The following is a 144,179-nucleotide window of genomic DNA, read 5'->3' as shown; positions in this document are numbered from 1 at the left end:
TACTGGGCTTTCTCTCAGTACTGGGCTTCCCCTCAGTTCCGGGCTGCCCCTCAGTCCTGGGCTGCCCCTCAGTTCCTGGCTGCCCCTCAGTTCCAGGCTGCCCCTCAGTCTTGAGCTGCCCCTCAGTCTCGAGCTGCCCCTCAGTCCCGAGCTGCCCCTCAGTCCCGAGCTGCCCCTCAGTCCCGAGGTGCCTCAGTCCCGAGCTGCCCCTCAGTCACGAGCTGCTCCTCAGTTCAGTGGGGTTCTGGGTGAGGACTATTAGGCCATGGTCGGCGGCGAGGGTGGATTATCCCAGGACGCGAAGGGGAGGAACTAGGACATTAATGAGTGGGGTCCACGTCCCGAGCCAGAACCGCCACCATGGACAGACGCCCACCTGGACCCTCCCTATGGTTTTGAGGTGCGTCCGGGAGTCCGCACCTTAGGGGGGGGGGGGGTTCTGTCACGTCTTGGTCTTAGTATTTTGTGTTTTCTTTAATTATTTGTTCAGGCCAGGGTGTGACATGGGTTTATTGTATCGCTCTTCCTTCATTAAAGACATGAGTAACCACCACGCTGCATTTCGTCCGACTCCTTTTGACTCTCTTTTGACTTAATGATAAACTAAAAGTTAATGAACGATCCATGCTCAATCAAGCACAATCATTAGTGTCTTAATGATAATGACTAAAACTTTCTTTAATGAAAAAATTATTTTAACAGCAGACAGTTGAAAAATCCATGTGAACAAAACAATCAATCAAGAAACAAGAGGACAAAATCATTAGGTGAGCCAAAATGTTCAGCTGCAAATACCCCCTAGGTGATTTAAAAAGGGACTAATATAAAAATACCAAAAGGTTTATCTGTGGTAGAATCTTGGAATAAACTTTCTTGAAACATCAGGGATGAAAAAAGCGATTATAAAATATACTGTGTCCATAAAATGGATATAGTATATTAAAGGTGTAAGTAGAAGTCTACGGGTCGTTGTCCATTCGTTTACTCCAATTAGGGGAAGGGTGGTAGGGTAAGGGGGAAATAATGAAGGAAAATATATATTATATATATATATATATATATATTAACTCAGTAAAAAAAAGAAACGTCATCTCTCTGTCAACTGCATTCATTTTCAGCAAACTTAACATCTGTAAATATTTGTATGAACATAACAAGATTCAAGAACTGAGACACAAACTGAACAAGTTCCACAGACATGTGCGTAACAGAAATGGAATAATGTGTCCCTAAACAAAGTGGGGGGTCCAAATCAAAAGTAACAGTCAGTATCTGGTGTGGCCACCAGCTGCCTTAAGTACTGCAGTGCATCTCCTCCTCATGGACTGGACCAGATTTGCCAGTACTTGCTGTGAGATGTTACCCCACTCTTCCACCAAGGCACATGCAAGTTCCCGGACATTTCTTGGTGGAATGGCCCTAGCTCTCACCCTCACCCGATCCAACAGGTCCCAGATGTGCTCAATGGGATTGAGATCTGGGCTCTTCACTGGACATTGACATTCCTGTCTTGCAGGAAATCACACACAGAACGAGCAGTATGGCTGGTGGCATTGTCATGCTGGAGAGTCATGTCAGGATGAGCCTGCCAGAGTGGTACCACATGAGGGAGGAGGATGTCTTCCCTGTAACACACAGAGTTGAGATTGCCTGCAATGACAACAAGCTCAGTCCGATTATGCTGTGACACACCGTCCCAGACCATGAAGGACCCTGCACCTCAATATCCAGAGTACAGGCCTCGGTGTAACGCTCATTCCCTCGACGATCTACGCGAATCCGACCATCACCTCTGGTGAGACAAAACTGCGACTCGTCAATGAAAAACACTTTTTGACAGTCCTGTCTGGTCCAGCGATGGTGGGTTTGTGACCAACAGGCGACGTTGTTGCTGGTGATGTCTGGTGAGGACCTGCCTTACAGCAGACCTACAAGTCCCCAGTCCAGCCTCTCACAGCCTATTGCGGACAGTCTGGGAACTGATGGAAGGATTGTGCATTCCTGGTGTAACTTGGGCAGTTGTTGTTGCCCTCCTGTACCTGTCCCGTAGGTTTGATGTTCTGATGTACCGACCCTGTGCAGGTGTTGTTACATGTGGTCTGCCACTGCGAGGACGATCAGCTGTCTGTCCTGTCTCCCTGTAGCGCTGTCTTACACTGTCTCACAGTATGGACACATCTGCAGTCCTCATGCCTCCTTGCAGCATGCCTAAGGCACGTTCACGCAGATGAGCAGGGACCCTGGGTATATTTATTTTGGCGTTTTTAAGAGTCAGTTGAAAGGCCTCTTTAGTGTCCTAAGTTTTCATAACTGTGACCTTAAATGACTACCATCTATAAGCTGTTAGTGTCTTAACGACCGATCCACAGGTGCATGTTCATTAATTGTTTATGGTTCATTGAACAAGCATAGGAAACAGTGTTTAAACCCTTTACAATGAAGATCTGGGAAGTTATTTTAATTTTTACGAATTATCTTTGAAAGACAGGGTCCTGAAAAAGGAACGTTTCTTTCTTTTGTTGAGTTTAGTACCATTTACATTTACATTTACATTTAAGTCATTTAGCAGACGCTCTTATCCAGAGCGACTTACAAATTGGTGCATTCACCTTATGACATCCAGTGGGACAGTCACTTAACAATAGTGCATCTAAAACTTAGGGGGGGGGTGAGAGGGATTACTTATCCTATCCTAGGTATTCCTTAAAGAGGTGGGGTTTCAGGTGTCTCCGGAAGGTGGTGATTGACTCCGCTGTCCTGGCGTCGTGAGGGAGTTTGTTCCACCATTGGGGGGCCAGAGCAGCGAACAGTTTTGACTGGGCTGAGCGGGAGCTGTACTTCCTCAGTGGTAGGGAGGCGAGCAGGCCAGAGGTGGATGAACGCAGTGCCCTTGTTTGGGTGTAGGGCCTGATCAGAGCCTGGAGGTACTGAGGTGCCGTTCCCCTCACAGCTCCGTAGGCAAGCACCATGGTCTTGTAGCGGATGCGAGCTTCAACTGGAAGCCAGTGGAGAGAACGGAGGAGCGGGGTGACGTGAGAGAACTTGGGAAGGTTGAACACCAGACGGGCTGCGGCGTTCTGGATGAGTTGAAGGGGTTTAATGGCACAGGCAGGAGCCCAGCCAACAGCGAGTTGCAGTAATCCAGACGGGAGATGACAAGTGCCTGGATTAGGACCTGCGCCGCTTCCTGTGTGAGGCAGGGTCGTACTCTGCGGATGTTGTAGAGCATGAACCTACAGGAACGGGCCACCGCCTTGATGTTGGTTGAGAACGACAGGGTGTTGTCCAGGATCACGCCAAGGTTCTTGGCGCTCTGGGAGGAGGACACAATGGAGTTGTCAACCGTGATGGCGAGATCATGGAACGGGCAGTCCTTCCCCGGGAGGAAGAGCAGCTCCGTCTTGCCGAGGTTCAGCTTGAGGTGGTGATCCGTCATCCACACTGATATGTCTGCCAGACATGCAGAGATGCGATTCGCCACCTGGTCATCAGAAGGGGGAAAGGAGAAGATTAATTGTGTGTCGTCTGCATAGCAATGATAAGAGAGACCATGTGAGGTTATGACAGAGCCAAGTGACTTGGTGTATAGCGAGAATAGGAGAGGGCCAAGAACAGAGCCCTGGGGGACACCAGTGGTGAGAGCGCGTGGTGAGGAGACAGATTCTCGCCACGCCACCTGGTAGGAGCGACCTGTCAGGTAGGACGCAATCCAAGCGTGGGCCGCGCCGGAGATGCCCAACTCGGAGAGGGTGGAGAGGAGGATCTGATGGTTCACAGTATCGAAGGCAGCCGATAGATCTAGAAGGATGAGAGCAGAGGAGAGAGAGTTAGCTTTAGCAGTGCGGAGCGCCTCCGTGATACAGAGGAGAGCAGTCTCAGTTGAATGACTAGTCTTGAAACTTGACTGATTTGGATCAAGAAGGTCATTCAGAGAGAGATAGCGGGAGAGCTGGCCAAGGACGGCACGTTCAAGAGTTTTGGAGAGAAAAGAAAGAAGGGATACTGGTCTGTAATTGTTGACATCGGAGGGATCGAGTGTAGGTTTTTTCAGAAGGGGTGCAACTCTCGCTCTCTTGAAGACGGAAGGGACGTAGCCAGCAGTCAGGGATGAGTTGATGAGCGAGGTGAGGTAAGGGAGAAGGTCTCCGGAAATGGTCTGGAGAAGAGAGGAGGGGATAGGGTCAAGCGGGCAGGTTGTTGGGCGGCCGGCCGTCACAAGACGCGAGATTTCATCTGGAGAGAGAGGGGAGAAAGAGGTCAGAGCACAGGGTAGGGCAGTGTGAGCAGAACCAGCGGTGTCGTTTGACTTAGCAAACAAGGATCGGATGTCGTCGACCTTCTTTTCAAAATGGTTGACGAAGTCATCTGCAGAGAGGGAGGAGGGGGAGGGGGCGGAGGATTCAGGAGGGAGGAGAAGGTGGCAAAGAGCTTCCTAGGGTTAGAGGCAGATGCTTGGAATTTAGCGTGGTAGAAAGTGGCTTTAGCAGCAGAGACAGAGGAGGAAAATGTAGAGAGGAGGGAGTGAAAGGATGCCAGGTCCGCAGGGAGGCGAGTTTTCCTCCATTTCCGCTCGGCTGCCCGGAGCCCTGTTCTGTGAGCTCGCAATGAGTCATCGAGCCACGGAGCGGGAGGGGAGGACCGAGCCGGCCTGGAGGATAGGGGACATAGAGAGTCAAGGGATGCAGAGAGGGAGGAGAGGAGGGTTGAGGAGGCAGAATCAGGAGATAGGTGGGAGAAGGTTTGAGCAGAGGGAAGAGATGATAGGATGGAAGAGGAGAGAGTAGCGGGGGAGAGAGAGCGAAGGTTGGGACGGCGCGATACCATCCGAGTAGGGGCAGTGTGGGAGGTGTTGGATGAGAGCGAGAGGGAAAAGGATACAAGGCAGTGGTCGGAGACTTGGAGGGGAGTTGCAATGAGGTTAGTGGAAGAACAGCATCTAGTAAAGATGAGGTTGAGCGTATTGCCTGCCTTGTGAGTAGGGGGGGAAGGTGAGAGGGTGAGGTCAAAAGAGGAGAGGAGTGGAAAGAAGGAGGCAGAGAGGAAAGAGTCAAAGGTAGACGTGGGGAGGTTAAAGTCGCCCAGAACTGTGAGAGGTGAGCCGTCCTCAGGAAAGGAGCTTATCAAGGCATCAAGTTCATTGATGAACTCTCCGAGGGAACCTGGAGGGCGATAAATGATAAGGATGTTAAGCTTGAAAGGGCTAGTAACTGTGACAGCATGGAATTCAAAGGAGGCGATAGACAGATGGGTAAGGGGAGAAAGAGAGAATGACCACTTGGGAGAGATGAGGATCCCGGTGCCACCACCCCGCTGACCAGACGCTCTCGGGGTGTGCGAGAACACGTGGGCGGACGAAGAGAGAGCAGTAGGAGTAGCAGTGTTGTCTGTGGTGATCCATGTTTCCGTCAGTGCCAAGAAGTCGAGGGACTGGAGGGAGGCATAGGCTGAGATGAACTCTGCCTTGTTGACCGCAGATTGGCAGTTCCAGGGGCTACCGGAGACCTGGAACTCCACGTGGGTCGTGCGCGCTGGGACCACCAGAGTAGGGTGGCCGCGGCCACGCGGTGAGGAGCGTTTGTATGGTCTGTGCAGAGAGGAGAGAACAGGGATAAACAGACACATAGTTGACAGGCTACAGAAGAGGCTACGCTAATGCAAAGGAGATTGGAATGACAAGTGGACTACACGTCTCGAATGTTCAGAAAGTTAAGCTACGTAGCAAGAATCTTATTGACTAAAATGATTAAAATGATACAGTACTGCTGAAGTAGGCCAGCTGGCAGTGGGTGCGTTGTTGACACTACACTAATCAAGTCGTTCCGTTGAGTGTAATAGTTTCTGCAGTGTTGCTATTCGGGGGCTAGCTGGCTAGCTAGCAGTGTTGTTTACGTTACGTTGCGTTAAAAGAACGACAATAGCTGGCTAGCGAACCTAGAAAATCGCTCTAGACTACACAATTATCTTTGATACAAAGACGGCTATGTAGCTAGCTAAGTAGCTAGCTACGATCAAACAAATCAAACCGTTGTACTGTAATGAAATGAAGTGAAAATGTGATACTACCTGTGAATGCGACCGGGTAGTTGAGTTCTATACAGAAGACGTTGGCTAGCGTTGGCTAGCTAGCAGAGTCACCTACGTTAAGGACGACAAATAGCTGGCTAGCTAACCTCGGTAAATTAAGATAATCGCTCTAAGACTACACACTCTAAACCTAAACAACACAATTATCTTGGATACGATGATACGAAGACAGCTATGTAGCTAGCTAACACTACACTAATCAAGTCGTTCAGTTGAGTGTAATAGTTTCTCCAGTGCAGCTAATCAGTGGACGTTAGCTAGCTGGCTAGTGAAGACTACGTTAGGACGGCGAAATACGATAATTACGCAATTATCTTTGATACAAAGACGGCTATGTAGCTAGCTGAGAAGAAATTGCTAAGATTAGACAAATCAAACCGTTGTGATATAATGAAATATAATGAAAAAGTTATACTACCCGCGGGAGCGAAGTGCAGATGCGACCACTCGCTCCAACCGGGTTCAAAAGCTTAGACATACCTACTCATTCAAGGGTTTTTCTTTATTTGAATTATTATTTATAATGACGGCCTACCGGGGAACAGTGGGTTAACTACCTTGTTCTGGGGTAGAACGACAGATTTTTACCCTGTCAGCTCGGGGATTCGGTTACTGGCCCAACACTCTAACCTCTAGTGAATAGTTTAGCCTACTTAATCACCAGGTTCAAACAGAGAGCGATACTATGTTAGCTAGCTGGCTATGGTTAGCCAACACTGGAATTCTTCCAAGCAAAGTAAGCTTTTTGTTTTATTAATTTATTGTCACTGGGGCCCAACGGTGCATCTGCTAAACTGCTTGCTGACTGTACACTCACTCTACTGCATTATTGTAGAGGGTTTACTATGACGTTAACTCTATTAGCTATGTTGACTATGACGTTATCTAATAAGGTGACGACAATGTAGGCTGTGTGTAATGGTTAGCGCTTACATGTATAATATGAAGGTTTGGTTTGGAAATGTTTTTTCGCCTGGTCACAGACAGCTGATGTGTTGCACACTGAAGTCAACAAACAAAGGGTAAAGGTGAGAGGAAGAGAGCGCGTAGATATGAGAAAGAATCATACAATGAACAAAGTGATCATGCTGTTTGTATGTGGCTGCTATGAAAGTGAACTGTGTTTGCGTGTGATCAGGGTTGTATTCATTCTGACGATTCTGTTGAAAAACATTTCTTAAACGTAAGCAAACGGAACGAAACAGGGATCAACATATCTGAATTTGTCATATAGAAACTCTCGTTTGCGACTGTTAAAATAATGATTACACCCTAGATTAGCAAGATGTAGGCAAGAGTGTTCAAGGCGTTATTGAATGAATATCTGTATAAATTAACACTCTTTATGGAGGAATTATGGTTTGAACTGTACCGGCTGATGGCAGACAGCGTGTATGGCGTTTTATGGGCAAGCAGTTTGTTGATGTCAACGTTATGAACTGAGTTCCCCATGGTGGCGGTGGGGCTATGTTATGGGCAGGCATAAACTATTGACAACTATTGACATAAACTATTATCAATGGCAACCTGAATGCACAGAGATACCATGATGAGATTCTGAGGCCCATTATAGTGCCATTCATCCACTGCCAACACCTCATGTTTCAGCATGATAATGCGCGGCCCCATGACACAATGATCTGTACACAATTCCTGGAAGCTGAAAATGTCCCTGTTCTTCCATGACCTGCATACTCACCAGACATGTCACCCATGGAGCCTGCTTGGGATGCTCTGGATCGACATGTACGACAGAGCGTTCCAGTTCCTGCCAATATCCAGCATCTTCTCGCAGCTGTTGAAGAGGACTGGGACAACATTACACAATCCACAAGTAACAGCCTGATTATCTCTACGCGAAAGAGCTGCATGAGACAAATTTGATTTGATTTATTAGGATCCCAATTAGCCGACACCAATGGCAACAACTAGTCTTACTGGGGTCCGACATATAACGAAAAATACATTACAGACAATACTTTACAATTACATGCATGCATGCATGTGTGTGTGCATCAGTTACACATACATGTCAGTACATACACACAACAAGTTGGTCACATGGGGGAGAGGCTTTGTGCCGTGAGGTGTTGCTTGATTTGTTTTTTGTTTGGTCAGATCAGATACTGACTGGTTTTCTGATCCACGGCCCTACATTTTTTTAAAGATGCGTATATGTATTCCCAGTCATGTGAAATCCATAGATTAGGACCTAATGAATTTATTTAAATTGACTGATTTCCTGATATGTACTAAAACTCAGTAAAATCTTTGAAATTGTTGCATGTTGCGTTTATGTTTTTATCTTTATTATTCTGGTGGTCAATTACCTTATGCCATGGAAATGTGATAAGCATGATGAGTTTTCCATTTGCGAAGAGAATGAAGACTTTTATTCTATCAAGGCACGAGGAGCGCGCATGACAAGGACAGCTGGAGCGAACCTGATTGGTCGGGCTAAGCATGAAGTCATTGAAAAGGGTGAGAAAGATCTCCTACCACATTCCCATTAAAGTGAGATGAGAAAATGATAGTTAATGCAGTTATTATGTGATCCGATTTTGTCCAATTAATACTGTAAGGGAAAATATTGTGGTTGCGCAACATTGTGATGTTGACACATGGTTCATTTTCATAAATTATGAACCTATAGCATTAATTATTCAAATTCTAGCCTACTTCAACACCAGGCGCAAACAGAGAGGGATACTAACACAGTTCCAACACTGGAACTCTTCCAAGCCAAAGTAAGCTTTTGGTTTTATTAATTTATTGTCACTGGGGACTGACGGTATATCTGCTAAACTGTTTGCTGACTGTACACACACTCTCAAATTCTACATGTGACCTTTGGAAAATAAAAAACAGTTCCCAAATGCCCTGTGTGACCACCCACCAACATGGCTGATGAAATAGGCGTTCTTACCACTCATTTAAAAAACAATCCTCATTTGGCTGGTGGCGGGTGTTCATTTCCAACCCTGCTAATGTTGCATGCGCCATGCTCTACCAACTGAGCCACACGAGACAACATACACATGCTTGAATGATTATGTTGTAATGTTTTAAACAACTATTCCAGACATCTGAAAGGTATTCACATCTGTGTGGCTCTCCAAAAACATGTGAGAGTTTCATATGATTCACTAGATCTAATCTCAATTTTCCGACACAGCTCAGAACAATGACCACCAATCTATATCTTAACATGGCAGTGAAGAGATTTTACATTCCCTTTTCAAGTAAATGCGTACAAGTTTGGTATGTGGAACATACTAGATCTAGGCTACATCCCAATTGCCACCCATTTCTCTACATAGTACACTACTTTTGACCAAAGCCCTATGGGGCCTGGTCAAAAGTAGTGCACTACTGCATATAGTGAATAGGGTTCCATTTGGAACACATGCATAGTGTTTCTAAGTCCTTTGTCTAATATCCATGTCTCTCTAAAGCGTGTCTGATACTTGAGCATCCGTGACTAGAGAACCACGAGGGAGGAACGTGTGTTTTTGGGTCAAGGAGGTTTGGAGGAGAGCAAAGAAGAGAGGATGTACTTCCCGGGAAAGCCAGCCTATTTAGAGAACTGGTGGTTGTAATATATTTTATGTTTAGTATCTTAAGGCCAAATCATGAAACTGGCTTGACGTTCAGGATCAATAAACGCCAACGTCTCGAGCTGTTTGCGCAGATCTTAAGTCAGAATAATACCCAGAAGTAACAACTGGTATGATACATCATCATTGATTGTTAACATTTCAAAGTTAAAATTATGTGTTTATTCCAAATGTTAATAGACAACAGAACAGAGAGGACAACTTCTGGAAACCAAGGCAAAGCGCTAGGGCTAAATTGACATTGCCTAGGCTCTATTTTAAGTCAATGTATTTTGTGTGAGCTCAAATGAGGTTGTTATCCATTTGATGAACATCAGATTGATATACTTAAACTGGGTTGGGGTCAATTCAAAGTCAATTCTGTAATCTTGGGAGATCAGTTGAAATAACAATTTAACAACAATATGTAGTGTCATTTTATTGGATCCATTTTTCATAGGTGTGACATGCATTGTAAAATAGAAAAACTTTATTGACCTGGAATTAGTAATAAATTCATGTAAAACTAAGTATACGTTGTTCTCTAGAGTGTTAAAAAACAAGTTATGCCAGCAGCATACCACCCTGCATACCACCCTACATACCACTGCTGGCTTGCTTCTGAAGCTAAGCAGGGTTGGTCCTGGTCAGTTCCTGGATGGGAGACCAGATGCTGCTGGAAGTGTTGTTGGAGGGCCAGTAGGAGGCACTCTTTCCTCTGGTCAAAAAAAATATGATTGGGGACACTGCCCTGTGTAGGGTGCTGTCTTTCGGGTTGGGATGTTAAACGGGTGTCCTGACTCTCTGAGGTCATTAAAGATCCCATGGCACTTATCGTAGGGGTGTTAACCCTGGTGTCCTGGCTAAATTCCCAATCTGGCCCTCAAACCATCATGGTCACCTAATAACCCCCAGTTTACAATTGGCTCATTCATCCCCCTCCTCTCCCTTGTAACTATCCCCCAGGTTGTTGCTGCAAATGAGAATGTTTTCTCAGTCAACTTACCTGGTAAAACAACAGATAAATAAAAAGTCTCATGATTTAAGCATATGTACTTTGGTTTTTGTCCATATTAATTGTGTCTGGGCATCTGGATAGATAAAAAGCTGTCTTTGAAAAAGCATATCGATGAGTTAGTTGAGAATAAAAATGTGCTTCTTCTATAGAAATTGGTCTCGCCTCTCGCTAAATAGTAGGAAGCAGATTATTCAGTTCTTAAATATGATGTTGTGGTGCCTCTAGGGAAATTCAGAAAGCTGATGGAGGACCGTCTAGGGAAATTCAGAAAGCTGATTGAGGACCCTCTAGGGAAATTCAGAAAGCTGATTGAGGACCCTCTAGGGAAATTCAGAAAGCTGATTGAGGACCCTGTAGGGAAATTCAGAAAACTGATTGAGGACCCTCTAGGGAAATTCAGAAAGCTGATGGAGGACCCTCTAGGGAAATTCAGAAAGCTGATTGAGGACCCTCTAGGGAAATTCAGAAAGCTGATTGAGGACCCTCTAGGGAAATTCAGAAAGCTGATTGAGGACCCTCTAGGGAAATTCAGAAAACTGATTGAGGATCCTCTAGGGAAATTCAGAAAGCTGATGGAGGACCCTCTAGGGAAATTCAGAAAGCTGATTGAGGACCCTGTAGGGAAATTCAGAAAGCTGATTGAGGACCCTCTAGGGAAATTCAGAAAGCTGATGGAGGACCCTCTAGGGAAATTCAGAAAGCTGATTGAGGACCCTCTAGGGCAATTTAGAAAGCTGATTGAGGACCCTCTAGGGAAATTCAGAAAGCTGATTGAGGACCCTCTAGGGAAATTCAGAAAGCTGATTGAGGACCGTCTAGGGAAATTCAGAAAGCTGATGGAGGACCCTCTAGGGAAATTCAGAAAGCTGATTGAGGACCCTCTAGGGAAATTCAGAAAGCTGATTGAGGACCCTCTAGGGAAATTCAGAAAGCTGATTGAGGACCGTCTAGGGAAATTCAGAAAACTGATTGAGGATCCTCTAGGGAAATTCAGAAAGCTGATGGAGGACCCTCTAGGGAAATTCAGAAAGCTGATTGAGGACCCTCTAGGGAAATTCAGAAAGCTGATTGAGGACCCTCTAGGGAAATTCAGAAAGCTGATTGAGGACCCTCTAGGGAAATTCAGAAAGCTGATTGAGGGCCGTCTAGGGAAATCCCGAAAGCTGATTGAGGACCCTCTAGGGAAATCCCAAAAGCTGATTGAGGACCCTCTAGGGAAATTCAGAAAGCTGATTGAGGACCCTCTAGGGAAATTCAGAAAGCTGATTGAGGACCCTCTAGGGAAATCCAGAAAGCTGATTGAGGACCCTCTAGGGAAATCCCGAAAGCTGATTGAGGACCCTCTAGGGAAATTCAGAAAGCTGATTGAGGACCCTCTAGGGAAATTCAGAAAGCTGATTGAGGACCCTCTAGGGAAATTCAGAAAGCTGATTGAGGACCCTCTAGGTAAATCCAGAAAGCTGATTGAGGACCCTCTAGGGAAATTCAGAAAGCTGATTGAGGACCCTCTAGGGAAATTCAGAAAGCTGATTGAGGACCCTCTAGGGAAATTCAGAAAGCTGATTGAGGACCCTCTAGGGAAATCCCGAAAGCTGATTGAGGACCCCTCTGATTGAGGACCCTCTAGGGGGAAAGCTGATTGAGGACCCTCTAGGGAAATCCAGAAAGCTGATTGAGGACCCTCTAGGGAAATTCAGAAAGCTGATTGAGGACCCTCTAGGGAAATTCAGAAAGCTGATTGAGGACCCTCTAGAGAAATTCAGAAAGCTGATTGAGGACCCTCTAGGGAAATTCAGAAAGCTGATTGAGGACCCTCTAGGGAAATCCCGAAAGCTGATTGAGGACACTCTAGGGAAATTCAGAAAGCTGATTGAGGACCCTCTAGGGAAATTCAGAAAGCTGATTGAGGACCCTCTAGGGAAATTCAGAAAGCTGATTGAGGACCCTCTAGGGAAATTCAGAAAGCTGATTGAGGACCCTCTAGGGAAATTCAGAAAGCTGATTGAGGACCCTCTAGGGAAATTCAGAAAGCTGATTGAGGACCCTCTAGGGAAATTCAGAAAGCTGATTGAGGACCCTCTAGGGAAATTCAGAAAGCTGATTGAGGACCCTCTAGGGAAATTCAGAAAGCTGATTGAGGACCCTCTAGGGAAATCCCGAAAGCTGATTGAGGACCCTCTAGGGAAATTCAGAAAGCTGATTGAGGACCCTCTAGGGAAATTCAGAAAGCTGATTGAGGACCCTCTAGGGAAAAAGCTGATTGAGGACCCTCTAGGGAAATTCAGAAAGCTGATTGAGGACCCTCTAGGGAAATTCAGAAAGCTGATTGAGGACCCTCTAGGGAAATTCAGAAAGCTGATTGAGGACCCTCTAGGGAAATTCAGAAAGCTGATTGAGGACCCTCTAGGGAAATTCAGAAAGCTGATTGAGGACCCTCTAGGGAAATTCAGAAAGCTGATTGAGGACCCTCTAGGGAAATTCAGAAAGCTGATTGAGGACCCTCTAGGGAAATTCTGAGGACCCTCTAGGGAAATTCAGAAAGCTGATTGAGGACCCTCTAGGGAAATTCAGAAAGCTGATTGAGGACCCTCTAGGGAAATTCAGAAAGCTGATTGAGGACCCTCTAGGGAAATTCAGAAAGCTGATTGAGGACCTCTAGGAAATTCAGAAAGCTGATTGAGGACCCTCTAGGGAAATTCAGAAAGCTGATTGAGGACCCTCTAGGGAAATTCAGAAAGCTGATTGAGGACCCTCTAGGGAAATTCAGAAAGCTGATTGAGGACCCTCTAGGGAAATTCAGAAAGCTGATTGAGGACCCTCTAGGGAAATTCAGAAAGCTGATTGAGGACCCTCTAGGGAAATTCAGAAAGCTGATTGAGGACCCTCTAGGGAAATTCAGAAAGCTGATTGAGGACCCTCTAGGGAAATTCAGAAAGCTGATTGAGGACCCTCTAGGGAAATTCAGAAAGCTGATTGAGGACCCTCTAGGGAAATTCAGAAAGCTGATTGAGGACCCTCTAGGGGAAAGCTGATTGAGGACCGTCTAGGGAAAGAAAGCTGATTGAGGACCCTCTAGGGAAATTCAGAAAGCTGATTGAGGACCCTCTAGAGAAATTCAGAAAGCTGATTGAGGACCCTCTAGGGAAATTCAGAAAGCTGATTGAGGACCCTCTAGGGAAATCCAGAAAGCTGATTGAGGACCCTCTAGGGAAATCAGAAAGCTGATTGAGGACCCTCTAGGGAAATTCAGAAAGCTGATTGAGGACCCTCTAGGGAAATTCAGAAAGCTGATTGAGGACCCTCTAGGGAAATTCAGAAAGCTGATTGAGGACCCTCTAGGGAAATCCAGAAAGCTGATTGAGGACCCTCTAGGGAAATTCAGAAAGCTGATTGAGGACCCTCTAGGGAAATTCAGAAAGCTGATTGAGGACCCTCTAGGGAAATTCAGAAAGCTGATTGAGGACCCTCTAGGGAAATCCAGAAAGCTGATTGAGGACCCTCTAGGGAAATCCCGAAAGCTGATTGAGGACCCTCTAGGGAAATCCAGAAAGCTGATTGAGGACCCTCTAGGGAAATCCAGAAAGCTGATTGAGGACCCTCTAGGGAAATTCAGAAAGCTGATTGAGGACCCTCTAGGGAAATTCAGAAAGCTGATTGAGGACCCTCTAGGGAAATTCAGAAAGCTGATTGAGGACCCTCTAGGGAAATTCAGAAAGCTGATTGAGGACCCTCTAGGGAAATTCAGAAAGCTGATTGAGGACCCTCTAGGGAAATTCAGAAAGCTGATTGAGGACCCTCTAGGGAAATTCAGAAAGCTGATTGAGGACCCTCTAGGGGGAAATTCAGAAAGCTGATGGAGGACCCTCTAGGGAAATTCAGAAAGCTGATTGAGGACACTCTAGGGAAATTCAGAAAGCTGATTGAGGACCCTCTAGGGAAATTCAGAAAGCTGATTGAGGACCCTCTAGGGAAATTCAGAAAGCTGATTGAGGACCGTCTAGGGAAATTCAGAAAGCTGATTGAGGACCCTCTAGGGAAATTCAGAAAGCTGATTGAGGACCCTCTAGGGAAATTCAGAAAGCTGATTGAGGACCCTCTAGGGAAATTCAGAAAGCTGATTGAGGACCCTCTAGGGAAATTCAGAAAACTGATTGAGGATCCTCTAGGGAAATTCAGAAAGCTGATTGAGGACCCTCTAGGGACATTCAGAAAGCTGATTGAGGACCGTCTAGGGAAATCCCGAAAGCTGATTGAGGACCCTCTAGGGAAATTCAGAAAGCTGATTGAGGACCCTCTAGGGAAATTCAGAAAGCTGATTGAGGACCCTCTAGGGAAATCAGAAAGCTGATTGAGGACCCTCTAGGGAAATTCAGAAAGCTGATGGAGGACCCTCTAGGGAAATTCAGAAAGCTGATTGAGGACCCTCTAGGGCAATTTAGAAAGCTGATTGAGGACCCTCTAGGGAAATTCAGAAAGCTGATGGAGGACCCTCTAGGGAAATTCAGAAAGCTGATTGAGGACCGTCTAGGGAAATTCAGAAAGCTGATTGAGGACCCTCTAGGGAAATTCAGAAAGCTGATTGAGGACCCTCTAGGGAAATTCAGAAAGCTGATTGAGGACCCTCTAGGGAAATCCAGAAAGCTGATTGAGGACCCTCTAGGGAAATCCCGAAAGCTGATTGAGGACCCTCTAGGGAAATTCAGAAAGCTGATTGAGGACCCTCTAGGGAAATTCAGAAAGCTGATTGAGGACCCTCTAGGGAAATCCCGAAAGCTGATTGAGGACCCTCTAGGGAAATCCCAGAAAGCTGATTGAGGACCCTCTAGGAAATCCCGAAAGCTGATTGAGGACCCTCTAGGGAAATTCAGAAAGCTGATTGAGGACCCTCTAGGGAAATTCAGAAAGCTGATTGAGGACCCTCTAGGGAAATTCAGAAAGCTGATTGAGGACCCTCTAGGGAAATCCCGAAAGCTGATTGAGGACCCTCTAGGGAAATCCCGAAAGCTGATTGAGGACCCTCTAGGGAAATCCCGAAAGCTGATTGAGGACCCTCTAGGGGAATCCAGAAAGCTGATTGAGGACCCTCTAGGGAAATTCAGAAAGCTGATTGAGGACCCTCTAGGGAAATTCAGAAAGCTGATTGAGGACCCTCTAGAGAAATTCAGAAAGCTGATTGAGGACCCTCTAGGGAAATTCAGAAAGCTGATTGAGGACCCTCTAGAGAAATTCAGAAAGCTGATTGAGGACCCTCTAGGGAAATTCAGAAAGCTGATTGAGGACACTCTAGGGAAATTCAGAAAGCTGATTGAGGACCCTCTAGGGAAATTCAGAAAGCTGATGGAGGACCCTCTAGGGAAATTCAGAAAGCTGATTGAGGACACTCTAGGGAAATTCAGAAAGCTGATTGAGGACCCTCTAGGGAAATTCAGAAAGCTGATTGAGGACCCTCTAGGGAAATTCAGAAAGCTGATTGAGGACCGTCTAGGGAAATTCAGAAAGCTGATGGAGGACCCTCTAGGGAAATTCAGAAAGCTGATTGAGGACCCTCTAGGGAAATTCAGAAAGCTGATTGAGGACCCTCTAGGGAAATTCAGAAAGCTGATTGAGGACCCTCTAGGGAAATTCAGAAAACTGATTGAGGACCCTCTAGGGAAATTCAGAAAGCTGATTGAGGACCCTCTAGGGACATTCAGAAAGCTGATTGAGGACCGTCTAGGGAAATCCCGAAAGCTGATTGAGGACCCTCTAGGGAAATTCAGAAAGCTGATTGAGGACCCTCTAGGGAAATTCAGAAAGCTGATTGAGGACCCTGTAGGGAAATCCCGAAAGCTGATTGAGGACCCTCTAGGGAAATTCAGAAAGCTGATGGAGGACCCTCTAGGGAAATTCAGAAAGCTGATTGAGGACCCTCTAGGGCAATTTAGAAAGCTGATTGAGGACCCTCTAGGGAAATTCAGAAAGCTGATGGAGGACCCTCTAGGGAAATTCAGAAAGCTGATTGAGGACCGTCTAGGGAAATTCAGAAAGCTGATTGAGGACCCTCTAGGGAAATTCAGAAAGCTGATTGAGGACCGTCTAGGGAAATTCAGAAAGCTGATTGAGGACCCTCTAGGGAAATTCAGAAAGCTGATTGAGGACCCTCTAGGGAAATTCAGAAAACTGATTGAGGATCCTCTAGGGAAATTCAGAAAGCTGATGGAGGACCCTCTAGGGAAATTCAGAAAGCTGATTGAGGACCCTCTAGGGACATTCAGAAAGCTGATTGAGGACCGTCTAGGGAAATCCCGAAAGCTGATTGAGGACCCTCTAGGGAAATTCAGAAAGCTGATTGAGGACCCTCTAGGGAAATTCAGAAAGCTGATTGAGGACCGTCTAGGGAAATCCCGAAAGCTGATTGAGGACCCTCTAGGGAAATCCCAAAAGCTGATTGAGGACCCTCTAGGGAAATTCAGAAAGCTGATTGAGGACCCTCTAGGGAAATTCAGAAAGCTGATTGAGGACCCTCTAGGGAAATCCAGAAAGCTGATTGAGGACCCTCTAGGGGAAAGCTGATTGAGGACCCTCTAGGGAAATTCAGAAAGCTGATTGAGGACCCTCTAGGGAAATTCAGAAAGCTGATTGAGGACCCTCTAGGGAAATTCAGAAAGCTGATTGAGGACCCTCTAGGGAAATCCAGAAAGCTGATTGAGGACCCTCTAGGGAAATTCAGAAAGCTGATTGAGGACCCTCTAGGGAAATTCAGAAAGCTGATTGAGGACCCTCTAGGGAAATTCAGAAAGCTGATTGAGGACCCTCTAGGGAAATCCCGAAAGCTGATTGAGGACCCTCTAGGGAAATCCCGAAAGCTGATTGAGGACCCTCTAGGGAAATCCCGAAAGCTGATTGAGGACCCTCTAGGGAAATCCAGAAAGCTGATTGAGGACCCTCTAGGGAAATTCAGAAAGCTGATTGAGGACCCTCTAGGGAAATTCAGAAAGCTGATTGAGGACCCTCTAGAGAAATTCAGAAAGCTGATTGAGGACCCTCTAGGGAAATTCAGAAAGCTGATTGAGGACCCTCTAGAGAAATTCAGAAAGCTGATTGAGGACCCTCTAGGGAAATTCAGAAAGCTGATTGAGGACACTCTAGGGAAATTCAGAAAGCTGATTGAGGACCCTCTAGGGAAATTCAGAAAGCTGATTGAGGACCCTCTAGGGAAATTCAGAAAGCTGATTGAGGACCCTCTAGGGAAATTCAGAAAGCTGATTGAGGACCCTCTAGGGAAATTCAGAAAGCTGATTGAGGACCCTCTAGGGAAATTCAGAAAGCTGATTGAGGACCCTCTAGGGAAATTCAGAAAGCTGATTGAGGACCCTCTAGGGAAATTCAGAAAGCTGATTGAGGACCGTCTAGGGAAATCCCGAAAGCTGATTGAGGACCCTCTAGGGAAATCCCAAAAGCTGATTGAGGACCCTCTAGGGAAATTCAGAAAGCTGATTGAGGACCCTCTAGGGAAATCCCGAAAGCTGATTGAGGACCCTCTAGGGAAATTCAGAAAGCTGATTGAGGACCCTCTAGGGACATTCAGAAAGCTGATTGAGGACCGTCTAGGGAAATCCCGAAAGCTGATTGAGGACCCTCTAGGGAAATCCCGAAAGCTGATTGAGGACCCTCTAGGGAAATTCAGAAAGCTGATTGAGGACCCTCTAGGGAAATCCCGAAAGCTGATTGAGGACCCTCTAGGGAAATTCAGAAAGCTGATTGAGGACCCTCTAGGGAAATTCAGAAAGCTGATTGAGGACCCTCTAGGGAAATTCAGAAAGCTGATTGAGGACCCTCTAGGGAAATTCAGAAAGCTGATTGAGGACCCTCTAGGGAAATTCAGAAAGCTGATTGAGGACCCTCTAGGGAAATTCAGAAAGCTGATTGAGGACCCTCTAGGGAAATTAAGAAAGCTGATTGAGGACCCTCTAGGGAAATCCCGAAAGCTGACTGAGGACCCTCTAGGGAAATTCAGAAAGCTGATTGAGGACCCTCTAGGGACATTCAGAAAGCTGATTGAGGACCCTCTAGGGAAATTCCGAAAGCTGATTGAGGACCCTCTAGGGAAATCCCGAAAGCTGATTGAGGACCGTCTAGGGAAATCCCGAAAGCTGATTGAGGACCCTCTAGGGAAATCCCGAAAGCTGATTGAGGACCCTCTAGGGAAATTCAGAAAGCTGATTGAGGACCCTCTAGGGAAATCCCGAAAGCTGATTGAGGACCCTCTAGGGAAATCCCGAAAGCTGATTGAGGACCCTCTAGGGAAATCCCGAAAGCTGATTGAGGACCCTCTAGGGAAATCCCGAAAGCTGATTGAGGACCCTCTAGGGAAATCCCGAAAGCTGATTGAGGACCCTCTAGGGAAATCCCGAAAGCTGATTGAGGACCCTCTAGGGAAATTCAGAAAGCTGATTGAGGACCTTATTATTGATGGTGTTTTTTTGTATTACTGGGTTTTTCTTTCTGCTTGAATTTTGTATTTATATATGCGTATTTTCTGTCATTTATGTAATTCAGGGTTCATCTGTAAAAGAGACCTTGATCTTGATTGTATTCCCTACTTAACTTTGTCTCTTGCTTGACATGCATGAATGTATAAACATATCAGTAACATGTATGCCTATAGAAAGTCTACATCCGCTTGAACTGTTTTCACAGTGTTACAAAGTGGGATTCAAATAGATGTATTGTAATGTTTTGTCATTGATCTACACAAAATATCCCATAATATCAAAGTTAATATTAAAAATTAATAAAAATGGTATAACTAAAATATAGTCATTGCATAAGTATTCACCTTCTTTATTTAGGCAAGCCTAAATGAGTTCAGAAGTCACATTTGGCTTAACAAATCACATAATTAAGTTCACTCTGTGAGAAATAATAGGTGTTGACATGATTTTTTAATTGCTACCCCTTCCTTCCTCTGTCCCACATACATACAACATATGTAAGGTCCCTCAGTCAAGTATGGAATTTCAATCACAGATTAAACTAGACAGGGGAGATTTTCAAAAGCCTTGTAAAGAAGGGCAGTGATTGGTAGATGGATAACAATAACAAATTGCATATTGAATATATATTTAAGCATGACCAAGTTTTTATTTATTTTTATTTTATTTCACCTTTATTTAACCAGGTAGGCTAGTTGAGAACAAGTTCTCATTTGCAACTGCGACCTGGCCAAGATAAAGCATAGCAGTGTGAACAGACAACACAGAGTTACACATGGAGTAAACAATTAACAAGTCAATAACACAGTAGAAAAGAAAATGGGCAGTCTATATACAATGTGTGCAAAAGGCATGAGGAGGTAGGCGAATAATACAATTTTGCAGATTAACACTGGAGTGATAAATGATCAGATGGTCATGTACAGGTAAAGATATTGGTGTGCAAAAGAGCAGAAAAGTAAATAAATAAAAAACAGTGTAAAAACAGTATGGGAATGAGGTAGGTGAAAATGGGTGGGCTATTTACCAATAGACTATGTACAGCTGCAGCGATCGGTTAGCTGCTCAGATAGCTGATGTTTGAAGTTGGTGAGGGAGATAAAAGTCTCCAACTTCAGCGATTTTTGCAATTCGTTCCAGTCACAGGCAGCAGAGTACTGGAACGAAAGGTGGCCAAATGAGGTGTTGGCTTTAGGGATGATCAGTGAGATACACCTGCTGGAGTGCGTGCTACGGATGGGTGTTGCCATCGTGACCAGTGAACTGAGATAAGGTGGAGCTTTACCTAGCATGGACTTGTAGATGACCTGAAGCCAGTGGGTCTGGCGACGAATATGTAGTGAGGGCCAGCCGACTAGAGCATACAAGTCGCAGTGGTGGGTGGTATAAGGTGCTTTAGTGACAAAACGGATGGCACTGTGATAGACTGCATCCAGTTTGCTGAGTAGAGTGTTGGAAGCCATTTTGTAGATGACATCGCCGAAGTCGAGGATCGGTAGGATAGTCAGTTTTACTAGGGTAAGCTTGGCGGCGTGAGTGAAGGAGGCTTTGTTGCGGAATAGAAAGCCGACTCTTGATTTGATTTTCGATTGGAGATGTTTGATGTGAGTCTGGAAGGAGAGTTTGCAGTCTAGCCAGACACCTAGGTACTTATAGATGTCCACATATTCAAGGTCGGAACCATCCAGGGTGGTGATGCTAGTCGGGCATGCGGGTGCAGGCAGCGATCGGTTGAAAAGCATGCATTTGGTTTTACTCGCGTTTAAGAGCAGTTGGAGGCCACGGAAGGAGTGCTGTATGGCATTGAAGCTCGTTTGGAGGTTAGATAGCACAGTGTCCAATGACGGGCCGAAAGTATATAGAATGGTGTCGTCTGCGCAGAGGTGGATCAGGGAATCGCCCGCAGCAAGAGCAACATCATTAATATATACAGAGAAAAGAGATGTATTAATTAAGTTAATAATTATGCTGGGGATGATGTATTAAACCACCCAGACACATAAAAAATGCAAGACAGGAAGGAAGCTGCTTAGGGATGTCACCATGAGGCCTTTGGTGATTTTAAAACAGCTACAAAGATCAATGGTTGTGATCGGAGAAAACTGAGAATGGATCACCAACATTGTAGTAACTCAACAATAATGACCTAAATTACAGATTGAAAAGAACAAAAATATACAGACTGAAATTATTGCAAAACATGCTTGTTTAATGCAACATGGCACTAAAGTAATACTGCAAAGGAATACACTTTTGCCTAAATGCAAAGCCTTGCTGTATGTTTGGGGCAAATCCAACACATCACTGAGTAACTGCCTCCTCATTTTCAAGCATGGTGGTGACTGCATCATAGTATGGTTATGCTTGACATCAGCAAAGACTGGGGAGTTTTTCAGGAAAAACAATCAAAAATGTGACCAACTGGGGACAAGATCAAATTCAATTTCTAGTGGGTTTAGGGTTAGCATTAGTGTTAGGGTTAGAATTAGGGTTAGGGTTAGAATTGGTGTAAGGGTTAGAATTAGTGTTCGGGTTAGAATTAGTGTTAAGGTTAGAATTAGTGTTAGGGTTAGAATTAGTGTTAGAATTAGGGTTAGGGTTAGAATTAGTGTTAGAATTAGTGTTAGGGTTAGAATTAGTGTTAGGGTTAGAAATAGTGTTAGAATTAGGGTTAGGGTTAGGATTAGTGTTAGAATTAGGGTTAGAATTAGTGTTCGGGTTAGAATTAGGGTTAGGAGCTAGGGTTAGTTTTAGGGTTAGGTTATAAAGCTAGGGTAACTTTAGGGTTAGGGTTAAGGTTTTTGGGTTACAGTTGAGTTTAGGGTACTGTTTAGGTTCAGGGTATGGTGAAAGGGTTGAGGGTTAGGAAAAATAGGTTTTTAAATGGGACTGAATTGTGTGTCCCCCTAAAGTTAGTTGTACAAGACTGTGTGTGTGCTCCTGCTTGTGTTGTCTGCGTGTGTGTGTGTGTGTGTGTGTGTGTGTGTGTGTGTGTGTGTGTGTGTGTGTGTGTGTGTGTGTGTGTGTGTGTGTGTGTGTGTGTGTGTGTGTGTGTGTGTGTGTGTGTGTGTGTGTGTGTGTGTGTGTGTGTGTGTGTGTGTGTGTGTGTGTGTGTGTGTGTGTGTGTGTGTGTGTGCTCTCTGGCATGTGTTAGCATGTGCCTGTGTGTAGTGTATCATCATCACATCAATGAATTAAAGGAAGGGGTTTGGTCTGCAGATATATCACACAGCCCAGCCCCCAAAGTGACTCTTATCAACTGTGTGCAAGGATTCCTCAGTGTTGATCTCACCAAGCCCCATTGTAACACCTCTGGGTAGCAAAGGTTATGTTTACAGGTCTGTACATCTCATATCTGATTGGAGGTTAACTTTACAGTAATGCTGTTGGTCAACAACTCAGAGGTTGTAAAGGGGTCTCAGATTCATTGTATCTTTCTCTTTTTTTGTTCCTGAACTGCTGTGGTGAGATACTCTTTCTTTCTTTCTCCCTCTACCATGAGCTATGGGCCATGGCTCAAGCCATGGTTTCTTTGTCTCTCTCCCACTCTGGTCATGCTTAGAATAATGCTTTGTAATGCTTGTTAATGTTTTGTAACTTCAGCTTTATGCCTTGTAAATGTAATCATTCAATTTACAAATTAATTAAATACACTGGTATTTATAATTCCATTCTCAGACATTTATTGATTGCCTATTACTGTAACTGCACTACAGTCTCTTGCATAATGATAGATCATCTGGTGGAGTCAGATTCTTAATTGAATAGACTTTGTTAACATATTAATTGAATAGTCCTATTACGAGGCACATGTGAGGTGTATATAATATGCATATATATCAAATATTACTCATTACAACGTCACCATAGACACATGACAAAAGGTCATGGGCTAAAACAACAAATCGTCTGGAGGGATGATACAACAACTTTTTGCTAGTGATTAAACTGTGGTTCCCTTGACAACATGACGGGACTCTTCATGCTTTCCTAAGGTCCAGAGTTTCTCTGAGTTTTCCAGTGAGTGTGTAGTGTGTGGAGAAGTTTGAGGGGTCCCTGTGAGCCTCAGCGTCCAGCCACCACTGTCTCTGTGCCTACGCACCAGCATGCGTCTTACCCAGGACCCGAAAGTTGAGATAGGATTTAGCGATCAGGGGACGGTCAACCCTGCATTTGGGGTAAGTGCTGCATCACTCTCTCAAAACAACTGAAGAACTGCCAAATCGCACTGCCTTAAGTATCACAGAATCTCAAATGTATGTGAATGCCTTCAGTTCAGTGTTCATTGGTTCCTTGAAATCTTTGGTTTCTTAAGCTGAATTTCATGATGTTGGGTCTCAATTGAACACAATTTTAGTGGGATATGGGAACTTTTTCCCCCTGCATTCATGCTGGTTTACTTCGGTGCAGGAGAAAAACAAAGGGCTGAGTTATTCATCTTAGAAACTAGAGCTGAATTTAAGCTACTGTGGAATGTAATTTTCCCAGAGAATACTGAACAGACTGGGTAGCTCAATGGAAGACATTGTTTGATACCACAGCATGTAGCATAGATATGTTGTTATCAAATACAGTCATGCAATCCAAAACCAATATATATATATATAGAAATGACATTAAAATGGTAATAACACAGTTCTAACCTATAAACTGTGTGTTTGACTCCTGAGGAATCATATAAATATTCTCTCCATACAATTGGCCTTTTTATTTATTTATATGCCTTAATGGTAATCAATGTCTAGAAAACGGACTCAGAAAAGCAGTTAGCCAGGATGAATTAAGATGACAATAAGGATGATTATAAGGTACACAAAAGGCCATCAGATAGCTATATTGAGTCGTTTCATCTTACCGTCCAAACCGAATGCATGCAGCCGGCTATACACCGGTATCCTCCATGAACCGTTTCGTATATAAAACCTTCTCCATTCAGGCTGCAAAGGAGTTCATTTCCTTTACTCAATTTAATGGTGAGAAGAAGTGAGAAACTGGGAAATATGCATACTTTCTTTATGAAACACCATTTTCCACCACCATGCTAGCAGCTGTCAGCCAATCAGCATTCAGGGCTCGAACCACCTAGTTTATATTCATCCTTATAATTAACCCTAAGGCCGGCAGCATGTGATATAGAATTGTTTCATCTTAACGTCCAAAGGAAATACATGCAGCCGGCTATACACTGGTATCCCCTGTGGACCGGTTCGTACATAAAAACTTCTCCATTCAGGCTACAAAGGTGTCGATGACAAAACAATTATTTTTACTGCTCTAATTATGTTGGTATCCAGTTTATAATAGCAGTAAGGCTATTGTGGTATATGGCCAATATTCCGAGGCTAAGGGCTGTGTCCAGGCACTCCACGTTGCATTGTGCATAAGAACAGCCCGTTAGCCATGGTATATTGGCCATATACCACATCCCTCAGGCCTTATTGCTTAATTATAAGATGATAATAAATTTATTTTTATTTTATTTCACCTTTATTTAACCAGGTAGGCTAGTTGAGAACAAGTTCTCATTTGCAACTGCGACCTGGCCAAGATAAAGCATAGCAGTGTGAACAGACAACACAGAGTTACACTGGAGTAAACAATTAACAAGTCAATAACACAGTAGAAAAAAAGGGGAGTCTATATACAATGTGTGCAAAAGGCATGAGGAGGTAGGCGAATAATTACAATATTGCAGACATGATAAGACATGATAAAGGGGTTGTACTGTGCGTACTTATGACACACAAGTCTTAAAATGTTTTGGCACCGCTTAATAAGGCATTATAGTAATGGAGCTAAAGTATATGTTGTTGAATTATAATTTGTATTTATTTCAGACTGAATGGAGCGCTTAGTGTACACAGCTGGATTGAGAATGTATTTATTTTCACCCCCCCAAGCATATTTCTCCTCAAACTAACAAGACAACTAAAATAACAGCTGCCTGCACAAAATCTAAATAGCAACAATTGGCTGAGCCAAAGCAAACGTTCATGATAAATGTATGCGTGGACTAAACTGCAGTGTTATACATCTTTCTTCATGTCGAGTTGGGAAAATGCCAAGAACAGGCAAATCCCACCGTTAATAACCCTAAGACCAGGTACCACACATGAACATTGTCAAATCAGCTAAATCAATCAAATGAATAGCACATTATTATACAATTATCTGAGTAAAAACAATGAAGAAATGTATACGTTGAATGTTTTTTAATTCCTACACTGTATCTCCACTGCAGTATTTCCAACAATGACTTTTGCTCTTTGCTGTGAATAAATAACATTTGGTCAATTTTTTTTACCAGGATCAAAATCTCACAGAGTAAAAATGTCTCACAAGTGTAAAAGATAAATATTGAGACCATGACTAGAGTCCATGACTGTCTGGAAATAATGTTTAAATTGAGGTTTGGAATGTTTTTCCGACTTCATGACAACAAGTGTGTTACGCCCTGGTCGAGGTATTTTGTGTTTATCTTCATTTATTTGGTCAGGCCAGGGTGTGACATGGGGTTTTTGTATGTGGTGTGTTGGTATTGGGATTGTAGCTTAGTGGGGTGTTCTAGTTAAGTCTATGGCTGTCTGAAGTGGTTCTCAATCAGAGGCAGGTGTTTATCATTGTCTCTGATTGGGAACCATATTTAGGCAGCCATATTATTTGTGTGTTTCGTGGGTGATTGTCCTTAGTGTCCTTGTTCTGTGTGTATGTGCACCAGTAGTAGGCTGTTTCGGTTTTCGTTACGTTTATTGTTTTGTAGTGTTTGTATTTATATTCGTGTTACGTTAGTTGAATAAACATGGATCGCAATCTACATGCTGCATTTTGGGCCGACTCTCCTTCACACCTAGAAAACCGTTACAAAGTGGAAAGTGTATCTGAACCAACAGCTTGTGTGTCCGAGATAGATCCCAGCATTTAGAGCAAAATGGTCCGGGGGACAAACTCCAAGTCCCCAAGTTTTGAAAAAACAAATATGGTGTATTCAGTATCAATTCAGCAACAGCATGATGCTTTAAACATTAATATAACTGTTGCATTCCACATCTGTTCTGCACTAAATACTATGCTCAGAAATGGAAGTGATGTTGTCTACTTAAAAAAGAGAAATATCCATAATACACTATATATACAAAAGTATGTTCAAATTAGTGGATTTGGCTATTTCCGCCACACCCGTTGCCGACAGGTGTATAAAATTGAGCACACAGCCATGCAATCTCCAAAGACAGATATTGGCAGTAGCATGGCCAGAGCTCAGTGACTTTCAACGTGGCACCGTCATAGGATGCCACCTTTCCAACAAGGAAGTTCGTCAAATTTCTTCCCTGCCAGAACTGCCCCGGTCAACTGTAAGTGCTGTTATGTAAACTGGAAGAGTCTAGGAGCAACAACGGCTCAGCCCCGAAGTGGTAGGCCACACAAGCTCACAGAACGGGACCACCGAGTGCTGAAGCGCATAGCGTGTAAAAATCATCTGTCCTCGGTTGCAACACTCACTACTGAGTTCCAAACTGCCTCTGGTAGTAATGTCAGATAAAGAACTGTTTATTGGGAGCTTCTTGAAATGGTTGTCCATGGCCGAGCAGCTGCACACAAGCCTAAGATCACTATGCACAATGGCAAGCGTTGGCTGGAGTGGTGTAAAGCTCACCGCCATTGGACTCTGGAGCAGTGGAAATGCGTTCTCTGGAGTAATTAATCACTCTTCACCATCTGGCAGTCCGACAGACAAATCTGGATTTGGAGGATGCACGGGAACGCTACCTGCCCCAATGCATAGTGCCAACGGTAAAGTTTGGTGGATGAGGAACAATGGTCTGGGGCTGTTATTCATGGTTCGGGCTAGGCCCCTTAGTTCCAGTGAAGGGAAATCTTAACACTACAGTATACAATGACATTCTAGATGATTCTGTGCTTCCAACTTTGTGGCAACAGTTTGGGGAAGGCAATTTCCTTTTTCAGCATGACAATGCCAATGGTGCCAATGGTACATAAAGTGAGGTCCATACAGAAATTATTTGTTGAGATCGGTTTGGAAGAAATTGATTGGCCTGCACAGAGCCCTGACCCCATCAAACACCTGTGAGCCTGGCCTAATCGGCCAACATCATTGCCCGACCTCGCTAATGCTCTTGTGGCTTGAATGGAATTAAGTCCCTGCGGTAATGTTCCAGCATCTAGTGGAAAGCTTTCCCAGAAGAGTGAAGGCTGTTATAGCAGCAAAGGGGGGATCAACTTCATATTAATGCCCATGATTTTGGAATGAGATGTGTGACGAGCAGGTCTCCATATACTTTTGGTCATGTAGTGTAATTTGCCCATATATGGTTGTTGAGGTTGTTGAATATCCACAGTTGGTTGTGTTCATAAGGTGGCAAATTAGTAACTGATTGCCAAGACGTGCAGTGAAAAACTCCCTTCTACCAAGCTATTAGAACATTTCTATCAATGTCTATGGCAGGGATGGGCAACTCCAATCCTCGTTGGCCTGATTGGAGTCACACTTTTCCCCCAGACCCATCTAGCAGACCTGACTCCAATAATCATCTAATCAAGATCTTCAAATTAAAATGCAATTAGTTGAATCAGCTGTATTTGCGAGTAATGGGGAAAAAGTGTGACACCACTCCGGCCCCTGAGGACTGGTGTTGCCCATCCCTGGTTTTGGGATGGCCACATGGTGGAGGTGGAGGGGAAATCCATTAGGTGGCAGCAAAAGATTAGCAGATCGTAGCTTAAGCATCCCGCTGAAACCAGCTGTTGGATAAGTCTACCTTTTGTGTCTCAAACAAGCAAAGACACATGGATTGGTTCTGAGAAATCCTGTTGAATTCTTTGACTGTGTTCATGTGATGAGGCATCGGAGGTACTGTTCTCAGATTAAAGGCTTTCAGAGGGATTTTAAGGCTTTTCTTGTGACAGTTGTAAGATTTCTGTACCTGTTGAACACATTGCTATCCATTTCTGCTTCAACCTTTTCCCCCAATACAGCATCTACTTCCTCTCTACCTCTTGCCAGTGAAAACATATTCATACCACACATTTGATACGTATCATTTACCTTACCTCAATGAGAGATTAGGCATCATGATGAAGGTAGCTATGTTAGCAATAGTTACAAAAGAAGATGTAACAGCTCTTTGTAGATACAGGTGTTTGTAGACACAAATAAGGTGTATGACTGAACATAAGCGTTATCATGTGTGTGTCTCTAGAATGGAAGGAATATCTATACCTGCTACTGTATAATTGGTCAAATCAACTTCTTGCCCGATTAAACATTGCTAACATTACTTGAGCTCAGTCAACAAAGATATCCCCCTTTTTAAACAAGATTTAATCCATAGTGAATTAGTTAAAACATTGCGGAAGAACACACAGAGCATAGGGAAGGTAATACATCTTGTGGGATACGTGTTAACATGTACCTGACTTCTTTATCTTTAGGACACTGACTGGTTTTAAGTAGCGTCGGTGGGCTATATGTCCTTGTTTACCGTCAGAATGGATTACTAGCTGCCCACACCGGTGCCATTTTCTACCATATCGCCAATCACATGCTCCCATCAGACTCCGTATAGATTTCCCTTTCACGGTCGCAGGGTGCATGGGACAGAAGATGGACTCCATAGCTCAGGCCATAATAGTGACATGGATATGGATTCCTACGGGTCATTTCAGTGATTGAACAAGTACTGTGGCCATTACACAGTAGCACTAGCACATATTAGACATACCCTTTTTCTTTGTGGTAAAATAAATATATTTTGGGATGGTAGGAATACCACTTAGCCTTCCTTCACAGGCAGATGTTTCTAGTTTTCTCTTTTAGTCTTTGGCATACTGTTCTTTTAGAATTAATTTGACATCAGAGAAGAATGTTAAAGGGAGGTAACACAATCCTGTGTGGTTGTCGTAGGACTGTTTCTGTTTTTCTCAGAAAACCACTAAAAACTGTATCTTGAGATATATGTTTTACTTTAAAGATTATTCTTAGTCTTTGAAGAGTACTATACTTTTCTCGTTATCTTTTCTTCTCCAGGAAATGGTATATGTAAGATTATAAACTGGGTGGTTCGAGCTCTGAATGCTGATTGGCTGACAGCCGTGGTACAGTATACCAGGTATACCACGGGTATGACAAAACATTTATTTTTACTGCTCTAATTTCATCGGTAACCAGTTTATAATAGCAATAAGGCACCGAGGGGGTTTGTGATATATGGCCAATATACCACAGCTAAGGGCTGGGTCCAGGCACTCCGCGTTGCGTTGTGCGTAAGAACACCCTTAGCCGTGGTATATAGGCCATATACCACACCTCCTCTGGCCTTATTGCTGAAGTATACTGTACTGTATGGCGTCATGGAAGTGAATGGTCAGTGAACTAATTCATCAAGAATTGTAGATTTTTAGATTGCTTTGGTAATTTCTTATGATAATAATAATAATTTACTTTGATGTCTATTTTTCTAGCTTGACGGGTAGCCTCAGAGGGTTATTTGTAGGTCACAAAATGTATTTCAAACCATGTAAGCTTATGTACAGTATTGTATTGATTCTTGAAGAATATAACTTATAAATACAAAAATATAAGCGCGTTTTACTCCAATATTTGTAAATATAAACAAACACCATATAGCCTCAAAACGTAGTTAAAACTATAATTTTGATATCATTGATGGTCAGTCCTTACACCCAAAGCTGTGTCTATGAATTTGAGAGTGGTATCATTTCTTCAGCCCCACCCCTCAGCTTTTTACCGAAATAGTGGTGGGAGACAGTTTGTTATTGTTTCAACTGTAGATTGTCAATTTTAGGCTCTGAATTATATGGAACAACAAACATAACCGCAAATGTCAACTTCCCCTCTAAAGACAGTTTTCCTCCACAGGGCCCAGGCAGTGGTCAGTCAGAGAGGATTGACATGGATGGGGCTCACACAGAGGGTCTGGAAGAAGGTCAGGAGGACCAGAACAAAGGCCTAGACCTGGTCTACTCCATCAATGATAGGCCACCATGGTATCTCTGCATCCTGCTGGGCTTCCAGGTAAGGGAACAACACATTGCAGGTTGTACCCTGTGTTAACCACCAGGGTTGGGCTCAATTTCATTTTAATTTAGTTAATTCAGGAAGTGAACTGAAATCCCCCTTCCAATTGAAAATTAAGAAGCTTAGAGAAAATTGGAATTGGAATGTCAATTTATTTCCTGAATTGACTGAATTTAAATGTGATGGACCCAAAACCTGCTGTGAACCAGACATCTTTTTTATTGAGGAAACATGGATTTACTATGACTGTAATATGTGATTATCTCACCTAGCTACCTTAAGATGAATACACTGTAAGTTGCTCTGGATAAGATTGTCTGCTATATGACTAAAATGTAAATGTACATCCTTTACTTACTCCCTCTTCCCCTGTGTATATATATATATATATCTTAGTCTACAGTTAAGTCTCCCTCTTATAACCATTTCCCATCTAGCATTTCTTGGAAATAGTTCTGCATGCTGGTTCCTAGTAGTCATATACTGTAAGTCCCCATCTCATGCCACTCCTGCTCTGCCTTTCCTTACTCACTTCGAAGTCACCCCATATTTGATGTCACCATTCCTCAAAGGTAAAAAACATAATGGACAGGAAACAGCCCATATCTTAATTAATAAGTACCACCATTGTGCCGGAGTGATTTAAGACTTTTATACATTTTAAACATTGTTTGCTTGAGCAACAGACTTCTGGGTTTTACCATTGGATTGGTCTTTTTCTTCTATTTCTTCTGCATCTGATGTTTGTGAGACAAGGGTGAACCCCGAAGAAGCCCGGGGCCAGTTATTTTTTACAAAAACGTCTGTAGTCAGAATGGTTTGAGCTGCACATTTTTTAAAATATACTTTCAACTCATCTGTCCATAGAACATTCTTCCAAGAGTCTTGATGATCATCCAGGTGCTTTCCGGCATTTTTTTGCAATCTTGTGTCAACTTTTTGGACGATATGGGTCCCATTATGTCTGGCGAAAACTAAACACTGCATTCCAAAGTAAAAACCTCATTCCAACGGTCAAGCATGGTGGTGGTAGTGTGATGGTTTGGGGATGTTTTGCTGCCTTGGGAGCTGGATGACTTGCCTTAATAGAAGAATCATGAATTCTGCTCGATATCATTGAATTCTAGAGGAGAATGTCAGGCCATTCGTTTGTGAGCTGAAGCTGAAGCGCAGCTGGATAATGCAGCAAAACAATGATTAAAACCACACAATCAAGTCTACATGAAAATGGTTAAAAAGCAACACATTTGAAGTTGTGGAATTATCTAGTCATAGTTCAGACCTAATCCCAATTGAGATGTTGTGGCAGGACTTAAAACGAGCAGTTCATATTTGACAACCCACAAATGTTGCTGAGTTAAAGCAGTTCTACATGCAAGAATGGGCCAAAATTCCTCCCCAGCGATGTGAGAGACTGATCAACAGGAAGCATTTGGTTGCAGTCATTTGCAGCTAAAGGTGGCACAACCGGTTATTGAGCAGATGGGGGAAATGACTTTTTCACCCAGGGGAATTGAGTGCTCCATAACTTTGTTGATTACATTTAAAAATACATGCATTTCTTGTTGTTGTTATTTGTAAACGCAGGTTCCTTTGATCTAATATTAGGTTTTGGTTGAAGATCTGACAACATTTAGTATCATACAAATATGCAAAAACAGAGAAAATCAGAATGGGGCAAATACTTTTTCACAGCACTGTATCTATGAAAAGCTAAGACTCTCACGAACACGCACGTGTAACATGATTGTCTCTATGACGCTCGCAAGTTACACACTAGTCGTTAGAAGGTAAGAGGTTCTTCTACACAGAAGATCATAGGAAATCCCAGGACATTGTGTCTATAATACTGTAATAAGCTCACATAGTTGCTGTCAAAAACTCCAAACTTCACACAGTTGTCAGTGGATATGAATTTCCCACAGAGCAAACCATTCTGTACTTCCAGCCGGGTGGGGAAACGTTTTATTGGGTGGGGCCACTATTTCCTTCAATTCTACACATTTTGCCATAGGGGGTGGAGGAAAATGTTTACGGTTTTTAACATGACAACTGATGATCAATGGGCCCACCCCAGTCGGTAATTTGGTTCTGCTTACTACAATTTCAAATAGCTGGCCTCTATCTAAAATAATTTAGCTGACATGGGCCTATTGAGTGACTGCTGATGCACAAACACATTTCGAAATTGCACCATGTGTATTCTATTATTTTAACTCTGAACAATAAGTTTAGACCGACTGAGTCCCCCCCCCACAAAAAAACATTGGTTTGCAGGCCTACAAAAGAGGTGCCGCCAGTCGCCCATCCCAGACTGACAGCATTCATATAAAATCATTGTCTTATCAGGTTTTTGCTTTTGACATTTGTCAATACCACTCATTAATGCAACTGTTTGTATCAAATTGTTCTGTGTTCTACCTGTTGCTCTGGTTGTCCTGAAAATAAAATGGTAAAATACTTCATTGTGAGTCTAAATATAAATATTACTCGATAAATGAAAAGCAGCCAGGAGGCTGAAACTTGTGAGTGAACAGTATCATCCAGCAAGACAATAACACCAAACACACATCGAAATCCACAAAGAAATGATTAATTGACAACAAAATTATAATTTTTCAATGTCCATCTCAGTTTTCGGGCTTAAAACCCATTGAATTGAAGAGGACAGTCCATAAGCGCAGACAAACGGTATCAAGGATCTGGAAGGATTCTCTATGGAGGAATGATTTAAGATCCCTTCCAATGTGTTCTCCAACTCATAAAACATGATAGAAAATGTATCAGTGTCATTATCCTCGCAAGGTGAGACATTGATAGGTATTGAAAACAGGGGTGACAATCATTTTGAACCCTACCTTTTTGATAAAAGAAATATGACTCTCTGAGCAATTATATTAGTATAAAATAATATATATTTTTAGCATACAATATAGCTCAGTATTTGAATTACTTATTTTATACATCATTTTTGTCCATCTTTATCAAGGGTGTCAATAAGTTTGGACGCCACTGTATGTATGTAGTAACTTATATTATTAATGGTAGAGGAAGTTATATTAATTGTAGGCCTATTAGTAATTTAACAACTTATTTTGTGCTTAAATTTTTGTTGTTGCTGTTAATGTAGCTTCATTGCCAAAATCCTGACCTATCCCTTTAAACCAAATTTCATTATCGACTAATAGGGTATTTTCCCACTGCACTGTGTCAGCACTGGACTATCCAGTTCCAGGCATAAGCAACATAATCGATCACTTAGGGCCCCAGTTGGGCTCTCTTGGCAGTAAGAATACACCAGGTGCAAATTCCAAATATGGTTGTGCATCAGCAGTTTTGCCAATTTTTAAATTGGTAGTTAGTCTAGCCAGCTTTCTAAACTTGTATTAACCATGGCCGAATACCAACTGGGCACGCAGGGCCCTAACCTCCAGTGGGCCCCCATTGATTTTGTTAGTCATTCTCACTCATATTATATTAACATGGCATAAGTCATTACAAAAGCTGCAGAATTGCAGGAAATTACCTGCAAAATGGTATATTTTTGCTCTCTACCCCATGGCAAAATGAGTAGAATTGCAGGAAATTAACTGTAAAACTTTTTTAAAATCTCTACACCGTCAAGAGGGAGGCCACTAAAATGTTTTGCCATGCTTGTGTTATGCTAGTATAACACAAGCATTTGCACACCTACATGCTTAAAGCCTAGGGCTAACATGTCAAAGAAAGTAACAGAGGAGCTGAGGGGACAATTAAATGCATATCCTGTAGTCATTCAGCAAATATGTTTTCACACTACTGTTTGTAAGGTCAGGCGGGTGTTTAGGGTGATTAAGGCTACCACTGAAAAGAGGAGGGCCAGCTAAGACCTGTGCCAATGTTGGTGTTATCCAACTTCAATGAATGTATTATGCGAAAGTTATGTGCGAAATGTGGTTTTGGCCTGGGCCAAGGGAGATCTAGGCTAAACCAAAACCTGTGAAGAGCTTTAAAGGGATAGTGATAGATTTAGGCAATGAAGCCCTTTTTCTACTTACCCAGAGTCAGATGAACATATGGATACCATTTTATGTCTCTGATTGAGTGCAGATTGAAGGAATTTGGAGGTAGTTTTGTGAGCCATCGCTAACAGCTGGAAGTCTTCACGTACCATAAACATATACATGTTATCCATGAGTTACTCTGACTTTGGTTAGGTAGAAAAAGGGCTTAGTCACTATCTCTTTAAATGTTTGGACTGAAAAAGAATGGGGAAAATAGTAAAGGTGAATATAGCCTAATCATAATAGTATTAGAACAGTGTGTTCTGACATTTGTATTTGTGTGTGATATGAAGTCATGACAGGTATGTCAATGTGTTTTCAGGGGTTGTTCTGTTGTCACGGTTATCTATTTACAATATACTGTGACTCGGACCATGACATTTCATGCGTATGCCTTTCGGTCTTTCTTCTGCTTCTGTCAACAGCATTATATCCTGGCATTTGGTGGCATAATTGCAGTGCCTCTGATCCTGGCCGAGCCTCTCTGTATTGGAAACAACAACGCCGCCAAGAGCCTACTCATCTCCACCATATTCTTTGTGTCGGGTGTGTGCACATTGCTTCAGACCACTATCGGAACCAGGTAGTTAGTCCTCTTGGTATTTCCTTAATAGCTTACCTTTCACATAAGGGCACACACATACAGTTGAAGTCAGAAGTTTATATACACTTAGGTTGGGGTCATTAAAACTATTTTTTCAACAACTCCACACATTTCTTGTTAACAAACTGTAGTTATGGCAAGTCGGTTAGGACATCTACTTTGTGCATGACACAAGTAATACCAAAGTATCTTTATCCACAGTAAAACGAGTCCTATATCGACATAACCTGAAAGGCCACTCAGCAAGGAAGAAGCCACTGCTCCAAAACCGTCATAAAAAGCCAGACTACAGTTTGCAACTGCACATGGGGACAAATATCGTACTTTTTGGAGAAATGTCCTCTGGTCTGGGGAAACAAAATAAAGGTGTTTGGCTATAATTACCATTGTTCTGTTTGGAGGAAAAATGGGGAGGCTTGCAAGCAGAAGAACATCATCCCAACCGTGAAGCACGAGGGTGGCAGCATCATGATGTGAGGGTGCTTTGCTGCAGGAGGGACTGGTGCACTTCACAAAATAGCTGGCATCATGAGGCAGGAAAATTATGTGGATATATTGAAGCAAAATCTCAAGAAATCGCAAATGGGTCTTCCAAATGAACAATGACCCCAAGCATACTTCCAAAGAAGTGGCAAAATGGCTTAAGGACAACAAAGTCAAGGTATTGGAGTGGCCATCACAAAGCCCTGACCTCAATCCTATAGGAAACTTGTGGGCAGAACTGAAAAAGCGTGTGCGAGCAAGGAGGCCCACAAACATGACTCAGTTACACCAGCTCTGTTAGGAGGAATGGGCCAAAATTCACCTAACTTATTGTGGAAAGCTTCTGGAAGGTTATCCGAAATGTTTGACCCAAGATAAACTATTTAAAGGCAATGCTACCAAATACTAATTGAGTGTATCATTCTCTTTACTTTTACTCCAACATTTCAGTTTTAAAATAAATTGGCGATCCTAACTGACCTATAACAGGGAATTTATACTAGGATTAAATGTCAGGAATTGTGAAAACTGAGTTTAAATGTTTTTGGCTAAGGTGCATGTAAACTTCCGACTTATATATACACCGATTGTACAAAACCACTGCACCACTTGGGTTCCCGTATGACACAGTGGTCTAAGGCACTGCATCTCAGTGTAAGTGGCATCACTACAGTCCCTGGTTCAAATCCAGGCTGAATCACATCCTGCCGTGATTGGGAGTGTCATAGGGTAGTGCACAATTGGCCCAGCATCGTCCGGGTTTGGCCAGGGTAGGCCGTCATTGTAAATAAGAGTTTGTTCTTAACTGACTTTTTTGACATTAGTGCTAGTATGAACTTTGACCCAGGCACAGATTCACAGCAGGCAGAGGTAAGGGTAAATCCAGAATATTTACTTAAGGGCTTCATATCAAAACAACAAAGCAAGGTAACACTGAACAAAACATGAAATTTGAGCAGCTGGCCCAGTCACACAGAGGAACCTAAATAGTCATCAAGCAGGTGATCCCAATAAGCCCAATCAGGGTCACCTGGATACTAGAGGAAACCCACGGGTGCTCTCCAGTGCCAACCACAGGTAGTACACTCCATGTAGAAACCCTAACCTGTGATAACTTGCCGACTTAAATAAAGGATAAATAAACATTGTTTAAAAAGAACACCTGCTCATTCCATGACTTAGACTGACCAGGTGAATCCAGGAGAAACCTTTGATCTCATATTGATGTCACTTGTTTAATCCACTTCAGTCAGTGTAGATGAAGAGGAGGGGACGGATTAAAGAAGGATTGGTAAGCATTGAGACAATTGAGACATGGATAGTGTATGTGTGCCATTCAGAGGGTGAATGGGCAAGACAAATATTCAAGTGTTTTTGAAATGTGTATGGTAGTAGAAGCCAGGCGTACCGGTTTGTGTCAAGAACTGCAACCCTGCTGGCTTTTTCACGCTCAACAGTTTCCCGTGTGTATCAAGAATGGTCCACCACCCAAAGGATATCCAGCCAACTTGAAACAGTGGGAAGCATTGGAGTCAAGCATTCCACAGGGATGCTGGTCCATGTTTCGACACCTTGTAGAGTCCATGCACCGATGAATTGAGGCTGTTATGAGGGCAAAAGGGGGGGGGTGAGGGGGTTCAACTCAATATTAGGAAGGTGTTCTTAATGTTTTGTACACTCAGTGTATAGGCCTCAGTGTATAGACACTTGGATGTATATATGCAAACACATGTAGGAGCCTATTTTAAACCCACAGAGGCTTAGAAGAACACACAGACAAGGCTGTGCGCATGCATGCTTGAGTAGACACGCAATCGTGCACACATCTGAAACCAAACAGAGATCTGAACCCAAACAGAGATCTGAACCCAAACAGCGATCTGAACCCAAACAGCGATCTGAACTTAACATAAATCCTTCTCTAAATTCAGCAAAAAAAGAAACGTCCTCTCACTGTCAACTGCGTTAATGTTCAGCAAACTGAACATGTGTAAATATTTGTATGAACATAAAAAGATTCAACAACTTAGACATAAACTGAACAAGTTCCACAGAAATATGACTGCCCCATATTTACCAGTTCTTGCTGTGAGATGTTACCCCACTCTTCCACCAAGGCACCTACAAGTTCCCAGACATTTCTTGGTGGAATGGCCCTAGCCCTCACCCTCCGATCCAACAGTTCCCAGACATTTCTTGGGGGAATGGCCCTAGCCCTCACCCTCCGATCCAACAATTCCCAGACATTTCTTGGGGGAATGGCCCTAGCCCTCACCCTCCGATCCAACAGTTCCCAGACATTTCTTGGGGGAATGGCCCTAGCCCTCACCCTCCGATCCAACAGTTCCCAGACATTTCTTGGGGGAATGGCCCTAGCCCTCACCCTCCGATACAACATTTCCCAGACATTTCTGGGGGGAATGGCCCTAGCCCTCACCCTCCGATCCAACAGTTCCCAGACATTTCTGGGGGGAATGGCCCTAGCCCTCACCCTCCGATCCAACAGTTCCCAGACATTTCTGGGGGGAATGGCCCTAGCCCTCACCCTCCGATCCAACAGTTCCCAGACATTTCTGGGTAGAATGGCTCTAGCCCTCACCCTCCGATCCAACAGTTCCCAGACATTTCTGGGGGGAATGGCCCTAGCCCTCACCCTCTGATCCAACAGACCCCAGACGTGCTCAATGGGATTGAGATCCGGGCTCTTCGCTGGCCATGGCAGAGCATTGACATTCCTGTCTTGCAGGAAATCACACACAGAACGAGCAGTATGGCTGGTGGCATTGTCGGGCTGGAGGGTCATGTCAGGATGAGCCTGCAGGAAGGGTACCACATGAGGGAGGAGGATGTCTTCCCTGTAACGCACAGCATTGAGATTGCCTGCAATGACAACAAGCTCAGTCCGATGATGCTGTGACACACCACCCCAGACCATGACGGACCCTCCACCACTCCAGAATACTGTACAGGCCTCGGTGTAACGCTCATTCCTTCGACAATTTACGCGACTCCAACCATCACCCGGGTGAGACAAAACCACGACTTGTCATTAAAGAGCACTTTTTGCCAGTCCTGTCTGGTCCAGCAACAGTGGGTTGGTGCCATTAGGCGACGTTGTTGCCGATGATGTCTGGAAAGGACCTGCATTATAACAGGCCTACAAGCACTCAGTCCAGCCTCTCTCAGCCTTTTGCAGACAGGCTGAGCACTGATAGAGGGATTGTGTGTTCCTGGTGTAACTGTCAGTTGTTGTTGCCATCCTGTACCTGTCCTGCAGGTGTGATGTTTGGATGTACCGATCCTGTGCAGGTGTTGTTGCACATGGTTTGACCGTGCAAGGACGATCAGCTGTCCATTCTGTCTCCCCGTAGCACTGTCTTAGGCGTCTCACAGTACGGACATTGCAATTTATTGCCCTTTCACACAGATGAGCAGGGAACCTGGGCATCTTTCTTTTGGTGTTTTTCAGAGTCAGTAGAAAGGCCTATTTAGTATCCTAAGTTTTCATAACTGTGAGCTTAAATGCCTACCGTCTGTAAGCTGTTAGTGTCTTCACGACAGTTCCACAGGTGCATGTTCATTAATTGTTTATGGTTCATTGAACAAGCATGGGAAACAGTGTTTAACCCCTTTTCAATGAAGATATGTGAAGTTATTTGGATTTTTACGAATTATCTTTGAAAGACAGGGTCCTGAAAAAGGGACGTTTCATTTTTCGCTGAGTTTATTTTTTTACATTTATTTTACCTTTATTTAACTAGGCAAGTCAGTTAAGAACAAATTCTTATTTTCAATGACGGCCTAAGAACAGTGGGTTAACTGCCTTGTTCAGGGGCAGAATGACAGATTTGTACCTTGTCAGCTCGGGGGTTTGAACTTGCAACCTTCCGGTTACTAGTCCAACGCTCTAACCACTATGCTACCCTGCCGCCCCATCTAGGTAATCCTTTTGGAAATATCTGTCTCCAGTTCTAAGTAAAGTAAAGTTCCAGACAACTTAATGCCCTAATGTACAGTATAGTGAAGACAGGTTTAGGGCCTCGGCCTACCACAGTTTAAGAATGATTCCTGTCCAAAGCCTTATGTTGAGTTTCCATGAGTTAGAGCTGAAGAGCCCAGGTGCAAGATTGGTCAGTATGGTATTATATCACTATAAGACTCAACAATCACCCAGATGAGTCTATCACAGCCCAGCAGTTATGTATCATAAACATAATCTAATTGCAACCTTATTTATTTAAGCTGATTTGAACTAATATGTGTGCCCTCTAGTAGTATACAGTAATGACACTGAATATGCACTGAGTATACTAAACATTAGGAACACCTTCTTAGTATTTTTTTATTTATTTTTTATTTCACCTTTATTTAACCAGGTAGGCTAGTTGAGAACAGGTTCTCATTTGCAACTGCGACCTGGCCAAGATAAAGCATAGCGGTGTGAACAGACAACAGAGAATTACACATGGAGTAAACAATTAACAAGTCAATAACACAGTAGAAAAAAAGGGGAATCTATATACAATGTGTGCAAAAGGCATGAGGAGGTAGGCGAATAATTACAATTTTGCAGATTAACACTGGAGTGATAAATGATCAGATGGTCATGTGCAGGTAGAGATATTGGTGTGCAAAAGAGCAGAAAAGTAAATAAATAAAAACAGTATGGGGATGAGGTAGGTGAAAATGGGTGGGCTATTTACCAATAGACTATGTACAGCTGCAGTGATCGGTTAGCTGCTCAGATAGCTGATGTTTGAAGTTGGTGAGGGAGATAAAAGTCTCCAACTTCAGCGATTTTTGCAATTCGTTCCAGTCACAGGCAGCAGAGTACTGGAACAAAAGGTGGCCAAATGAGGTGTTGGCTTTAGGGATGATCAGTGAGATACACCTGCTGGAGCGCGTGCTACGGATGGGTGTTCCCATCGTGACCAGTGAACTGAGAATGGTGTTGCAGTTCTTGATATAAACCAGTGCGCCTGGAACTTACTAAAAGCACTTCCATCTTTTGTCTTGCCCATTCACCCTTTGAATGACTCACATACACAATCCATGTCTCAATTGTCTAAAGGCTTAATAATCGTTCTTTAACCTGTCTCCTCCCCTTCATCTACACTGATTGAAGTGGATTTAACAAGTGACATCAATAAGGGATCATAGCTTTCACCTGGATTCACCTGGTCAGTCTTTCATGGAAAGAGCAGGTGTTCTTAATGTTTTTTTGCACTCAGTGTATCTCAACTGTTGTGAGACCAAAATGGGTTGGTTGTATAAGGCTAAAACTACTGGACCGGGGATGCATGCAGTGGAAGAAATCAGGCAAATAGGCACCTACAGTAGCTACCCAACCAGCTACCTTACTAGCTACCCAACCAGCTACCTTACTAGCTACCCAACCAGCTACCTTACTAGCTCCCCAACCAGCTACCCATTTCAATTAAGCTTATCGTTACCATACATCCTTTCTTGGCTCCAGATATCAGGAATAATTCCGTGGCCATTGAGATGACATTGGGATAATATTGGGTATGTCGTGATCGAGTTAACTTGAGCCTCTTTGACAATCTGCATCTATACACTTTTAGGTCAAAGGTTGGTTCTAAAAAGCCCAGGGTAGTTGTACTCTTTTAATCTTAAATCTTATTTGCTACCAGGCAGACCACTGGTAGATGAACCAGACCATTCCATCCTTAACCCATGCATGCTACTGGTTGCCTCTTTCTTTCAAATCAAATCAAATGTATTTATATAGCCCTTCGTACATCAGCTGATATCTCAAAGTGCTGTACAGAAACCCAGCCTAAAACCCCAAACAGCAAGCAATGCAGGTGTAGAAGCACGGTGGCTAGGAAAAACTCCCAAGCAAGGCCAAAACCTAGGAAGAAACCTAGAGAGGACCCAGGCTATGTGGGGTGGCCAGTCCTCTTCTGGCTGTGCCCGGTGGAGATTATAACAGAACATGGCCAAGATGTTCAAATGTTCATAAATGACCAGCATGGTCGAAAAATAATAAGGCAGAACAGTTGAAACTGGAGCAGCAGCACAGTCAGGTGGACTGGGGACAGCAAGGACTCCTCATGTCAGGTAGTCCTGGGGCACGGTCCTAGGGCTCAGGTCCTCTGAGAGAGAGAAAGAAAGAGAGAATTAGAGAGAGCAAATGTGGGGTGGCCAGTCCTCTTCTGGCTGTGCCGGGTGGAGATTATAACAGAACATGGCCAAGGTGTTCAAATGTTCATAAATGACCAGCATGGTCAAAAAATAATAAGGCAGAACAGTTGAAACTGGAGCAGCAGCACAGTCAGGTGGACTGGGGACAGCAAGGACTCCTCATGTCAGGTAGTCCTGGGGCACGGTCCTAGGGCTCAGGTCCTCTGAGAGAGAGAAAGAAAGAGAGAATTAGAGAGAGCAAATGTGGGGTGGCCAGTCCTCTTCTGGCTGTGCCGGGTGGAGATTATAACAGAACATGGCCAAGATGTTCAAATGTTCATAAATGACCAGCATGGTCGAATAATAATAAGGCAGAACAGTTGAAACTGTAGCAGCAGCATGGCCAGGTGGACTGGGGACAGCAAGGAGTCATCATGTCAGGTAGTCCTGGGGCATGGTCCTAGGGCTCAGGTCCTCCGAGAGAGAGAAAGAAAGAGAGAAGGAGAGAATTAGAGAACGCACACCGAATAGGACAGGAGAAGTACTCCAAATATAACAAACTGACCCTAGCCCCCTGACACAAACTACTGCAGCATAAATACTGGAGGCTGAGACAGGAGGGGTCAGGAGACACTGTGGCCCCATCCGAGGGCCAAACAGGAAGGATATAACCCCACCCACTTTGCCAAAGCACAGCCCCCACACCACTACAGATTTTTGTTGTTTCTTTCCACAGGTTGCCAATCCTCCAGGGGGGTACCTTTAGCTTCATCACCCCCACTCTGGCCATACTTGCTCTGCCTAAGTGGCAGTGCCCTGCCCCCAGTGCCATGTCCCAGCAGCTTCAAAATGCCACTGGCTCCCTGCTAATGGACTCTGATGAGGTGTGGAAGTTACGCATGAGAGAGGTATGTTTGCGGTCTAGATCCAACAAGTGATATACAAAAAACTTCCTGAACTAATATCAATCACATAGCAATATAAATCAAGTACTAAATAAATAAAAATTGTCGGGAGTAAGTGATATATTGCTAACACACTGTCTGAACTCACGTACATACCACTCAGGACACTAAATCAATTGTACTAAGTGTCGATAGCACCTTTCATCCAGCATCCAGGTATATTGGTTTGACTTATGACTTGTTAGAATATGTTATGTGTCTCCATGCATGAAATTGTCAACGGTCTCAAACTGAGGCTCCTGAGTGGTGCAGCAGTCTAAGGCACTTCATCTCAGTGCTAGAGGCATCACTACAGACCCTGGTTTGATTCCAGGCTGTATCACAACTGGGTGTGATTGGGAGTCCCATAGGGCGGCGCACAATTGCCCCAGCGTGGCACAGTGTGGGCTTGGCTGGCGTGGCCCAGCGTGGGTTTGGCTGGGCCCAATTGGCCCAGTGTGGGTTTGGCTGGGGTAGGCCATCATTGTAAATAAGAATTTGTTCTTAACTGACTTGCCTAGTAAAATAAAATAGTTGGGTGCACTTTCATTAAATTGTGCACCTAGCAAAATATTGTTTGTCTAGCGATGTTTCTGAACTGTACAATGTCAGGAAAGAGAGTACCTAGTCATTTCCATAACTGAATGCAGCCAACCGAAATGTGTGTTAATTAATTAATACAACCATTCTGAATCAGAGCGGTGGGGGGGCTTCTTTAATCAACATAATCGGCGCCCGGGGAGCAGTTGTTGTTGGGGTTAACTGCCTTTGCTCAGCGCCAGAAAGGCAGATTTTTCCACCTTGGCTACATAGGATGGCATAATTTGCTAAACAAATGCCCTCCCAATTGATATGAATCATCATGATATCATTCTGCCAGGTAGGCTTACTTTGCAGCCAACATTTAATGCAGAATTGGATAAACAAATGCCCTCCCGATTGATATGAATCATCATGATATCATTCTGCCAGGTAGGCTACTTTGCAGCCAACATTTAATGCAGAATTGGATAAACAAATGCCCTCCCAATTGATATGAATCATCATGATATCATTCTGCCAGGTAGGCTTACTTTGCAGCCAACATTTAATGCAGAATTGGATAAACAAATGCCCTCCCAATTGATATGAATCATCATGATATCATTCTGCCAGGTAGGCTTACTTTGCAGCCAACATTTAATGCAGAATTGGATAAACAAATGCCCTCCCAATTGATATGAATCATCATGATATCATTCTGCCAGGTAGGCTTACTTTGCAGCCAACATTTAATGCAGAATTGGATAAACAAATGCCCTCCCAATTGATATGAATCATCATGATATCAGACTTTGCAGTCAATAAATAATTGGGATGATTTTTGGGCAAAGCCTTTAGAAATGTTCACTCAAACAGCACCCAATGTCAAAAAAACAATGTAGTTGTTTCAACTAATTATTATTAAGTAACTGGTTCAGGCTTTTTTTTTGTTTACTCAACTTTTTGGTCCTAGTGTTACCTAAAAATATGTCCTAAATTTAGCTCCAACTTGAGAAAACATAGGCAGGAAAATCTGTCGACTTAAAATTGTTTGCTCAAATTGTCTCATATATTCATTTAACTCAAAATTATTATCTGAGCATCTTACCTAAAAAAGGCTGCAGAAGTAGCACACAGTGCTATTAATAACATACAACATTTTCAATTTACATGATTACATTGTGCATGTTCATAATAAAGTAATTAATGTTCAACATTATTATCTTATTTATCATTGTGATTAAGGAGTACAATTTAAACAGAGTAATATGCCCCGCCAACATTAGACAACCATAACTAAAAAACTAAAATAGCTGAAATAGGTAGCGTAAATCAAATCAATGATGAGAGAATAGCCAGATTAACTGATAATTGACACAGACATGGTGGTGTAGCTGGAGGTTTGAAGTTCAAATCCCAGGTGACGACATGATGAATAATAGTTAGTGTGTAAATGAACATGCACAATGTAATCAGGTACGTTAACGTGTGTCAAATATGTACGTTGAAAACATTATATGTTAAAAGCATTGTGTGTTTTTAACTAATTCCACAGCCTTTTGTAGGTAAGATTCACAAATTATAATTTCTAGTTGAATGAGCATATGAGATAAATTGAGCAAACACATCATTTTAAATTGACTGAATTTTTTGCCTACGTTTTCTCAAGTTGGAGCTAAACTACTTGTATACGCATCAGTGGAGATTAAGAATATGAGTATTTGCAATGCCCAATGACATTTTTGGGGGTATACTGTACATCTTAATACCCCTGCGTATATCCCCCACTACAACTCTGTATGTACTGTGTCTATATCCAATAGTGAGTGCTAAAAAGCTAACCAACTGTCTGAAATTACTCATATCCAAGAAACCCAGGACTCTAAATCAAACTATCTTTTCTTTCACTGAGTTTCTATTGTTTACATGTTTACACTTCTGACTGTAAGACTTAAAAAATTCAATATGTATCCTCAGCTGCAACTTGTCACAGAGCACTTCAAATATTTGAGCCCCCATCAGGTATGAGTCACTGCCTCTTATATAAGCCTTAAAAGTCATTAGAAACTACACCTAGTCCTCAAGGGAAGCCCTTACAAATATACTTGACACTGACGATTTTAGGGCTTAGGTAAGATTAATTACCTTAAATAGTTTGCAATTCAGTGCATGTGGGCTGTGTGTTCACTGCTTCACCCAAAATATTTGATTGAAAACATTGATAGTTTAGCGAAGACAAGTCTGGACAGTAATTCCACCCAATACATCTTTTACACATTGACAAGACAGGTTTTATGTGTTTTTTTGTTTGTTTTACAATTCACAACACACCCTAAAACATTCAACCTAAAATGTTCACCCTAAAACATGTTGATAGATGTTTATAGTGAATGTTGATGGATGTTCATAGGGAATATTGATTGATTTTAATAGGTGGAACAGATGTGATTGTACAATGCCCAGCCAGCAGCCCCAGTTGCTTGGTATTTATTCTGACAATATGACAATAGAAGCACATTACAGTGCATTCGGGATGTATTCGGACCCCTTGACTATTTCAACATTTCGTTACATTATAGCGTTATACTGAAATGTATTAAATTGTTTTTTTTCTTCATCAATCTACTCACAATGCCCCATAATGACAAAGCAAAAATATTTTTTTGACATTTTTCAAATATATAAATATATTTATAAAATTAAATATCACAAGTATTCAGACCCTTTACTCAGTACACTGTTGAAGCACCTTTGGCAGCGATTACAGCCTTGAGTCTTGGGTATGAAGCTACAAGCTTGGCACACCTGTATTTGGGGAGTTTCTCCCATTCTTCTCTGCAGATCCTCTCAAGCTCTGTCAGGATGGATGGGGAGCAAGGCTGCACAGCCATTTTCATGTCTCTCCAGATATGTTTGATTGTGTTCAAGTCTGGGCTCTGGCTGGACCACTCAAGGACATTCAGAAACTTGTCCTGAAGCCACTCCTGCGTTGCCTTGGCTGTGTGCTTAGGGTCGTTGTCCTGTTGGATGGTGAACCTTCGCCCCAGTCTGATGTCCTGAGCGCTCTGGAGCAGGTTATCATCAAGGATATCTCTTTTTTTCATCAAGCATCTCTCTCCTCTGTTCATCTTTCCCTCGATTCTGACCAGTCTCCCTGTCCCTGCCACTGAAAAACATTCCCACAGCATGATGCTTCCACCACCACGCTTCACCGTAGAGATGGTGCCAGGTTTCCTCCAGATGGGATGCTTGGCATTCATGCCAAAGAGTTCAATGTTGGTTTCATCAGACCAGAGATTCTTGTTTCTCATGGTCTAAGAGTCCTTTAGGTGGCCATGATCGGGAGTCTCATAGGGCGGTGCACAATTGGCCCAGCATCATCCGGGTTAGGGGAGGGTTTGGACAGGGAGCTTTACTTGGCTCATCATGCTGTAGCGACTCCTTGGGGCGGGCCAGACGCCTGCAGGCTGACCACGGTCGTCACTGATAGGTGTTTCCTCCGACACATTTGTGCGGCTGGCATCTGGATTAAGTGTTAAGAAGTGTGGCTTGGCGGGTCATGTTTCGGAGGACTCATGACTCGACCTTTGCCTCCCGAGCCTGTTGGGGATTTGCAGCGATGAGACAAGATCAAAATTGGGGAGAATGTGTACTTACGGACCTTTTTTGATACCCTTCCCCAGATCTGTGCCTCGACACAATCCTGTCTCAGAGCTCTACGGACAATTCCTTTGACCTCTGGGCTTGGTTTTTTCTCTGACATTCACTGTCAATCATGGGACCTTATATAGACAGATGTGTGGATTTCCAAATCATGTCCAATCAATTTCATTTACCGCAGGTGGACGGACTCCAATCAAGTTGTAGAAATATCTCAAGGATGATCAATGGGAACAGGATGCACCTGAGGTCAATTTCGAGGCTCATAGCAAAGGGTCTGAATACTTATGTAAATAAGGTATCTATTTTTTTAAATACATTTGCAAACATTTCTAAAAACCTGTTTTCGCTTTTTCATTATGGGATATTGTGTGTAGATTGTGGAGTTTAAAAAAACATTTTAGAATAAGGCTGTGACTTAAAATGTGGAAAAATTCTAGGGGTCTGAATACTTTCTAAACGCACTGTAGATGTGCAGGACAACAGGATGTTGATGGCTGTAGTTTCGTGATTCGTCGCATCCATGTCAATATCAGACTAGGTATTTTGTAATCAAATGTCATAACAATGACAAAACATTTAAAATACAATAAATGTAAACACCTGACGATAGACACAAGGAGGCACATTAGACAACAGTATGTTGATGGTTGTAGATTCATGATTAGTCTGTTAGCATGGAAATAACTGCGCATTAACAGGGAGATTTGGTATTTGGTATTTAGGTATTTTATTAGGATCCCCATTAGCTGTTGCAATAGCAGCTGCTTCTCTTCCTGGGGTTCACACAATACATGAAATATAATACAGAATGACATAATACAGAACATCAATAGTCAAGAACAGCTCAAGGACAGAACTACTTCCATTTTCTTTAAAGGTACACGTAGCCTACATATCAATGCATACACACAAACTATCTAGGTCAAATGGGGGAGAGGTGTTGTGCCGCGAGGTGTTGCTTTATCTGTTTTTTGAAACCAGGTTTTCTGTTTATTTGAGCAATATAAGATGGAAGGAAGTTCCATGCAAAAAGGGCTCTATATAATACTGTACGCTTTCTTGAATGTGTTCTGGATGTGGGGACTGTGAAAAGACCCCTGGTGGTATGTCTGGTGGGAGAAGTGTGTGTGTCATAGCGGTGTGTAAGTTGACTATGCAAACAATTTGGGATTTTCAACACATGACTGTTTCTTATAAAAAAAGAAGAAGTGATGCAGTCAGTCTCTCCTCAACTCTTAGCCAAGAGAGACTTTCATGCATAGTATTTATATCAGCTCTCTGATTACAATTAAGAGCAAAATGTGCCGCTCTGTTCTGGGCCAGATGCAGCTTAACGAGGTCTTTCCTTGCAGCACTGGACCACACAACTGGACAATAATCAAGATTAGACAAAACTAGAGCCTGCAGAACTTGCTTTTTGGAGTGTGGTGTCAAAAAAGCAGAGCATCTCTTTATTACGGCCAGACCTCTCCACATCTGTACAACCATTTGAATCTATATGTTTTGATCATGACAGTTTACAATCTAAGGTAACACCGAGTAATTTAGTCTCCTCAACCTGTTCAACAGCCACACCATTCATTAGCAGATTCAGCTGAGATCTAGAACTTAAGGAATGATTTGTACCAAATACAATGGCCTTAGTTTTAGAGATGTTCAGGACCAGTTTATTCCTGGCCACCCATTCTAAAACAGACTGCAACTCTTTGTTAAGAGTTTCAGTAACTTCATTAGCTGTGGTTGCTGATGTGTATTATGGTTGACTCATCAGCATACATGGACACACATGTTTTGTTTAATGCCAGTGTCAGGTCATTGGTAAAAAGAAAAGTAGAGGGCCTAGAGAGCTGCCCTGCAGTACAGCACACTTTACATGTTTGACATTAGAGAAGCATCCATTAAAGAAAACCCTATGAGTTTTATTAGATAGATTGCTGTGAATCCACGACATGGCAGAGTTTGAAAAGCCATAACACATACGTTTTTTCAAAAACAGGTTATGGTCAATAATTTCAAAGGATGCACTGAAATCTAACAGTACAGCTCCCTAAATCTTATGATTATCAATTTCTTTCAACCAATCATCAGTCATTTGTGTCAGTGCAGTACATGTTGAGTGCCCTTCTCAATAAGCATGCTGAAAGTCTATTGTTAATTAGTTTACACCACCCAGCACTGCAACCTGTATGCTCTAGTCGGCTGGCTCTCGCTACATATTCGTCGCCAGACCCACTGGCTCCAGGTCATCTACAAGTCCATGCTAGGTAAAGCTCCGCCTTATCTCAGTTCACTGGTCACGATGGCAACACCCACCCATAGCACGCGCTCCAGCAGGTGTATCTCACTGATCATCCCTAAAGCCAACACTTCATTTGGCCGCCTTTCCGTCCAGTTCTCTGCTGCCTGTGACTGGAACGAATTGCAAAAATCGTTGAAGTTGGAGACTTTCATCTCCCTCACCAACTTCAAACATCTGCTATCTGAGCAGCTAACCAATCACTGCAGCTGTACATAGTCCATCGGTAAATAGCCCACCCAATTTACCTACCTCATCCCCATACTGTTTATATTTATTTACTTTTCTGCTCTTTTGCACACCAGTATCTCTACCTGCACATGACCATCTGATAATTTATCACTGTTGTTGTCTGTTCACACTGTTATGCTTTATCTTGGCCAAGTCGCAGTAAATGAGAACTTGTTCTCAACTAGCCTATCTGGTTAAATAAAGGTGAAATAAAAATAAATAAATAAACAGAGAAATAGCATTTTATTTGGTCAAACACAATTTTTTGCTAAGAGCTGGCTGCAAGCTGATTAGGTCTGCTGTTAGAACCAGTAAAGGCCGCTTTACCACTCCTGGGTAGCGGAATTACTTTAGCTTCCCGCCAGGCCTGAGGACAAAGCCTTTCCTCTAGGCTCAGATTAAAAATATGACAGATAGGAGTGGCTATAATCACCTACCATCCTCAGTAGCTTTCCATTTAAGTCGTCAATGCAAGGTTTGTCACTGATCGACAACAATAATTTTTACCACTCTCCCACACTAACTTGACAAAATTCAAACTTGCAATGCTTTTCTTTCATTATTTGTTTTTTTTACTCATGAATACAATTGCTTACTGTTCGTTGTGGGCATTTCCTGCCTAAGTTTGCCCACTTTGCCAATGAAATAATCATAAAATAAATGGCAACATCAAATATCAAATTTTGTGATGAATAAGCCATCTGTTTTGATGAAAAATGGAGTTGAATTTGACTAATATGAAACAATGTGATCATTACAATTAGAGCGTGCTAGCTAACTTACTCTTACAGTAATTACATACAAAAGCACATCCCAGGATGACCCCAATACAGTGGCAAACCGTAATTCAGAGCCCCACCTGTTTAGCTAAAGAAAATTAAATAAATGATCCATGTGCTCGCCAGAGGTAGCCTAACTGCCATTAGGTACAGAGATGAGATCCTCAGACCCCTTGTGAGACCATATGCTGGTGCGGTTGGCCCTGGGTTCCTCCTAATGCAAGACAATGCTAGACTTCATGTGACTGGAGTGTGTCAGCAGTTCCTGCAAGGGGAAGGCATTGATGCTATGGACTGGCCTGCCCGTTCCCCAGACCTGAATCCAATTGAGCACATCTGGGGCATCATGTCTCACTCCATTGCACCACAGACTGTCCAGGAGTTGGCGGATGCTTTAGTCCAGGTCTGGGAGGAGATCCCTCAAGAGACCATCCGCCACGTCATCAGGAGCATGCCCAGGCGTTGTAGGGAGGTCATACAGGCACGTGGAGGCCACACACATTACTGAGCCTCATTTTGACTTGTTTTAAGGACATTACATCAAAGTTGGATCAGCCCATAGTGTGGTTTTCCACTTTAATTTTGAGTGTCACTCCAAATCCAGACCTCCATGGGTTGATACATTTGATTTCCATTGATAATTTTAGTGTGATTTTGTTGTCAGCACATTCAACTATGTAAAGAAAAAAGTATTTATTAAGAATATTTCATTCATTTAGATCTAGGATGTGTTATTTTAGTGTTCCCTTTATTTTTTTGAGCAGTGTATTATGGAATATGCCAGGGAGATATGTATACTGTAGCTAAGAAATTAATGCTAAGTGTATATTGTCTAGAAAGCTGTTAGTAGGCCATGTGCCTAACCCTAATAATTTGGTCCCTTTCCCCGCAGAACTTTGCCTAGTGTTCTGACTTGATGTAGCCTATAATCTGTTTTAGAGAAATGTCATCATCAAATATGGTCTGCTTATTTGCCCCCTTAATTTATCCTATGGTTCTGACTTGGTATACAGGGAGAATACTGTACAAATAGTGTCGCTGTACATTTTGGGGTGGCAGGTAGCCTAGCGGTTAGAGCATTGGGCCATTAACCGAAAGGTTGCTGGATTGAAGCCACGAGCTGACAAGGTAAACATCTGTTGCTCTGCCCCTGAACAAGGCAGTTAACCCACTGTTCCACTGGTAGGCTGTCATTGTAAATAAGAATGTGTTCTTAACTGACTTGTCTCGTTAAAATAAAATAAAATAAATACACCTAGTCACTACAAAGATACAGGCGTCCTTCCTATCTCAGTTGTCTGAGATACTGACATGCCTAGTTAAATATAGCTTAAATTAAATTATTAGTATAATTTTTACATTTCAAAAGTGCTGAACAAATAGTTATATTGACTGGTGGCATTGTCATGCTGGAGGCTCATGTCAGGATGAGCCTGCAGGAAGGGTACCACATGAGGGAGGAGGATGTCTTCCCTGTAACGCATAGCGTTGCTATTGCCTGCAATGACAACAATCTCAGTCCAATGATGCTGTGACACACCACCCCAGACCATGACAGACCCTACACCTCCAAATCGATCCCGCTCCAGAGTACAGGCCTCGGTATAATGCTCATTCCTTTGACGATAAATGCGAATCCGACCATCACCCCTGGTGAGACAAAACCGCAACTTGTCAGTGAAGAGGACTTTGCCAGTCCTGTCTGATCCAGCGACGGTGGTTTTGTACCCAACGACGTTGTTGCCTACAAGCCCTCAGTCCAGCCTCTCTCAGCCTTTTGCGGACAGTCTGAGCACTGATGGAGGGCAGTTGTTGTTGCCATCCTGTACCTGTCCCGCAGGGGTGATGTTTGGATATACCGATCCTATGCAGGTGTTGTTTACACGTGGTTTACACAGCCTGAATTCAAAATGGATTGAAAAAAATTATAATTCTCACTCTACACACAATACCCCATAATGACAAAGTGAAAACACGTTTTTAGAAATGTTTGAACATTTCTAGATAATTTAATGAATAAATAGCTCATTTACATAATTATTAAGACCCCTGAGTGAATACTTTATAGAAGCACCTTCGGTGTTGATTTCTGCTGTTAGTCTTTTGGAGCCTTATTTCTTATCCTTCAAGCTCTATCAAGTTGATTGTTGACCATTTCTAGACAGCCATTTTCAAGTTTTGCCAATACCTAATTAAGTCAAAACTGTAATTAGGCCACTCAGGAACATTAAAATCAAATAAAAGCAAATAAAATCCAAATGTATTTGTCACAATGCGCCGACTACCACAAGTGTAAACCTTACTGTGAAATGCTTACTTATACAAGCCCTTAACCAACAGTGCAGTTCAAGAAGAGTTAAGAAAATATTTACCAAATAAACTAAATTAAAAAATAATAAAAAGTAACGCAATAACATAACATCAATGAGAACATATACAGGGGGTACCGGTACCGATTCAGTATGCTGGGTAAAGGTTAGAGGTCATTTGTACATGTAGGTAGGGGTGAAGTGACTATGCATAGATAATAAACAGCGAGTAGCAGCAGTGTACAGAGCTGTAATAGTCCAGTGGACATTTGATTAGTTGTTCAGCAGTCTTGTAGCTTTGGGGTTCTAGCTGTTATAAGGAGCCTTTTGGTCCTAGACTTGGCGCTCCGGTATCAATGTTGTCTTGGTAAGTGATTCCAGTGTTCATTTGGCCTTGTGTTTTAGGTTATTGTTCTTCTGAAAGATGAATTAGTCTCCCAGTGTCTGTTAGAAAGCATGTTTTTCTCTTGGATTTTGCCTGTGCATATACCTATATTCATTTTTCTTTTTATCCTAAAAACAATCCTTATTCCTTGCTGATGACAGGCATACAAATAACATAATGCAGCCAGCACTATGCTTGAAAATATGAAGAGTGGTACTCAGTGATTTGTTGTGTTGGATTTGCTCCAAACAAAACACTTCATATTCAGGACAAAAAGTTCATTTCTTTGTCCAATATTTTGCTCAGTATTGCCAAAAGTGCCTTTTTGCAAACAGTATGCATGTTTTGGAATATTTTTAGTCTGTATATGCTTCCTTCTTTTCAATCTGTCATTTAGGTTAGTATTGTGGAGTAACTACAATGTTGTTGATCCATCCTCGGTTTTCTCATATTACAACCATTACTCTGTAACTGTTTTTAAATCAACATTGGTCAAATCCCAAAGCAGTTTACTTCCTCTTCGACAACTGAGGTAGGAAGGACGCCTGTATCTTTGTAGTGACTAGGTGCATTTATTTTTATTTAACTTGGCAAATCAGTTAAGAACAAAGTCTTATTTTCATTGACAGCCTAGGAACAGTGGGTTAACTGCCTTGTTCAGGGGCAGAACGACAGATTTTAAACTTTTCGGCTCAGGGATTTGATCTTGCAACATTTTGGTTACTAGTCCAATGCTCTAACCACTAGGCTACCTGCCGCCCCGTATTGATACACCATCCAAGGCCTAATTGGTGGGCCATACTTAATACAACCAGGAAACTGTTGCGCTGGAAAAAAAACAGCAGCTTTTCAGTTCTTCACACACTCGAACCAGTGCGCCTAGCACCTATTACCATACCCGTTCAAAGGCGCTTATATATGTTGTCTTGTCCATTCACTCTCTGAATGGCACACATACTGTACACCATCCATTTCGCAATTGTCTCAAGGCTTAAAAATCTTTATTTAACCCGTCTCCTTCGCTTCATCTACATTGGATTAACAGGTGACAGGTGGATTAACAGGTGGATTAACAGGTGACATCAATAAGGGATCATAGCTTTCACCTGGATTCACCTAGCCAGTCTATGTTATGGAAAAAGCAGGTGTTTCTAATGTTTTGTACACTAAGTTTATTGCTGCAGTGGCAAGTGGAAACCAAACCAACCCTCTTACATAGGAAATACATTAGCTTCCAGAGAATAAAGCTAATCCAGTCTCACGCTAATCTCTTTGCCTTGTCATTCACAGATCCAGGGGGCCATCTTGGTGTCTTCCCTGCTCCAGCTAGTACTGGGCTTGTCAGGTCTAGTTGGTCTGGTGCTGAAGTTTATCGGGCCCCTGGCCATCGCTCCCACCATCAACCTCATTGGCCTCTCACTCTTCATAGAAGCCGGGAAGAAATCTGGGGCCCACTGGGGAATAGCTGCCCTGTGAGTAAAAGGCATTTTGCAATATTCCTGTGAAAACTGACTTTCACTGTTGTTGTATATTCAATGGAGGTGTGCAGAGGTTTTGAACAGGTTGCTCGAGGCTTCACTTGGCGCCACTCAACGTTCAGATAATTTGACGCTTGTTCTGTGACCAATGCAACCTTGAGGTGAGCAAACCATTAATAATAAGAGGGGCCTGACGATGACCAAGCCTTCTTGTAGGTCTATATACGCTCTGTTTTTGTAGCCTTTTGAATGCAAAACCAAATATGTGACCGACTGGCTCGATTCTGTCTTATGTAACATTTTAAATAGTGTTTTTTACATTGGATAAAAGTAGAGACTCAGAGCTAGAAAATTGTATATCATACACTACAGTTGAGGAACAATGGGAAAGTAATTCTGCTTGATAAACTTTGAGTAAATTGCCTGTGAATATTTGAGTACACCTACTGGAGAGCTCTTTGTCTACACCCATTCAGCATTGTTGTCACGATAGTCATAATGATTGGACCATGGTGCAGCGTGCATAGAGTTCCACATATTTTAATTAATAGAAACTCACTAACAAAACAAACAAGCACAAACGAAACATGCTGCTACTGGTGTGCACACAGGCAACTATCTGTAGACAAGATCCCACAAAGCACAATGAGGAAATGGATGCCTAAATATGATCCCCCATCAGAGTCAACGATAAACAACGGTCTCTAATTGGGAACCATACCAGGCCAACATAAACCATTAATCACCTAGATGACCCACCCTAGTCACTATCACGCCCCAATCAACAGAGAATAAACAGCTGTCTATGGTCAGGGCATGAGAATTGTTCACACCCTCTTAAGCCTTAACCCCACCCATCTCTTTCACATATAAGGCCATGTGCTAAACAGAGTGAGTACGGTAGTGTACTAAACTATCGCGTTTCAGGTAAGACCCAGATGCAAACAGTGTTGAAGTAACAACAGTTTATTACTAGTACAGGGGCAGGCAAAATGACAGGTCAAGGGCAGGTAGAGGTTGGTAATCCAGATAGGGTGCAAAAGATCCAGAACGGCAGACAGTCTCAAGGTCAGAGCAGGCAGGGGTCAATAATCTAGTGTGGTGTGGCAAAGTATAGAACCAGCAACATGTGCCAGTATTGAGGAAAATCTCAATAATTATACAAATTCCTAAAGCATCTAATCCCTCTGTGCTGAATGACTACCGCCCTGTCGCCTTGACATTCTTAGTAATGAAATGCCTTGAGAAAATTGTGAAAAGTCATATTCTCAGTGTCACTCAGAAGCTTCTCGACCCAGTTCAGTTTGCATATCAGCCTACCAGAGGAGTTGATGATGCCATTCTTACCCTCCATTACATGGTCTATAGACATCTATGTCAGGATTCTGTTTGTTAACTTTTCTTCTGCCTTCAATACAAACCAGCCTTACATTCTGGCACAGTGACTCATTTGGCACTTCTCCTTAGATGGGGGCTGGTTTTGTGGCTGTTGGACTTCCTGAGCCATGCTCACAGCGAGTCAAAATAGGTCCCCAACTAGACAATCATTTGTGCCAGGTGTGATATCCCTCCTAAATAGCTCGGGCTAATGTTCCTATTGACTCCGTAAGGCCACCAGGCTAGTCTTTCTGAATTAATTAATTAATTTATTATTATTATATATAATTTTTGTATTACTATGTAACTGTTATGAAAGTTGTATTGTCAATTTTGTCTTGTATTTAACTTTAAATGTGTACATGACACTGCAACAAAATTTCCCTATAGGGACAATAAAGTCAGTAAGTAAGCAGGCAGGCAGGAAGAATGATCAAAACCGAGAAAAACAGGAACTAGAACAGACAGGAGCAAGGGGAAAACCGCTGGTAGGTTTCACGAAAAAAAATGAACTGGCAACAGACAAACAGAGAACACAGGTATAAATACACTGGGGGATAATGAGGAAGATTGGCGACACCTGGAGGGGGGTGGAGACAAACTCTATGTAAACTGGACACCACATATCTTGAGGCTGCATTTATTGTAGCTGGGGCGGCTAATCTGAAAACAAGGCTCCCTAAATTTTATCAGCATATCGAAAGTGAAACCCGGGCTGGCAAAACCCTGGATCAATGTTACTCTAACTTCCGTGAAGCATACAAGCCCTCCCCCGCCCTCCTTTCGGAAAATCTAAAAATGAATCCATTTTGCTGCTCCCAGTCTATAGACAGAAACTAAAACAGGAAACGCCCGTGCTCAGGTCTGTTCAACGCTGGTCCGACCAATCGGATTCCATGCTTCAAGATTGCTTTGATCACTTGGACTGGGATATGTTCCGCATATCGTCGTAAAATAACATTGATGAATACGCTGATTCGTGGAGCGAGTTTATTAGCAAGTGCATTGGTGATGTTGTATCCCCAACGACTATTAAAACCTTCCCGAAACAGAAATCATAGATTGATGGCAGCATTCGTGCAAAACTGAAAGCGCGAACCACTGCTTTTAATCAGGGCAAGGCGACTGGAAACATGACCAAAGACAAACAGAGGAGCTATTCTCTATGCAAGGCAATCAAACAAGCTAAGTCTCAGTATAAAGACAAAGTAGAGTCGCAATTCAACGACTAAGACACAAGGGGTATGTGGCAGGGTCTACAGTCAATCACGGACTACAAAAAGAAAACCAGCCCCGTCGCGAACCCCAATGTCTTGCTCCCAGACAAACTAAATAACTTCTTTGCTTCTTTGCTTCTTTGCTGTGCCACTGACACGGCCCACTAACAAAACCTGCGGATGCTCCTTCACTTCAGCGAACGAAAGTAAAACATTTAAACGTGTTTAACCCTCGCAAGGCTGCCGGCCCAGACGGCATCCCTAGCCGCATCCTCAGAGTACGCGCAGACCAGCTGGCTGGTGTGTTAACGGACATATTAAATCAATCCCTATCCCATTCTGCTGTTCCCACATGCTTCAAGAGGGCCACCATGGTTCCTGTTCCCAATAAAGCTAAGGTAACTGAGCTAAATGACTATCGGCCTGTAGCACTCACTTCCGTCATCATGAAGTGCTTTGAGAGTCTAGTCAAGGACCATATCACCTCCACCCTACCTGACACCCTAGACCCACTCCAATTTGCTTACCGCCCCAATAGGTCCACAGACAACTCAATCGCAATCACACTGCACACTGCCCTAAACCATCTGGACAAGAGGAATACCTATGTGAGAATGGTGTTCATCGACTACAGCTCAGCATTTAACACCATAGTACTCTCCTAACTCATCATTAAGATCGAGACCCTGGGTCTCAACCCTGCCCTGTGCAACTGGGTCCTGGACGTCCTGACTGGCTGCCCCCAGGTGGTGAGGGTAGGAAACAACACCTCCACCCCACTGATCCTCAACACTGGGGCCCCACAAGGGTGCATTCTCAGCCCTCTCCTGTACTCCCTATTCACCGATGACTGCGTGGCCATGCACACCTCCAACTCAATCATCATGTTTGCATATGGCAATGCAGTGGTTTGCTTGATTATCATTTACGACGAAACAGCCTACAGGGAGGAGGTGAGGGCCCTCGGAGTGTGGTGTCAGGAAAATAACCTCACACTCAACGTCAACAAAACTAAGGAGGTGATTGTGGACTTCAGGAAACAGCAGAGGGAACACCCCCCTATCCACATCGATGGGAAAGTAGTGGAGAAGGTGGAAAGTTAAGTTCATCGGCATACACATCACGGACAAACTGAAATGGTCCACACATACAGACAGTGTGGTGAAGAAGGCGCAGCAGCTCCTCTTCAACCTCAGGAGGCTGATTAAATTTGGCTTGTCACCAAAAACACTCACAAACTTTTACAGATGCACAATCAGGAGCATCCTGTCGGGCTGTATCACCGCCTGGTACGGCAACTGCTCCGCCCACAACCGTAAGGCTCTCCAGAGGGTAGTGAGGTTTGCACAACGCATCACCGGGGGCAAACTACCTGTCCTCCTGGACACCTACACCACCCAATGTTACAGGAAGGCCAAAAAGTGCATCAAGGACAACAACCACCCGAGCCACTGCCTGTTCACCCCACTATCTTCCAGAAGGCGAGGTCAGGTCAGTACAGATGCATCAAAGCTGTGACCGAGAGACTAAAAAACAGCTTCTATCTCAAGGCCATCAGACTGTTAAACAGCCATCACTAACATTGAGTGGCTGCTGCCAACATACTGACTCAAATCTCTAGCCACTTTAATAATTAAAAATTGGATGTAATAAATGTATCACTAGCCACTTTATATAATGTTTACGTACCCTACATTACTCATCTCATATGTATATACTGTACTCTATACCATCTACTGCATCTTGCCTATGCCGTTCGGCCATCGCTCGTCCATATATTTTTATGTACATATTCTTATTAATTCCTTTACACTTGTGTTTATAAGGTAGTTGTGAAATTGTTAGGTTACTTGTTAGATATTACTGCATGGTCGGAACTAGAAGCCCAAGCATTTCGCTACACTCGCGAAATTCTAACCATGTGCATGTGACAAATAAAATTGGATATGATTTGAAGCCCAGTAAAACAGATCTAGGGTGTGACACTAAACAACCAAAGCTTTCAAGAATGGTTTATACTTTGTCTATCGACATGTCTGTATACAGTTGTCTCAGTGACATCATTCATGTTTTTAAGGCTTCCGAGTGGCGCAGCTGTCTAAGGCACGACATCTCAGTGCTAGAGGTGTCAGTACAGACCCTGGTTTGATCCCGGACTGTATTACAACTGGCTGTAACCATCCAGGTTAGGGGAGGGTTTGGCCAGTGTAGGCCGACATTGTTAAATAAGAATGCATTCTTAACTGACTTGCCTAGTTAAAAGTAAAATAAAATTATATTGACATCAAACTTGTCGTTATGAAAGATTATACACAAAAACAAGCTACATTACATCAGCAGCCTGGTGGTCCAAAATTGCATGACTGATGTAATTTAACACCAATAAACCCATCCGTTTAAAAATGTATTTAGTATTATGTAAATCTAGCAAACCAGGTAACTGAAAGCAACTTTCTAAACAATGTTTTGGCTTATTTCTAGCTTGTTAGCTAGCTAACCAACATTAAGTTAGCTGGATAGCCAGTTCAAATAATGGCTATATCATATAGCTGACAATGTCTTAACTCTAGCTCATTTGTATTCATTATTACAGGAAAATAAACTCACTACAAGATCATTATTTACAAGTTAATGGCGAGCTAATTACAGAAAATAGCTTACGGTTGAGAGTGTGACAAAATTAAAGCAGGGCTTTCTACTGTAGAATTTTAGAACTTGGATACTGGCTCGTTGGCCTAACGTTATATCCCAATTTGTCATTGATGCAGGTCATGTTGTTCTTCACATTACCGTCTCTGGTATTTGTATTTATTATGGATCTCCATTTGCTGCTGCCAAGGCAGCTACTCTTCCCGGTGTAAAGCAAAAAAAAAAACTGTAATAAACACAGAGGGGAGACAGAGAGCTGGTTTCAAGCGCAGGGTGCAGTAGGTGTTTATTGCAAAGGCCCACAGGAGAAGGCAGGTAGCTGGGTCCAGGGGCAGGCAGAAGGTCATACACAGGAGGAGGCAGGTAGCTGGGTCCAGGGGCAGGCAGAAGAACATACACAGGAGGAGGCAGGTAGCTTGGTCCAGGGGCAGGCAGAAGGTCATACACAGGAGAAGGCAGGTTGCTGAGTCCAGGGGCAGGCAGAAGGTCATACACAGGAGAAGGCAGGTGGCTGGGTCCAGGGGCAGGCAGAAGGTCATACACAGGAGGAGGCAGGTAGCTGGGTCCAGGGGCAGGCAGAAGGTCATACACAGGAGAAGGCAGGTAGCTGGGTCCAGGGGCAGGCAGAAGGTCATACACAGGAGAAGGCAGGTGGCTGGGTCCAGGGGCAGGCAGAAGGTCATACACAGGAGGAGGCAGGTAGCTGGGTCCAGGGGCAGGCAGAAGGTCATACACAGGAGGAGGCAGGTAGCTGGGTCCAGGGGCAGGCAGAAGGTCATACACAGGAGGAGGCAGGTAGCTGGGTCCAGGGGCAGGCAGAAGGTCATACACAGGAGAAGGGAGGTAGCTGGGTCCAGGGGCAGGCAGGTCATACACAGGAGAGGGCAGGTGGCTGGGTCCAGGGGCAGGCAGAAGGTCATACACAGGAGGAGGCAAGTAGCTGGGTCCAGGGGCAGGCAGAAGGTCATACACAGGAGGAGGCAGGTAGCTGGGTCCAGGGGCAGGCAGAAGGTCATACACAGGGGGTCCAAAAAGGCAACAGTACAGGCAGGGAAAAGGCCAGTAACGTAGTCCGGGAGATCAGGCAATAGGAAGATAACAGGAAATCCAATAGGCTAAAGTATAGGCAGGGAATAGGCAAAAAGGCATCATTAGTGAGGCAGGCAAAATCTATCATACATAGGCGTAAATCACAGGAAACCCAGCACTCTGAAAGACGTGTGTCACAAAACAAACAATACCTCAGTGATGGGGTACAAAGAACTGAACTAAATAAGGTGTGATAATGACATACAGGTGTGTGAACAGGTGATTCGAATTCAGGTGATTGGGATCTGGCGAGTGAGCTGCGTTCAGGGGATCTAGGTGTTTGAGAGTGTGAGCTGGAAAGTGGCCTGCGTTCAGGGGATCTAGGTGTTTGAGAGTGTGAGCTGGAAGCAGACGTTACAAAAACATTAAAATAAATTCACAGGTTTCACAACACACTGTGGGCCCTCAGGCCCCTGCCCCACCACATATCTACAATACAAAATCCATGTTTACATGTGTGTATAGTGCGTATGTTGTTGTGTGTGTGTACGCATGTGTCTATGGCTATCTTTGTGTTGCTTCACAGTCCCCGCTGTTCCATAACGTGTATTTTGATCTGTTTTTTAAATCAAATTTTACTGCTTGCATCAGTGGAATAGAGTTCCATGTAGTCATAGCTCTATGTAGTACTGTGCACCTCCCATAGTCTGTTCTGGACTTGGGGACTGTGAAGAGACCTCTTGTGGCATGTCTTGTAGGCTATGCATGGGTGTCCGAGTTGTGCACCACTAACTCAAACAGACAGCTTGGTGCACTCAACATGTTAACCTCTCATAAATACAAGTAGTGATGAAGTCAATCTCTCCACCACTTGGAGCCAGGATAGATTGACATGCATATAATTAATTTTAGCGCTTTGTGCACATCCAAAGGCCAGCCGTGGTGTCCTGTTCTGAGCCAATTGCAATTTTCCTAACTCCCTTTTTGTGGCACTGGACCACATTACTGAACAGTGCGACCAAACTAGGGCCTGTATGACCTGCCTTGTTGATAGTGCTGTTAAGAAGGAAGAGCATCGCTTTATTATGGACATATTATTGTATCAATATGTTTTGACCATGTCCGTTTACAATCCAGGGTTACTCTAAGCAGTTTAGTTGAGCAAGCACAAGGTTTAGTTGAGGTTTAGTGAATGATTTGTTCCAAATACAATGCTTTTAGTTTCAGAAACATTTAGGACTAACTTATTCCTTTTCACCCATACGCATTCATAGACACACTGGCTTTACTCAAAGATTGAAAAAAGTAAGGGGCCTAGACAGCTTTACTGGAGAATTCCTGATTCTAACTGGATTATGTTGGAGAGGCTTCCATTAAAGAAGACCATCTGTGTTTTTTTAGACGGGTAACTGTCTATCCATAATATAGTGGATAAATAGTAGTGTAAAGCCATAACACATACGTTTTTCCATCAGCAAACTATGATCAATTCATGTCAAAAGCCATACTGAAGTATAAAAATCAGCCCCACAATCTTTTTGTCTTCAATTTCTCTAGCCAATCATCAGTCATTTGTGTAAGTGCTGTGCATGTTGAATGTCCTTCCGTTTAAGCATGCTGAAACAGAAGGACATTTGTTTACTGTAAAATAGCATTGTATCTGCTCAAACACAATTTTTTCCAAAAGTTTACTAAAGGTTGGTAACAGGCTGATTGGTCGGCTATTTGAGCCAGTAAATGGGGCTTTACTATTCTTAGGTAGCGGAATTACTTTTACTTCCCTCCAGGCCTGAGGGCACACACTTTCTAGTAGGCTTACATTGAAAATATTGTCCGCTATTTTCCTCAGTAATTTCCCATCCAAGTTGTCAGAGCCCGGTAGCTTGTCATTGTTCATAGAAAACATTTTTTTCACTTTACGGAATTCAAAATTACAATGCTTGTCTTTCATAATTTGGTCAGATATACTTGGATGTGTAGTGTCAGTATTCATTGCTGGCATGTCATGCCTAAGGTTGCTAATCTTGACAATGAAAAAATCATTAAAGTAGTCGGTTTTGTGACGAATGAGCCATTTGTTACAATGAATAATGGAGCTGAGTTTGCCTTTTTTCCCCAAAATGTAATTTAAGGTGCTCCAACGTGTTTTACTATCATTCTTTATGTAATTTATCTTTGTTTCATAGTTTCTTAGTTTTTTTGTAGTATCTTCTTCTTTTTATTTAGTTTAGTCACATGATTTCTCAATTTGCAATCCGTTTGCCAATCCATTGTGCAGCCAGACTTACTTGCCATTCCTTTTGTCTAATCCCTCTCAGCCATACAATTTTTAAATTCCTCATCAATCCACGGAGATTTAACAGTTTTTACAGTCATTTTCTTAACGGGTGTGTAACTGGAATAAGCAATTTCATAAATGTGTCAAGTGCAGCGTCTGTTTGCTCCTCATTACACACAACAGACCAACAAATATTCTTGACAAACTACATAGGAATCACTACAAAACTTACTGTATGATCTCTTGTACACTATATTATTCCCAGCCTTTTGAATTGTATTTTTCCTAGATATGGCTACTATATTGTGATCACTACATCTGATGGATCTGGAAACTGCTCTCAAGCAAATTTCTGCAGCATTAGTAAAGATGTGATCAATACATGTTGATGATTTCATTCCTGTTTGTAACTACCCTGGTAGGTGGACTGATGACCTGAACCAGGTTGCATGCACTGGTTACAGTTTGAAGCTTTCTCCTGAGTGGGCAGCTTGATGAAAACCAGTCAATATTTACATTACCCAGCAAATATACCTCTCTGTTGATATCACATACATTATCAAGCATTTCACACATTTTATCCAGATACTGACTGTTAGCACTTGGTGGCCTATAGCAGCTTCCCACGAGAATGGGTTTTAGGCGAGGTAGATAAACTTGTACCCATATTACTTCAACAGTATTTAACATGAAATCCTCTCTAAGCTTTACAGGAATGTGGTTCTGAATATAAATGGCCACACCTCCACCTTTGGCATTTCTGTAGATCTTATAAACATGTATTGCTACCACTGTATCAAAGGTATTATCTAAGTGAGTTTCAGAGATAGTCAGAATATGAATTTCATCTGTTACTATGAAATAATTGATTTCATGAACCTTGTTTCTTAATCTGTGTTAATGTGGGCTATTTTGTGCACTTTTCTTCTGGGATGCTTGCTTATTTTCATTGCTTTACTAGGAAGCTTAGCAGATGTAGATTTGTTCTGCACACAGTGGACTTCCTACTAGGGCACACCACCTCAGTGTTAACAGTATACATCTGGTTCATAGGCACATGATTATTGCATACAATAGCTGTAGGATCTGCAGAGGCATTCAGGGCAGCTAGAGGGACATAAATTAGGGTACTTACATTGTGTCTACCAATGTCCATGGTATAATGTAATGATTCATGACAACTCAGTGTCACAATGATAGGGATTAACTGAGCTGGGCTCGGGTCATTGATCATTCATTGTCTCTATAATGCTGTGAAAGATCCAGGAACCCAAATGATTTAGGTGGATCCAAAACTACTTATAAGACGTGTTTTGTTTCCAAAAGGTATCAAAATTGTCAACAAAAGTTACACCCATGGAGCTGCAATAATCACGCAGCCAGTTGGGAAGAGAAAAAATCTCGCTAAAGCGTTCAATGCCACAATTCAGAGAGAGCACGGGGCCAGATAAAATGGGTCTTTTATTAGTGTCTACAGTAGCAGAGTCAAATCCAGTTTCAACTGTTCAGAGCTGCCCTTCGTAATGTCATTAAAACCCACGTGGACTACGATAAAATTGATTTCCAAGTTCTGACGTGGTACATTCAGTAGCAGCTTTGTAATGTCATTCACTCAAGTTCCGGGATAGGACATTGTTTTTGCACCAGGAACGGTCACACAATTGCTGCAATGGAACTCTGAGTGATCTGATTTGCCCCGAAACAAAGCATAATAGATACAGCTCCTACAGCGATGGAACCTTTCATTTATTTCTCCAGACAAACACACACTATATCAAATGAAATCAATGTATATTTGTAACATGCACAGGACACAAGGCGTAAACTGTACGATGAAATGGTTCCTTGCATAGTGGGGTCTTTTGTTTAGACATATAGCTAGCTAGACAATGAGCCATAATCCCAAATCATAACGGTACTACCATGCATGAATCTACAGGTAGCTAAAGCTAACCAACTAGGTTCAATGTTAGCTAGCTAGCTAACATTAGGCTTTAACTAGCAATGCAAATGTCTCTGAGATACGAATAATATTACTACACAGATCATACACGTAACGTTAGCTAGTGAGCCAGCCAGCCAGTTAACTTTAGCTAGCTAGCTAACAGTACACCTTAACCTGCAAAGAAAATAACTTTCTGGCAAAAGTAGTAACGTATAATATCTGAAAATGTAGCTAACTAGACTCTCTTATCTGTATACATGGATGAATGCTTCTCCCTCTTTGTTACGGATGTCACGGTTGCCCGTAGTTCATAAATATAATCCGGAGACAGGTGTTTTTTTTGTAGTTCTTTGTGATATCTTTAAAAAAGCTGTGTTAGAAAGGATTACCTACACACACTGAGCAGCTCATGTTATAGACATGGCAGACCAATCTGAACTCATCTCCCGGCATGTCCAGCTCATCCATTATCTCAGCCAATCATGTATGGCTAGGGTGAAGGTTCCTGACTTTTTCCGTGGCTAAACCAACTAGGCTCATAATTTAACAATTTTATTCGTATTATGGTATCCCAGGAGGTCTGGAGGCGAAATAAATGCACACTTGTTTAGGCAAGGTGCTGGTTAGTGGAGTAGAACACTCAAAAAAGAAAAGGTGAGCCGCACACTTTAGGAGCTCAGATGCAATAATTGAATAACCTAATAACCAACATTTCTACAGACAAGCTGTCTTCATCAGGGTACAGTATAATGGCAAACACTGCAGATCACTAAGCTGATGGCACAAATTAGGGGCAATTAGGGGAGAAGGCCAACTAGCGGTGCAGCCCACATATAGGGAGCACCGTGGCACACCGTAGGAGATAAAAAGAGCGGCAGAGAGTGAGCCAAGAGGTGGGAACAAAGCTCCCGGGGCACGGAACCAAATACGAGGAGGTGGCCCAGAAAGTTATTTTATTGTTACGTTTATTTTATGTTGAAATGTATGTTTTATATTGAGATTCTAGTCATAAAGGCGTGCTTTCTGACTAGAATCTCCCTGTCTCTGTGTCCATCCCTGTGCGCTCAAATCCAACACCCCGTAGTTTACCACAGTATTTACAGATGGCATACAAGTTTGCTTTTAAGGCACATGTTGCAGAAGGCATTTCTGCCAAAAACGCATTTTGATAAACAAATGTTTACTTCCAAATGCCTCTCCTGTGAAGTAGTTTCCTAAAATGAGTCGAAATATGATCAGCGTGGTCTAACAAACAAGCCAGTAGAACATGTGACAGTCTCTTCTAAGAGGTAACTCACAGTAAGCAAGGAGAAAACAAAAGATTTTCCCAGGAGACACAGCTTCAATTGACCCAATGTTCAGGCTTTATCTGTGTCACAATAGTTGGTTCTGATTCAAGTCACACAACTTCAGTCCCGACTTCAGTAGTCATGCTATTCAACTCTCATCCCCAAATGACAATTTAAACAAATGTTTCCGATTTATTGATCTGTGTTGTCCTAAATGCCCGTCTGTACAGGCTCTTTGCCCAGCGAACGGACCACATCTGCTCCCTACCAGTTAATCTGACAAAGCTCCAACCGCCTCAGATCATAAAAAGTGCCCTGCAGACAAAACTGTCACCAGCCAACTCACTGCACCCCTCGCTCAGCCTCTCCTTCAACTCGTACCCCCCCACCCAACCCTACCCCAACCCCTGTGAAATGTGTCTTTATTTACAGAGGGGCGGGCGGGTGGGCGTCTCTGGATAATGTCATAACTACGGTGAGAGAATCTTGTGGGATCCTGTCTCCATGTCTGGCTACTAATCAGCCACATCCCACTTAGCCTAGTGCCCCTTTCCTCCCTCTCTCCTACCATCTTGAGTCCTCCTGCATGCTCAGGGGCTTAGCCGGGTCACGGGGAGGCCACTGTTGTCGTTGCTGTGCCAGACAGTGCCGGTTTATGAATGGAAGCTGCAAAAGTGACCACTGAGCTTCTAGACCAATGTCTACATTTGATACCGTTCCATTAATTACATTCCAGCCATCCTCATTTCCTTCACCTGCCTCCACTGCTGGCAGACAGGCATCCACACCCTTCCTTGGAACCTCTGTCAAGTGCCCATTAGTGCTGTGGAACTTATTATGTAACCACTCTTTCTGGTAGTAAGGGGAATCCGTCTAAATTCTGGAAAACTGTCAATCTCTGAAGCAAAGCTGCAACTACTCTCAAACCCCTGGATGCTGTTTATCATAGCGTCCTTTGTTTTATCACAGGAAACATTTTAATTACTCATCACTGCATTCTTTACCAAAGGTTGGCTGGACCGCTTTAAAGTCACAAGCTATTTTTGTTTACAAAGCTCTGCTCCACAAACTTCCGATTTACCTAACATCAAATTACAAGTTATCAAACCCATTCACAGGTGTGTCTAGATTGTTATGTAAATCAGCTTTTAATTTCCTTGTACCCTATGTTTGGAATATTCTCCAAAATACAGTACGTTTCGACTGGATGATTCAGTGTCCCTAAGGCAAATCTGACAACTGACAACTGACTGATTTTTATCATCAAGAATGTGTTTGTTTTAATTGACTGTGTTTTGTATGTTAATATGTATATTGTGTATATTTATGCTTATCTATACTTGCCTATTGATGGACTTGTTTTGTAATGCGCAGGCCAGTGCTCGTTTTTAAAAAGAGACTTTAGTCTCAATATGACTTGTTAAAATAACCATGTTAAAATAAAGGTAAATAATGAAAATATGGGTCACATACCTAGCCTGTGTTCTGGGAAAGTTTGCTATGGAGGCAAAAACTGTGGTTGCATGGTTGGATGTATTGATAGTGAGTTAGATAGGCTTTATTCCTGGAAACAGTGCTGGGAGTTGAAGAGAGGATCTGCATCGTGGGGAACACCGTTGAGCGGCTTCATACAGCTGTCACAATATCAGACGGCATCGATAGCACCCAAGGCCAGGCAGTGTAGTGTTAGGAAATATGCCCCAAATGGCACCCTATTCCCTATATAGTGCCCTACTTTTGCCCGTGCACCGCATAGGGAATAGGGTGCCATTTGGGATGCAAACTTAGTGAACAGGTTATCACTCATCTGAGCGCTGTTATCAATCTACAAATAGTTACCATCAGTATCCCACAATTACATAAGATAACATGCATTTGATTGTCATAATATGTTCTGGGGTTTATCTTTAATACACTATGAATTTCAGTTAGTTTTATCACCCAGGATTAGCCGTAATCTCCCTTTTGTTGTGAGCTTTAAGCAACGTCTTAATGTCTTAAATAAAGGGTGGGATCACACTCGCACAACCGCATGTAATGACATGTTATTCTTCAAGCTAATTCACTCCAAGTTGATGTGTATGAAAACATGTCAAGTCTATTTATGGGGACGTCAGGTAACCTAGCAGTTAAGAGTGTTGAGCCAGTAACCGAAAGGTCGCTGGTTTGAATCTCCGAGCTGATTAGGTGAAACATCTGTTGATGTGCCCTTGAGCAAGACACTTTACCCCGATTGCTACTGCAATCTCTCTGGATAAGAGTGTCTGCTAAATTACTCAAATGTGTAAGTTATTGTGGCCCTGGGTTAGAAACCACTGGTTTAAGGTGGTCCAATGTGTGTGAGAATCCTTGTGTTTGTCTTTCCTTCCCACAGGACAGTGTGCCTCATCCTTCTGTTTTCTCAGTACCTGAGCAAAGTGGAAGTTCCTTTGATTGCTTACAAGGATAAGAAGTGGGAAGTGTTCCAGTATCCTCTCTTTAAGCTGTTTTCAGTAAGTTACTATACCTGTTTTCTGTGCTGAAAGATACTCGCTTCATATATACAGTACATCACCGTTTTATAAACCACACTTTAATTCTGCACACGTTACAACGTTTCAGACGCAGACTGTGTGTACTTTGTGGCCCTTCGTAGCCCTTCGTAGCCCTTACATAAACACCTGCAGTATACAACGTCTGTTTAAAGAAAATGCGTTTCTTATAAGAAAATGTATGAACATTGTTACCATTCATACATCTGTTACCATAAAAACTCTATGGTTGTAAATTAAATGTATACTTAAACCAGAAATATCTTACTGTACGGACTCGGGAGAGGCGAAGGTTGAGAGCCATGCATCCTCCGAAACACAACCCAACAAAGCCGCACCAATGTGTCAGAGGAAACACCGTACACCTGGCGACCATGTCAATGTGCACGGGCCCACCACAGGGCCAAACCCTCCCCTAACCCGGACGATGCTGGGCCAATTGTGCGCCCCCCATGGAGTCGCGGCCGGCTGTGACAGAGCCTGGACTAGAACCCAGAATCTCTATTGGCACAGCTAGTACTGCGATGCAGTGCCTTAGACCACTGCAGGTTTGAGTTTTACTAGGACGTGGCGGATGGGCGTAAGCATCTGCCTCTGGTGCTAAAAGTTGCATGTTCAAATCCAGCGATAGAAAGTAGTTTTTTCGAGTTTTGGTTTAAGCCTATCCTAAACCTTACCTTAACCATTCTGATTTAAAACCTAACCTTACGATATAGGTGTTAATGACTAAATCTAACCCTAACCTTAAAAATGTGGAGTTAATGCCTAAACTTAACCTTAAACACTTTGAAATTTGATGTTTTTAAAGAACGCCTAAATTTGACGTTTGAGAAACATGGATGAATGTCTGATTCTGATGTGAGAGTTTGTTGTTTAGTCCAGGACTACATTTAATCTGGGTCCAGGAAACTGGCCCACTGTGCGCTATAGGAGCATAACACTTTTGGAGCCAAGCATAATATGAATGTCATTCTCAGTGCCTTCTCTTTTAACACCAATTTAGTAGCAATACATTCCTTTGGGAATGATGATTAATGGACAGTCTATGCCAAAGGCAAGTAAAAAAATTATGGGATAGAAAAAAAGCTTAACCATAGATGAAAATGAGTTCACAGCAGGGTTTAGTCATTTTTATTTGCACACCACAATCTATTCCTCGATGCACCTCTATAGAACCGAAATTTTGCCAGTTGGGAAGTGTCACTCAGCTGTCAACATCACAACAAAAAGCTTGTAAGAGAGCCTAACAAGACTAGAGTTTAGTATCAGAATGAGGATGTTCCACCCTGCAGCTAGGGAACTTCTGGAGTTCACTTGTGATAATGTGGAAGAGGTACTGTATGTCAAGACAAGCACACACCTTACATTTACATTCTAGAAGCACTTTACAAACAAACAAAAACATGCCACAATGTAGCAGCATAAATACTATATGTCTCTAAACTATGTTTAAACGACATCTAAACTAAATGATATGTCTAAACAATGTATCTAAATTGTGTTTTTAAATGATACGTCTCATTGAGTTGTCTAAACTAACCGATGTTTCTAAATTATGTGTCTAAATTATGTCTTAATGAGATGTCTAAACTACCTTAACCATATGTTGAAACAAAGTTTAAACTTTTTTTTATTTATTTAATTTATTTTACCTTTATTTATACAGTTTTTTTCTTATTGAGATAATATCTCTTTTCCAAGAGAGACCTGGTCCAATAGCAGCAGAGGGAACAACGTTTCAGACAAAACAACTTACATACACTAACACAACATTAAACAAAACTATACACATACAGTACAACCTATTACATTAAAAACACAAACATCTTGACTAAAAAACAGCTGGCCTAAAAACAATTACACTCTTCTATGATATATACATCGATCAAGTGTTTAAACTCCACCAACAACACGAGATCATCACATTTTAAAATGTTCAGGAGGGAATTCCAGGACCACGGTGCTTAGTAACCAGAGCTATTTTTACCATGACCTGTTCTCATTCTTGGTACTGTTAGAAGCAAGTCAGAATGGGACCGTAATTGGTATTTATTTAGTGACCTGACTAAAAAATAACAGAGATACATATTTTACCCAATAAGACCTTATAAATCAGTGTATACCAGTGTTTAAGCATAACAAAGCCTATCATCGGTAACACACTACGCCGCCAGGGACTCAAATCCTGCAGTGCCAGACGTGTCCCCCTGCTTAAGCCAGTACATTTCCAGGCCCATCTGAAGTTTGCTAGAGAGCATTTGGAAGATCCAGAAGAAGATTGGGAGAATGTCATATGGTCAGATGAAACCAAAATATAACTTTTGGTAAAAACTCAACTCGTCGTGTTTGGAGGACAAAGAATGCTGAGTTGCATCCAAAGAACACCATACCTATTGTGAAGCATGGGGTTGGAAACATCATGCTTTGGGGCTGTTTTTCTGCAAAGGGACCAGGACGACTGATCCGTGTAAAGGAAAGAATGAATGGGACCATGTATCGTGAGATTTTGAGTGAAAACCTCCTTCCATCAGCAAGGGCATTGAAGATGAAACGTGGCTGGGTCTTTCAGCATGACAATGATCCCAAACGCACCGCCTGGGCAACGAAGGAGTGGCTTCGTAACAAGCATTTCAAGGTCCTGAAGTGGCCTAGTCAGTCTCCAGATCTCAACCCCATAGAAAATCTTTGGAGGGAGTTGAAAGTCTGTGTTGCCCAGCAACAGCCCCAAAACATCACTGCTCTAGAGGAGATCTGCATGGAGGAATGGGCCAAAATACCAGCAACAGTGTGTGAAAACCTTGTGAAGACTTACAGAAAACGTTTGACCTCTGTCATTGCCAACAAAGGGTATATAACAAAGTATTGAGAAACTTTTGTTATTGACCAAATACTTATTTTCCACCATCATTTGCAAATTAAATCAAAATCAAATCAAATGTATTTATATAACCCTTCGTACATCAGCTGAAATCTCAAAGTGCTGTACAAATTAATTAATTAAAAATCCTACAATGTGATTTTCTGGAAAAAAAAATTCTCATTTTGTCTGTCATAGTTGAAGTGTACCTATGATGAAAATTACAGGCATCGCTCATCTTTTTAAGTGAGAGAAGTTGCACAATTGGTGGCTGACTAAATACTTTTTTGCCCCACTGTATATAACATCATTAAAATCTAAAACCGACAGTAACGTACATCATACCAGCTCCTTCCTGGCCTCAAAAGAAAAACAAGCCTTATGCCGGTAATAAAATCCTATTTTCAGCTTGAACTTCCTTGTCAAGTTCTCTACATAAACAGTGAAGCTCATCTTATCATCAACCCACACACCCAAATATTTGTACACTTTAACTTGCGCTATAGTATGTCCAGCCAATGTAGCAATGACATGATTTGTAACATGCCTGGCATTTATAATCAGCTTTAAATCATACAGATTCTGTTGTATGATGTTAAATGCTCTTTGGGCATTGTCAAAAGCTAAAGATAAACTACTACCACTTGAATAAAGAACAGTATCATCTGCATAAAAATGAACATCCGTTGTTTCAATAAGATCCCCAATGTTATTGATATACAAAATGAACCACACTGGGCCCAAAATAGAACCTTGCGTAACATCTGAGTACACCTCTATGGACTCATATTTACAACCATCCGCCATTACACATTGTGTACGATTTGATAGGTAATTTATAAACCAATCTAGAGCATGACCAGTAAACTAAACAATACATGTCTCCTTTCTGTTCATCCCCAGGCTTTGTTTGGGATGTGTGGTGCCTGGTTGGTCTGCTTTTTGCTAACCATCTTTGAAGCCCTTCCCTCTCAGCCGGACCAGTATGGCTACACAGCCAGGACTGACGTGAACCTGGATGCCATCACCAGCGCACCATGGTTCCACGTCCCATATCCAGGTGAGATGGAGCAATATAATTTATTATTTTATTTTGTATTTGTATTCTTTCTTTATTCAGGGAAATAAAGACCAGGGTTTCATTCCCGTTACTGCCCTAATCCCAGTAACACAAAAACAATACAATGTAAAACAAAACATCAGAAAAGCACTGTTACCATTGAGTAGGCTTGGGTTTTTCTAGGGCGTTATGGACGGGGTGGTGGATAGGTGTAATCCATTGACTGAATATGGCTAGCGAATGGATAAACAAAGACATTGATCATGTGACACCATTCATCCCTATGTGAAGACGCAATAGCGCAAAAGCCAAATTATGTCGGTTAAGATGGAAATGTTGTTGCAGGCTAGTTTAGTGCTGCCCCCTCTCATTGTGTAACTCACGTTGAAGGCTGACCGGAGTACTGTAGGCTGCCATTAGCAACTAAATTATCCTTGTAACTTCTTCTGTGTGCGATTTTAAAATAATGATTTCAAGGACAGACATATGTTGTATTAGAATCAGTAATGGGTACCATGATTGCGGTAGCAGAGAAAATAATCTTTGGCTTAGGTGACTGGAGTCTGACAATTTTATGGGATGGCAGGCAGCTTGGCCCCAGTGATGTACTGGGCCGTATGCATTACCCTCTGTAGGAGCCGTTTTGTCCCAAGAGCAGGAAGGCGAGGAGCACCCCATCATGTACGTCAGCAGGAAACTCCTCCAGAGGGAGAAGAAATACTCTCTGAGCTCTCGTCGTTGGGTCGGGCTGAGGTCTTCCCCCATTGCAACTTCGACTGAGGGAGGGCCCTGCTGTGGCCAGGTCCACGTTATGCACAGCGCCTCGCATGCATGCCCTTTCTTCAGTAAATTCACCTGGTAAAGCCGACTACCAGCTCAATGATATCGTAGGGCCCATGCCACGTAGCCAGGAATTTATTCTTCATTGTAGGGATCAGCACCAAGACCTTCTCACCTGGTTGGAACTCTTGTGGTTAGGCCCCACATTTGTAGACACGTTCCTGGGCACGTTGCACCTGGGCCATGTGCTCTCCCACCACTGGCCGAATTGCCGTCATCCTCTCCCTCATCTCCTCAACATGTTCTACTATGCTATGAAGGGAGGTTGGCTGCTCTTCCCAGACCTCCTTGGCCAGGTCCAGCAGCCCGCGGGGCCGACGGCCATACAGGAGCTCAAAGGGGGAGAACACCGTGGATGCTTGGGGTACCTCGCATACTGAAAACATCAGGTGGGGCAGCAGCTGGTCCCAGTTCCTCCCATCTCTCTCCCTTCTTTAGCATCTGTTTTAGGGTCTTGGTGAAACGTTCCACCAGCCCATCCATTTGTGGATGGTACACACTGGTCCTCACCTGTTTTATTTGTAACATATTGCAGAAATCTTTCATCACCCGAGACATGAACGCGGTGCCCTGGTCCTTCAGGATTTCCCACAGAACACCCACCTGGCTAAATAAATGGAAGCGCTCCCGTGCGATACCTTTTGCTGCAGTCGTACGTAGCAGGATTGCCTCAGGATACCGGGATGTATTGGTGATGACCGGGATGTATTGGTTTCCCCTTGCGGTCTTCACCAACGGACCCACCAGATCCATTGCCACCTGCTCGAATGGCACTCCTTTAATGGGCAAAGGAACCAAATGGTTTCAATAATGCACCCTAGGAGCTGTGATCTGGCACTCCGGGCAACTACGGCAGGAGTCCTCCATGGTGCGCTTGACTCCGGACCAGTGGAACCGGTTCCTGATCCGCTCCCTGGTTTTCTCCATCCCCAGGTGTGCCCCAAGCAGGTAGGTGTGGGCAAGATGCAACACAGTCCTAACATACTGGCTGGGTATGAGTAACAAGTCTTTTGTCTCCCTACTATGCTTTACTACCTGATACAATAAATTATGCTTGATTGCGAAGTGGGGGTAGTGCCAATCATTTACCCCAGGTAACAGTACGCCATCCACCGCAATGACCTGGCCCCTAGTGCTCTGGAGATTGTGGTCTTCTAACTGGGCCGTCCCGAACTGACCCGTGAGGATTCCAGTGTTGGGAAGTCTATCTAGGGCCTCCACCTCCATAAAGGGGAGCCTGAGGTCTTCCTCGCATGGTGACTCGCTTGCCGGAGCGGTGTCATCTCCCTCCTCCGGTCTGACTCGGGCCCAGTGGACACCTCTCGTGGCGGGGGTTGGGTTGCACAGGCCACCGTCCTTTTTCCTTTTCTTCCCACCTCCCGTGCTCGCCTCCCCAGGTCCCTCCTCCACAGGGCCTAGAAGAGAGGGCAATCTCGACCGAAGATAATGGACACGGGTAGGTTAGGAGCAGTTCCCACACTCATCTGGCACTCCCCCCTTGGGGTGGTTATCCTCACTGGCACCGTTGGGTACCTCTTCGTGTCCCCGTGTACACAGGACATCGTTACCTCCTAATCCACCGGTTCTGCCTTCCCCTCTCGGGTGGGCCAGGATCACCTTTCTGCCGGAGTCCAGCAGAGCGCTGGTGTCGATGCCATCGATTCGTACAGGAAACATTGGAGGGGCGTCTCAGTGTGCGCCCAACAGGAGGTGACGTAACTCGCCATCCGAGTTACCCCAGAGCTGGGGGATGCGGAGGGCATGGCCTCCTCCCGGCCGGGACAGCTCCATGCACTCATAACCCGGCTCACAGCACTCATAGCAGCGTCTCTGATCTGGGTCCAGCAGCTGCCGAAGTCATCGGTTTGGGTCACCCTCCTACTTCACAGCCTCGGCTGGTTCCGTCCGGGCCCCCTTCAGCCCCTCACCCCTCTTTGTGTTGTTCGCCCCCCTCTCCGCGTCTCCTCTCTCTTCTCGGGCCCCTCTCAGCAGGTCCTGGGTGTTCTGGTGAATTTCCACAGTGGTCAGCAATTCCCCCAGGCTCTGGGGGTTCTGCATGCTCACCGTCTTCTTCATCTCGTATGGCAGGACCCGAAGGTATTTATCCAGGACGAGCTTGTCGAGCATCGGGAGGGACGGTACTTCCGTCAGTTGTACACGGCGTGCGAGATTGAACCCATAACGGCTCAGTATCTCCCATTTGAGTCCCTCATAATTCATGTCCTGTTCAGTATTCAAATCAAAGTAGGCCTTCTCGGCCTTCCCAGAGAGGTAGGGTGCCAACAGGCTGATTCACTTGATTCACTCTCGAAGGTGCACAAATATGACTCCACGTCATCTTCCTCCCTTAACGGAACCAGGAACTGATTCGGGCCAGACTCCTGAGCCCTCGCTACCTCAGCAACCAGACTGCGGTTTTGTTAGTGCTGCTCCTCCAGTGCTTGCTCCTGGAGAGCCTGTTGCTTCGCTGGCTGAGGATGAACTGAGCCACCAGCTCCTCCATGGTAATCTCCGTACACTCAACCGCACGGCACCCGGAGCTACTGAGATGCCCTCATTCTCCACCAAATGTGGTAAACCGTGGGGTGTTTGGTTGAGCTTGCAGAGATTGACACAGAGACAGCAAGGTTTTAGTCTGCAAAAACAACTTTACTAAGACAGAAAATAAACATAACTGCACTGGAGAAACTATTACACTCAACTGAACGACTTGATTAGTGTAGTGTTAGCTAGCTACATAGCTGTCTTTGCTGTCTTCGTATATCTTCGTATCCAAGATAATTGTGTAGTTTAGGTTTAGAGTGTGTAGTCTTAGAGTGATTATCTTAATTTACTGAGGTTAGCTAGCCAGCTATTTGTCGTCCTTAACGTAGGAGACTCTGCTAGCTAGCCAACAGCTAGCCAACAGCTAGCCGACAGCTAGCCAACGTCTACCGAATAGACTCACAACCCGGTCGCATTCACAGGTAGTATCACATTTTCATTTAATTTCATTACAGTACAACGGTTTGATTTGTTTGATCGTAGCTAGCTACATAGCTAGCTACATAGCCGTCTTTGTATCAAAGATAATTGTGTAGTCTAGAGCGATTTTCTAGGTTAGCTAGCCAGCTATTGTCGTTCTTTTAACGCAACATAACGTAAACAACACTACTAGCTAGCCAGCTAGCCCCCGAATAGCAGCACTGCAGAAACTATTACACTCAACGGAACGACTTGATTAGTGTAGTGTCAACAACGCACCCACTGCCAGCTAGCCTACTTCAGCAGTACTGTATCATTTTAATCATTTTAGTCAATAAGATTCTTGCTACGTAAGCTTAACTTTCTGAACATTCGAGACGTGTAGTCCACTTGTCATTCCAATCTCCTTTGCATTAGCGTAGCCTCTTCTGTAGCCTGTCAACTATGTGTCTGTCTATCCCTGTTCTCTCCTCTCTGCACAGACCATACAAACGCTCCACACCGCGTGGCCGCGGCCACCCTAATCTGGTGGTCCCAGCGCGCATGACCCACGTGGAGTTCCAGGTCTCCGGTAGCCTCTGGAACTGCCGATCTGCGGTCAACAAGGCAGAGTTCATCTCAGCCTATGCCTCCCTCCAGTCCCTCGACTTATTGGCACTGACGGAAACATGGATCACCACAGACAACACTGCTACTCCTACTGCTCTCTCTTCGTCCGCCCACGTGTTCTCGCACACCCCGAGAGCTTCTGGTCAGCGGGGTGGTGGCACCGGGATCCTCATCTCTCCCAAGTGGTCATTCTCTCTTTCTCCCCTTACCCATCTGTCTATCGCCTCCTTTGAATTCCATGCTGTCACAGTTACCAGCCCTTTCAAGCTTAACATCCTTATCATTTATCGCCCTCCAGGTTCCCTCGGAGAGTTCATCAATGAGCTTGATGCCTTGATAAGCTCGTTTCCTGAGGACGGCTCACCTCTCACAGTTCTGGGCGACTTTAACCTCCCCACGTCTACCTTTGACTCATTCCTCTCTGCCTCCTTCTTTCCACTCCTCTCCTCTTTTGACCTCACCCTCTCACCTTCCCCCCCTACTCACAAGGCAGGCAATACGCTCGACCTCATCTTTACTAGATGCTGTTCTTCCACTAACCTCATTGCAACTCCCCTCCAAGTCTCCGACCACTACCTTGTATCCTTTTCCCTCTCGCTCTCATCCAACACCTCCCACACTGCCCCTACTCGGATGGTATCGCGCCGTCCCAACCTTCGCTCTCTCTCCCCCGCTACTCTCTCCTCTTCCATCCTATCATCTCTTCCCTCCGCTCAAACCTTCTCCAACCTATCTCCTGATTCTGCCTCCTCAACCCTCCTCTCCTCCCTCTCTGCATCCTTTGACTCTCTATGTCCCCTATCCTACAGGCCGGCTCTGTCCTCCCCTCCCGCTCCATGGCTCGATGACTCATTGCGAGCTCACAGAACAGGGCTACGGGCAGCCGAGCGGAAATGGAGGAAAACTCGCCTCCCTGCGGACCTGGCATCCTTTCACTCCCTCCTCTCTTCATTTTCCTCCTCTGTCTCTGCTGCTAAAGCCACTTTCTACCACGCTAAATTCCAAGCATCTGCCTCTAACCCTAGGAAGCTCTTTGCCACCTTCTCCTCCCTCCTGAATCCTCCCCCCCCCCCCTCCTCCCTCTCTGCAGATGACTTCGTCAACCATTTTGAAAAGAAGGTCGACGACATCCGATCATCGTTTGCTAAGTCAAACGACACCGCTGGTTCTGCTCACACTGCCCTACCCTGTGCTCTGACCTCTTTCTCCCCCTCTCTCTCCAGATGAAATCTCGCATCTTGTGACGGCTGGCCGCCCAACAACCTGCCCGCTTGACCCTATCCCCTCCTCTCTTCTCCAGACCATTTCCGGAGACCTTCTCCCTTACCTCACCTCGCTCATCAACTCATCCCTGACCGCTGGCTACGTCCCTTCCGTCTTCAAGAGAGCGAGAGTTGCACCCCTTCTGAAAAAACCTACACTCGATCCCTCCGATGTCAACAATTACAGACCAGTATCCCTTCTTTCTTTTCTCTCCAAAACTCTTGAACGTGCCGTCCTTGGCCAGCTCTCCCGCTATCTCTCTGAATGACCTTCTTGATCCAAATCAGTCAGGTTTCAAGACTAGTCATTCAACTGAGACTGCTCTCCTCTGTATCACGGAGGCGCTCCGCACTGCTAAAGCTAACTCTCTCTCCTCTGCTCTCATCCTTCTAGATCTATCGGCTGCCTTCGATACTGTGAACCATCAGATCCTCCTCTCCACCCTCTCCGAGTTGGGCATCTCCGGCGCGGCCCACGCTTGGATTGCGTCCTACCTGACAGGTCGCTCCTACCAGGTGGCGTGGCGAGAATCTGTCTCCTCACCACGCGCTCTCACCACTGGTGTCCCCCAGGGCTCTGTTCTAGGCCCTCTCCTATTCTCGCTATACACCAAGTCACTTGGCTCTGTCATAACCTTACATGGTCTCTCCTATCATTGCTATGCAGACGACACACAATTAATCTTCTCCTTTCCCCCTTCTGATGACCAGGTGGCGAATCGCATTTCTGCATGTCTGGCAGACATATCAGTGTGGATGACGGATCACCACCTCAAGCTGAACCTCGGCAAGACAGAGCTGCTCTTCCTCCCGGGGAAGGACTGCCCGTTCCATGATCTCGCCATCACGGTTGACAACTCCATTGTGTCCTCCTCCCAGAGCGCTAAGAACCTCGGCGTGATCCTGGACAACACCCTGTCGTTCTCAACCAACATCAAGGCGGTGGCCCGTTCCTGTAGGTTCATGCTCTACAACATCCGCAGAGTACGACCCTGCCTCACACAGGAAGCGGCGCAGGTCCTAATCCAGGCACTTGTCATCTCCCGTCTGGATTACTGCAACTCGCTGTTGGCTGGGCTCCCTGCCTGTGCCATTAAACCCCTTCAACTCATCCAGAACGCCGCAGCCCGTCTGGTGTTCAACCTTTCCAAGTTCTCTCACGTCACCCCGCTCCTCCTTTCTCTCCACTGGCTTCCAGTTGAAGCTCGCATCCGCTACAAGACCATGGTGCTTGCCTACGGAGCTGTGAGGGGAATGGTACCTCAGTACCTCCAGGCTCTGATCAGGCCCTACACCCAAACAAGGGCACTGCGTTCATCCACCTCTGGCCTGCTCGCCTCCCTACCACTGAGGAAGTACAGCTCCCGCTCAGCCCAGTCAAAACTGTTCGCTGCTCTGGCCCCCCAATGGTGGAACAAACTCCCTCACGACGCCAGGACAGTGGAGTCAATCACCACCTTCCGGAGACACCTGAAACCCCACCTCTTTAAGGAATACCTAGGATAGGATAAGTAATCCCTCTCACCCCCCCCCCCCTTTAAGATTTAGATGCACTATTGTAAAGTGACTGTTCCACTGGATGTCATAAGGTGAATGCACCAATTTGTAAGTCGCTCTGGATAAGAGCGTCTGCTAAATGACTTAAATGTAAATGTAAATGATAACAAAGAAAATCACTTTTCCACGGCTGGTTGGCACTTTCTTCTAATTACCTCCACTTAGTGTAGTCTGTATCGGGTTGCCCAGCTCCCGTATTCCCAGCAGAGAGAGTCAACGTCGCCTCACGTACCTCCCCTCTATTACCATCCCCTGGGGTAGACCTCCTTTTGTGTGTGTATATATATCCCAAACCTTCAAGGCCTAATTTCAATCTCAATAGAAAATTAAGTATTTTACTGTGACTGTTTAAATTAAATTGGTCAAAAAGAAGCAAAAATACCTTCTTAGCAAGAGCAATTTCTCAAGCAAGTTTGGAACACTTTCTTATTGTTCTATTAAGCATTTTATTGCCTGGTAATGTATCCAGGCAGGCCAAAACTCTATCCCACCAAAACAGGCAGAAATTTCAGGCGGACTTTTCAAACAGCTCTTAAACTAAAAGGGCATTATAATAATTTTCACAATTTCACAGTATTATACCAACCGCATAGTGTGTAAAACAGAAGAAATCATGTTTTTGACTGCACTGGGCCTTTAACCCTTCTTTAACCATTCGGGATGAATGCCTAATCTTAAAGTTTTAACCCTATCCTAAACCTTAAAACGTTTAAATTTCACGATTGGAGCAACTTCAAAATTTGACGTTTGGAGAAACAGAACGATGCTGAGCAGGGGGAGCAACCCAGGGTGTCAAAAACACTTCGGAATTTTACTTCTGGAGAGGAAAAATTCTGCGGTGACACTGAGAGATTGTTGCATAAAATGGAGTAGGTAATTTGAGGCTTGTCTGTCAGTTCACCTACTGGAGTTAGCCTCTTTCATCTAGGTATGTGTCCCAAATGTTACCCTTTACCTTACATACTGCACTAATTTTGACAAGGGCCCTTAGTGGTCAAAAGTAGGACACCATGTAGGGAATAGGTTGCCATTTTGGACGCAACCCTAGAACCTGCCATACAAGATAACCTAGCTCATTAAACTGGCATTCCTGCAACTGCAAGTGATACAAATGCTATGAAAGTATTGGATGGAACAAAAATAAACTATTTGTCACCTACCACAACCTTTTTGAATAGAACATGACTTCCAACTAATTATTGGTTTTCATCATTTGGCAGTTGTTTACACAGTTTAATGAGCATGCAGTATATGTTTATGTGTCGCAGCCTCAAATAATTTGTGAGCAAACCACACAAAGAGCAAGGAATTCATAGTTTATCTCTCCCAGTTCACCTCTTCTGTACTGTAGCATTTGTACCTGTCAAAGAATACATTACAATGTTGAAAGTCTCTTAAAAAAACTGTAGACAACTGTAAACATATATATTTTGTGTGTGTATGTGTGTGCAGATGAATGTGTGTGTGATAATCTGTCTACTCTCTTTCCCTTTAGGCCAATGGGGCATGCCCACAGTGAGTGTGTCCTCTGTGTTGGGCATGATGGCTGGCGTCCTTGCCTCCACCATGGAGTCTATTGGGGACTACTATGCCTGTGCCCGTCTGTCCGGTGCCCCTCCTCCGCCCACCCACGCAATCAACCGGGGTATCGCTGTGGAGGGCATTGGCTGCATCCTGGCAGCGCTGTGGGGCAGCGGGAACGGCACCACATCCTATAGCCAGAACATTGCAGCACTGGGCATCACTAAAGTATGTCCTCCATAGACTATTTTGTGCCACGTTCAGTATAGGAATGTGATGATGACGTTATTGTTAAGCCTCCTATAGCAATTACATGAGGCTGATAAAACATGCGGGACTATCTAAGCTTTTTTATTTGGGCCCTGAGAGCCCCCATACCTTAATGATTAATGACTTGTAATGCTGTGCCCTCTTCGTTGTGCCCATCATGCCAGGTTGGCAGCAGACTGGTCCTTCAGACCGCTGGTCTCCTGATGATTATCCTAGGACTCGTTGGGAAGTTCGGGGCCGTTTTCATCACCATCCCAGATCCGGTCATCGGAGGCATGTTCCTCGTCATGTTTGGAATGATTGCAGCTGTGGGAATCTCCAACCTTCAGGTAAAAAACATGTAATAGAAAAAATGGGTTGACTGAAGTTCTGTTTAGATCAACACATCTGTGTATTGATAAAGTATCATCAAGGATAAAATACACCTGCATAGATATATGTTTATGCTTAAAATATCATTATTTATCATAAATCTCTACAAGACTTCTGTCCTTTGTCAGGCAGTGGCGTCCTGTAATTCTAAAAATGTTTTTGCCGTAACTTATGTGTTCATAATTATATGTTGTCTGTGGAGGGGGGTGACTTCCTTCTTTTCATTTATGAGTTCTTTGCCTTTTTCCATGGTGATGAATGACAAAGGGATTTTACATGCGTGTTACCTCATTTTTATTCCCCAGTGAAACAGGAAGCCATGGAAGGCCACAATAGAGTCCCTTAAGCTTCTTTAAGCTACAACTTTAAAAAGTTGAATTTTAATGCAGATTTGATTTTGTTTGATTTCATTTATAATAATAGGCGCCAATAATTTTGAAAACGAACTTATTTCAATTTTTTTAAGTTCTTAAATCAAATCTCTTTTTCTGAGTAATTGTATTAGTATAAAATAATATAATTCCCCCATTTTTTTGAGCTTACAAGTTATAGCTCAGTATTTATATTATTTATTTTATACAGTCTTTTTTGCTCATCTTTATCAAGGGTGCCAATCATGTCGGATCTGACTGTATTATCAAACATCACAGAAGCGAGGTTATAATAGATTGCATTTATATAGAGCTTTTCTACTAACTCAGGTACTCAAAGTGCTTAGCATAGTAAGGAGGAAACTCACCTCATGGCAACCATTATTGTGCCAGAACCCTCACCCCCAGCAGGAGAGGTAAGCAGTGACATATGCCAATTAGGAATGAGGATTAGGTGGCCATGATGGAATGGGGCCAGGTAAGGAATTTTGCCAGGACTCTTATGTTAAGTGCCATGGGATCTTAGTGACCACAGAGAGTCAGGACACCCGTGTAATATCCCATCCAAAAGATGGCACCCTACACAGGGCAAGCCAGCAGTGGTATGCAGGGTGGTATGCCGCTGGCAAGGGAGTTTAGGGAGGGCAGCCTCTCACACTGAAACATTTTATAACCATTATTCTAATCAGCTCATCCACGAAGCACTGAAGCACCTGAACAGGGGTCTGGAGCTGCTATGCGCTTGCTGTCAAGCTGCGTGGCTGCTATAAGGCAAACTGGAGCAGTGGTTCCTCAAAGATTTCTGTACTGTCTGTGACCCAAAGCTTATGGACTTGTATTGATTCTTTCCAAGAAAACATCAATTATATTTTTATGATCCAGGATCCAGTTGTAAGCCGTTATGACCTGATGAGTTTGAACCTGGGTCTCCTGTGGACCACAAATCAAATCAAATTGTATTGGTTGTATACACATATTTAGCGAAATGCTTGTGTTCCTATCTCCAACAGTGCAGTAATATCTAACAATATCTAACTATACACACAAATCTAAACAGCAAACGAATGGAATTAAGAAATATAGAAATATTAGGACGGCAATGTCAGAGTCCTGAGTATAAATAGACTATATATTCAAAAGTATGTGGACACCTCTTCAAATGAGTGGATTCGGCTATTTCAGCCACATCCATTGCTGACAGGTGTATAAAACCGAGAACACAGCCTTGTGTTCGGTTTTATACAACAATGGCCTTACTGAAGATCTCAGTGACTTTCAACGTGGCACTGTCATAAGATGACACCTTTCCAACAAGTCAACTGTAAGTGCTGTTATTGTGAAGTGGAAAGTCTAGGAGCAACAACGGCTCAGTCGTGAAGTGGTAGGCCACACTAGCTCACAGAATGGGATCACCGAGTGCTGAAGCACGTTGCACATATAAATCATCTGTCCTTGGTTGCAACACTCACTACAGAGTTCCAAACTGCCTGTGGAAGCAACGTCAGCAAATAACTGTTTGCCGGGAGCTTCATGAAATGGGTTTCCATGGTGGTGCAGCCGCACACAAGCCTAAGATCACCATGCGCAATGCCAAGCGTCGGCTGGAGTGGTGTAAAGCTTGCCAAGCATTGGAGTCTGGAGCAGTGGAAACGCATTCTCTGGAGTGATGACTCACGCTTCACCATCTGTCAGCCTGATGGATGAATCTGGGTTTACGAATGCCAGGAGAATGCTATCTTACAACTGTGAATTTGGGGAAGGCCATTTCCTGTTTCAGTATGACTGGCCTACACAGAGCCCTGACCTTAACCCCATCGAACACCTTTGTGATGAATTGGAATGCAGACTGCAAGCCAGGACTAATCGCCCAACATCAGTGCCAGACCTCACTGAGGCTCTAGTGGCTGAATGGAAGCAAGTCCCCGCAGTAATGTTCCGACATCTAGTGGAAGGCCTTCCCAGAAGTGTGGAGGCTATTATAGCAGCAAAGTGGGGATTTTGGAATGAGATGTTTGACGATGTTTGACGAGCCAGTGTCAACATACTTTTAGTCATATAGTGTAGTGTCTCCTCTGTCCCACCTTTAATGCACCTGTTCTGACCTTCTAGATGGTAGCGGGATGAACAGGCCATTGCTCGGGTGGCTGAGGTCTTTGATGATCTTCTTGGTCTTCCCGTAACACCGGGTGCTGTAGATGTCCTGTTATTCTTTGGGCAGATCGCACTACCCTCTGGAGAACCCTGTGATTGTGGATGGTGCATTTGCCATACCAGGCGGGGATACAGCCCGACAGGATGCTCTCAGCGGTGCATCGGTAAAAGTTTGTGAGGGTCTTAGGGGCCAAGACAAATGTCTTCAGCCTCCTGAGATTGAAGAGCCGCTGTTGCGCCTTCTTCACCACGAGCTACAGTATACAAAGCCATAAGCAAACAAGAAAATGCTCATCCTGAAGCGGTGCTCCTAGTGGTTGGGGGCTTTAATGCAGGCAAACTTAAATCTGTTTTACCTAATTTCTACCAGCATGTCACATGTGGAAACAGAGGATAAAAAACTCTAGACCACATTTACTCCACACACAGAGACACATACAAAGCCCTCCCTAGACCTCCATTTGGCAAATCTGACCATAAGTACCAGTGACTCGCTCAATATGGAAGTGGTCAGATGAAGTGGATGCTATGCTACAGGACTGTTTTGCTAGCACAGACTGTGATATGTTCCGGGATTCATCCAATGGCATTGGGGAGTATACCACCTTAGTCACCGGCTTCATCAATAAGTGCATTGATGACGTCATCCCCACAGTGACTGTACATACATATCCCAACCAGAAGCTATGGATTACAGGCAACATCCACACTGAGCTAAAGGCTAGAGGAGCGGGACACTAATCCGGACGCTTATAAGAAATCCCTCTATGCCCTCAGACGAACAATCAAATAGGCAAAGCATAAATACATGACTAAGATTCAAACAGACCAACATAGTCCCTGTGTTCAATAAAGTGAATGTGACCTTCCTAAACGATTACCGCCCCGTAGCACTCACGTCGGTAGCCATGAAGTGCTTTGAAAGGAGTGGTCATGTCTCACATCAACAACATCATGCTGGAAAACCTAGACCCACTGACATTTGCATACCGCCCCAACAGATCCACAGATGACGCATTCTCAATCACACTCCACACCAGCCTTCCACACCACGGCAAAAGGAACACCTATGTGAGAATTTTGTTGACTACAGCAGTTCAACACCATAGTGCCCACAAAGATCATCACTAAACTAAGGAACATGGGACTAAACACCTCTCTCTGAAACTGGATCCTGGACTTCTTGAAGGGCCGCCCCCAGGTGGTAAGGGTAGGCTACAACACATCTGCCACGATGATCCTCAACACTGTGGCCCCTCAGGAGTGCATGCTTAGTCCCCTCCTGTACTCCCTGTTTACCCACAACTGCATGGCCAAACACGACTCCAACACCATCATTAAGTTTGCTGATGACACAACAGTGGTAGGCCAGATCACTAAAAAAGTATGAGACAGCCTATAGGGAGGAGGTCTCAGGAGGTCCAGTGTTGTGCCAGGACAACAACCTCTCCCTCAATGTGAGCAAGACAAAGGAACTGATCGTGGACTACAGGAAAAGGTGGGCTGAACAGGCCCCCATTAATTAACATCAACGGGGCTGTAGTGGAGCGGGTCGAGAGTTTCAAGTTCCTTGGTGTCCACATCACCAACAAACTATCATGGTCCAAACACACCAAGACAGTTGTGAAGAGGGCAAGACAACACCTTTTCCCCCTTGGGAGATTTGGCATGGGTCCCTAGATCCTCAAAAGTTATACAGCTGCACCGTCGAGAGCATCCTGACTGGTTGCATCACTGCCTCCCAAGTCATAGACTGTTCTCTCTGCTACCGCACAACAAGTGATACCGGAGAAGCTGACCTGACACTAATTCAGTAGAGTGGTGAAATGATCAGGAAGCCAGGATAAGGCTGATGTAAAATCAGACAACTCTTGGTCAAGTCGTTATTGCTTAAGAGAATAGGATTTTTCTCAAGAACTTAACTTAAAGTTGAAGTAGATACAAATCTAATGGGTTCCTCTGCTCCCCACAGTACGTGGACCTGAACTCCTCCAGGAACTTACTCATCTTGGGCTTCTCAACCTTCAGTGGCCTGGTGCTGCCTACCTGGTTCCACTCAAACCCAGGCATCATTGACACAGGTGATTATGTCACATCAAATCAACATTTATTTGTCACTTGTGCCGACTACAACAAGTGTAGACCTTACCGTGAAATGCTGACTTACAAGCCCTCAATCAACAGTGCAGTTCAAGAAGAGTTAAGAAAATATTTACCAATAAATTAAAGTAAAAAATAAAAACAAGTAACACAATAACATAACAATAATGAGGCTATATACAGAGTCAGAGTCAGTGTGCGGGGGACAGGTTAGTTGAGGTAAATTGTACATGTAGGTAGGGGTGAAGTGACTATGCATAGATAATTAACAGAGAGTAGCAGCAGTGTACAAAACAAATGGGGAGGGGGGTGTCAATGTAATAGTCCGGTGGCCATTTGATTAATTGTTCAGCCGTCTTATGGCTTGGCGGTAGTAGCTGTTTTAAGGAGCCTTTTGGTCCTAGACTTGGCACTCCGGGACCGCTTTGCTGTGCGGTAGCAGTTAAAACAGTCTATGACTTGGGTGACTGGAGTCTCTGACAATTTTATGGGCTTTGCTCTGACACTGCCTGTTATATAGGTCCTGGAAATCCCTGAAGCTTGACCCCAGTAATGTACTGGGCTCTACGCACTACCCTCTGTAGCACCTTATGGTCAGCTGCCAGTGTTTAACGCTGAGCTGTAGTCAATGAAAAGCATTCTGTCCTGTTGGGAATGGGCAGTGTGGAGTGTAATTGAGATTGCGTCATCTGTGGATCTTTTGGGGCAGTATGCGAATTGGAGTGGGTCTAAGGTGTCCAGGATGATGCTGTTGATGTGAGCTATGACCAGCCTTCCAAAGCACTTCATGGCTACAGGGTGGTTTATCATTTAGGCAGGTGGCCTTTGCTTCCTTGTGCACAGGATCTATGGTGTTCTGCTTGAAGCATGTAGGTATTACAGACTCAGTCAAACTCAGTCAGTTGAAGAAAAAAAATCCATCTGGCTTTGTGAATGTTGACCTGTTCAAAGGTCTTGCTCTCGCTAATGAGAGCGTTATCACACAGTCATCCAGAACAGCTGGTGCTTTCGTACATGCTTCAGTGTTTCTTGTCTTAAAGCGAGCATAAAAGGCATTTAGCTCATCTGGTAGGCTCGCGTCACTGGGCAGCTCGTGTCTGGGTTTCCCTTTGTAGTCCGTAATATTTTTCAAGCCCAGCCACAACCGACAAGCGTCAGAGCCGGTGTAGTGAGATTCAATCTTAATCCTGTATTGACACTTTGCTTGTTTGACGGTTTGTCTTAGGGCATAGAGGGATTTCCTAGAGGCATCTGTATTAGTGTCCCGCTCCTTGAAAGCAGCAGCTCTTGCCTTTAACTTGAATGCGGATGTTGCCTGTAATCCATGGCTTCTGTTTGAGATATGTACATACGGTCACTGTGGGGACGACATCGTTGATGCACTTATTGATGAAGCCGATGACTGAGATGGTATACTCCTCAATGCCATTGGATGAATCCCAGAACGTATTCCAGACTGTGGTAGCAAAACTGTCCTGTAGAGTAGCATTCGCGTCATCTGACCACTACCGTATTGAGCAAGTCACTGGTACTTCCTGCTTTAGTTTTTATTTGTGAGCAGGAATCGGGAGGACAGAATTGTGGTCAGATTTATGGTCAGTTAGAGTTGGTTGAGTGCGATATCTCAGGATTGGCCTGTGGAGGTAATTGTAGGACATCAATTTTATTTTCTAATGATTGCATGTTAGCAAGTAGAATTGATAGCAGTGGGAGTTTACTTGCTTGCCTACGGATTCTCAAAAGGCAGCCCGATTGGTATCTTCTTTTCCTCCGTCTTTTCTTCACGCAAATAACGGGGATCTGGGCCTGTTCCAGAAGTTATTATTGCTCATAAGAGACGGTAGCAGCAACATTATGTACAAAATAAGTTTTAAAATAAGTTATAAACATCGCAAAAAAACGAACAAAATAGCACAATTCATTACGGGCATGTAAAACGTCAGCCATCCTCTTATCACTGTAGTATATAGGATTAATATATGGGATAAGCTGACTGTATGCGATGACACACATACGCACCAGTCTTGTCTGGTTTCATCAGGTCAGGACTGCTTACCTTCAAATCCTCTTGGCCAACCTCAGTGTCACTGCGTGACAAAAATCTGGCAGATGACCCAGTTTAGGCTCCACCTGGACAGTCGGCTACGACGACCAGCCGGCTTACTAGTGCTACTTATTGACTTCACCTGTCCTCACCTCCCTCCCCCTTCACCATCCTGTTAGGATTCTTACAGCACAGCTGCTGCATTGGTTAAACATGGTGGTTATTATACAGGATCTTGTTCCATGCACAAAGCACACCCCTGGGAATTACAGGAGCTAAGCCGTGTATCTGAACTATTGACTGGTGCCTCACCACCTTCCCGGATTATTGTTTACTGTAAAGGTCCGTTTGATGTGTTTTTTCTCTCACTCATCTACACTCAATAACCCAAAATGTCAAAGAAAAAACATGGTTTACATTTTTTTTGTAGCAAATTATTTCAAAGTTAAATAGAGAAGTATTCACACCCATGAGTCAATATATTAGAATCACCTTTGGCAACAACTGTGAGTCTTTCTAGATAAGTCTCTAAGAGCTTTGAAAACCAGGATTGTACAATATTTACACATTATTCTTAAAATAATTCTTCAAGCTCTGTCAAGTTGGTTGTTGATCATTGTTAGACAGCGAAGTCTTGCCATAGGTTTTCTAGATGATTTAAGTAAAAACTCTAACTAGGTGCCTCAGGAACATTCAATGTCATGTTGGTAAGCAACTCCAGTGTATATTTGGTGTTTTAGGTTAATGTCTGGCTAAAGGTGAATTTGTCTCCCGGTGTCTGTTGGAAAGCAGACAATCAGGTTTTCCTCTAGGATTTTACCTATGCTTAGCTCTATTCTTTTTCTTTTTATCCTACAAAACTCTCTAGTCCTTGCCAATGACAAGCATACCCATAAGATGATGCAGCCACCACCATGCTTGAGAATATCAAGAGTGGTACTCAGGGATGTGTTGTGTTGGATTTGCCCCAAACACAATTATATGTATTCAGGACAAAGTTAATTTCTTTGCCACATGTTTTTCAGTTTTACTTTAGTTCCTTATTGCAAACAAGATGCATGTTTAGGAATATTTTATTCTGTACAGGCTTCCATCTTTTTATTCTGTCATTTAGGTTAGTATTATGGAGTAACCTCAATGTTGTTGATCTATCCTCAGTTTTCTCCTATCACAGCCATAAACTCTGTAACAGTTTTAAAATCCCTGAGTGGTTTCCTTCCTCTCCGACAGCTGAGTTAGGAAAGGCGCCTGTATCTTTGTAGGGACTGAGTGTGTTGATACATCATCCAACATGTAATTAATAACTTCACCATGCTCAAATGAATATTCCATGTTTTCTCTATTTATTTTTACCCATCTACCAATAGGTGCCCTTCTTTGCGAGGCATTGGAAAACCTCCCTGGTCGTCGTGGTTGAATCTCTATTTGAATGTCACTGCTCAACTGAGGGACCTTACAGATAGTTGTATGTGTGGGGTACAGAGATTAGGTAGTCATTCAAAAATCATGTTAATTAAGACAGTATTATTGCACACAGTCAGTCCATGCAACTTATGTGACTTGTTAAGCAAATCTTTACTCCTGTACTTATTTAGGCTTGCCATAAGAAAGGTGTTGAATACTTATGATTCAACACATTTCGGCTTTCATTTCATTATTTTGTAAACATTTCTGAAAACATAATTACACTTTTACATTATGGAGTATTGTGTGTCGTCCAGTGACACCACATCTCAATTGAATCAATTTGAAATTCAGGCTGTAAATTCAAGGGGTGTGAATACTTTCTGAAGGTACTGTACATGTTGTCCATATTAGACATTCTGCTAGATTGATTTCCAGGTAAGGCACAAATGCCCCCAAAGCAATATCCTGGTTCTCTTGTTCCAAAATCATCTATTGAAACCAGTAAATCGGAGAACCATGCAATGATAGGTCAAACAAAGCTGGTTTGTACTGTATTTCTACTGTAGATAACCATATTCTTGTATTCACAGGGGTAAAAGAACTGGACCAAGTTATAGTTGTTCTCTTCACTACGCACATGTTCATCGGTGGGTTCTTTGGATTTGTATTGGACAATACGATTCCAGGTGAGCCAATACAACAACAGTATACATCCATATGATTACATTCCACATGTGCAAGCTTAAACGCTCATCCAGACACTGATTTCACAGTCATGTTATGGCCACAATTGGATTTACATGGATTCATGAGAAAGTTGCTATCATTTAAATTTTTACAGGCACTGAAAAAAGAGAGGGGCATTAAAAGTTGGCGTAAGAAAGTGACAGAAGAAGGCAGCACGATGACAGAACGGTCCTGCTACGATATACCTTTTTGTACTAACTGTTTACAGAGGTTCAAGTTCTTCCAGTACCTGCCTTTCCTTCCATCTTACAAGTCTCCAGAACTTAGAACATAAGAATGTCTCCAGTCTTAACTGGACCCCAGGAAGACTAGCGGTGGCTAAGGTGCCAACTAATGGAGATCTGAAGAATAAAGAACAAAGAACTGTCATGTTTGTCATTTATTATCATGTCTTGTCCCTGTGCTCCCCATGCTATTCGTTTCCCTCTGCTGGTCTTATTTGGTTCTTTCCCTCCTATCCCTCTCTCTCCCCCTCCCTCTCTCACTCTCTCGCTCTCTCTTCTCTCTGTCGTTCCGTTCCTGCTCCCAGCTGTTCCTATTCCCCTAATCATCATTTAGTCTTCCCACACCTGTTCCCGATCCTTTCCCCCTGATTAGACTCCCTATTTATTCCTTTGTGATCCGTTCCTGTTCCATCGGTTCCTTGTATTGTATTCACCATGCTGTGATTGCGTTTCGCCCTGTCCTGTCGTGTTTTTTGCCGTGATTGTGTATCACCCTGTCCTGTCGTGTTTTGTGCCTTCATCAGACGCTGCGTGTGAGCAGGTGTCTCACCCACGACCTGCATACTTCTCCAGTTGTTTTCCCCTCTACAAATCTAGAGGATGTCAGTTATTCCGTTTTGAACATTATTAAACTCTGTTTCTGTTAAGTCGCTTTTGGGTCCTCTTTACCTGCATGACAGAAGGAACCGACCAAGGAATGGACCCAGCGACTTCAGACGCTCGTTACACTGCCGTCGAGATCCAAGGAGCCATGCTCGGCAGACACGAGCAGGAATTGTCCGCTGCTCGCCATGCCGTGGAGAACCTGGCCGCTCAGGTTTCCGACCTCTCTGGACAGTTCCAGAGTCTACGTCTCGTGCCACCTGTTACTTCCTGGCCTGCCGAGCCTCCAGAACCTAGGGTTAATAACCCACCTTGCTACTCCGGGCAGCCCACTGAGTGCCGCTCCTTTCTCACGCAGTGTGAGATTGTGTTCTCTCTCCAACCCAACACATACTCTGTACGTCATTTCACTCCTTACTGGCCGGGCTCGAGAATGGGGCACAGCTATCTGGGAGGCAAGGGCTGATTGCTCTATCAAATTCCAGAACTTTAAAGAGGAGATGATTCGGGTTTTTGACCGTTCAGTTTTTGGTGGGGAGGCTTCTAGGGCCCTGGCTTCCTTATGCCAAGGTGAACGGTCCATAACGGATTATTCCATTGAGTTTCGCACTCTTGCTGCCTCTAGTGAGTGGAACGAGCCGGCGCTGCTCGCTCGTTTTCTGGAGGGACTCCACGCAGTGGTTAAGGATGAGATTCTCTCCCGGGAGGTTCCTTCAGATGTGGACTCTTTGATTGCTCTCGCCATCCGCATAGAACGACGGGTAGATCTTCGTCACCGGGCTCGTGGAAGAGAGCTCGCATCAACGGTGTTTCCCTGCTCCGCATCGCAACCATCTCCCTCCTCTGGCTTTGAGACTGAGCCCATGCAGCTGGGAGGGATTCGCATCTCGAATAAGGAGAGGGAACGGAGGATCACCAACCGCCTGTGCCTCTATTGCGGAGTTGCTGGACATTTTGTTAATTCATGTCCAGTAAGAGGCCAGAGCCCATCAGTTACTGGTGAGCGCTACCACTCAGTCCTCTTCATCTAGATCTTGTACTACTATGTCGGTCCATCTACGCTGGACCGGTTCTGCTACATGCAGTGCCTTGATTGACTCTGGGGCTGAGGGTTGTTTCATGGACGAAGCATGGGTTCGGAAACATAACATTCCTTTCAGACCGTTAGACAAGCCTACGCCCATGTTTGCCTTAGATGGTAGTCATCTTCCCAGTATCAAATTTGAGACACTACCTTTAACTCTCACAGTATCTGGTAACCACAGTGAGACTATTTCTTTTTGATTTTCCGTTCACCGTTTACACCTGTTGTTTTGGGTCATCCCTGGCTAGTATGTCATAATCCTTCTATTAATTGGTCTAGTAATTCTATCCTATCCTGGAACGTTTCTTGTCATGTGAAGTGTTTAATGTCTGCCATCCCTCCCGTTTCTTCTCTCCCTACTTCTCAGGAGGAACCTGGCGATTTGACAGGAGTGCCGGAGGAATATCATGATCTGCGCACGGTCTTCAGTCGGTCCCGAGCCAACTCCCTTCCTCCTCACCGGTCGTATGATTGTAGTATTGATCTCCTTCCAGGGACCACGCCTCCTCGAGGTAGACTATACTCTCTGTCGGCTCCCGAACGTAAGGCTCTCGAGGATTATTTGTCTGTGTCTCTTGACGCCGGTACCATAGTGCCTTCTTCTTCTCCGGCCGGGGCGGGGTTCTTTTTGTTAAGAAGAAGGACGGTACTCTGCGCCCCTGCGTGGATATCGAGGGCTGAATGACATAACGGTTAAGAATCGTTATCCGCTTCCCCTTATGTCATCAGCCTTCGAGATTCTGCAGGGAGCCAGGTGCTTTACTAAGTTGGACCTTCGTAACGCTTACCATCTCGTGCGCATCAGAGAGGGGACGAGTGGAAAACGGCGTTTAACACTCCGTTAGGGCATTTTGAGTACCGGGTTCTGCCGTTCGGTCTCGCCAATGCGCCAGCTGTTTTCAGGCATTAGTTAATGATGTTCTGAGAGACATGCTGAACATTTTTGTTTTTGTCTATCTTGACGATATCCTGATTTTTCTCCGTCACTCGAGATTCATGTTCAGCACGTTCGACGTGTTCTACAGCGCCTTTTAGAGAATTGTCTCTACGTAAAGGCTGAGAAGTGCTCTTTTCATGTCTCCTGTTACCTTTCTCGGTTCCGTTATTTCCGCTGAAGGCATTCAGATGGATTCCGCTAAGGTCCAAGCTGTCAGTGATTGGCCCGTTCCAAGGTCACGTGTCGAGTTGCAGCGCTTTTAGGTTTCGCTAATTTCTATCGGCGTTTCATTCGTAATTTCGGTCAAGTTGCTGCCCTCTCACAGCTCTTACTTCTGTCAAGACGTGTTTTAAGTGGTCCGGTTCCGCCCAGGGAGCTTTTGATCTTCTAAAAGAACGTTTTACGTCCGCTCCTATCCTCGTTACTCCTGACGTCACTAGACAATTTATTGTCGAGGTTGACGCTTCAGAGGTAGGCGTGGGAGCCATTCTATCCCAGCGCTTCCAGTCTGACGATAAGGTTCATCCTTGCGCTTATTTTCTCATCGCCTGTCGCCATCTGAGCGCAACTATGATGTGGGTAACCGTGAACTGCTCGCCATCCGCTTAGCCCTAGGCGAATGGCGACAGTGGTTGGAGGGGGCGACCGTTCCTTTGTCGTTTGGACAGACCATAAGAACCTTGAGTACATCCGTTCTGCCAAACGACTTAATGCCCGTCAAGCTCGTTGGGCGTTGTTTTTCGCTCGTTTCGAGTTTGTGATTTCTTACCGTCCGGGTAGCAAGAACACCAAGCCTGATGCCTTATCCCGTCTGTTTAGTTCTTCTGTGGCTTCTACTGATCTCGAGGGGATTCTTCCTTATGGGCGTGTTGTCGGGTTGACAGTCTGGGGAATTGAAAGACAGGTTAAGCAAGCACTCACGCACACTGCGTCGCCGCGCGCTTGTCCTAGTAACCTCCTTTTCGTTCCTGTTTCCACTCGTCTGGCTGTTCTTCAGTGGGCTCACTCTGCCAAGTTAGCTGGTCATCCCGGTGTTCGAGGCACTCTTGCGTCTATTCGCCAGCGCTTTTGGTGGCCGACTCAGGAGCGTGACACGCGCCGTTTCGTGGCTGCGTGTTCAGACTGCGCGCAGAAGAAGTCTGGTAATTTTTTTCTGCTTCTGCTCCTGGTCTTGCTGGGTCTCAGTCTGTTCCCTGCCATCGCATCTCTCCTGTTCTTGTCCCTGCCCTTGCTGTGTCTCAGTCTGTCCCTAGTTCTCATTTTTTTTTAGAGTAGTACCCTAGTTTCCCTTTTTATCGTTTTTCGTTACGGTCCTGAGGAGAGGAGTTGGGTTCTTTCTCGGGACGTGCTGGACCGTTTGATCTATGATTTCCTCCGTTGCTGCCAGTGTTCCTCCTCGAGAGCGCCAGGAGGCGCTCGGTGAGTGGGGGTACTGTCATGTTTGTCATTTATTATCATGTCTTGTCCCTGTGCTCCCCATGCTATTCGTTTCCTCTGCTGGTCTTATTTGGTTCTTTCCCTCCTATCCCTCTCTCTCCCCTCCCTCTCTCACTCTCTCGCTCTCTCTTCTCTCTGTCGTTCCGTTCCTGCTCCCAGCTGTTCCTATTCCCTAATCATCATTTAGTCTTCCCACACCTGTTCCCGATCCTTTCCCTGATTAGACTCCCTATTTATTCCTTTGTGATCCGTTCCTGTTCCATCGGTTCCTTGTATTGTATTCACCATGCTGTGATTGCGTTTCGCCCTGTCCTGTCGTGTTTTTGCCGTGATTGTGTATCACCCTGTCCTGTCGTGTTTTGTGCCTTCATCAGACGCTGCGTGTGAGCAGGTGTCTCAGTCGACTAAGCGACCTGCAGTCTGTGGCCGCTTCTCCAGTTGTTTTCCCCTCTACAAATCTAGAGGATGTCAGTTATTCCGTTTTGAACATTATTAAACTCTGTTTCTGTTAAGTCGCTTTTGGGTCCTCTTTTACCTGCATGACAAGAACTTGTGATTAGCACACTGTTAGCACCACTGGCAATAAATGACAAGTCAAGACTTTGGTCCTTTGTCAATTTCATTTTGTTATGTTGGTTGTCACATACCTCAAAGATGAATGTGCCTTATCAGCCAAATCTTTGTGAAAAGAAGGCGTCCGCCAACTAACTGAAGCTTGTTGAACCTGAAACACAAAAAAATATATACTCTCACAATATCCAAACTCGTTCACTACAAAGTATTAAGTGATGTGTTGGACAAGTATACTTAGTAATATGCTAGTGTGGATATTATATGTACTAGTCACCTTGACATTGCACATTATTTCTGCAATTGATCAACTTCGCTGATAAAGGGCTATTCTTCTAAATAGTGCTTCTCAACCCTGTACCTGGGGACCCTTAGCACTACACACCTGATTCAAATCATCAAAGCTTGATGAGGGTGATGATGATGATGATGGATACCATTTGGATACCATACCAGCTTGATGATGATCAACGTTTGATGATGATCATGGATATTCCACCTGTCTTCAAACCACGTAAAGGGCTCAGACCGATTTTGCCCTGACACTACACAGTTGATTCAAATATTAAACTCATTTTTTATTTTATTTAATTGAACTTTGATATTAACAGGGATTCCCATTGGGACCAAGGTCTATATCACCCTGCTAATACAAATTTTAAAAAATACAAATTTATTAAAGAAAAACAATCACATTCAGGTCTCCAATTAACATTTTTAACTCTCAACGAGGTACCATAACATTCAGTTGTAGGGAACTCAGTAGATTGTTCCATACATGGGGTGCAAAGAAATTAAAGGCAGTTGCACCTAACTCTGAGGAGACTGGAGGCCTTTCTAGATTTAGCCATCCCTGATACTGAGTATGGTAACTCGTATGTCTAATGGTTATAGACGGAGTTAAGGTATGGCAGGAGGTTTTGTAAGAGCGCTTTTAAATAAAAAGACGGCGATTTTTGTTTTTTCATTTAACCTTTATTAACTAGGCAAGTCAGTTAAGAACAAAATTCTTATTTACAATTATTTCCTACCCCGGCCTAACCCGGACAACGCTGGGCCAATTATACGCTGCCCTATGGAACTCCCAATCACGACTGGATGTGATACAGCCTGCCGATGAATCAACCTGCGTGACTTCAAAGAGGACCCGCCTACTTTTTGGTAAAGAATGCAATGATGTGTACTGAATTTGTCGCCCTTAATAAAACAAAGTGTGCACTGGTAAACTGCATCTAATGGCTTCAATGAAGCTGCATCTGCATTCATATAGATGATGTCACCATAGCCTAGAACCGTCTGGAATGTCGATTGAATGACCTTCTTTCTACTGTTAAGTGAGTGGCGGACCTATTTATATAGAAGAAGCCCATTTTTATTCTTAATTTCTTCACTAACTCATCAATATGCTTTCTAAAAGACAGCCCGTTGTCTATCCAGATGCCCAGATATTTGTAAGCAAGGACACAATCTCAGTGGGCACCATCCGAGATAATAGTTTGTCATTTTTTATGCGGTCCAGAAAACAACATATACCTAGTTTTTCTCGCGTTCAATGCTGATTTAAGGTCAATCATTTTTCAAAATCACTTAAGGCAGACTAGAGATCACATAGATCCTTGTACAGTTCAGAGTTACATCCAGCATCCAGCTCAGAGTTACATCCAGAGTTACATCCACTATCTGTCTCAGAGTAACATCCAGCATCTGTCTCAGAGTAACATCCAGCATCTAGCTCAGAGTTATATCCAACATTCAGCTCAGAGTTACATCCAGCATCCAGCTCAGAGCTATATCCAGCTCAGATACATCCAACATCCAGTTCAGAGTTACATCCAGCATCCAGCTCAGAGTTACATCCAGCATCTGTCTCAGAGTTACATCCAGCATTCAGCTCAGAGTTACATCCAGCATTCAGCTCAGAGTTACATCCAGCATCTGTCTCAGAGTTACATCCAGCATTCAGCTCAGAGTTACATCCAGCATCTGTCTCAGAGTTACATCCAGCATCCAGCTCAGAGTTATATCCAACATTCAGCTCAGAGTTACATCCAGCATCCAGCTCAGAGCTATATCCAGCTCAGATACATCCAACATCCAGTTCAGAGTTACATCCAGCATCTGTCTCAGAGTTACATCCAGCATCCAGCTCAGAGTTACATCCAGCATCCAGATCAGAGTAACATCCAACATCTGTCTCAGAGTTACATCCAGCATCCAGCTCAGAGTTACATCCAGCATCCAGCTCAGAGTTACATCCAGCATCCAACTTAGAGTTACATCCATTATTCAGCATCCGGCTCAGAGTTACATCCAGCATCCGGCTTAGCGTTACATCCAGCATCCAGCTCAGATTAACATCCAGCATCTGTCTCAGAGTTACATCCAGCATCCGGCTTAGCGTTACATCCAGCATCTGGCTCAGAGTTACATCCAGCATTCAACATTCGGCTCAGAGTTACATCTGGCATCAAGCAGCAGGCTCAGAGTTATATCCATAATCAAGCATTCAGCTCAGAGTTACATCCAGCATCTGTCTCAGAGTTACATCCACAGCATCCAGCTCAGAGTTACATCCAGCATTCAACATTCGGCTCAGAGTTACATCTGGCATCAAGCAGCAGGCTCAGAGTTATATCCAGAATCCAGCATTCAGCTCAGAGTTACATCCAGCATCTGTCTCAGAGTTACATCCACAGCATCCAGCTCAGAGTTACATCCAGCATCTGTCTCAGAGTTACATCCAGCATTCAGCTCAGAGTTACATCCAGCATCTGTCTCAGAGTTACATCCAGCATCCAGCTCAAAGTTACATCCAACATCTGTCTTAGAGTTACATCCAGCATCCAGCTCAGAGTTACATCCAGCATCTGTCTCAGAGTTAAATCCAGCATCCAGCTCAGATACATTGAGCATCCGGCTCAGTGTTACATTGAGCATCTGGCTCAGAGTTACATCCAGCATCCAGCTCAGAGATAAATCCAGAGTTACATCCAGCATCCAGCTCAGAGTTACATCCAGCATCTGGCTCAGCATTATATCCAGCATCCATCTCAGAGTTACATCCAGCTTCGAGTTAAATCCAGAGTTACATCCAACATCCAGCTCAGAGTTACATCCAGCATCCAGCTTAGAGTTAAATCCAGAGTTACATCCAACATCTAGCTCAGAGTTACATCCAGCATCCAGCCAGAGTTACAGCCAGCATCCAGCGTAGAGTTACATCCAGCATCCAGATCAGAGTTACATCCAGCATCCAGCGTAGAGTTACATCCAGCATCCGGCAGTTAGCTCAGAGTTAAATTCAGCATCCGGCTCAGAGTTACACCCAGTATACAGCATCCCGCGCACAGTTACATCCAGCATCTGTCTCAGTTACATCCAGCATTCAGGGATTGTAACATAATCTGTTTTTACGGAGACATGGCTAGCTGGGGACATGCAGTCGGAGTCCGTACAGCCAACAGGATTTTCAGTGCATCATGCGACAGGAACAAACATATCTTTGGTAAGAAGAAGGGCAGGTGTGTATGTTGTGCAACAGTATCATTTTAAACCGTCCCCTCGCCCATACCCGGGCGCGAACCAGGGACCTTCTGCACACATCAACAACAGTCACCCACGAAGCATCGTTACCCATCGCTCCACAAAAGCCGCGGCCCTTGCAGAGCAAGGGGAACCACTACTTCAAGGTCTCAGAGCAAGTGACGTAACCGATTGAAACGCTATTTAGTGCACACCGCTAACTAAGCTAGCCGTTTCACATCCGTTACAGTTGCATGATTAACGACTCATGGTGTAATTGTAACAACATACAAGAACTCAAGTCCTTTTGTTCACCTGACCTAGAATTCCTCACAATCAATGTCGACCGTACTATCTCCCAAGAAAACTCTCCTCGGTTATCGTCAAAGCCATGTAAATCCCCCGCAAGTGCAGAGGTGGGACCAAGTCATTGTTTTACAAGTCACAAGGAAGTCTCAAGTCTTAGCACTCAAGTCCTAAGTCAAGACAGCAAGTATCAAGTCCTAAACTTTGAGTTTCGAGTCCTAAACAAGTCATAATGTGCTCTTCGCCAAATGTAGTACCATTTCATATTTTTAACAAGCGTAATAGTTAGTATATTACATTTACTCAAATCATGAATGCTTTAAAAAAAATCCATATATTTATTACTTTCCAAATAAATGTTATATTTCCATGGAAATACATGGATAGCCGTGAGAAAGACCCCCTACCCCCCACCCAATAGTGATCGACTATCGAGGATCGTTATGAGGCGCAATCGGGCGATGTAGGCTTGTACACAACCGGCCAACCTTAACACACACACACACACACACTCTCTGTGTGTGGTTACAGTAGGCTAACGTATGTCAATGGTTTTAGGAACAGCAGTAACATCTGGCAGGATTTAGGCTACCAACTGCCTAGCCAGTTGTAGCTCAATCTTGGGTGCAATGATCACATTCCTGCACTGACTGACTGTGTGGAGGCTCATTGATTTAGCCTACGTGCTGCACTAGCAAAGTTATAAATGATATAGCTGTCGGTTATATTAGCCACGACTTACCGTTCTTTGTGCAGCTTCAAATGTCGAACAAAGTTAGAAATTGTTGCGCCTCCGTCTATAATTTTCTTTCCGCATGTTTTGCAAGTTGCAATACGTTTTTTTTTATACAGTGTCGTCTTTATATCCAAAAATAATAATTTGGGGTATCATTTTTCCAAGGACTCCATCTGAATTCATCCGCCGACATTCCTCTGCACTGCCAAGCACAACTTTTTCTCAACCCGGGCGGCATCCCAAGCCGCGTTCTCAGACCATGTGCAAACCGGCTGGCTGGAGTGTTTCAAATCTAATTTCATTAGTCACAAGCGCTGAATGCAACAGTGAAATGCTTACTTACAAGCCCCTAACCAACAATGCAGTTCAAAAAAATATATGATTTAAAGAATAAAAAATTAAAGTAACAAGTAATTGAAGAGAAGCAGTAAAATAACAATAGCGAGACTATACACAGGGGGGTACCGGTACAGATTCAATGTGCGGGGGCACCGGTTAGTTGAGGTAATTGAGGTAATATGTACATGTTGGTAGAATTATTAAAGTGATGATAACAACCGAGAGTATCAGTGGTGTAAAGAGGGGGGGAAATGCAAATAGTCTGGGTAGCCATTTGATTAAATGTTCATGAGTCTTATGGTTAGCCTCTTGGACCTAGACTTGGCGCTCCGGTACCACTTGCCGTGCGGTTGCAGAGAGAACAGTCTATGACTAGGGTGGTTGGAGTCTTTGACTATTTTTAGGGCCTTCCTCTGATACCGCCTGGTATAGAGGTCCTGGATGGCAGGAAGTTGGCCCCAGTGAAATACCCCCTGGAGTGCCTTGCGGTCGGAGGCCGAGCAGTTGCCATACCAGGCAGTGATGCAACCAGTCAGCTCTCAATGGTGCAGCTATATAACTTTTTGAGGATCTGAGGAACCATGCCAAATCTTTTCAGTCTCCTGAGGGGGAATAGGTTTTGTTGTGCCCTCTTCACGACTGTCTTGGTGTGCTTGGACCATGTTAGTATTTTGGTAATGTGGAAGCTCTCAACCTGCTCCACTACATCCCCGTCAATTAGAATGGGAGCGTGTTCGGTCCTCTTTTTGCTTTATGGGCATTTTCAACCTATTACTATCCCAGTCTGTCGTCCTCACTTGCTTCAAGATGGCCACCATTGTTCCTGTACCCAAGCAAGCTAAGATAACTGAACTGAATGACTATCACCTGGTCTTATGGACAATTTTTTCCTCCGCTCTGCTGCTCCCCAGATTGCAGTTCCACTGAGATACATATTTAATTGGTCACTGGAAAAGGGGATGTTTGCAAATGTATGGAAGCATGCGAAACTGTGTCCTATTCCGAAAGACAGCAAAGAACCCATTACTCCTGCCAATAGTCGACCAATTAGTCTACTCCCTACACTCAGTAAGATATTGGAGGGTATTGTGAGTAGACAAATGTGGGAGTACATGGAAAAGAATGATCTGATTACAGCCAATCAGCATGCTTATCGCAAAAACCATTCCACCTCCACTGCATTGGTTGACATGACTGACCAGTGGCTCCATGCTATGGATAATGGCAAATGTACTATGTAGGTGTACTATTTTGGGATTTCAGTGCAGCATTTGATTTAGTGGATCACAAAATAATTTAGACAAAATTAATGCATTTTGGTTTTGAGGAGGTACAGTCATATCTAACTGACAGGAAACAGTCCATCTATATCAATGGTTCCTTTTCTTCCCCTAATATGTTAAACTGTGGAATACTGCAGGGCAGCTGCCTTGGACCACTTCTCTATTTAATATATACCAACGACCTTCCCTATGCCTTGGTTGAAACTCATTCTACTATATTTGCAGATGATACTACAATTTATGCAGCAAGACAATCAGTTCAACAGGTACAGCAGGTTTTACAAGGAGATTTGGAGAATATCAGGAAGTGGGTTTGCCAAAACACACTTGTTTTAAACACCAACAAAACCAAAGTTATGTTGGTCTGTTCAACTAGGAAAAGTCCAAAACAGCATGGGATACAATTAAGTATGGGAGGAGTATAAATTGAAGAAGTGGCAGAAACCAAACTATTGGGAGTGCAGCTAGACAACTGCTTATCATGGTCGTCTCAAATAACTAATCTATGTAAAAAAATATATATATAAAAAAATAAAACAGCATGCATAATCAGAAGGATAGCTAAATATCTACCAGGAAAAATTAAGCAAATAACACAAGCATTAATTGAGAGTCAGGTGAACTACTGTTCGGTGGTCTGGGGAAATGCATCATAAAGGAAATTTAGGAGGCTGCAGAAAGCACAGAATAAAGCAGCAAGGATTGTTTTAAGGTGGAGATATGGTTCTTCTGTTGCAGTCATGCGCAGTGTTCTTGGTTGGTCATCAATCGACAAGGTCATTGAAAAAAACATACTTATTTTATTTTATCATATACATAATTTAAAACGGCCAAGTTCTATTCACAACGGTATTCAGTTGGTAAGAGACAGACATTCCATAAATACTAGGAATAGATTGTCCACCATCTATGCGTTATCCAGACAGAAAATAGAAATAGGCAAAAGAACACCCTGGGTCTGAACTCCTCCCTGTGCAACTGGATCCTAGATTTCCTGACAGGCCGACCCCAGGTGGTGAGGTTAGGCAACAACACCTCCGCCACACTGATCCTCAACACGGGGGCCCACCAGGGGTGTGTGCTTAGCCCCCTCCTGTATTTTCTGTTCACCCATAACTTCATAGCCACGCACGACTCCAACTCAATCATCAAGTTTGCTGACGACATGACAGTGAAGAGGTTAGAGCACTGGCGGAGTGGTGCCAGCAAAATAACCTCTCCCTCAAAATCAGCAAAACAAAGGAGCTTATTGCGGACCACAGTAGACAGACCACAACTGCATGGCTGTCCAGAGGGTGGTGCCATTAGCTCAACGCATCACCAGGAACACTCTGCCTGCCCTCCAAGACATCTACAGCACTCATGTCAAAGGAAGGCCAAGAACATCATTAAGGACCTCAATGACTTGATCCACAGACTGTTCACTCGGCTACCGTCTGACAGACGGAGACAGTACAGGTTCATCAGAGCGAAGACAAAGAGACAAAAAACAGCTTCTATTATCAGGCCATCAGACTTTAAAACAGCCATCACTAGCCAGGTGATGCACACTCACTCATACAAAACACACAAGCTATCACACACACACACCTCATAATCCCAAACACACTAATATACACACACACACACACCTCATAATCACAAACACACTAACATATACACTCACTCATTCTTTGTATATCTTGTGTAAACTCTCCCGGTGTACATACAGTGGGGAGAACAAGTATTTGATACATTGCGGATTTTGCAGGTTTTCCTACTTACAAAGCATGTAGAGGTCTGTCATTTTTATCATAGGTACACTTCAACTGTGAGAGACGAAAATCCAGAAAATCACATTGTATGATTTTTAAGTAATTAATTTGCATTTTATTGCATGACATAAGTATTTGATCAACTACCAACCAGTAAGAATTCAGGCTCTCACAGACCTGTTAGTTTTTCTTTAAGAAGCCCTCCTGTTCTCCACTCATTACCTGTATTAACTGCACCTTGAACTCGCAACCTGTATAAAAGACACCTGTCCACACACTCAATCAAACAGACTCCAACCTCTCCACAATGGCCAAGACCAGAGAGCTGTGTAAGGACATCAGGGTTAAATTGTAGACCTGCACAAGGCTGGGATGGGCTACAGGACAATAGGCAAGCAGCTTGGTGAGAAGGCAACAACTGTTCGCGCAATTATTAGAAAATGGAAGAAGTTCAAGATGACGGTCAATCACCCTCGGTCTGGGGCTCCATGCAAGATCTCACCTCGTGGGGCATCAATGATCATGAGGAAGGTGAGGGATCAGCCCAGAACTACACGGCAGAACCTGGTCAATGACCTGAAGAGAGCTGCTGCAGTGTGTGCAAACTTGATCAAGAACTACAGGAAACGTATGTACCAAATATTAAGTTCTGCTTTTCTGATGTATCAAATACTTATGTCATGCAATAAAATGCTAATTATTTACTTAAAAATCATACTGTCTCTCACAGTTGAAGTGTACCTATGATTTAAAAAATTACAGACCTCTACATGCTTTGTAAGTAGGAAAACCTGTAGTGTATCAAATACTTGTTCTCCCCACTGTATCTGTAGATTGCATTTTGACAACTGCTACAGTGTTATTTGCGTTGTTAATTGGATTCGTCCCACCGTTCTTGATTTCTTGTTTCTTTTGTATTATATATTGTAACGTTTTAATTATTTGTGTACTTGTTTGACATTCTACTGCATTGTTAGGAGCTAGTAACATAAGCATTTCGCTGCACCCACTATAACACCTGCTAAACGTTACCAACAAACTTTGATATGATTTCGGAGCACAGCTGCAAGCAACCCGATCGTAATGACCCTGGTAAATTTCGTTTGACTTTGGATATCCCCATGTGGCTAGTTTGGGACGATCAGTAAATTACACAATGTACGTGGGACAATATTAAAACATCAACTATAAATTGTAAGATTTCATATACAAATATTGAAAGCATTTAATGAGAATTTAAAGAAAATACTGTCCCAAATCTCATTCACAGTCGCATTTCTAATTGAGGATGATTGAAACCGAGGCTAAATCAGCCAGTTCAGTCCTCTTTAACAGAATGTTTTCTCAACAATATATAAAACACACTGAGTGAACAAAACATTAGGAAATTCTTGCTACTATGCTACTATTGAGTTGCACGCTCTTTTGCCCCAAGAACAGCCTCAACTTGTTGGGCATGGACTCTACAAGGTGTCGATAGCGTTCAAGAGGCATGCTGGCCCATGTTGACTCCAATGCTTCCCTCAATTGTGTCAAGTTGGCTTGATGTCCTTTGGGTGGTGGACCATTGTTGATACACACGAGAAACTGTTGAGCGTGAAAAATCCAGAAACGTTGCAGTTCTTGACACATTCAAGCTGGTGCGCCTGGCACCTACTACCATACCCCGTTCAAAGGCACTTAAATATTTTGTCTTGCTCATTTACCCTCTGAACGGCACACGTACACATCCATGCCTCAACTGCCTCAAGGCTTAAAAATCCTTCTTTAACCTGTCTCCTCCACTTCATCTACACTGATTGAAGTGGATTTAACAGGTTACATCAATAAGGGATCATAGCTTTCAACTGGATTCACCTGGTCAGTCTGTCATGGACAGAGCTTGTTTTGTACACTTAGTGTAGATGGACATTCCACCCACTTTTTATCTTGTAACATGTAAATACATTATAAGAATTAACTGTCATTATCAGCGATCTAATAATTTAGACAAGTTTCTAACAATACCAAGATGTCAGGATTTGCATCCTGTACACAAATGTCAATTCCATTTTCGACATGAATACTCATTTTAGATGCACCAATCTTAGCCCTTTACGTGACTTGAAGACAGATGTATCCATTATCATCATTCAACTTTGTATCCATCATCATCATTGTGTATTTTATCAGCAGCTTATTTTGTACAGTTGAGTTCTTATACCGTTTTACTTTACTCTTCCAAATGACCTTTTGTATATGTTTTTGAACTGAGACTAACAAGATGGAAGGGGATTGGTTGACTAATGCATGTGTCATCAATAAACTTGATATACTATATATTCCTTATGTTATGACAAGTAAAGTAAGTAAGTAGCATTGCACAAGCCAGAGCCTATTTAAAATCAAGACTGGTCCACCACCCAAAAGACATCTTGCCAACTTGACACAACTGTAGCATGATGTTCAAGTACACCACCAATCCATCTCCTTTTGCTGAGTGCCAGGAAGAGACAAATTAGGACCAATTTTGACAGTCTTTGGTATGACTTGGCTATGAATCAAACTCCCATCCTTCTAATCACAGGGCAGACACTCTAACCACAAAGCCACTGAGTTGGCATTATGTCATGACAAGGATTCTTCACAAATCTCCTTTTTTACATGAGACTGTAGAAAAGATAAGTGCCACTCTTGTTTAATATCATTGAAAAGTATTAATGAGGTGATGGCAGTATTTGTTACAACATGTAGCCCATTCAAGTCACATCCCTCAATCTTCACAGGTATTTAAGACTTTCTTCCATGCTTTTTAAGCTGCAGGAAGAAGTTTGGATTTAAAAGGATTTATCTTCTGGCACCATCAACTCGGCTTGGGGCCTATGAGCCTAGCAAAATGTATTCCATTTGTAAGTCGCTCTGGATAAGAGCGTCTGCTAAATGACTTAAATGTAAATGTAAATGTATTCGGTTTTAGGAACAGTTAGGAGGATGAAAACCAGGGATTTATCAAGACACACATGATTCAGTGGGACTACCTTGTCAGCAGTTCAGTCGTAAACCATAGGAATAAGCTAGCTTTATTTAAAACTGATAGGGATAGAATTACATATAGAATCATGCCATGATTTTACATGAATTATGATAAAATAGGATATCTGTGCTGATACATTGCATTATGATGCAGTAATCATACATACTGTACCACTTTATCAAAACTATATTAGCTTATAATGAAGACACAATCCATGTTTTCATCCACAGTTTTTATACGACTAAAGTCATACCATATTTAAAAAGGTCATGACAGCTTTAATGGAAACCAGATGTTTTGGTAAAATTGTATTAATGCCAAATGATCTTTTTGTGTCAGTAAAATTAATTATGCGAGGAATGGCGGTAGAAGCGACTTCATGCACAAATATTGATATAATAACCATCATATCCAAGGAAACTTGGAGTCAGTCATGTGATGATATGGTGTATGCTCCTCCCACTATGACTCGGGAAACCACGCAGTTTATTAGGATACAGATTAAATAAATTACGATGAAATTCACAGGGTGGTGAAAGTACACAGTGACCTTGATGCTCCTTTCCAATAAATATTGATCGTCGGATCCTGGTGACATGATGCTTGACTGCAGTTTGACAGGGGTGGGGGGTGGGGGGGCAGATCAGTTGGTTTCTGTCACTGTCTCGATATATTTTGCCTTATTGTTAGTGAAAATGGACCATGGACCAAACTATTCATCTTCAAAGGAAAAGGGAATCACATTTGGGCGGCAGCGTAGCCTAGTGGTTAGAGCGTTGGACTAGTAACCGGAAGGTTGTGAGTTCAAACCCCCGAGCTGACAAGGTACAAATCTGTCGTTCTGCCCCTGAACAGGCAGTTAACCCACTGTTCCCAGGCCGTCATTGAAAATAAGAATGTGTTCTTAACTGACTTGCCTGGTTAAATAAAGGTTAAAAAAAAATTACAAAAAATTCAACGAATAATGGAACGTATTGTGTCAATGCTTATTTGAATTTGGCTCTCCTGTATGTCAAGGCGCGAGTTTGCGTTAGCGCACGTCTTCAGTTCTTAGGCAAGGTTACGTATCAAACAAGCGCTCTTGGATGCAATGGAATATTTTGTCCCTGATCCCAAAATCTAGTGTGACATCCGAGAGTCTGCAAAACCTTTCATCTCTGTCTCAAGACAAATGCACAATTGTATTTTTAGAAGGTCTCTTGACTCGTCTGATTTGGGCCTGCATAGGCCTCCAGTATCACAAGGCTAAACTCAACTAGAGTTGATTCATAGGGCATAACGGGAAGATATGTAACAAAGCAAAGTTAGTCAGGTCACAATAATAACATCAATAGAGCTAATCAAACATTCCAAAAGGCAGGCCCTACTAGCACTGGCATCTGATATCTACTCTTGACATTGACCGCATAAAACAACAGCAACAAAAGCATTTAGCGGTTTCTGACAGACCCAAGTAGGTAGGTAAAATCTTCTAAAAGAAATATGATTATATTGTTTCCAGAAAAAATGTGAAAATGTCCTTGAAGTTTGCACTTGACGTCACTGGACCACCCAAAAAAGATACATGATTCATCCTGAAACCTGAGAAGTTAGCGACTCAAGGTTTACAAGGTTTGAAATCAGTAGACTTGTCTTCTTTTGGCTTACAACGCACCCATTCCTCAGTCATGTTTTGCCTTTCCTAAAGAAGCTACGGCTTTATGACCTACTCCTGTAGGTTTTGCATTTTTCAAGCTAATAGGAACCAGTAAGGGAGGAAATGCAGCCAGCAGGGAGCAGGATCTATTACTGTAAATTAACCTGTACATGCAGAGGCTAATTTCCTGAGAGACGGGGGCCTACAGATACACTACATGACCAAGAGTATGTGGACACATGGTCGTTGGTACCCCTTTGCTGCTATAACAGCCTCCACTCTTCTGGGAAGGCTTTCCGCTAGATGTTGGAACATTGCTGGGGGACTTGCTTCCATTCAGCCACAAGAGCATGAGTGAGAAAAGGCAATGATGTTGGGCAATTAGGCCTGGCTCGCAGTCTGAGTTCCAATTCATCCCAAAAGTGTTTGATGGGGTTGAGGTCAAGGCTCTGTGCAGGCCAGTCAAGTTATTCCACACTGATCTCAACAAACAATATTTGTATTGACCTCGGTGAATTGGCCTTCCCCAAACTGTCGCCACAAAGTTGGAAGCACAGAATCATCTGATATGTCATTGTATTCTGTAGCGTTAAGATTTCCCTTCACTGGAACTAAGGGGCATGAAAAACATACCCAGACCATTATTCCTCCTAAATCAAACTTTACAGCTGGCACTATGCATTCGGGCAGGTAGCATTTTCGTGACATCCGCCAAACCCAGATTCGCCGGTCAGACTGCCAGATGGTGAAGTGTGATTCATAATTTCAGAGAACGCGTTTCTACGGCTCCAGATTCCAATGGCCAGCTGAGCTTTACACCACTCCAGCCGACGCTTGGCATTGCGCATGGTGATCTTAGGCTTGTGTGCGGCTGCTCGGCCATGGAAACCCCTTTTAAGGATGCGCCCGACGAACAGTTCTTGTGCTGAAGTTGCATCCAGAGGCAGTTTGGAACTTGATAGTCAATGTTGCAACCGAGGACAGACAATTTTTATGCGCTGCACCTACCACTTCACGGCCGAGCCATTGTTGCTCCTAGACTTTTCACTTCACAATAACAGCACTTACAGTTGACCGAAGCAGCTCTAGCAGGGCAGAAATTTTACGAATGGACTTGTTGGAAAGGTGGAATCCTGTGACGGTGCCACATTGAAAGTCACTGAGCTCTTCAGTACTGCCAATGTTTGTCTATGGAGATTGCATGGCTGTGTGCTCGAATGTATACACCAGTCAGCAATCGGTGTGGTTGAAATATTGGAATCCACTAATTTGAAGGGGTGTCCATATACTTTGTATATATAGTGTAATTCAAATGACAAAACATATTTCTGACTGCATGCTGTCCTCATTACATTGTTCTGGTGAACTGAACTCTATGCAGGACTTAAACCCCACAGGTCTCTAGCCTTCACACAATCTACCATACAGTGTCAGGTTATTTTAGGCTGTTCCATTCTTTTACTGGCACTGGGGTTCCTTTCTACTATTGGGTATCAATAAAAAAATACTAAATTGTAATTACTTCACTACTATGGCCTATTTATTGCCTTACCTCCTCACACCATTTGCACACACTGTATATAGACTTTCTTTTTTTCTATTGTGTTATCGACTGTTCGCTTCTTTATTCCATGTGTAACTCTGTTGTTGTTTGTGTCACACTGCTTTGCTTTATCTTGGCCAGGTCGCAGTTGTAAATGAGATCTTGTTCTCAACTAGCCTACCTGGTTAAATAAAGGTGAAATAAAAAAATAGAAAAAATGTGTGTGTTGAAGATATGGAACAAATGATCTTACAAAATGCAATTACCAAATCAAATCACATTTTATTTGTCACATGCTTTGTAAACAACAGGTGTAGACTAAAAATTAAATGCTAACTTATAGGTCCTTTTCCAACAATGCAGAGTTAAAGATCAAATTAAAATAGAAAGAGTGACATGAATCTATAACGAATAGCAATAACGAGTACAAATAACATGGCTATATACAGGGAGCACCAGTATGAGTTGATGTGTAGTGATATCAGGTCATTGAGTTAGTTATGTACTGTACATATAGTAGGGGAAAAGTCACTAGGCAACAGGATAGATAGTAGACAGTAGCAGTGTGTGTGTGTGTGTGTATATAGAGTCCAGTGTGTGTGCATAGAGTCAGTGCAAGAGTTAGTCAGGGGTGAAAGTAAGGCTGTACTGTCTGGTATGGCCTCCCATCAAAATAAATAGGGGGGAACGAGGTACTGGTAAAACGTGAGCCTATCACAATTAATACATGATGCCCCCAAAAAACGATTGGCTATTTCGCCATTATGTATCGCCTTTTTGTAGCCCAATTAAATGTATCAGACAACATTGTTTTTATTGATCTGTTTGTGCACAAGTTAGCGCACAAAAAAGGTCAGTGCAGGTAGTCCGGGTAGCCATTTGATTAGCTATTTAGCAGTCTTGTTTAGCAGTCTAATGGCTTGGGGCTAGAAGCTGTTCAGGGTCCTGTTGGTTCCAGACTCGGTGCACTGGTACCGCTTGCCTTGCGGTAGCAGAGAGAACAGGATATGGCTTGGGTGGCTGGAGTCTTTGACAATTTTGTATAGAGGTACTGGAAGGCAGGGAACTCGGCCTCAGAGCCAAGCTATGATGCAGCCAGTCAATATGCTTTCAATGGTGCAGCTGTAAAACATTTTGAGGATCAGAGGACCCATACCAAATCTGTTCAGCCTCCTGCGGGGGAAGAGGCGGTGTTCACAACTGTGTGGGTGTGTGGACCATGTTAATTCCTTAGTGATGTGGACACTGAGGAACTTGAAGCACTCGAACCGCTCTAATAAAGCCCCATTGATGTGAATGTGGGCGTGCTTGCCTCTCCATTGCCTGTAGTCCACGATCAGCTCCTTTGTCTTACAGACGTTGGGGGAGAGGTTGGTTGACTGGCACCACGCTACCAGGTCTCTGACCTCCTCTATATTAGCTGCCACATCATCATCGGTGCTCACTCCTACCGATGTTGTATCGTCAGCAACGTGATAATTGTGTTGGAATCATGTGCGGCCACAGGTTACCTTGGCATTCGTCGGCACAGGGACTATGGTGGTCTGCTTGAAACAAGTCGGTATTACAGTCCGAGTCAGGGATATGTTAAAAATGTCAGTGAAGACACTTGCCAGCTGTTCAGCGCATGCTTTGAGTTTGCGTCCTGGTATTCCGTCTGGCCCCGCTGTCTTGTGAATTTGAACCTGTTTAAAGGTCTTACATCGGCTATGGAGAGAAAGATCACACAGTCATCCGGAACAGCTGGTGCTCTCATGCTTGAAACGAGCATTGAAGGCATTAAGCTCGTCTGGTAGGCTCGGATTGCTGGACAGCTCACGGCTGGGTTTCCCTTTGTAATCCGTGATAGTTTTCAAGTCCTGCCACATCCGTTGAGTGTCAAAGCCAGCTTAATAAGATTAGATCTTATTCCTCTATTGACGCTTTGCCTGCTGAATGGATCGTCGTAGCGGGATTTCTTATAAGCGACCCAATTATTATATCTTACTTATTCCTTTTACAATGAATAAACTGGCACAAAAAATATCAATGAACATGCAATCAAGAGCACCCTTCTACAATTTATCCAGGTCACCGATAAAATTGCTTAATTGGTTTTGACATAAAAGCATACACACTGATTTTGCAATGCATGCTTGGCAAAGGGATGAAGTGTGAGGTCTTATATTGCCAATTCATTGTTTAAAGGAGCAGTCCAGTCAAAAACATGATTTCTCTGTGTTTTATATATATTTCCACACTATGAGGTTGGAATAATACTGTGAAATTGTGAAAATTATGCCCTTTTAGTGCAGTAGCCGTTTGAAAAGGCCGCCTGAAATTTCAGCTTGTTTGGCTGGCTGGTGTTTTTGGACTGCCTGGTATAAGTTCATAGACCAGTAAAAAAAAGTCAGTCTGCTCTCTGCCAATTACAGCTCCTTTTCAGGTTACACATCCCCCCATTAGGCTCCTTCAATTAGGCCCCTCTCTCAGACCACTCCCAGACAGTCCTAGCATATTTCAATAGCTTTTGTGAGTGTTTCTTATTTGCACCCATAAGTAGGTATCGCTCCACCCACATCCGTTTAGTGCAGCGATACAGTAGGTCTGGAGCCAAAAGTTTAAAAAAACGTGTTGCCAATTATAAGAATGTGCATTTCATAAATATTCAAATAGGAGTTCATACATAACCCGTATTACACATGTCTCTAAAACCACAGTGAGAAAGACAACCTGCCATCGAATGCAGGTGAACAGCATATTTACAGGGCAGGAGAACAACACGTAAAACATTGGGCTGCTTTTGCTTAACTACTGTACCTCTTGGGCTATGTTAAGCACCTTTATCCAGCTTTACTGTGCCCAAAAGTACATCATATTGAATTACTGCCCGCTGGCCTGGAGGTTGGCAGCTGGATTTTTTTCCTTAAATGAGTCATGATGCTCCTGGCATGGCTTCAATTGTCTGTAAGTGATCCTATTAGATTTGGGCAGAGGACAAAACTCCACTGTTCACCAAAAGGAAGAACGGGTATTATACGGAACGAGTAAAATGTGAACATGTAAAATGTGGGGAATTCCAAAGGTAGCTGGCAATAATTCAGCTCTAAAAGTTTAAGCCGGTGGGAGGAGGGGGACAGAATATGTCATTAATGTCGCTAATGTCATTTTCTTTGACTACATTTTTGGGAATGCACCAGATCTCCAATATTTGCCTGTTCTTACTTTACCCACATCTAGTCTACAGTCTTGGATGTAACAGAGGGAATGATGAACACCAACATACAAATGGAATTAACCCTTGACCCAGTGTACTGAGGGCAAAGGAGTAATCCAAGGGTTGAATGTGCCTGTTATAAACTACACTATACATCGCATCCCATTAAACCAGTAAGGTCACTCTTTTTTTCTTTTTTTTTTCCTTTTTTTTAACCTTTATTTAACTAGGCATTTTTTTGGTTGCTGAGAGGAAATGCTAAGTTGTAGTTTATTTGAGTTTTAAAACAGGTTTCTAAAGTTTAACTTCCATATTGGACTTAATTTGCTGTTAACAAAACAATAATCAACCTCTACTAAAAATCCACATTCCCACATTTCCTGTTGCAGCAGGATTATTTTCCTGCTGTAGAAAGCTGGCTCCAATTAAGATCATACATAAGTATTAATATCAAATCACTTCTGGGTTACAATTAAGTACCAAAAACTATTTCTCAAGCAAGAATGTTGATAGTGAGAGGTCTGAGTTGGGAAGGGGAAATGAACCAATTTACCGCATGGTGATGTCACCATGGAAAACTGAAATTCCCGCCCCTCCCGCCCATGCGAAGCTAATTACAAGTACCTGTGTATATTGTATTTTCAACCATAAACTATCAGGAAATAACACTGACACACTTTTTTCACACTTTTACAGTGTTAGTTTCATCAACTGTTGTACAATAGGATATATAACACAGGAAAAACAGAATTTTGACTGCACTGGGTCTATAAATCCAGCTGCAACTCTTTCCACTATCTCTCCTTGTGTCAAGATATTAACGTAGTTTACGAGCTGTGTTACCATCACCTTAAAGACATTAGACTTCGGGGCAATTGTAAATCAATGCTAACCCATCCAGCACAAATGGTATGCATCTGAAATGGCACCCTATTCCTTTTGTAGTGCACTTCTTTTCACCAGGGCCAATAGAGCTCTGGTTTAAAAAAAAGTGGTGCACTAAATGATAAATAGGGTGCATTTGGGACACACTCTGTGTCATAGACGCGGGGCTTTTGGCATGCACCCAGTGGAATAGAAACTTTCCACTTCACTAGAGGCACAATGTTATCTGGCTTTGCTCCAACAGTTTCAGTGATTTACATTCACACTTATCTCTTACCGCCTCCCAAAACCTTCACACGCTAGTATCTGCCCATACGCATTGATTAGTACTGTCTACTACACCTGTTTTTCACAGCCCTCATAAGTTATACCCAAATATCTTGTTGTTTGGTAGGTCCGAATGAGGACTTAAATCACATACTGTAGAGGTAAGGGGGGAGAGAATTTTGAGCGAGGGAGAAAGTTAGGAGAGATTCAGTTTTCCATGAAACAAGGACATGTCTGTAGTCCGTTTCATGTCATAAATTATTTTTAGGTTTAAAGACAACAAATGAATGATTCAAATCAAATCAAATGTATTTATATAGCCCTTCGTACATCAGCTGACACATCAAAGTGCTGTACAGAAACCCAGCCTAAAACCCCAAACAGCAAGCAATGCAGGTGTAGAAGCACGGTGGCTAGGAAAAACTCCCTAGAAAGGCCAAAACCTAGGAAGAAACCTAGAGAGGAACCAGGCTATGATTCAGCTTATAAATGAGGTAGCAAGGTCAGCACACATCAGCCGATGATAGATTCTCCTGGACTGATAGCTCCTCGGAGAGCATTGAAGCTCACAGCCTAACCTGGAGCAGGAAAATGATCCTGAAGCACAAGCTGACCATTTGACACACCTGCATATATTACCACATACACTGGTGGAGAAATCTCGGGCCTAAACCACCTATAGAAAGTCTACACCCCTTTTTCCTTCACATTTTGTTATGTTACAAAGTGGGATTAAAAGGGATTTGTCTCTTTTTGTCAACTATCCACAAAAATACGATGTAATGTCAAAGTAGAAGAGAAATTCTAACATTTTTCAAAAAAGATGAATGAAAAAATAAAACACTAATATAAAGTACCTTGATTAAATACGGATTCACCCCCTGAGTCAATACAAATAAGAAACGCCTTTGGAGTCTTCTTGGGTAAGTCTCATAAGAGATTTGCACACCTGTATTTTGCAATATTTGCCCAGTATTCTTTTCAAAATTCCTCAAGCTCTGTCAAGGTGTTTGTAGTTGAATCTGTGCTTGAAATTCAATACTTGACTGAGGGACCTTACAGATGTTGTGTGTATGGGGGACAGAGGAAGAGGTAGTAAAAACCTCATGTCAACCCCTATTAGTTCACACAGAGTGAGTCCATATAACTTATGTTATTTGTTAAGTTAAATGTAAGTTCTGAACTAATTTAGGCTTGCCTAAACAAAGAGGTTGAATAACTATAACAACTATTGTTTTATTTAATTGTATTCATTTGTAAAAATGTGTAGAACTTGTTTTCACTTTGACATTACGGAGTATTTTGTGTAGATCAATGACAAAAAATGACAACTAAATCTATTTGAATCCCACTTTGTAACACAACAAAATGTGAAACCAGTCCAAGGGGATGTAGACTATCTAAAGGCCCTGTATGTTGTTCGTTAAGAACTGCATGACATGACACTGTGTACAAGTTATTCATTTCATTACAAAACGATGCTCATGGAGTTTTGGTTAGATCAGAGAGCACAATGTGTGAACCTAAATTGTCCTTTTGTTTTAAATTAATGTATTATGTCATGTTTCTTTCGCAAACAGCTAATGGGGATCCTAATAAAATACAAGACGACAGTAAACATCCTTCACAAGTTGACCATTTGACAAGCACTCATGAATTACCTTACAAGAAATCGCTGGCATATGTTGGTCATTAAGAACATTTTACAATGTGCAAATGTGTACAAGTCATTCTTTTGTTCAAATTCTGTGTACATGGGCATTTGCATTGATCCAAGCACACTGAGTGAACCTAACTGTAAATAGATTAATAAAGGGACTGTTGGTTGTACACTACTTTATTGAATCAAAGCCTATAAAAAGAATGTGGAAAAACAACCTTGTTTGTGGAGAGCAGGAAAGCACATTTACTCTACAAAACAATACTTACACAGTACAAAACCAATTTGAATTTGAATTCAGTCAAGGGCCTATACTAATCAGAAGAATGTAATCTTACACGTCACACATATCAGATGTATTTCTGGACACTGTGCTATCTAACCTCCAAACGAGCTTCAATGCCATACAACACTCCTTCCGTGGCCTCCAACTGCTCTTAAACGCTAGTAAAACCAAATGCATGCTTTTCAACCGTTCGCTGCCTACACCCGCACGCCTGACCAGCATCACCACACTGGATGGTTCCAACCTTGAATATGTGGACATCTATAAGTACCTAGGTGTCTGGCTAGACTGTAAACTCTCCTTCCAGACTCATATCAAACATCTCCATTCGAAAATCAAATCAAGAGTCGGCTTTCTATTCCGCAACAAAGCCTCCTTCACTCACGCCGCCAAACTTACCCTAGTAAAACTGACTATCCTACCGATCCTCGACTTCGGCGATGTCATCTACAAAATAGCTTCCAACACTCTACTCAGCAAACTGGATGCAGTTTATCACAGTGCCATCCGTTTTGTCACTAAAGCACCTTATACCAGCCACCACTGCGACTTGTATGCTCTAGTCGGCTGGCCCTCACTACATATTCATCGCCAGACCCACTGGCTCCAGGTCATCTACAAGTCCATGCTAGGTAAAGCTCCGCCTTATCTCAGTTCACTGGTCACGATGGCAACACCCATCCGTAGTACGCGCTCCAGCAGGTGTATCTCACTGATCATCCCTAAAGCCAACACCTCATTTGGCCGCCTTTCGTTCCAGTTCTCCGCTGCCTGTGACTGGAACGAATTGCAAAAATCGCTGAAGTTGGAGACTTATCTCCCTCACCAACTTCAAACATCTGCTATCTGAGCAGCTAACCGATCGCTGCAGCTTTATTTATTTATTTACTTTTCTGCTCTTTTGCACACCAACATCTCTACCTGTACATGACCATCTGATCATTTATCACTCCAGTGTTAATCTGCAAAATTGTAATTATTCGCCTACCTCCTCATGCCTTTTGCACACAATGTATATAGACTCCCCTTTTTTTCCTACTGTGTTATTGACTTGTTAATTGTTTACTCCATGTGTAACTCTGTTGTCTGTTCACACTGCTATGCTTTATCTTGGCCAGGTCGCAGTTGCAAATCAGAACTTGTTCTCAACTAGCCTACCTGGTTAAATAAAGGTGAAATAAAAATAATTTTAAAATTAAAAAATAAATAAAAAACCTTGAAGAGTAGAAAAAGTATTCAGAGAGAAGGCAACAAGTCCTATTTCCTTGAGTATTACACCATTGGCTCTCTGTCATTATCTTTTTGCTAGCAATTGTCTGTTTTCCGAGTTCTCACACTAACCAATCGGTCTGCTTTAGGCGAACTCATCTTTAATTCAGTACTTGCACATTGTTTACCTTGGGAGTTCACAACAGTGCAGCCTCTTCAAAACGGATATATCCATTTTAAAGGGTCTGTTAAAGCTTTAGGTTGTCCTGCATCTAGACATACAGTATATGTATTTCTGGCCATATAATCACAGTGCATATGTTGGAAAGTAGCCACATGTACCAAGTTTCAAGTTGTAATGTCACATGCACAAGTACAGTGAAATTCCTTTCTTACAAGCTCTAAACCCAACAATGCAGTAATCAATATCAATGTAGTAAAATAACATAAGGTAGAACAGAAACACACAGGATATAACATTGAGAAATAAGAAGAACACGATAGTACAATGTGGAGGGATAATGGATTGATAGAGGTAGATACATACAGTGCCTTGCGAAAGTATTCGGCCCCCTTGAACTTTGCGACCTTTTGCCACATTTCAGGCTTCAAAAATAAAGATATAAAACTGTATTGTTTTGTGAAGAATCAACAACAAGTGGGACACAATCATGAAGTGGAATGACATTTATTGGATATTTCAAACTTTTTTAACAAATCAAAAACTGAAAAATTGGGCGTGCAAAATTATTCAGCCCCCTTAAGTTAATACTTTGTAGCGCCACCTTTTGCTGCGATTACAGCTGTAAGTCGCTTGGGGTATGTCTCTATCAGTTTTGCACATCGAGAGACTGAATTTTTTTCCCATTCCTCCTTGCAAAACAGCTCGAGCTCAGTAAGGTTGGATGGAGAGCATTTGTGAACAGCAGTTTTCAGTTCTTTCCACAGATTCTCGATTGGATTCAGGTCTGGACTTTGACTTAGCCATTCTAACACCTGGATATGTTTATTTTTTAACCATCCCATTGTAGATTTTGCTTTATGTTTTGGATCATTGTCTTGTTGGAAGACAAATCTCCGTCCCAGTCTCAGGTCTTTTGCAGACTCCATCAGGTTTTCTTCTAGAATGGTCCTGTATTTGGCTCCATCCATCTTCCCATCAATTGTAACCATCTTCCCTGTCCCTGCTGAAGAAAAGCAGGCCCAAACCATGATGCTGCCACCACCATGTTTGACAGTGGGGATTATGTGTTCAGGGTGATGAGCTGTGTTGCTTTTATGCCAAACATAACATTTTGCATTGTTGCCAAACAGTTCAATTTGGTTTCATCTGACCAGAGCACCTTCTTCCACATGTTTGGTGTGGCTTGTGGCAAACTTTAAACAACATTTTTATGGATATCTTTAAGAAATGGCTTTCTTCTTGCCACTCTTCCATAAAGGCCAGATTTGTGCAATATACGACTGATTGTTGTCCTATGGACAGAGTGTCCCACCTCAGCTGTAGATCTCTGCAGTTCATCCAGAGTGATCATGGGCCTCTTGGCTACATCTCTGATCAGTCTTCTCCTTGTATGAGCTGAAAGTTTAGAGGGACGGCCAGGTCTTGGTAGATTTGCAGTGGTCTGATACTCCTTCCATTTCAATATTATCGCTTGCACAGTGCTCCTTGGGATGTTTAAAGCTTGGGAAATCTTTTTGTATCCAAATCCAGCTTTAAACTTCTTCACAACAGTATCTCGGATCTGCCTGGTGTGTTCCTTGTTCTTCATGATGCTCTCTACGCTTTTAACGGACTTCTGAGACTATCACAGTGCAGGTGCATTTATACGGAGACTTGATTACACACAGGTGGATTGTATTTATCATCATTAGTCATTTAGGTCAACATTGGATCATTCAGAGATCCTCACTGAACTTCTGGAGAGAGTTTGCTGCACTTTTCAGTTTTTGATTTGTTAAAAGAGTTTGAAATATCCCGTAAATGTCGTTCCACTTGTTGTTGATTCTTCACAAAAAAATACAGTTTTATATCTTTATGTTTGAAGCCTGAAATGTGGCAAAAGGTCGCAAAGTTCAAGGGGGCTGAATACTTTCGCAAGGCACTGTATAGGGGTAAGGTTACTAGGCATCAGGATGTACTGTATGATAAAGAGAGTAGCAGCAGTATATATATAATGATTGTATGTGAGTTGGTGTGTGTGTGTAGAGTCAGTATAAATGTATGTGCATATTGTGTGTCTGTGAGCAAATGATGGAGTGAGTGTTTGTATGTGTGTTGGATTATCAGTGTGTGTAGTGTGTAGGGCCCTGTGAGTGTGTAGGGCCCTGTGAGTGTGCATACATTTAAAAGAATAGAATACAAAGATCAACTCAGATAGTCCTGGTAGTCATTCTGTTAGCTATTTAGTTAGCAGTCTTATGGCATGCGGATAGAAGCTGTTCAGGAGCCTGTTGGTGTCAGACTTGACGCACCGGTACCGCTGGTTGTGAGGAAGCAGAGAGAACAGTCTCTGGCTTGGGTGGTTGGAATCGTTAATGATTTTCCGGGCCTTCCTTTTACACCGCCTGATATATAGGTCCTGGTACGAGTACAACCAGTGGTATGACCAGGAGAGGTCCTGGTACGAGTATAACCAGTGGTATGACCAGGAGAGGTCCTGGTACAGTATGAGTATAACCAGTTGGTTTTTGGACATGCACCACAAACTAATCTGTTTTTATGAAACACTGGGAATATTTGGCCAGAGACGCATATGGTTGGACATGACACTCTAATTAGTCCCCCTTTATTGACCCTTATAGGACTCTTAGCAATAAAGAAATAAAATAAAAAAATAGCACCATGAACTGTTGTGGTCATGTATCAAGGCCTCTGGATTATTTGCTTCCAGTAAGAGTACAAAGGAACACTCCCCATTCACACAGGAATATAAAATATTAGAGGCTATATAGATTTTTTTTCCATTTTCCATTAGTTTCCTAGACAGGCAATAAGTTTTCCTACATTTCCCAGAGGCCATACTAGCAGGATGAGGGAGTGTGTGAATGGGACCGCAAAGATGGATGATGCGATGATTTTCACAATATAAGATACAATACATTGATGTTGCTTTCCCGGGGTTGCAATTTGCTATCCTTTTTAATGTATTCGCAGCCTCTTGAGTGTTTTCAGTGTGACTCAACTGGACTGTATGCATGTCTGAAACAGTTCTATAATGTATCTCAAATAACACTATAATTTTACAATTATGAAGCAAGGAAAACTGAAAAAAAATACTGGATTCAGGAAAAAAACAAGTACTACGGTATGTGAATACCCTTGCTGAGAGCAAAAGTCACCTGTGAACCAAAGGTCACCTGTCCTCCCTCAGCTGGACCAGTTGCCACCTAGATGTCTGGGTGTATTGTTTGACCTTTGACCCCACAAAGGTCCTCAGGAATCAGAATGTCTTGAACGCATTATGATAGTTTAGGGTTATTTGACTAGTGTATCACTTTCAGAAAAAATAATAAAATATATAAAAAACAAAGAAATTGTTTTCAAGAGAGTCGGCCGGTGTTCCTAAAGGTTTTCACTTTTGCTCATCTTGTATAGTCATTGTAGATTCCTGGAAAGATGTTAGCAACTCCCATACATTTTGTTTCATGTTTTATTTATTTAACCTTTATTTATTTAACTAGGCAAGTCAGTTTTAAGAACAAATTGTTATTTACAATGATGGCCATACATGAAAGTGGTGGTCTAGTGTATATTTTCACCCACTCCCACGTCTGTCTGGATGGCAAAATGAAGACCGGAACTTTGGAACAAGCAAAAAGAAAAGAGTGGACGATCTCTCCTAGAAACCGTCTCAACTGTACTGTTGGGCATTGGATTTACTTCACTTGGAAGTTCAGAGTCATGGCTTGTGTTTCCATACCAAGCTCGACTCTGTCGCTATAGCGTCATAGTATTAACATGTTGTGGTAGCTACTTAGTAATCCCATCATTATTATTGCTTAATAAAGGAGTTGAGCAGTTTACAGTTAGGCAAGAGGAGCATAAACTTCATTCCAAGCTTAATCCTGTCGTTATAGCGTCATAGTATTAACATGTTATGGTAGCTACTTAGTAATCTAATTAAAATTGCATAATTAAGGGGTTGAGCAGTTTAAGCTTATTCCACTGGTGTAATAACATAATACCACTGTGTCACAAACTAGGCTCACTGTAATCATTACTGTGCAAATACACACGGGGGAAAAAGCAACTTATGGTAAAGTGTTACCCAGTCTTAGATTTGACCTGTTCTATTGGCTGCTTCATCGTACCTCTCCTTCATCGTGTTCTCTCCACACACATGGTATTGCTTAGTGTAACATACAGAATGCATCACAACGTGGACATTTGGCAGGAGCACTGTAGTAGTGAATACAATTCTAAAAACGTGGAAACTAGCTCCATATGCCAGGGTAATTTAGTGGAAGCCTAATGTTGGTTTACGGTATGTTTGAAACTGATGAACCCTTGAAGACTTTGCTACAGTTTGTAAAGGAAGGTTTCATTTACAGGCACTTAGTGGACCGTAAACTAACGTATTTGATGGTTGTAAATGAACTTCCCTGTTGTCAATCACATTTATCTGAACTATTCCAAATCTAGCCAGCGTCTCAAGAAACAAAGCTTTTGAAGTTACTGACAAATCTTAAACAGCATCAGGTCATGGGTGTTTATTTTGCCACCTTTCACTGTTTTAATTTAACGCATATTTGCAGAGAAGCTAAGGCAACATGTTACTATTCTGAATGCATACCTGCAGTGAGCTAAGTACCTGTAGTACTATTAGACAGGGAATTATTCACAGGTGAGCCGCAATGGTGGATCTTGAATCCCTGTCACCAGGGGGTACTGTATATAGTCAGGAGTGCTCCCAATGGGCCAGACCAGTCCTCAGGCCCAACTAAGAGCTAGACGACTCCACACAGACTGGCTCTGACTGAAAGTGTCCAGGGGAGACAAAGCATTCACTAATCCAATCTAATTGATTAATCTATTTCCTTGTACCATGCAATGACCTGAAGGGTTGCAAACCTTGAGAGCTGCTTAATACCTTCTTTCGAACTATGGACAGTAAGTACTGCTAGCCATGACATTATGGGTAGAGTGGTGCATAGCTTTTCAACCACTATGCATAAACTTGAATTTACTTTATAAATGTTTCAACCATTTATTTCAATGTAATCATTATTATAATATATGCCAATTAGCAGACAATATGATTTCTGATATCATTTTGCTACAGTAAAAGTGCAATTGAACTTATAGGGCATGGGTACCTAATTCTACGAGGTCCGGAGCATGCGGGTTTTCTGTTCTACCAGATAATTAATTGCACACACCTGGTGTCCCTGGTCTAAATGTCCCTCATTAGAGGGGAACAAGGCAAAAATGCAGTCGAACTGGCTTCGAGGTCCAGAGTTGAGTTTGAGGATTCAACAATGAGGATGGTACAGTCTGCTTCTCTACTGTTTTTTTTTTCAAACATTGTGTTTAATATTTTCAGCATACCACATCAACAATAACAACATAACACATACACCTCATACACAAAACACACAACGACGCTGAAGTCATACTAAAAGCTAATCAAACATGTTAGAATAAGCAGATAGAGGCAACATTTTTTAAAATCCCATCTCTGGGGCAACCATCAGATACCTGAACAGTTTAGACTAGACCAGACCTGCACATCTGGATTTTGCGTGGTTTTCCGTGTAAAAACCAATACTGCCGACAAATATCTGCCAAGACCTGGTCAGATCCTGGATGCAGCAACTGGTCATCAAAGTCTTTGATAAGGAGCCTTGTGGCTGAACGGCATGAGTCCAATATGGGTGAATGTAACTCCTCCAGGCTATTTTCCACAAGAGTCTTCCCTGCATTCTCTGGAGACCAGTTGTGTGGTCCAGCTCAGGAACAGGGTTACGGAGCCGGCTACTCAGAGGAACTGTTTTTTGTGCCTTTAGAAACACACTGAGCAGCATCTGGGATATGACTATTTAAGTCTGTGACAGTAAAGCTGTCATTTTAGTTCTGCAGGGTCATCAAGGACCTATGAGCTTGGCTTCTCCACTTGACGGTATCGAGTCCAAAAGGGCATGACAGTGGAAGTTAGATGGCACTGTTGCACTGGCGACTGGTAGGGAGGCCCTCAAAGCCTTGTAGGTTCCACCCTAGTCTTGTACGGACCGCTGCTGGTTCTCCTTTAATGCCTTGGTGTACTCTGTGGCAGTGAAGGCACCACGGAGCACATACTTATTCTTCTTTTTAGGCTTGGAGAGAGGAGCTATCTCAAAGCTGACTGTTGTGCCCTGGAGATGGGTGACGTCAGTACTGACAGTAGGGAGGATGAGGGTCTCCTGACAGTTGGAGATGTTGGGCATTTCTCAAGAGCACTGGAACCACATTCTGGAGAACCCAACCAACTTGGTTGGAATGGGGAGGTACACGCTTCCATTGGAGATAAATGATTGGGGGAGCAGAGGATTCTTTCTGGGCCACTCTATGAAGCACCTGTAAATGTATCCCACCACAATCGTGACATGGCTTCTTCGTGGTACACTCTTCAGGCAAGTGGGTTCGGCCATTCCTCCAGCATTGTTTGCCCTCTTTAATCCACTCACCTGTCTTGCTCTTGAATTCTCTCTCTACCACTGTTCTTGATGATTGTGCTGGACTAGTCTGGTTGAGATTCTCTGCTGCTGAGCCTTGTCTTGAAGCCACCTTGACAGGTCTTTCAAGTTGTAGGGATTAATGCTTGTTGAGTTTAGTTTACCCTTCAGTTGTCGGAACTCTATGAAGCTGTCCCCGAGATACTATCACAGTTTTCTGAGAAGTCTGTCGACATAGGAACAGCACTTCAACCCATAACTGGAACGACCTTCCAGGGATAGCAGCATTCTCACCAGCCGATGGACCCATAAAGAGAAGCTCTGGAACCCTTAGAATTACCAAGTTTCCACCAACAGGGACCTGTTGCAATGAGAGGGCCTGTGAGTGGATCAGTTGACCTCTGTAGCTGCAGAGGTAAGGCCTGAGGGAGAGTACAATCTGGTGGTGTAGCTGGAGCTGAAGTGGAGGTAAGATGACTGTTAGGTTGGATTGTTAACATGTTTGTGATCCCTTCACGTGCCAATCCCGTTAACGGGATTGATTTGACAACACCCAGTGAAATAGCAGCGTGCCAAATTCAAAAACAGAAATACTCATAATAATAATTCATGAATCATACAAGTGTTATACATCAGTTTACAGCAGATGAACTTCTTGTTAATCGAGCCACAGTGTCAGATTTGCAAAAGGCTTTACGGCGAAAGCAAAATATGCTATTATCTGAGGACAGCACCCCATCAAACAAACACATGAAAATCACATTTCAACCCGCCAGGCGTGACACAAAAGTCAGAAATAACTATATAATTAATGCCTTACCTTTGAGGATTTTCTTCTGTTGGCACTCCAATATGTCCATCAAACATCACAAATGGTCATTTTGTTCGATAAACTCTGTCGTTATATCTCCAAAATGTCAATTTATTTGGCTCTTTAGATCCAGAAAAACACTGGTTCCAACTCGCGCAACATGACTACAAAGTGTCTAAACTTGATCCCAAAATTTCAAAGAACTTTCCTAATCCATCTTTAGGTATTTTTAAACGTAAATAATCTATCAAATTTAAGACGGGATGAACTGTATTCAATACCGGACAAAAACAAAGTGGAGCGAGCTTTCAAGACGTGCGCCCCAACCACAACAGTACACGAGACCAGACCCTCGTTCTGAACAGCCCTACTTCTTCATTTCTCAAAGGAAAAACATCAATCAATTTATAAAGACTGTTGAAATATAGTGGAAGCGATAATAACTGCAAGCAAGTGCCTGGAAGAAATCTAGATCCACATAGAAAATCCATTGAAAAGAGTTACCTCAAACATTTTCCTGGATGGTTTGTCCTCGGGGTTTCGCCTGCCAAATAAGTTATGATATACTCACAGACATAATTTTAACAGTTTTAGAAATGTCTACCAATTATATCCATATCCTGGATTCTTGGCCTGAGTAGCAGGCAGTTTACTTTGGGCACACTTTTCATCCGGACGTGAAAATAGTGCCTTAAGAAGTTTTAAGTCCAATGCACCACTGTGGGCATGCATGGTGGTGCCATGGTGGGTCAGATGTCCATCTTGCATACAGTGGGGAGAACAAGTGTTTGATACACTGACAGTTTTCCTACTTATAAAGCATGTAGAGGTCTGTAATTTCTATCATAGGTACACTTAAACTGTGAGAGACGGAATCTAAAACAAAAATCCAGAAAATCACATTGTATGATTTTTAAGTAATTAATTAGCATTTTATTGCATGACATAAGTATTTGATCACCTACCAACCAGTAAGAATTCCGGCTCTCACAGACCTGTTAGTTTTTCTTTAAGAAGCCCTCCTGTTCTCCACTCATTACCTGTATTAACTGCACCTGTTTGAACTTGTTACCTGTATAAAAGACACCTGTCTACACACTCAATCAAACAGACTCCAACCTCTCCACAATGGCCAATACATCAGGGTTAAATTGTAGACCTGCACAAGGCTGGGATGGGCTACAGGACAATAGGCAAGCAGCTTGGTGAGAAGGCAACAACTGTTGGTGCAATTATTAAAAAATGTAAGAAGATGACGGTCAATCACCCTCGGTCTGGGGCTCCATGCAAGATCTCACCTCGTGGGGCATCAATGATCATGAGGAAGGTGAGGGATCAGCCCATAACTACATGGCTGAACCTGGTCAATGACCTGAAGAGAGCTGGGACCACAGTCTCAAAGAAAACCATTAGTAACATACTACGCAGTCATGGATTAAAATCCTGCAGCGCACGCAAGGTCCCCCTGCTCAAGCCAGCGCATGTCCAGGCTCGTCTGAAGTTTGCCAATGGCCATCTGGATGATCCAGAGGAGGAATGGGAGAAGGTCATGTGGTCTGATGAGACAAAAATAGAGCTTTTTGATCTAAACTCCACTCGCCATGTTTGGAGGAAGAAGAAGGATGAGTACAACCCCAAGAACACCATCCCAACCGTGCGTGAAGCATGGAGGTGGAAACATCATTCTTTGGGGATGCTTTTCTGCAACAGGGACAGGACGTCTGCACCGTATTGAGGGGAGGATGGATGGGGCCATGTATCGCGATATCTTGGCCAACAACATCCTTCCCACAGTAAGAGCATTGAAGATGGGTCGTGGCTGGGTCATCTAAGGAGTGGCTCCGTAAGAAGCATCTCAAGGTCCGGTAGTGGCATAGCCAGTCTCCAGACCTGAACCCAATAGAAAATCTTTGGAGGGAGCTGAAAGTCCGTATTGCCCAGCAACAGCCCTGAAACCTGAAGGATCTGGAGGTCTGTATGGAGGAGTGGGCCAAAATCCCTGCTGCAGTGTGCAAACCTGGTCAAGAACTACAGGAAACGTATGATCTCTGTAATTGCAAACAAAGGTTTCTATACCAAATATTAAGTTCTGCTTTTCTGATGTATCAAATACTTATGTCCTGCAATAAAATGCAAATCAATTACTTAAAAATCATACAATGTGATTTTCTGTAACGTCGTTCTTCGTTTGTAGAAAGAGAGTCGGACCGAAATGCAGCGTAGTCGTTAATCATGTCTTTAATGAAGAGATCGTGATACATGAAATAACTATACATAAACAAAAACAACAAACGGAACGTGAAACCTATTACAGCCTATCTGGTGAAACTACACAGAGACAGAAACAAACACCCACGAAATACAAAGCGAAACTCAGGCTACCTAAATACGGTTCCTAATCAGAGACAACAAGAATCACCTGACTCTGATTGAGAACCGCCTCAGGCAGCCAAGCCTATACAACACCCCTAATCAGCCGCGATCCCAAATACTACAAACCCCAATACGAAAATACAATAACATAAACCCATGTCACACCCTAGCCTGACCAAATAATATAACGAAAACACAAAATACAATGACCAAGGCGTGACATTTTCATGGATTTTTGTTTTAGATTCCGTCTCTCACAGTTGAAGTGTACCTAGGATAGAAATTACAAACCTCTACATGCTTTGTAAGTAGGAAAACCTGCTAAATCTGCAGTGTATCAAATACTTGTTCTCCCCACTGTATGTTGGATAGGCTTGGATTTCTGCTGTAGTGTCAGTGTGGCACTCTGCTGAACTGTCACCTGTTGCACTATTTTCCTCTGTCTGGATATGCAGTCTGGATAATGTGAAGGGGTCTGTCACCCCCCCCAGTGTTCTCAACAGGGCATGTTGCTCATTTGAAGGCCTGGCTGAGTCTGAAGGTGTAGGAAGTTGGAACAACTCCCAGGTTAGGACTGCTAACTTGTGGTTAAGTTTTACCCAGTTGTAGGACTTCAGGGTCCAAGTGGGAAGCCCCTAGTTTCAGGCGGACCACTCTCAGAGTGGGATTGTCTTTTGTACCTGTAGTAGGGTTTGATTAGATATCTTTTTTTTTTACAATTAAAACAAATAAAGGAGCCACACCAGTGAAAGAATACAGTAGCAAAATTGCAGAGGATTACGCACAAAAAAAGTCAGACTTCGATTGGTCTATTAGTAGGTGTAACGGTTTTCTAGGTGTGAAGGAGAGTCGGACCCAAAATGCAGCGTGTAGATTGCGATCCATGTTTTAATAAACAAACGTAACACGAATCTAAATACAAACACTACAAAAAAAACAAACGTAACGAAAACCGAAACAGCCTATACTTGTGTACACTAACACATAGACAGGAACAAGGACACTAAGGACAATCACCCATGACAAACTCAAAGAATATGGCTGCCTAAATATGGTTCCCAATCAGAGACAACGATAAACACCTGCCTCTGATTGAGAACCACTCCAGACAGCCATAGACTTTGCTAGATCACCCCACTAGCTACAATCCCAATATATACACATCACATACAGAAACCCATGCCACACCCTGGCCTGACCCAATACATGAAGATAAACACAAAATACTTTGACCAGGGCGTAACAGTAGGCAAGTGGCTGCATGGCAAAACAAATGACATGGGCACTGTGTGCCATATGTTCAATCATACACAATGTCCACATATTTAGATTTATACATGAAAAGCAAATATATACATCTAACAAATCACTCCACTAGCGCATAGCGGCTTTACACTTGGCTAGGAGGCTAACGTAACATTAACCAAGCGTTGCAGGAGTGTTTGAACCTAAGATTGGCAGAAACTGGTCCACTCTACCACTGCCGTATATACAATCGTTTTCTGTACCGCTCTTGAATAGTCATGGCACAAAATCTGTGGCACTGCCTCTCGTGGAGTAGGAATGAGAGTCCCTGACAGCAGTAAGATGGATCTTTAGATACTGGGGGACTGTATCATAAATGATTTTTATGGGCCAATCCCAGCTTCAGCTGAATGACCCTTTTATAAACTGGTAGCCAATGGAGTTCACGGAGCTGAGAAGGGCAAACAAGAACCATTTAGAAAGAGATACTGTACCAAGTAATGCATGCATAGTCAAAGTGAGGCTGCACTTCCACAGCTGCAAGTGTTTTCAATGTTATTTTATATGGAAATGTGGCTTTTTTAAACCAGAGATGTCATTTTCTGGTTGACCTTTGCAGTTACTTTCTGCCCCATGCTCTCCCCTGTCAGGAACCTGTCTAGTTCACAGCCTAAGTATTTAACACAGTTCATGGCTGTAACCGCTGTCACCAACCATGACTCTAAAGCCTGGTGATCTGCCTAACCTAATCTTAGAGCCAAATCAAATTGACTCTGTTTTCCCCAAATGAAGACAGCTTGTTGCCTGACAGCCAGATAGTGATACTTCAGTTCTGCACTAAGCTGGTTCTCAACTTGTCACGTCCTGACCATAGAAAGCTTTGATTTTCTATGGTAGAGTAGGTCAGGGCATGACTGGGGGGTTGTTCTCGTTTATATTTTCTATGTGGGGTTCTATGTTTGATTTTCTATGTTGGTGATTTGTAGGATTCCCAATTAGAAGCAGCTGGTTATCGTTGTCTCTAATTGGGGATCATACTTAAGTAGTATTTTGTCCACCTGTGGGTAATGGGATGTTGTCTATGTATAGTTGCCTGTGAGCACTATAGGTCGTCACGGTTCGGTTATTCTTGATTTGTTTGCTGCTAAAACTTAAGTCCCTTAGCTTGTAGAGTAGTATCTGGTGGTCTACAGTATCTAAGGCTTTGCTTTACTACCTTTCTTGTGTAGCGGTATAACCCTAGCAAGGTTCATGTCATATGGAACCCTCACTTGTTCTATTGAGAGATCTATGATATGGGGGATGCAAGGGAACATATGTTCAGCAGTGTATTTTACAAACCTGGCAGGCATATTGTCCAGACCAGTTGCTTTAGAATATTTTAGTTCAGCTAAGCGCTTAGTTCTTTTGCATTGTGAAACCTTACCTAAATAAAATGAGTCCTCCAGCACCCCCTAAAGCTGTCTGCCACCTTGATCCTGTCAGATAAAATCTCCCCATTTCTGCTCAGACTGACATTACTTACTCTGGTTTTGAGCCTTTTGCTATAGCCCAGCTGTTTCAGAGAGTGCCAAAGTGTCTGGATTGTTCCTGTGTTATTCAATTTTGTCATGGAAGTATAACCTCTTTTCCTAACTTTTCTCACCTCATTTCTCAATTTCTTGAAAATAATCAAATCAGACTGATCTGTAGACTTCCTGAATTCTAAAAAGTGCTATCCTGTTGTTGATAGCATAAAAAATGACATTATTCATCCATGGTCCAGACATCTGATTCATGGGTGCAACAAAGTCAATAACATTTAAAAACATCATTTAAAAATGTCCCAAGCTTTCTCAATATCATTACACTGCAGTATGGGTGACCAGTCAACTTCATTTAAACAGGTGAAATTGTCCTTGTTGTAATTCTTGAATGATTTGACCTTGATTGTATTATGTTGATTAAACAACTTTCTCTGTCTTTTCCTTGTGCAATAAATGATAGTGGTTGCTCATATCACAGCCCCACTCTGGGATATCATGGACCTGTCAAAAAGCCTCAACAAGTTCATGTTTAAGATCAAGTATGGTTAAAACAAATGTCTGCTCTTATGTACACTGACTTCTCCCCCTTCAAACCATCTTTCCACAAAATCATGTAATTCTCAATTTAAAATTCAGAATAACTAATAGAACAGTCCAGCCATGACTCAGTAAAAGATACAATTTTGGGTAGAATCTCGTATAAGTTTATGGTGTATTATCTAGATAATGCTGGTTATGTAACGTTTTCATTTGATAATGCTAGCGAGGCTGGGTGTGATGGGTGTGTCTTGGTGGTGGCAAGGACACACCCAAGAAACACCCGCATCAAACCACAACAGAAAAGCAATTCACTCTTGGGTTCTGTCAGGACCGCCAGCATTTCTTGAGGAGCAAGCCAAAAAACGAGGTCAAATCAGCAGGTGCAGTTCCCCTTTAAGTTAGCTGTATTGGAGTTGAGTTGCCTGATGGCTGAGGTTGTGCTATCTGTACTGGCATTGAGGCTTGGGCCTGACTATGACCAGGGGTTGACTGACTGACTCTCCTCCAAGAGGAATGAAGTAATGTGGTCAAGCATCTCCTGACGCCTTTTTTGGCGCCTCTCGTACTGGAGCAGTTGGCTTCTAAGCTGCTTAGCCTTTGCAGTCTCCTCCATTTCAACTTTAGACACTGACTCCACAATCTCTCTCAGTGACTACATGTTCAGAGTAGCCTGTTGCATAGGGGGTTAGCCTGTCAGCTCTTGTGGCTGGTTCAGCTTCCCTGCTGTGCACTGGTCGTACTAGTGGTAAGCTGGTAGGTGCATCAGCTCTGAGGAGGTTGCCAACCTCCAGGTGAAGGTGCTCATAGCCTAACCGCTTTGGTGGTTGGAGCCGTTGAACTGGACGTCCTGCCCATAAGTCTAGCAGAGAGCCGGCTGAATGTGAATGTCCAGAATCCATCCTTTTTGGTAACCACCAAATCGATCTTGTAGTACCACGTAAGAAATGGTCCAGCTTGAAAGGACTGTATAGCTGGTTGTGTGAATGGTGATGGCCGCCAAAGGGCACCTGTCAGAGCTACTCAAATGCAGGACTTCTCTTTGATCACGTTGATCAGCTTTATTTTGCCACTACAATCTTCAGAGGACAATTGTATGTATGCTTCTGAGAATGAAAGGAAACAAGTGGCACTTATCATATTCAACATAATCACAAAAAGATTCATCAGGTTTCAAATATCCTGGCTTTACACAGTTCAACAATACACATTTCCCATGTAATGCTACCCCAAAAGTGCTATAAGTAAATTGCAGTAACTTAAGTGGCCAATAGTTTAAAGGATAAAGGCTAAATGCTACAACAATATAACATCTCACATAATTCTACAACAAATAAATAAGTAGCATTACTTGAATCAACAATATGCTAAAGGCTAAGTAGCAATAGGCAAACAATGGGGCAGTAGAGCAAGGGTCAAACACAATCTGATAAATTAGAAACTATACATTTTTATTTAATTAGGCAAGTGAGTTAAGAATAAATTTGTATTTACAATGACTGCCTACCCCAGCCAATTGTGCACTGCCCTATGGGACTCCCAATCACAGCCGGATGTGATATAGCCTGGATTTGAACCAGGTACTACAGTGATGCCTCTTGCACTGAGACGGAGTGCATTAGACTGCTGCACTACTCGGGAGCCCTTAAAGTAAAAAGTAAGACAATAACATCAGATAATAACTCTTTTGGTCAATGACGCATACTGCTGGTCCTCAGATGATGGATGCTGTTTAAGGAATTATTTGGTGTGTGTGTGTGTGTGTGTGTGTGTGTGTGGTTTCTTCTACTTCTGTGGATTTTATATGGCGTTTGGCAACCTACTGGACTGGAGTGTGGACCAGAGACAGTGAAGGTCTAAATCCTACCAAATATTCTCATCTCCCCAAGGAAACTAAATACTAAATTAAATACTACATCCCCTGAAGATTTCCCCAGCAGTTCACTATTACTCATCAAATCTAAGAACAATCGCGCCCTTTCCCTCCCATATTTCTGTCACTGAAATAGAACATGTTCCATCTCCTCCTGACAATGATCACACCTCCCAGTCTGATGTTTTCCCACCAATTTCAATGTACTATTGAGCCTTGTGTGTCCAAATCTCAGACTTGTGACTACACTTTCCTCCCTTCTCTCTCGGCCTGAGGACCTCCCTGCCACCACCTTTTCCTGGATCTTATACAGGTGACTTCCCTTTCTCTCCTTGTTCTACAGCTCTTGCCATTTGTTTTTAACCAAATCAAATCAAATTTATTTATATTTATATAGCCCTTCGTACATCAGCTGATATCTCAAAGTGCTGTACAGAAACCCAGCCTAAAACCCCAAACAGCAAACAATGCAGGTGTAAAAGCACGGTGGCTAGGAAAAACTCCCTAGAAAGGCCAAAACCTAGGAAGAAACCTAGAGAGGAACCGGGCTATGTGGGGTGGCCAGTCCTCTTCTGGCTGTGCCGGGTAGAGATTATAACAGAACATGACCAAGATGTTCAAATGTTCATAAATGACCAGCATGGTCAAATAATAATAAGGCAGAACAGTTGAAACTGGAGCAGCAGCACAGTCAGGTGGACTGGGGACAGCAAGGAGCCATCATGTCAGGTAGTTCTGGGGCACGGTCCTAGGGCTCAGGTCCTCCGAGAGAGAGAAAGAAAGAGAGAATTAGAGAGAGCATATGTGGGGTGGCCAGTCCTCTTCTGGCTGTGCCGGGTGGAGATTATAACAGAACGTGGCCAAGATGTTCAAATGTTCATAAATGACCAGCATGGTTGAATAATAGTAAGGCAGAACAGTTGAAACTGGAGCAGGAGCATGGCCAGGTGGACTGGGGACAGCAAGGAGTCCTCATGTCAGGTAGTCCTGGGACATGGTCCTAGGGCCCAGGCCAGTTGAAACTGGAGCAGCAGCATGGCCAGGTGGACTGGGGACAGCAAGGAGTCATCATGTCAGGTAGTCCTGGGGCATGGTCCTAGGGCTCAGGTCCTCCGAGAGAGAGAAAGAAAGAGAGAAGGAGAGAATTAGAGAACGCACTTAGATTCACACAGGACACCTGAATAGGACAGGAGAAGTACTCCAGATAAACAAACTGACCCTAGCCCCCCGACACATAAACTACTGCAGCATAAATACTGGAGGCTGAGACAGGAGGGGTCAGGAGACACTGTGGCCCCATCCGAGGACACCCCCGGACAGGGCCAAACAGGAAGGATATAACCCCACCCACTTTGCCAAAGCACAGCCCCCACACCACTAGAGGGATATCTTCAACCACCAACTTACCATCCTGAGACAAGGCCGAGTATAGCCCACAAAGATCTCCGACACGGTACAACCCAAGGGGGGAACCCAGACAGGCCGACCACAACAGTGAATCAACCCACCCAGGTGACGCACCCCCCCAGGGACGGCACGAGAGAGCCCCAGCAAGCCAGTGACTCAGCCCCGTAACAGGGTTAGAGGCAAAGAATCCCAGTGAAAAGAGGGGAACCGGCCAGGCAGAGACAGCAAGGGCGGTTCGTTGCTCCAGAGCCTTTCCGTTCACCTTCCCACTCCTGGGCCAGACTACACTCAATCATATGACCCACTGAAGAGATGAGTCTTCAGTAAAGACTTAAAGGTTGAGACCGAGTTTGCGTCTCTGACATGGGTAGGCAGACCGTTCCATAAAAATGGAGCTCTATAGGAGAAAGCCCTGCCTCCAGCTGTTTGCTTAGAAATTCTAGGGACAATTAGGAGGCCTGCGTCTTGTGACCGTAGCGTACGTGTAGGTATGTACAGCAGGACCAAATCAGAGAGGTAGGTAGGAGCAAGCCCATGTAATGCTTTGTAGGTTAGCAGTAAAACCTTGAAATCAGCCCTTGCTTTGACAGGAAGCCAGTGTAGAGAGGCTAGCACTGGAGTAATATGATCAAATTTTTTGGTTCTAGTCAGGATTCTAGCAGCCGTATTTAGCACTAACTGAAGTTTATTCTTATTAACTATTAACTACCACTATTCTTATTAAACCCTTGGCTTCTGCTTTACTGATTGATAATCCACCTCCTTATTCCCCTCTACTCCCACATGAGCTGGTACCCAGAGGAACATCACAATTACCCCCATCTGTCTCACCCTATACAAGCACTGCATAACCTCATACAATACATTGTCTGCTCTGAGACACAAACTCATTTAAGCTCATCAGTGCTGCACAGGAGTCAGAGCAGATGCCTACTCATTTTGGCCTCACCTCCTCCACCCTCTCTGCAGCCAATAGTATGGCCAACAACTCCATTGTGTAAACCGATAAATGATCCGTTGCTCTTTTGTCACAGCCACCTTAAACTCAGAAACACTAAAAGCTGCACCTGTTCTCCCGGTTTTAGGCTCCTTCGATCAATCTGTGAATATGCATAATATTGTGTTTTTAAAATGTTCACATACAACTGAATCTACTCCTCCCTCAACATCTCTTACCCTCTCAAGCAACCCTGGATCTATCACTAGTTGAGGAAGAAACCAAGGTGGGATAGCAGGAAGAACCACAGAAGGGATAAACTCCCTCCCAAACAACCCCATCTCTTTCACCATGCCATTGCCTATCCACCCGAAGCTTGTATTCAGATTCCCTTCATGTTCCCAGCACTCTAAGATAACCGTTTTTTTGTAGGATGTGAAAACTTATGTCCTTGTAGATTTCCTGAATATGTCATGGCTAGCAGTTTTAATTTTATCGGCATCTCTCCCAACTCTACCTGCATCGTGTTATGCTGGTGAATGAGGACCCAAAAGCGACTTGGCGAAAACAGAGTCTTTAATCCAGTTTAAGGAAATAGCAATACTCCTAGACAAATCGGAGCGGTAAATAAAGCATAAAAAACAATTTCACTCGTAATCACGAGAACTGACTGGAGACTCGATAATAAACTGCAGGTTGCCTCGGGAAGGCACTTGACCGTAGCAGACTCAGACACCTGCTCACCACGCAGCATCTGAGGGAAACACGACACGACAGGGCGATACAAAGACACAGCACGGTGAACAATATACAAGGATCCGACAGGACAGAAACGGAAAACAAGGGGAGAAATAGGGACTCTAATCAGGGGAAAAGATAGGGAACAGGTGTGGGAAGACTAAATGATTGATTAGGGGAATAGGAACAGCTGGGAGCAGGAACGGAACGATAGAGAGAAGAGAGAGAGAGAGGGAGAGAGAAAAAGGGGAACGAACCTAAAAAGACCAGCAGGGGGAAAACGAACAGAAGGAAAAGCAAAATGACAAGACAATATAAGACAAAACATGACAGTACCCCCCCACTCACCGAGCGCCTCCTGGCGCACTCGAGGAGGAATCCTGGCGGCAACGGAGGAAATCATTAATCAGTGAACGGTCCAGCACGTCCCGAGACGGAACCCAACTCCTCTCCTCAGGACCGTAACCCTCCCAATCCACTAAGTATTGGTGACCCCGTCCCCGAGAACGCATGTCCATGATCCTACGTACCTTGTAAATAGGTGCGCTCTCGACAAGGACGGGAGGGGGGGAGGGAAGACGAACGGGGGTGCGAAGAAAGGGCTTGACACAGGAGACATGGAAGACAGGATGGACGCGACGAAGATGTTGCGGAAGAAGCAGTCGCACAGCGACAGGATTGACGACCTGGGAGACACGGAACGGACCACTGAACCGCGGAGTCAACTTACGAGAAGCTGTCGTAAGAGGAAGGTTGCGAGTGGAAAGCCACACTCTCTGGCCGCAACAATACCTTGGACTCTTAATCCTACGTTTATTGGCGGCTCTCACAGTCTGTGCCCTGTAACGGCAAAGTGCAGACCTCACCCTCCTCCAGGTGCGCTCACAACGTTGGACAAACGCTTGAGCGGAGGGAACGCTGGACTCGGCAAGCTGGGATGAGAACAGAGGAGGCTGGTAACCCAGACTACTCTGAAATGGAGATAACCCGGTAGCAGACGAAGGAAGCGAGTTGTGAGCGTATTCTGCCCAGGGGAGCTGTTTTGCCCAAGACGCAGGGTTTCTGAAAGAAAGGCTGCGTAGTATGCGACCAATCGTCTGATTGGCCCTCTCTGCTTGACCGTTAGACTGGGGATGAAACCCGGAAGAGAGACTGACGGACGCACCAATCAAACGACAGAACTCCCTCCAAAACTGTGACGTGAATTGCGGACCTCTGTCTGAAACGGCGTCTAACGGAAGGCCATGAATTCTGAACACATTCTCGATGATGATTTGTGCCGTCTCCTTAGCGGAAGGAAGTTTAGCGAGAGGAATGAAATGTGCCGCCTTAGAGAACCTATCGACAACCGTAAGAATCACAGTCTTCCCCGCAGACAAAGGCAGACCGGTAATGAAGTCTAGGGCGATGTGAGACCATGGTCGAGAAGGAATGGGGAGCGGTCTGAGACGACCGGCAGGAGGAGAGTTACCTGACTTAGTCTGCGCGCAGTCCGAACAAGCAGCCACGAAACGGCGCGTGTCACGCTCCTGAGTCGGCCACCAAAAGCGCTGGCGAATAGAAGCAAGAGTGCCTCGAACACCGGGATGACCAGCTAACTTGGCAGAGTGAGCCCACTGAAGAACAGCCAGACGAGTGGAAACAGGAACGAAAAGAAGGTTACTAGGACAAGCGCGCGGCGACGCAGTGTGCGTGAGTGCTTGCTTAACCTGTCTTTCAATTCCCCAGACTGTCAACCCGACAACACGCCCATAAGGAAGAATCCCCTCGGGATCAGTAGAAGCCACAGAAGAACTAAAAAGACGGGATAAGGCATCAGGCTTGGTGTTCTTGCTACCCGGACGGTAAGAAATCACAAACTCGAAACGAGCGAAAAATAACGCCCAACGAGCTTGACGAGCATTAAGTCGTTTGGCAGAACGGATGTACTCAAGGTTCTTATGGTCTGTCCAAACGACAAAAGGAACGGTCGCCCCCTCCAACCACTGTCGCCATTCGCCTAGGGCTAAGCGGATGGCGAGCAGTTCGCGGTTACCCACATCATAGTTGCGTTCAGATGGCGACAGGCGATGAGAAAAATAAGCGCAAGGATGAACCTTATCGTCAGACTGGAAGCGCTGGGATAGAATGGCTCCCACGCCTACCTCTGAAGCGTCAACCTCGACAATGAATTGTCTAGTGACGTCAGGAGTAACGAGGATAGGAGCGGACGTAAAACGTTCTTTTAGAAGATCAAAAGCTCCCTGGGCGGAACCGGACCACTTAAAACACGTCTTAACAGAAGTAAGAGCTGTGAGAGGGGCAGCAACTTGACCGAAATTACGAATGAAATGCCGATAGAAATTAGCGAAACCTAGAAAGCGCTGCAACTCGACACGTGACCTTGGAACGGGCCACTCACTGACAGCTTGGACCTTAGCGGAATCCATCTGAATGCCTTCAGCGGAAATAACGGAACCGAGAAAAGTAACGGAGGAGACATGAAAAGAGCACTTCTCAGCCTTCACGTAGAGACAATTCTCTAAAAGGCGCTGGAGAACACGTCGAACGTGCTGAACATGAATCTCGAGTGACAGTGAAAAAATCAGGATATCGTCAAGGTAGACAAAAACAAAGATGTTCAGCATGTCTCTCAGAACATCATTAACTAATGCCTGAAAAACAGCTGGCGCATTGGCGAGACCAAACGGCAGAACCCGGTACTCAAAATGCCCTAACGGAGTGTTAAACGCCGTTTTCCACTCGTCCCCTTCTCTGATGCGCACGAGATGGTAAGCGTTACGAAGGTCCAACTTAGTAAAGCACCTGGCTCCCTGCAGAATCTCGAAGGCTGATGACATAAGGGGAAGCGGATAACGATTCTTAACCGTTATGTCATTCAGCCCTCGATAATCCACGCAGGGGCGCAGAGTACCGTCCTTTTTCTTAACAAAAAAAAACCCCGCCCCGGCCGGAGAGGAAGAAGGCACTATGGTACCGGCGTCAAGAGACACAGACAAATAATCCTCGAGAGCCTTACGTTCGGGAGCCGACAGAGAGTATAGTCTACCCCGAGGAGGAGTGGTCCCCGGAAGGAGATCAATATTACAATCATACGACCGGTGAGGAGGAAGGGAGTTGGCTCGGGACCGACTGAAGACCGTGCGCAGATCATGATATTCCTCCGGCACTCCTGTCAAATCGCCAGGTTCCTCCTGAGAAGTGGGGACAGAAGAAATGGGAGGGATGGCAGACATTAAACACTTCACATGACAAGAAACGTTCCAGGATAGGATAGAATTACTAGACCAATTAATAGAAGGATTATGACATACTAGCCAGGGATGACCCAAAACAACAGGTGTAAAAGGTGAACGAAAAATCAAAAAAGAAATAGTCTCACTGTGGTTACCAGATACTGTGAGGGTTAAAGGTAGTGTCTCAAATCTGATACTGGGAAGATGACTACCATCTAAGGCGAACATGGGCGTAGGCTTGTCTAACTGTCTGAAAGGAATGTCATGTTTCCGAGCCCATGCTTCGTCCATGAAACAACCCTCAGCCCCAGAGTCTATCAAGGCACTGCATGTAGCACCCGAACCGGTCCAGCGTAGATGGACCGACATAGTAGTACAGGATCTAGATGGAGAGACCTGAGTAGTAGCGCTCACCAGTAGCCCTCCGCTTACTGATGAGCTCTGGCTTTTACTGGACATGAATTGACAAAATGTCCATCAAATCCGCAATAGAGGCACAGGCGGTTGGTGATCCTCCGTTCCCTCTCCTTAGTCGAGATGCGAATACCTCCCAGCTGCATGGGCTCAGTCTCTGAGCCCGAGGAGGGAGATGGTTGCGATGCGGAGCAGGGAAACACCGTTGACGCGAGCTCTCTTCCACGAGCTTGGTGACGAAGATCTACCCGTCGTTCTATGCGGATGGCGAGAGCAATCAAAGAGTCCACACTGGAAGGAACCTCCCGGGAGAGAATCTCATCTTTAACCACTGCGTGGAGTCCCTCCAGAAAACGAGCGAGCAGCGCCGGCTCGTTCCAGTCACTAGAGGCAGCAAGAGTGCGAAACTCTATAGAGTAATCCGTTATGGATCGATCACCTTGGCATAGGGAAGCCAGGGCCCTAGAAGCCTCCCTACCAAAAACTGAACGGTCAAAAACCCGAATCATCTCCTCTTTAAAGTTCTGGTAATTGTTTGAACAATCAGCCCTTGCCTCCCAGATAGCTGTGCCCCACTCTCGAGCCCGGCCAGTAAGGAGTGAAATGACGTAAGCAACCCGAGCTCTCTCTCTAGAGTATGTGTTGGGTTGGAGAGAGAACACAATATCACACTGGGTGAGAAAGGAGCGGCACTCCTTGGGCTGCCCGGAGTAGCAAGGTGGGTTATTAACCCTAGGTTCCGGAGGCTCGGCAGACCAGGAAGTAACAGGTGGCACGAGACGAAGACTCTGGAACTGTCCAGAGAGGTCGGAAACCTGAGCGGCCAGGTTCTCCATGGCATGACGAGCAGCAGACAATTCCTGCTCGTGTCTGCCGAGCATGGCTCCTTGGATCTCGACGGCAGTGTTACGAGCGTCTGTAGTCGCTGGGTCCATTCTTTGGTCGGATCCTTCTGTTATGCTGGTGAATTTAGGACCCAAAAGCGACTTGGCGAAAACAGAGTCTTTAATCCAGTTTAAGGAAATAGCAATACTCCTAGACAAATCGGAGCGGTAAATAAAGCATAAAAAACAATTTCACTCGTAATCACGAGAACTGACTGGAGACTCGATAATAAACTGCAGGTTGCCTCGGGAAGGCACTTGACCGTAGCAGACTCAGACACCTGCTCACCACGCAGCATCTGAGGGAAACACGACACGACAGGGCGATACAAAGACACAGCACGGTGAACAATATACAAGGATCCGACAGGACAGAAACGGAAAACAAGGGGAGAAATAGGGACTCTTTTCAGGGGAAAAGATAGGGAACAGGTGTGGGAAGACTAAATGATTGATTAGGGGAATAGGAACAGCTGGGAGCAGGAACGGAACGATAGAGAGAAGAGAGAGAGAGAGGGAGAGAGAAAAAGGGGAACGAACCTAAAAAGACCAGCAGGGGGAAAACGAACAGAAGGAAAAGCAAAATGACAAGACAATATAAGACAAAACATGACACATCGCTGCCACAGAGGAGGCCGTGAGAGCGGAGAGGTTCTTAGGGCTTGGGCCAGGATTACATCTAGCTTTTTAAAAGATGTCTGAGCTGCTGTTCCATATGCTATACTTCCATAATCGAGTGGGGACCTTAACAGCATTATATATAGCATTTTCAACACCATTCTATCTGCCCCCCCCACTCCATTCCTAACAGGCAACGCATCACATTCAGTATTTTCCTTTGACAACTACTCTGTTAATATGTGCCGCCCATGTCAATCGAGTGTCAAACCAGACCCCCAGGAACCTAAACCCTCACACCCTCTCCAGATTCCTTCAAGTATATCCCCCCCTTCCTTCTACAAAAAAACACAGTCTGTGTTTTCTCAACTGAAAACAAGCCCCACCTGAGGGACCACTGCTCAACTTCACTAATCACTTCATGAACTCTTCTGGCTGTATGGGTAATATTTCTCACTATCTTCAACAGTGCCCCATAATCCACAAACAATGACCTCTAAATATCAGGTCTCACCTGCCTTCTCTATATCTCTCACTGCAGCAATTTCCACACTTTTCAGCATAGAGATATCCCAATCTCATCTGACCCCACCTATCTTCTTAATCTTTCCACACACCTCTCCCACAGGACTGATCCTGCCTATGTTTCCACATAACTGGTGCCAAAACTCCCTCTTAGCTGTCTTAATGATTCCCCTTACTACTGCATGTGCTAGTTTATACTGTATCAGGCATTGGTAATTCTGTGACCTTTTGAACATTCTGAAAACCCTGTTCCTACACTTCCTTGCTTCTCTAGACTCTTCAGTCCACCAGGGAACTGTGTTCCTCTTTCTCCCCCGTACCAATAGGAATCACCTACCTTGCTGCCCCTACTATTACTCCATCATTCACTATTTGTATATGCTGTATCTGAATTGAGATCAACCTGAGACAGCTCCTGTTCACTCAACTCATGAAACTGACCCCACTCTGCTTTCCCAAATACCAATCTCCTCAATCGATTTCCTCCCGAATCTTCCACCCTCAATCTACCCCCTGTGGATTCCTCCAAAACCTCCCAACTACATCTGCCTGCCATTGAACTTGAGATCAAAGTAAGATCCAGAGCAGCTTCAATTCCAGTTACTGGGTCAATCCTGGTTCCCCGGTCATTATTAAGACTCATGAGACATTTCTCTATCAGTAGCTCCGCCAACACTTGTCCATTTACATCAGTCCATAACTCTCCCCAGAGTGTACTATGAGCATTAACATCCCCACACCACATTATCCGTCTCCTGTCTTGACCTTCTACATTCCCAAGGGCCATCAACTCCAGTCTTTTACACGGGTTGTAAAAGTTCACCATTACCATATTCCCCCCTCCCAACCACACATCTCGACATACTCCTGTTCAACTCCCTCTCCCACATACACTGCAGTTCAAAAGTTTGGGGTCACCTAGAAATGTCCTTGTATTTGAAAGAAAAGCACATTTTTTGTCCATCAAAATAACATCAAATTGATCAGAAATACGGTGTCGACATTGTTAATGTCGTAAATGACTATTGTAGCTGGAATCAGCTGATTTTTAATGGATTATCTACATAGGTGTACAGAGGCCCATTATCAGCAACCATCACTCCTGTGTTCCAATGGCAAGTTGTGTTAGCTAATCCAGGTTTATTATTTTAAAAGGCTAATTGATCATTAGAAACCCCTTTTGCAATTATGTTAGCACAGCTGAAAACTGTTGTGCTGATTTTAGAATTAATAAAACTGGCCTTCTTTAGACCAGTTAAATATCTGGAGCATCAGAATTTGTGGGTTCGATCACAGGCTCAAAATGAAACAGAACTTTCTTCTGAAACTCATCAATCTATTCTTGTTCTGAGAAATGAAGGCTATTCCATGTGAGAAATTGCCAAGAAACTGCAGATCTTGTACAATGCTGTGTACTACTCCCTTCACAGAACAGCGCAAACTGGCTCCAGATACTCAACAAGGGGTTTCTAATGATCAATTAGCCTTTTAAAATTATAAACCTGGATTAGCTAACACAACTTGCCATTGGAACACAGGAATGAATGTTGCTGATAATGGGCCTCTGTACACCTATGTAGATATTTCATAAAAAAATCAGCTGATTCCAGCTACAATAGTCATTTATAACATTAACAGTGTCTACACTATATTTCTGGTCAATTTGATGTTATTTTAATGGACAAAAAATGTGCTTTTCTTTCAAAACCAAGAACAATTCTAAGTGACACCAAGCTTTTGAAAGGTAGTGTACCTATATGGGATCCCCCACATAATAAATGTAGCACACCCTCCTCCTACCACCCTATCTCTACAGACTGCAACATAACCTTGTACTATAAAATCTAGAGTAGGTTTAAGCCATGTCTTCCAGAGACAAATTACATCAGGTTTGGCTGGTAACTCCTCAAGAAACTGTTTGAACTATTACCCATTAGTCATCAAACTTCTGGCATTCCATTGAAGGATTAACACTGCTCAGCCTCCGACCGCAAGGCAATACAAGCTTCCTGCCATACAGGACCTCTATACCAGGCGGAGTCAGAGGAAAGGCCCGAAAGGTCCAAAAGGCATTAAAAATGGTCAAAGACTCCAGCCACCCTAGTCATAGACTGTCCTCTCTGCAACCACACGGCAAGAGGTACAGGAGTTCCAAGTCTAGGTCCAAGAGGATTCTAAACAGCCTCTACTCCCAAGCCAAAAGACTCAAATGGCTACCCAGACTATTTGCATTGCCCCCCCCCCCCCCCCCCTCCTCCTCTTTTACACTGTCGGTACTTTCTGTTATTATCTATGCATAGTCACTTTAATAACTCTACCTACATGTACGTATTACCTCCACTAACCGGTACCCCACACATTGACTCTGACTAGCTATTGTTATTTTATTGCTGCTCTTTAATTATTTGTTTAGTTTATTTTGTATTTTTGGGGGGGTATTTTACTTAACTCCATTGTTGGTTAAGGGCTTGTAAGTAAGCATTTCACTGTAAGGTCTACCTACACCTGTTGTATTTGGCGCATGTGACAAATACATTTCGATTTGATTATTATGAAAATTAACCAGTACATGATTCCTGGCTGGACTGTGAGGTCATTTAGTCAGTCCTGTGATCCCAAAATACCTCATTGCCTGACCCACTATGATTTGTATCTTAGTCTTTGATTGTAATTGTTCTATGCAATTGTAACAGTCCCAAATATAACAAACCTTCCTCATGTCTACTACCATGTGTTTTCCCCCATTCTTATCAGTACATCACGTCCAACCTGCATCCTGACCTGCCCTGGAATACCTGCTCTTCTAGGTGCCCAGATTGTTTCCGCGTGTTCTACCCTCACTGCTTCTGCATGCAAGATTTTTCACTCACTCCTCACCTACTGCACTTCCACCTGTCTTTTCATCACTGAACAACCCCCATAGTTACGACACTTAAACTGGACACTTCACACATCTCCTTTTGCCTTTACATTACCAAACCTTTGACAGTTATAGCAACACAATGGTTTCGGAACATATGCTGGCACATAGTAACTCATATACCCAATCCTAACTTTTTCTGGCTGTACCAGATCCTCAAGTTTAGTAGCACTGACAGGCTATCCACCTACTTCCACTCTCATGTCATCTGGAGGCATTTTGTCTTTCATGTTAACAATTTCTGAAACTCCTGAAAAAACTCCCTTCACCCACTGCCGTCCAGTTTGATCCTGCATACCACACGTTTACATACAGTACCAGTCAAAAGCTTGATCCTGCATACCACACGTTTACATACAGTACCAGTCAAAAGCTTGATCCTGCATACCACACGTTTACATACAGTACCAGTCAAAAGCTTGATCCTGCATA

General features: G+C 43.5%; 1 protein-coding gene and 1 long non-coding RNA gene across 2 annotated transcripts; one reads left to right on the top strand and one right to left on the bottom strand.

Annotated features, from left to right (window-relative positions):
- Window positions 1-23,165: 23,165 nt before the first annotated feature.
- Window positions 23,166-90,902, top strand: si:dkey-106n21.1 (solute carrier family 23 member 1). Its single transcript, XM_046303140.1, has 12 exons — window positions 23,166-23,350; window positions 30,070-30,225; window positions 34,697-34,854; window positions 42,242-42,413; window positions 53,925-54,106; window positions 68,271-68,388; window positions 72,188-72,344; window positions 81,072-81,325; window positions 81,532-81,696; window positions 86,234-86,342; window positions 90,403-90,498; window positions 90,654-90,902. The coding sequence occupies exons 1-12, from the start codon at window positions 23,279-23,281 to the stop codon at window positions 90,677-90,679; spliced, it is 1,665 nt and encodes a 554-aa protein (XP_046159096.1). The 5' UTR covers window positions 23,166-23,278; the 3' UTR covers window positions 90,680-90,902.
- On the bottom strand, window positions 80,922-81,998 carry LOC123998201. The gene is made up of 3 exons (XR_006832236.1): window positions 81,909-81,998; window positions 81,476-81,690; window positions 80,922-81,288 (listed from the first exon to the last, which is right to left on the bottom strand). It is a non-coding gene; the product is annotated as an uncharacterized LOC123998201 (long non-coding RNA).
- Window positions 90,903-144,179: the final 53,277 nt, after the last annotated feature.

Source organism: Oncorhynchus gorbuscha, linkage group LG01 (genome assembly GCF_021184085.1).
Source record: "Oncorhynchus gorbuscha isolate QuinsamMale2020 ecotype Even-year linkage group LG01, OgorEven_v1.0, whole genome shotgun sequence".
Lineage (NCBI taxonomy): Eukaryota > Metazoa > Chordata > Actinopteri > Salmoniformes > Salmonidae > Oncorhynchus > Oncorhynchus gorbuscha.
Note: the sequence above shows the minus strand (reverse complement) of the source record. Positions and strands in the feature narration are given on the sequence as shown.

What these genes read in the sequence shown, in the direction of transcription:
- si:dkey-106n21.1 (XM_046303140.1), top strand. Translation starts at nt 23,279, where the DNA reads ATGCGTCTTACCCAGGACCCGAAAGTTGAGATAGGATTTAGCGATCAG. An exon ending in CTCTCTTTAAGCTGTTTTCA is followed by an intron (nt 68,389 to 72,187) that starts GTAAGTTACTAT and finishes GTTCATCCCCAG; the next exon opens with GCTTTGTTTGGGATGTGTGG. An exon ending in CAGCACTGGGCATCACTAAA is followed by an intron (nt 81,326 to 81,531) that starts GTATGTCCTCCA and finishes CCATCATGCCAG; the next exon opens with GTTGGCAGCAGACTGGTCCT.